This window comes from Dicentrarchus labrax, unplaced genomic scaffold, assembly GCF_905237075.1.
Source record: "Dicentrarchus labrax unplaced genomic scaffold, dlabrax2021, whole genome shotgun sequence".
NCBI lineage: Eukaryota > Metazoa > Chordata > Actinopteri > Moronidae > Dicentrarchus > Dicentrarchus labrax.
Genome location: NW_026136719.1, coordinates 1,635,981 through 1,778,157, shown reverse-complemented (window position 1 = coordinate 1,778,157; position 142,177 = coordinate 1,635,981). Strand labels below are relative to the sequence as shown.

Here is a 142,177-nt window from a genome sequence, read left to right as displayed (position 1 = left end):
GTCAGTCAGATATCAGTGTATCGGAATATTGATCTTTTTAGATGTATTTATAATCGTCTGGTTGTGTGATCCATATGAACCTGTCAGTGATTGGTTGCTTGGTTTGTTTATAGTTTTTAAGCCGATCTTCGCTTCGGCTAAAATGTGCATCAACCCGACCGCTGAGCTGGAACTGAAAACTCCAAAAGCTAATCTGCACCTGGAGGTGCAGAACATTGCCATCGAGATGACCAAACCACAGGTGAGACAGACACACAGGTGAGACAGTAACAGCGTGCGTCCAGCAGGCTGCTGACAGTGGACATAGGAGAGAACGTTGGACCAGACAACAAGCAGGAAATAACTCAGGAACAACTTAATGTTTACAAGAAATAATTAACAATGTGTGGTAGACTATAGTTCGGTCTAGACCTGCTCTATTTGAAAAGTGTCCTGAGATAACTTCTGTTATGAATTGGCGCTATACAAATAAAATTGAATTGAATTGAATTAGACAGCGGTTCTCCTCACTCACTAACTCTAATAACATAAAATATATGTAATATAAACTAATAATATATAATATGAACTACTAATGACTTTAATAACATATAATATATAGAATATAGATAATAACTAATAACACAATATAAGCTGATAATAAGTCTAATAATATGTAAACTAATGAGTGTAAAACTGAGTGATTTTTAAATGGAGTAGGGTGATATTGAGGTTATTAGTTCAGTGAGTTCACAAACAGCTGCTGCTGATCTCAGATCAGATACAGTCAGACAGTTTCTGTGTTTTACAGGACATCAGTGAGGAGGAGCTGCTTCACTGTGGACCAGGACTCATTAGAGTTTAAAACGTTTAAAATGTGGTCTGATGAGTCCCAGTCCACCTCAGGAAGTGGTCTGAGTGTGTGTCTGTGGTGATTTACATTGTATTTACAGGTGGATTCCAGCTGAAACCAGGTTTTAGCCTTAATACTGTGCAGGTTTCTGATGTGTTGATGTGGTCCTCTGCAGTATCTGACCATGGTGGAGCTGCTGGAGTCCATCGACTGCATGGTGAAGAATGCCCCCTACAGGAAATTCAGGCCTGACGTCTCAGTTCAGAGCAGCCCCAAACTCTGGTCAGTTAAACCTGAACAGTTTCTACTGAATCTAGTTTTAGAAAGAGATATTTGAGAGTGGTACCAGAGGACGAGCGCCACAGGAGGAGCACAGGTACCATGTGAGACAGGTAGATGATGTTGTTTCTGTGCCAGGTGGAGGTACGCCTTCAATGGCATTATGGAGGTCCACATCAGACGCTGCAGTCACATGTGGTCCTGGTCCAACATCAAACAGCACCGAGAGAACCTGAAGGCCTACAAGACCACCTACAAGACCAAACTGCTGAGCCAGAACAAGCCGAACCAGGACACGGAGCACAACATCCAGGTGACTCTTCTAAATGTACAGCAGCATCAGAGCAGAGCTGATTTATCAATTAGTTTATCGATTAGTTCTTTAAGCACTTTGAGAGTCAATAAGAAACAGTGAATATAATAGAATATCTGACAGTATGTTTAACAAGCAGACCACTAGAGCTGATTGGTGTTTGGGTCTGACCTGCTGACTGCGGTCCGTCTGTTTCAGGATCTGGAGAAAGTTCTGGACGTCTTCAACATCACGTTGGGCCGGCAGCAGGCCCAGATGGAGGTTAAGACGATGAAGACTGAGACCTGAGTTCAGTTTAATTATTGACCATTTTAACCCAACATGACCCTCTCCTCTTCCTCCTCCAGGTCATCAGGTCAGGACAAAAGGTGGTGGGGAAGAAGGCGCCGGGGCAGAAGCAAGGAGGAGGTGGAGGTTTCTTCAGCAGCTTCTTTGGTAGAAAGGCCAAGAAGGAGGAGCAGGAGCCAGAGGAGAGCAAGGAGACAGAGAGTAAGTGAGACAACCAACGAGATCCCGCGTCTTTTGTTTTAGCTCATTAAAAAATGTGATTATTATTTACTGGTGCATATACAAAATAGTTGGTAAGATATGTGACATAGACGATTTGTACAAGAGGCATCATTGTGGAAAAAATATTTCTCTTTTATTTACAATAGAACAAAAAGTGGCATGTCCAAAATTATTCATACCCTTTGCAAACTGTCACAGTGGGAAAATCCAAAGTTTTATACCATTCCCAATAGTCCAAGCTGTTCTAAAGGATCCTAATGACCCTGATTCATTGGGAACAGCTGTTTTAATCAACTCAACAGGTGAAAAACAGCAGCTCTCTGCAGTTGGTTTGTGGACAGTCATGGCTAAGACAAAGGAGCTCACTGAGGACCTGCGGCTGCGCATTGTGGCTGCTCACAAGTCAGGAAAGGGCTATGAGGCCATATCTAAATGTTTTCAAGTTCCAGTGGCTACAGTGCAAAGTATTATTAAAAAATACAAGACGTTCCGCACTGTGGGAAATCTCAGGGGATGTGGTCGGAAGCCAGAAGTGACACCTGTGCTGGCCAGGAGGATAGTGAGAGAGGTGAAAAAGAAAGAATCCCGGTGAATCTGGGCTCTGCTGGTGGCAACGTCTCAAGGCAGACAGTCCAACGGACACTGCACACGGCTGGGTTCCACAGACACAGACCAAGGAGCACACCATTTCTCCAGATAAGGCACACAAAAGCCCGCTTGGCCTTTGAAAATGCTCATCTGGACAAAGAAGAAGACTTCTGGTCTTCTGTTTTAAGATCAGATGAAACAAAAATCGAATTGTTTGGCCACAATGATGTATCCTTCATTTGGCGTAAAAAAGGAGAAGCCTTCAACCCTAAGAACACCATCCCCACTGTCAAACATGGTGGTGGGAACCTGCTTTGGGGGTGTTTTTGAGCTAATGGACCACGGAACCTAATCACAGTAAACGGCACCATAAAAAAAGGGCAATACATCAAGATTCTCAACAACATCAGGCAGTCTGCAGAGAAACTTGGCTTTGGGCACCAGTGGACATTTCAGCACGACAACGACCCAAAACACACAGCAAAAGTGGTGAAGAAATGGTTAGCGGACAAAAACATTAATGTTTTGCAGTGGCCCAGTCAGAGTCCTGACTTGAATCCAATTGAGAATCTGTGGAGGGAGCTAAAGATCAGGGTGATGGCAAGGAGACCCTCCAACCTGAAAGAGTTGGAGCTCATCGCTAAAGATGAATGGGCAAAAATACCAGTGGAGACATGCAAAAAGCTGCTCAGCAATTATAGGAATACTTTGATTGCTGTAATAGCCAGTAAAGGCTTTTCTATTGATTATTGAGAAGGGTATGAATAATTTTGGACATGCCACTTTTTGTTCAGATGTAAATAAAAGCTGAGAAATAATTTTTTCCACAATGATGCCTCTTGTACATCGTCTTATTATATTCTTGGTGACGCCTGTGTCATTTCCAATCAAGAAAAAACCTTGCTGGTTGAATAAAAGTAACTTTAAGTCAAAATTTGCCAGGGGTATGAATAATTTCAGGCTTGACTGTATATTTCTCTGTACTTCAGGTTCAGGGTTGGACGATCTCATTACAGCTGAGGAAAAAGAAAAACTCTACACTGCCATCGGCTACAGTGGCAGCTCTCACAACCTTGCTTTACCCAAACAGGTGAGCACACCTGCTGCTGCTGTTGTATTCATGCTCTCTACTGCCTTCTAGAGGCTAACCGCAGTAACTACGCTAACAATGAAACTGAGGAAACTGAAATGGCTTAAAAGTTTTTGACCGTCCGGCCAAATGTGTTTTTAGAAGAACAGCAGTTATGTGCTTATTAAATATGCATTCTCTTAGTAATTGTCATGGCTTAAAAATTATGAGCAGTTATTTGACCTCTGCCCTGTAGACTGCAGATCCTGGAAGTGTCTTCTTTCTGACTACATCTCATTTATTACATTCAGTCTGGATTTCTGATTGTTTAATGTGTAAAAGGTTGAAAGTCATTAAGAATTATTTTGTGAGGTTTAATTCAATTAAATTTTATTTGTATAGCGCCAATTCATAACAAGTTATCTCAGGACACTTTTCAAATAGCACTTTAGCACATTAATACCATGTCCTAGCTAGCTAGCACTAGTAATATGTGAACTATTATTACCATCTGCTCTAATGAGCTCAGCTCATATTCCACAGATGGAGTCAGTCAGAGTTCCCAGTGGAAAACATGAAGAGTCCCTTTGTTCCCTTTTGTTATTCCTACATTGTCCTGAAATTGTCTACAATTCAGGATTTAAAGACACTGAAGCCTTCAGGATAAACTTGATATTTTCAGTATTTTCTATGAAATGTCCTGAGCTCCTCAGAGGATGAACTTTTCCTCTATCTATTGGACAAACTGTATATATTACTGTTCAGACTCTGTGTGTGTGTGTGTGTGCGCGCAGTACGTTGCTGTGGTCGTTACCTTCCAGCTGTTCAGGACATCGGTGACGGTCAGAGAGCAGCCGGAGGTCCCAGAGATCCTCAAAGTCCAGATGATCGACCTCAGCACCAAAATCTCTCAGAGACCTGGAGCCCAGGCCTTCAGGTGACCCCCCCACATCCTATAACCAAATGCCACAGGTTGATCCCCTGTAGTGGTTGTGTTGTACATGTGTTGTGTGTCGTCCTGTAGGGTTGAGGCGGCGTTGCAGCACTGGTTTGTTACAGGTTTACAGCAGCAGGGGGCGGTACCATCGCTCATCGCCTCAGTGGGAGACTGCTCTTCCTCTCTGCTCAGTGTTGTGTTTGAATTGAACCCAGAGGAGAGCGCCGCTGACCAGCTGCTCAGAGTCCACTCTCAGCCTGTTGAGATCATCTACGATGCGGTAAACACGATCCACAATCTGACCTCCAACCAGATCGTTCCTGTCTTGTTTTCATGTGTTTAATAACTCATAAGTGAAATGTGTTTCCTGCTGTTCGTCCTCCAGCTCACTGTCAACAGTTTGGCCGAGTTCTTTAAGATGGGGAAAGGTGTCGATCTGGAGGTCCTGACGTCGGCCACGCTCTCCAAACTGGAGGAGATCAAAGAGAAAACTGCCACAGGTCAGTTTCATTCTTAAGCTTCCATATGTCAGATTGTACATCATTTTATTTTTGTGTTAGCATTGAGTAAACGGGTTGTAGCGTAGCTTTGTTCCTCTGCTGCCTGTGGACTGATTTCTAAGTGTTTCTATGTAGGGATGAGGGTCAAAGGATGTGACCTTTATGCTCCCGAGTGCCTCTCTCTCCTGCAGCTTAGTGTAAACCACACCTTAGGTGGCTGTGGTTAGGGGCGGCTGTGGCAGAGTGGGTCGTCCCCTAAGGTTGTTGGTTCGATCCCCGGCTCCTGGTGCCACATGTCAAAGTATCCTTGAGCAAGATACTGAACCCCGAATTTCTCCCGATGCCGTGTATCGGTGTGTGAATCTGTATGAATGAGTTAGTTTCTGTTTGAGTGAATGTGTGTGAAAGGGTGAATGTGCCATGTAGTGTAATAGCGGTCGGAAGACTAGAAAGGCGCTATACAAGTACAGGTCTATTTACCGTTTACACCCATCTCCACATACCCCCACCGCCTGACTTTGGCTGGGGAGCCATCCAGCCTAACCTACTCCCCCCCCATGGGAGCAGGAGACAAAGCCATCTGAGCCCCCGGCCTATGAATCAATCTGACCTCAAACGGCTACAAAGCCAGATACCACCGAGTGATCCAGGCATCGGCATCTTTCATGCTGTGGAGCCACTGGAGGGGAGCATGGTCCGAACAGAGGGTGAATGAGTGCCCCAGCAGGTAGTAACGCAGAGCCTTGATCGCCCACCAGATAGCCAAGCACTCTTTTTCGATTGTGCTGTACCGCGACTCTCTCTGCGACAGCTTCCGACTGATGTATAACACCGGTCGACTCCCTGCACCCGCTGAGACAAAACGGCCCCCAGCCCCCTGTTCGAACCATCAGTCTGCAGGATAAAAGGTAGAGAAAAGTTAGGTGTGTTTAGGAGAGGCCTCCCACAGAGGGTTTCTTTCACCCTCTCAAACACCAGCTGACACTGCTCCGTCCACTGTCCCGGATCTGAGGCACCCTTCCGGGTAAGGTCGGTCAGGGGGCTGGTCAAGTCTGCGAAGTGGGAAATGAACCACTGGTAATAACCTGCCAGCCCCAAGAACCACCTCACCTCCTTTTTGGTCTTGGGCCGTGGGCTTGCTGCAATTGCTGCTGTCTTATCTACTTGAGGATGCACCTGCCCACGGCCCAAGTGGTACCCCAGATACCATACCTCCCTCCGTCCAACTGCACACAACAAAGAAGTTTGATGGAGTTTGGGTTCAGTTGATTCAGTAAGGAACAGTCTAATCCTCATCAAGACTGATGGATTCTGGTCTCTGTAGGTTTGTCTCATATCATTGAGACCAGGAAGGTCCTGGACCTGAGGATTGACCTGAAACCATCCTACCTGCTGGTACCAAAGTCTGGTTTCTACAGCAACACGTCAGACCTGATCATCGTAGACTTCGGCTGCTTCCAGGTAGTTTTATTGTTCAGCTGTGTGTGTTAACCTTTTCACTGATTGATTGATACATAGTAGATTGATTGATTGACTGATCATAATCATACACACGTGTGTAGTTGAACAGTGTTGAGCAAAGTGGTCTCAGTTCGTCTTCGTCCTCCTTCTCCTCTCTGGAGGAAATTATGGATCGAGCCTACGAGAGATACAATGTGGAGCTAAGAAGAGTCCAGGTTCTCTACAGCAAGTCAGGTACACAACTAACACACACACACACACACACACACACACACACACACACACAACTAATACACAACAGCCTGGAAGTCCTCATTGATTGATTAATTCCAGGTGAGGCATGGAAGTCGGCTCGGCTGCAGGGTTCATCAGTTCAACACATCCTCCAGCCAATGGACTTCACTGTCCAGCTGGCCAAGTGTATGGTGGACAAGGATGTCAGGATGCCCAGGTATGACTCTGACCTGTGGACAGGTGTCCAATCTCTCTGCTCACTCACCTGTACGTGTCAATATTTCTGGGCTGTTTGTGCTTCAGGTTCAAGGTGTCGGGGGAGCTGCCACTGCTGCATGTTAAGATCTCGGACCAGAAGATCCGGAGTGTTCTGGACCTGGTCGACAGCATCCCACTGCCCAACATGGGCTCCACCCCCTCCACCCCCACAGAAAAGGTACACTTAGTACAGCCCCGTCTCTCTGTAGCCACGCCCACTGAAATAAACACACCACTCAGACTCAAGCGTTCAGAACCAAATTCAAACCAAAGTTTGAGGAGTGATAGAGTCACTATATTTGGGTGTGTTTCCTGCTGCAGGTGCTGTCGTTGGCGGAGGCCAGACCGCGAGTGCTCAGCCTTCACCCCGTTCTCCTGGATGCCATGGAAACAGGTCTGTGCTGCGATTATTAGGGACCGAGCCAGCGACCGCTGGAGGTCCCTATTGTTTTTGCTCGATTTCTTCTTCTTCTTCTTCTTCTTCTTCTTCTTAGCCCCCATTGACTGCATTTTTGCCCCACTGAACATATACGAAAAGTTAAATTTAATTGGCAAAGTTGTCAGGCCTGGTGAAAATGGGGATATTACATGCGTCGCTTTCGGGTCTGCCGCTAGGTGGCGCTACTATCATAAAAAATGCGTTTAGGCTAATAACTTCTGCATAGTTTGTTGCACATTCAAAAAACTTCCCACTTCCTCCTAGAATTTTTTTTTTCTAGAGCGCGAAATGTCGTGTTCGTGTTTCTCCTACACGCCTTGTCCGATTCGCACAAAATCTTTCACCTAGCACCTGGGGACTGCCCTGGCAAAAAGAGTAATTTGAACATTTTTGAAATTTAAAAAAATAAGAATGCTATAAAATTCTAACTTCCTGTGGATTTTTTGTCAAAAAAGGAAGTGGACCATTTCTCCACATTGGTATGTTCGATTGACACCAAACTTGGGTCCATAGTTCCACATGTCTTCCTTAAGCACTGTGCACAATTTCAGGCCATCGCCACTAGGTGGCGCTCTTTAAAATGAATAAGTTTATATCTCTGCAACGGTATGTGTGATTGAGATGAAACTTGGTACGATGCTTCCCCATGCCTCTCTGAGGCTCACTTAAAAAGGAGTAAAAAATATGCCACTAGGTGGCGCTCTTTTGGCATGATAAATCACTGTGCGGAGACCGTAATAGTTATGAATATGAAATTCACAGGGCACGTGTAGAGTGGTGCCTGAAGCTCACATACCAAAAATTGTGTTTGTCGTGTGTGTAGTGCCCCCTACAGGATAAAAAAACAGCTGCCCCGGCGTCACGTTTCACCGATATGTACGAAACTCGGTAGGCACGTGCAACATGCCGGGACGTACAAAAAAGCCTCTTGGACCCATACCCGAAACCCCACAGGAAGTTGGCCATTTTGATTTTCATTTTCACTTTCGGCGAACTTATCGCGTTGTACTTGAATGAACTCTTCCTAGGGAATTTATCGGATCGGCTTCAATATTGGTCAGTACAGTCAAAAAGTGGTCCTGATTAAGAGTTGTGCTATTTGTGCATGTACATTAAAGGGCGTGTCTGTGGCGTGCCCTCAAATTTGGCCATAGTGAATTCCGTGTGCATTTTCGGTGTTTTTTTTGCGTTGTATTTGAATGAACTTCTCCTAGGGAATTTATCAGATCTGCTTCAAAATTGGTCAGTACAGTCAAAAAATGGTGCTGATTAAAAGTTGTGTGTGGCGTGAGGTCAAAGTTGGCGTAGAGTGGTGCCTGAATCTCACATACAAAAAAACATGTTTGTCGTGTTTGTAGTGCCCCCTAGAGGATTAAAAAAAAGCAGCCCCGGCGCCACGTTTCACCGATATGTACGAAACTCGGTAGGCATGTGTAACATGCCGGGACGTACAAAAAAGCCATTTGGACCCATACCCGAAACCCCACAGGAAGTTGGCCATTTTGACTTGGATTTTCACTTTCGGCGAACTTTTTGCGTTGTATTTGAACAAACTACTCCTAGGGAATTTATCGGATATGCTTCAAAATTTGTGAGTACAGTCAAAAAATGGTGCTGATTAAAAGTTGTGCTATTTGTGCATGTATATTGAAGGGTGTGTCCGTGGCGTGCCGTCAAAGTTGGCCATTTTGAATTCCGTGGTCATACAAACTGATTGAAAAGTTGAGCTATTTGTGACTGTACATCAAACCGCGTGCCAGTGACAACTTGTCAATATCAGCATATTCGCCATAAAATAGTACTCATAACTTCAGTGTGCAATGTCCAATCTCCAATAAACTTAATATATTCTGAAACAGTTTTGCCCTGAACACGTCCTCATAACTTCAGCGTACGTGGTCCAATCTCAGTGAAACTTCACGTGTTTGATAACACCCTCAACTTGAACATGTCTACATGACAACATTCAGACATAGTGATAGCGCCACCTACTGGCAACAGGAAGTAAGCGTTGCGTGGTGATTTTGAGCTGAGTTACGTGAAATGACCGTGCCAGTGACGAATTGTCGAATTCAGCCAATTCGCCATAAAACAGCACTCATAACTTCAGTGTGCAATGTCCAATCTCCAATAAACTTCATATATTCTGTAACAGTCTCGCCCTGAACACGTCCTCATAACTTCAGCGTACGTGGTCCAATCTCAATGAAACGTGTGTTATAACAGTCCCGCCCTGAACTTGTCTACATGACAATATTAAGACATAGTGATAGCGCCACCTACTGGCAACAGGAAGTAAGCGCTGCGTGGCAGTTTTGAACTGATTTACGTGAAATTTCATGTTTTGGTCCGCACGTGTAACGATGGCACGTGACGCGGCCACAGCACGCCCCGAGTTGCATGGAGTGCGAGGTCCCGCCCAACGCTGCTTGCAGCTTTAATTGAAGATGTGTTTGTTAATTTTAGTAATTCATATAAAAACATTTTATGTTTATTTGTTTTTTGCTATTAAACTCTTGTATTTGTATTATTATTTGTGCTTTAGATTCTGATGAAGATGCCAGTGAGCAGTCCACAGATGAAGATCACCAGCGCTCGGCTCTGGAGGAACTCACTGACCTTCACTTCAAGTTTGAAGTCAAAGAGGTTTGTTTGTTTATTTGTTTTTCAGTCAGGTCATCATGTGACTCAAAGGGGGCGGAGCTTAAAGCCATGTGAGACGAGTGAGTGTGTGTGTGTGTGTGTGTGTGTGGTGTGTTTAGGTGCTGTTGGAGCTAACCCGGCAGGTGGACCAGGAGAAGACGGTCCTGTCCTTCAGCGTCTGTCAGCTGGGAGCTGAAGGGAAGAGGCGGAGCTTTGACCTGAGTGTCACTTCATACCTGCGCCGAGTCACACTGGACTACTGCGACGTACCAGGTAACATGATGGAAACCTTTACAGCAGAGCGGACTGATGACTGCAATCTGTTTAAAATGAATGATCTAATGATCCCTGATTGGCTGGTTAGTAAAAACCGAAACCTGGAGTCCTTTCATACAGCTTTATATGAGCTCCTCAGGTTCAACTAAATATACTTAAATGTTTACAGTCATATTATATCCAGATAATGTTTCATAGCCACACGTATTATTTAGATTAGATTTAACACTAGAAATAATAGTCTAGTCTAGTCTGCCCAATAATAACGATTACAAAGTGCTTTTCTCCGACTAATGAGAATCGAATGAGAGCATATCGACCAGCAGGAGTCAGCCCTAGTTATGTGTTTGAATGTGTTTGCTCCTCAGACGGCAGGAATCGTCCTCTCCACCTGATCAGCTCCTCAGAGCAGCAGGGCTCCGACCTGCTGAAGGTGGAGTTCATCAAGGTGAGCACAAACACGCTCACCTGGATCAATCTAAAGAACGTAGTTTTATCACAATTGTGATTTTTAAATGCATTCTACGTATAAATACAGTTTAGGACTCAACACTGATTCCAGATCATGTTTGTGTGTCCTGCAGGCCGACCCCAGTGGTCCCAGCTTCCAGACTCTGTTCAACAACACTGAGCAAACCCTGAAGGTGGGTGGAGGGCATTTCTATAGCGACAGGTTGTATGTGACAGTCAGGTGTTCACAGCTGTTTACCTGCTGCTGTTTCAGGTGGAGTTTTCCTCTCTGGACTTCCTCCTTCACACTAAAGCTCTGCTGTCTACCATCAACTACCTGAACAGCGCCGTGCCGCCGCAACTCACCACCGCCCGTGACCGAGACACCAAAAGACAGGTGGAGAAGAGAGGACAGGGCCAGACGGGTGAGTGCATGCCGTCCGCCCACAGGTGTGTCGGTATGTCTGAAGTGTCTCTGACTCGTTGTGTCTCTGCAGCGTCTAAAGGAGCCAAAGATGGCGGCGTGTTCAGCTTCAAGCTCTTCGCCATGTTGGGTTGTTTCCACGTGGAGGTGTGTGACGATCGCCGCAGCATCGCCGACATCAGAGTCCAAGGTTTGAAAACACGCTTCCATTTCTGCCACTAAGGGGCCATAGCTCTAGAGTTTATACACTGTTTATTGATTATAGATTATTGATTGAATCAGCTACATATAGAACATAGAGTTAGAGTTTATACACTGTTTATTGATTATAGATTATTGATTGAATCAGCTACATATAGAACTACACTGTTTAATGATTATAGATTATTGATTGAATGAACTCCATATAGAACATAGCTCTAGAGTTTATACACTGTTCAATGAGGAAATGTTACACATTATAGATTGAAGAGACCCTAACTGTTACCCGCCCTGCAGGAATCGATGCATCAGTGTTGGTGCAGGCGAAGGAGACGGAGGTGTTTGCCCGACTCAGGGACATCGTGGTCACAGACATCAATCCCAACACCATCCACAGAAAGGTCTGAACACTGTAATGTTTCTATTATCTATTGAACAGATTTCTTCCTGGGGATCAATAAAGTATTTCTGATTCTGATTCCCATTGTCACTTGTAGTAGGGATAATAGCAGCAGCTCTATGAGATGATGCTGACCTGCTTCCCCCTTCCTTCCTCCCCACTGCAGGCAGTGTCCATCATGGGTGAGGAGGTTTTCAGCTTCAAACTGTCCTTGTTTCCGGGGGTTACGGAGGGGGATGGGTACAGCGACACGTCAAAGGTGGACGGGAAGGTCACGATGCGTCTGGGCTGTATTCAGATTGTCTACCTGCACAAGTTCCTCATGTCCCTGCTGGTAGGATTTTATACATACATACATACATACATATATACATACATACATACATACACACATATATATACGTGTGTGTGTGTGTGTGTGTGTGTGTGTGTATATATATATATATATATACACACACATAAATACATACATATGTACACATAAACAGTGTAATATATACACAGGTTTACCTTTAACATCCTGATTGGTGGTTTGTGTTTTCATCAGTTTCTATATTTGTTTAACAGTTTGTAGTGAGTCTATCATGTTGTTTGTCTGATCACTTTAAAAGAAAATCACTGTTAGCTTTGAGCTGTAAAATTAATCAGTGTTTATATAGTGTAGATTCAGTAGTTCAGTGGCACTTTAGTTTCAAGTGACTGCTGACATCAGCTCATATTTACGCTACCATTCAACAGCTTGGGGTAGGAATCTGGCGATATACAATATTATCGCAATAAAAAACTCTGATAAGTATATTACTAATAATATATATTAGGGCGGCTGTGGTTCAGAGGTAGAGCGGGTCGTTCCTTAATCGGAAGGTTGTGGATTCGATCCCCGGCTCCTGGTGCCAGTATTGTTGAGCAAGATACTGAACCCCAAATTGCTCCCGATGCCATGCATCAGTGTGTGGGTGTGTATGAATGTTAGTTTCTGTTCGATGGACTTTGCCATTACTGAGTGAATGTGTGTGAAAGGGTGAATGTGGCACGTAGTGTAAAAGCGCTTTGAGCGGTCGGAAGACTAGACAGGCGCTATACAAGTACAGGTCCATTTACCATTTACCATATTGCGATTAATTATTGCAATAATCGTAAATATCCTCACATGGTTTGACTTGAGAAAGCTGTTTAGCTCACTAATGTACAGATATTGATTTCTTGATAGGACCCACTTCGTTCCGGTCACTCTAAAATCCTGATCCTGTGTGGCACGTGGAATCCCCCACAATGAAGTTCATATTACTGCTGAGAAACAGTGTTTCACACCATGTTTAGGAAGTCTAAGAGTTTATTGTATATCACAATAGTAGTCTGTATCGCATTTATGTTGGCCAAGATAATGGTGACATTACATTTGAATACCGTCCCATGATTTGTTGGCAGTCACCTCTTATATTGATGTTTTTCTTATTTTCTTCTATAAGGTCTTTTTAAAAAATGTTTAATGAAATGATTAAATACTGTTGGAACCTTCGGTGTTGAATTTCCAGTCCAGTAAAGATCATTATTGAACCATAACAGAGCAACTAAATATTAATTCTGGTCGGTGCTCAGACAGCAGTGGAGAGCCAAAAGTGCGCCTGGATAGCTCACCTGGTAGAGCTGGTGCCGGATGTACTAAGGCTGAGCCCTTGCTGCAGTGGCCCAGGGATGGAATCTGACCTGTGGCCCTTTGCCCTTTTGAGTGTCATCCCCTCTCTCAACCCCCCTTCCTGTCTATCTTCAGTTGAAAAATGTATCTGTCCTATCCAATAAAGGGAAAAAGCCCCAAAAACAATATATATATTTTTTATTTAAATCCCGGCAAACAAAAAGCCAATGAGCAGCGACAAGATCAAAAAATATAAAAAATATAAAAAAATAAATAATAATATAATAGTTTTTTTAAGGCTGTTTCATAGCCGACCCTGTTAAGTATAAAAAGACAATAATGAGCAGTTTGGATGCAGGCTTTTGTTTCTTAATGTTAGTGCAGTCAGGATTGGGCGCCAGTTAGCATTAGCATGCTAATCTGATAATATGGCACAAAATAAAAATGTCATTGGCTCTTCAGGGATAATTAGGAATATGTAGTTTGTAATAAAAGCAGCAGTAACTTTTGTTAGATCTCAACATGTTGTTTGTTGTTTACTTGTTGTCACATGTTTCTCCACAGTCTCTCATATCTCTGGTCTTCCTGTTGATGTCTTTTTTTCCTTTCAGGCTTCTTTTAGCTTTCAGTATGCGTCAGCTGATGAGGTACAACATCAAACCTTCTGCTTTAGCTTCACTCAGCGACTCCACTGCACCTTCAGTCCACCTTAAATATCATCTGGTTTAAGGTTGTCAATAGGACACACCTTCTGTCAAAGGGTTAACCCTCATCCTCGACTCCACGTCTGCTCTCTAGTCGTGGAATCGACAAAAATACCACCTTAAAAAATAGAACAAACAGGAAGTCATGCTCTTCATGCACAACATGCCATAGTTCTCAAAAGTCACTTTCTCCATAAGTGCTGTGCAACTCACTCAGCTGCCATCATTAACCCCTACCCCTCACATGACCTCTGCCTGTGTGACCTCACTTCCCTCCTGCAAATACAACATTTTTGTTTCAGTAACCCTTTGGCAATTATTCCTCCTGCAATTATTGGGCCTCATGCAGAGACATTCTCTTTATATTTTCTCACATTTAAGTGAAAAAATAAAATGAACCAAACCTCCTGAAACATCCAGATCTGCTCGTACTCTGGGAGCCGAACAATGAATCCCACTTCATCATTAGTTGTGTATAAAGGACAAAAAATGACATAAGCATAAATAAATAAATACATGTAACTGATGAATCCCAGAAATCAGTCGGTACTAACAAAAAAGCAACACATCGTGGGTACAAACTAAAATGTGTTCATATATCGTTTCCAGCATGAGGCCCATAGGAACTGCCTATCTGTAATGGCTTCTTATTAATAAGGTCCTAACTCTAGTTACCACGGTTACCAAACAGTTATGTCAGGACGTCTCTGTAATATGACGTCTGATGAATGACTCTTGTTAGTCTGAGGTTCTTCATCTGACGGTTTATGAAACAGAAATAACCGCACACTCTGTCCAGGCAGTGAATGCCTCACATTGGCTCCCTCTGACTTCATGGCGATTCTCTCATCATGTGACATGGGGTTGGTTGTTGTCTCACTGCTGATCGACTCTGTTCTTTAGATGTTCGTCGATAACTTCCAAACGGCTAAAGAAGCTCTGAGCGCTGCAACGGCTCAGGCTGCAGAGAAAGCAGCGTCCAGCGTTCGGGGCATGGCCCAAAAGAGTTTCCGTCTGTCTATGGACATCAAACTGAAGGCTCCACTCATCATCATCCCCCAGTCCTCCACCTCCCACAATGCCGTGGTGGTGGATCTGGGTCTGATCACGGTGGGAAACAGCTTCTCCCTGCTGCCGGTGGAAGATTTCTCTCTGCCGGCCGTGGTGGATAGAATGGACGTCAAGCTGACTCAGCTGAAACTCTGCAGGTATCATCACAATAAATCAATCAATCAGATCAATATTCATCATTGTCACTCAGTAGCAAAGCTTCAGGATGGGTCGTGAGTCCTTTTTGATTTTGGGGGGTATAAGAAAACTTTTTTGACATTACACAGTCGGCCTATATCTCAGCATTTCATTGATTTCTTGTTTTTAAAGTATATATTATTGAATAAATGAAGATGTCAACAGTGTATATTGACAGAGCTTCAGTCTGTTAAACCTAAAGCCTTACCCTGCAAGAAAACACTGAATCTGTCAAAAAGGAAGCCTTTTAAGTCTGTATGAATGTTAAAAAATATCTAAATACCTAATACAGACAGAGGATTGTATACAAATATCAGGAAAACTTGTCTCTGATCAACATTCACAGGAATTAATTGGCTAAAAATGTATCCAATAAGGTGGATTATTATATAGTCTCTGCGATGCCCCCAAAGGTTTCTGAAGAGCCGTTGTGAAGCTCTACCTCCCGGCTGATCGAATAATGGGCGTGGAGGTGGAGGGTGGGTGGAGCTCAGGCTAAATGACGCCTGGTTACTGAAAACACTACTCACTCACTTACTCAAAGCGGCCATGCCCTTAATTAAGCAAAACTTTAAGCCTTAATATAATTTAAAGGGGTGAGTTGTACAGTTGTCATGAACAGAGAAATTAGAACAAAAGGCTGTAAACGTGTATTTCTGCTGTAAAGCTGGACATTTTGATATAGGGCATTATGGAGACTGGCTCACTGCTGGAGCCAACAGTTGGCGTTACCATTAGAGGAACTGCAGGACGAGTTGAAACCAAGAGCAGCCAGTGAGCGCAGCTCAAGTTGCAGTACGTCTGGCCTGCAAAGACAGAATCAATAAACGTATAAACTATGAAAAGAATGAAGTGCATTCTGGTTGTTTCTGTTCTGGTGTCTGAATGTCCTTGAACACATCACAAGTCTCAGCTCTGCATTCAGACGTGATGACGATCAACAGAATGCTGATTAAATGTTGAATAAATGTCTTTTTAGAACCACACTGAAGCGAGACTTCTCTCAGCCGGACATTGAGATCCTGCAGCCAATCAACTTAGAGCTGGTGGTCACCAGGAATCTGGCTGCTTCCTGGTTCACCAAGATCCCTGGAATCCAGGTCCAGGGAGTCCTCCAGTCCCTGAATGTAGGTCTCAGATATTTGTTGTTGTTTAAACTGTGATTTCACTGATTTTCAGAGTAAGATGTGAAATTGTGTTACTCAGATGAGTCTGGGTGAGGAAGACCTTGGTGTGCTGATGAAGATCCTGGTAGAGAACATTGGGGAGGGAAGTAAAGAGCACAGCATTGACGTCAAAAGACAGGTGGCTCAAGGTAACTTTATTCTCAGTGCATGATGGGAAATCTGACAGTAATGTATTATTATTAGTGTTTAACCCACGCTGCATCAGCACTGATAATTTACCTGCTTCTGGTCAACTTTATTCAACCGTCAGGCACTAAAAGAAGATCTGAAGGTATTTTTGATTACTGTTTTTCCGTCCTCAGAGAAGGCGGAGCTTGCTGAGCAGGAGGTGATGTCGTTACAGTCGGGATTAGACGGTGTGTTGGCCGCCACCAACGGAGGTCTGACTGAAAACACAATCAATATTCTCCTTAACTTTGAGATAAAAGAGGTATGAAATCGGTTTGATTCTGTCACAAAATACATTACATACATTGTACAAATCTTAAAACTAGAAGGTTCAACTCACATATTAGCTGCCGGTCTGATCATGGAATAATTTTTCCTGATCGACCTCTCTGCAGCTGTCTAATTCATCCGATTCTGATTCTGTTTCCTCTTTCCTCTTCAAGGTACTGCTGACCCTGAAGAAGCCCAGAGAGCAGAAGGAGTTACCTTTCCTGGTCCTTCATGTGGCTCACCTGGGCATCGACACCAAAGTCAGGAAGTACGACATGTGTGCCACAACATACATCAACAAAATCACCATGAAGTGCCTGGAGTTCAATGGTCAGAGCCTTTAGTGTTCTCTCTGGTGTATTGTAGTGTTCTCTATGGTGTACTGTAGTGTTTTCTGTAGTGTTCTCGGTGGTGCATTACATTTCCTGTGGGAGCAGCAGGTGTTCTGGTACATACGGTCAAACATGTACAGTGGTGTTGTTTTTATCAAAGTGATTTTTTTTTTGTTTCATCTTGTTTCAGACTCGAGTGGCGAGCCGCTGTGTCTCATCAGCTCTTCGGTGGAGTCTGGAGCTGAACTGCTCAAAGTGCAGTATTTCAAGGTGATGACATCAGTAACTCCCATTTCTACAGATTAACTGTTGAGATACACAGGTGTGCTCATATGTCAGAGCGTGATCCTTAAACTTCCTGTGTTTGACTGTTCCTCAGGCTGACCGCTCAGGGCCAAACTTCTCCACAGTTTACAAGAACACCGAGCAGATGATCAAAGTGAGTTCATCCACACATTGGTCATCATTTCATGTTTGCTACTGAAGCTTCATCTGTAAGTTTTTTCATCGTGTCAGTGAATGTTTGTGTGTGAAATTAAAACTGGCGGTCAGATGAGCAAGGACACTGCGGCTAAAAGACTTATAGCCAAGCGATTTTTATGTAATGCTTTATTGTAACGGTATGTAATTTCCAAGGAATGCATTTGTAGAATTCTGAACATTAGTGCTGACTTACAACTTCGCTAATACAGCCAAACATCAAGCAAGTGCAACAACAGCAGACATAGCAGCTAATATTTATTATTTATTATTATTTTACTCTTTGTCCGACCACTAAAAGCCAGTACCACATTTACTCTCACCTTTTCTCTTAGCTTTTTCTGTCAATGTCCTCTGAACTGAGCCTCTGACATTAGCTTTGTTCATAGAAGCTGCTAAGCCCAACCAGTTACATTGCCTGAAATGAACCTAGTAGTGCTTTGGTTGCGAGGCCTTCTTGATTTTGCGGTATGGTAGAAAAGTTAAATTAATACAGTAGGCCTATATGGCACCATTTGATTCACTTCTGTGAAGGAATGTAAATGTAAAGTAAATTGTCTAATATAATAAGGGCCAAGTGTCAGGAACAAGAAAACAGAATTTTTTAAAAGAGACACCTATTAAGTCTTTGATTGTAAAGATTGTAATATTATAATACATAATACAGAATTGTATAAAAAGTTTTGAAATGGGAAACAATCTGCTTTAAATTCATCCAAATCAGTTGTTTTACACAAACTTCTTGCAGTTACTGAGTTCACTGTTTTGGTTCATTCTACAGTTTTGAATAGAATATGAAACATCCATAAACTATATCACTTAAGTAGGGGTTATCAGTTTACTCAATCATATAAAATGGTAAATGGTAAATGGTAAATGGACTGTTCTTATTTATCATTTATAGGAAAGAGGAAAAATATGGTATCCACTGCTGAACATTTCAGAGAGTTGAAGCAGAGCAGCCAGTGGACATCAGAGGGAAAACCATAAAATATATTAAAATGTTTTAGCAAAATCCCTGACATAGTTGGTGGTGTGAGACGTAGTGCCGTAAAGCCAAAGAGAGACCAAAGTGCAAGAATAGGAGTACAGAGGAGAGTCCACTCGCCCTGTTACAGTCAGTATAAGCTGTTATTGTAGGGTAGAAAAGTTACTTAATTTAAGCAAGTTGCACTTGCAGTTAGTCGAGATTGATTAGATTTGAAGAAATTATTTAACTTTTTAACTTTTGTCCCTATTTTCCCAACTACCTAAACTATAGAAGAAACTTGTTGTAGTGTTACATTATTACACTCATTTACTCCCCACCCCAGGTAACCTTCACCTCTCTTGACCTCATGCTCCACACTGAGGCTCTGCTGTCAACCATCAACTTTCTGTCGGCAGCGCTGTTGTCTGGCAGTGTTTCGTCTCCAGAGAGAGAAATCAGACCGAAAACAGAAGACAAGACAGTGTCCGCCAAATCCAGTCAGTATAAGACACACACATAATGAGCTCAAGTTGCGTCCCAGTACATGTGAAGCTCAAATAAACTACTGGGTCTAAAAGTCTCAAGACAAAAACGGATAACTCAACATGTCAGTCCGTCTTTATCGTATTGTGTTGTTGTGTTTCCCGTCAGCTGCCCTGGTGTCACCCGTAGACAGTGAGGTCATTGACCTGAAGGTGATGATAACGCTGGGAGCCTTCAATGTCCTGGTGTGCGACCAGAGCTGCAACATGGCCGACATCAAGATCCAAGGTACCGAATCGCACCAAATATGTCTGCTGTTGTTGGTCTGCACCATCCCTGTTTTTCACAATTTGATGTGTCCTTCAGGTATTAACGGCTCTTTGCTGATGCAAGGACCACAAACTCATATATCAGCCCGTCTGAGAGATTTCATCGTCCTCAATGTTGACCCCAAAAGCATCCACAAGAAGGTCAGTCAGTTGTAGAGATCACCTTCAATCAGGAACAGAGTAAACTCCTACCTGAAGGTGTTACATAAAGCAGTTTCAATCCACACTTGTCCCAGTGAATTCAAACGTGATAAATGGTTTGATTGTGCTGATTGGGATCATCTGTATTAATAATGTATGTAGGATACAAACTCCCTTGGACAACTCTCGACATTCCTATACGAAACCTGGACAACCTCAGACTAATCTGAACCAGCCTTGATTATTGAGTTACCGTGTACTATCCAAGAGTGCCCCAGACTCTTCTGGACTACCCTATACTGCCACAGATGATGGTAGAATCCTATTAAGTACCCTAAAGGTACTCCCTAGGATTACTCTGACAGTCTAGTTTACGACAAACTACCCTGGACTATTTGCGATTACTTAATTACCATGGACTTTCTCAGAATTCCTTTCACCATCCTGGACTCCAAGACTACATGAAACTACCACAGACTACCCTGGACTACCCCAGACTACTGTTGACATGCTCATACTACCCAGGGCCTATGTTGGGCTAATCCAGAAGACCCTAGAGTACACTAGACTGCCCTGAGGTTATCACCTAGGACTATCTTAATTAGGGATGCACGATAACTTTTTTTAAAACCAATACCGATAACTTTCAGCTCCTAAAGACCGATACCGATAACCGCTAACACACACACATATATATCTATATCTATATCTATATATATATATATATATATATATATATAGATAGATAGATAGATATAGATATATATGATCATGACCTAAGATCATGACATTAATACTATGAACAAACCCAAAAACACTTTTGACTCTTTAAATGGAGATATTGGCAAGCCTCTCAAAAAAAATATAGGCCCCTTGAACTGATGCAAATGCATGCATTGCATTGCATTGAATTGAATTGAATTGAATTGAATTGAATTGAATTGAAATTCAATTCAATTCAATTCAATTCAATTCAATTCAATTTTATTTGTATAGCGCCAATTCATAACAGAAGTTATCTCAGGACACTTTTCAAATAGAGCAGGTCTAGACCGAACTCTTTAACATTAATTACAGAGACCCAACAGTACCACCATGAGCAAGCACTTGGCGACAAGGGCAAGGAAAAACTGCCTGTTAAAAGGCAGAAACCTAGGACAGATCCTCCGGCTCTAGGTGGGTGGTCGTCTGTCTCGACCAGTTGGGGTGAGAGAGAGAGAGGCAGAGAGAGAGAGAGAGAGCGAGAGACAGACAGACAGACAGACAGGTGCACAGCAACAACAGTATTGGCAATGGCAGTCAAGCAGGACCATGGCAGGAGGCTCCACCAGGATCCATGAGAACCTGCGAGACGAGAAAGCACAAGAACTCCGGGGAAGAAGTGGAGTTAGTAACATGCATTAAAGGGACATGAATGAGTGCAGAAAGAGAGAGGAAGAGAGTAGCTCAGTGCACCATGGGAAATCCCCCGATAGTCTAGGCCTATAGCAGCATAACTAAGGGATGGTTCAGGACTCACCTGATCCAGCCCTAACTATAAGCTTTATCAAAGAGGAATGTCTTAAGCCTACTCTTGAATGTGGTGAGGGTGTCTGCCTCCCGAACCACAACTGGAAGCTGGTTCCACAGGAGAGGAGCTTGGTAACTGAAGGCTCTGGCTCCTGTTCTACTTTTAGAGACTATAGGAACCACAAGTAGCCCAGCATTCAGAGAACGTAGTGTTCTAGTGGGGTAATAGGGTACTATGAGCTCTTTAAGATATGAATGGGCCTGACCATGAAGAGCTTTATAGGTGAGGAGGAGGATTTTAAATTCAATTCTACATTTTATAGGGAGCCAATGCAGAGTAGCTAGTACAGGAGAGATGTGATCTCTTTTTCTAGTTCCTGTCAGTACTCGTGCTGCAGCGTTCTGAATTAATTGGAGCGTTTTAATGGACTTATTGGGGCAACCTGATAATAAAGAGTTGCAGTAATCCAGCCTTGAAGTAACAAATGCATGGATTAGTTTTTCTGCATCTGTCTGTGATAGTATGTGTCTAATTTTTCTAATATTACGTAAATGAAAGAAGGCAGTCCTAGAGGTCTGCTTTATGTGGGAGTTAAATGACAAATCCTGATCAAAGATAACTCCAAGATTCCTGACAGTGGTGCTAGAGGCCAAGTTAATGCCATCTAGAGTGACTATATCTTTAGACAATGAGTCTCTAAGGTTTTTGGGGCCAAGAACAAGAATTTCGTTTTTTTCTGAGTTTAACATCAGAAAATTGCAGGTCATCCAGGATTTTATGTCCTTAAGACATGTTTGTAATTTAGATAATTGATTAATTTCATTGGGTTTGATTGATAGATATAACTGCGTATCATCTGCATAACAGTGAAAGTTAATGGAGTGATTCCTAATAATGTTGCCTAAAGGGAGCATATATAAAGTAAATAGTATTGGTCCAAGTACAGAACCTTGTGGAACTCCATGACTAACTTTAGTATTTATGGAGGATTCATCGTTAACATGTACAAACTGAGAACGATCTGATAAGTATGACTTAAACCAGGTTAGGGCAGTTCCTTTAATGCCAATTTGATGCTCAAGTCTCTGTAAAAGAATATCATGGTCAATGGTGTCAAATGCAGCACTAAGATCTAATAATACAAGTACAGAGACAAGTCCATTGTCAGAAGCAGTCAGAAGGTCATTATTAACTTTAACCAGAGCTGTCTCTGTGCTATGATGAACTCTAAATCCTGACTGAAAATCCTCAAATAAACTATTGTTATGTAGAAAGTCACACAACTCTTTGGCGACTACTTTCTCCAGAATCTTAGAGAGGAAGGGGAGGTTAGAAATCGGTCTATAGTTGGCTAAAACCCCTGGGTCAAGAGTGGACTTTTTAAGAAGGGGTTTAATTACAGCTACTTTAAAGGACTGTGGTACATATCCTGATAATAAAGAAAGATTAATCATATCCAGTAAAGAAGTGCCAATTAAGGGAACAACTTCTTTAAGCAGCCTAGTTGGGATCGGGTCTAATAGACAGGTTGATGGCTTCGATGAAGAAATGGTTGAAGTTAACTGATGAAGATCGATAGCAGAAAAACAGTCTAAATATACATCTAAGTTTACATTGACAGAAGTCCCTGAACTTGGAGAGCCACTGATAACTGTTGATGGCAGTTGGTGATTAATTTTTTCTCTAATAGTAATAATTTTATTATAGAAGAAGCTCATGAAGTCATTGCTACTTAAGTTTATGGGGATATGTGGCTCGATAGAGCTGTGACTCTCTGTCAGCCTGGCTACAGTGCTGAAGAGGAACCTAGGGTTGTTCTTATTTTCTTCTATTAGTGCTGAGTAATAGGCTCCTCTGGCATTACGGAGGGCCTTTCTATAGGTTTTAAGATTATCTTGCCAAATTGAGCGATATTCTGATAATTTGGAAGAGCGCCATTTCCTTTCAGATTTTCTAGCTATTTGTTTTAACTGGCGGGTTTGGTGGTTATACCAAGGTGCTAGTCTCCTATGTTTTAATAATTTCCTTTTTATAGGAGCGATAGAGTCTAATGTTGATCGTAGTGAGCCTGTAGCACTATCGACAAGATTATCAATTCCAGAGGGACTAAAGTCGTTATAGGACTCTGTTAAATTCAGACATGGCATTGAATTAAACACTGAAGGAATCTCCTCCTTAAATTTAGCTACAGCACTGTCAGATAGACATCTGCTGTAGGAAGTTTTGCCTAATGGCTTATAATCTAATAGTATGAATTCAAAAGTTACTAAATAATGGTCAGATAGGAAAGGATTATGTGGGAAGACTATTAAATGTTCAATATCAATGCCATATGATAAAACAAGGTCAAGAGTGTGATTAAAACAATGAGTTGGTTTATTTACACTCTGACAGAAGCCAATTGAGTCTATTAATGATATAAATGCATTACTAAGGCTGTCATTGTCAACATCCACGTGAATATTAAAATCACCTACAATTATTACTTTATCTGATTTAAGGACTAAACTTGATAAAAACTCTGAGAATTCAGATATAAAATCAGAGTACGGTCCAGGAGCGCGGTGGAAATGTCTTAACAACACATACATATTCGCACAAAAACACAAAAACATGAAATGATGAATAAATAAAAGCATAAATACACATGTACACTATATATATATATATAAATAAAAATAAAAATAAAAAGTGAAAAAATGCACTGTGACATGGACAGGGATGGAAGATGACCTATAGTTTGTTGAAAAACCCAACAGCTGATGGTACAAATTATCTCGGGTATGTGTTAGACCTGGCACGTTTTCGGGAGGTGATTACAAACTGAAAAAGTGCATTCCAGAAGTTAAAAAAAAATAAAATATATATATATATATTAGGGGTGTCACGATTCTCCAAATCCTCAATTCGATTTAATTAGCGATTTTAAAGTCTCGATTCGATTTTTTGATCTTTTTTTAATATTACTATGAATGCATTCCTTATATGTTATTTACTCTTTTGGCCTTCACTGCGGGCCATTCAGGTCTCATAGTGGGAGCGGGGCAATGCCGTGCTGACAAAATTATATATGTTATCGGGGCTATTTGTCATGATATCGGACTTATCGGAATGACGTAATAATTTCCTGTTATCGGCCCGATAATTATCGTGCACCCCTAATCTTCATATAGTCTAACTACCTCAGACTACCAGGGTAAACCCCTCAAACTAGCCTGGAGTACCTATACAGTACATTGGACTACCATGGACTACTTAAATAAACTACTTAAAAAAAAAATATATATATATATATATATATATATATATATATTAGGGGTGTCACGATTCTCCAAATCCTCAATTCGATTTAATTAGCGATTTTAAAGTCTCGATTCGATTTTTTTGATCTTTTTTTAATATTACTATTAATGCATTCCTTATATGTTATTTACTCTTTTGGCCTTCACTGCGGGCCATTCAGGTCTCATAGTGGGAGCGGGGCAATGCCGTGCTGACAAAATTATATATGTTATCGGGGCTATTTGTCATGATATCGGACTTATCGGAATGACGTAATAATTTCCTGTTATCGGCCCGATAATTATCGTGCACCCCTAATCTTCATATAGTCTAACTACCTCAGACTACCAGGGTAAACCCCTCAAACTAGCCTGGAGTACCTATACAGTACATTGGACTACCATGGACTACTTAAATAAACTACTTAGATAAACTTCCTTACAATATAACAGACTGCCCAGGACTACTCTAGAGGACCTAAAAGTACCATGGTAAGGTATCACCCAGGGATGTCTCTAAACTGGACTACATCAGACAGCCTCAGAAGACTTCTGTCCTTTGCTGCTGCAGTCCAGTTGAATAAAGGTCATTGAACTCTCTCTGTCCTTCAGGCCATCTCCATCATGGGGGATGAGGTGTTCAGCTTCACCATGAGTCTGACTCCGAACGCCACAGAGGGTGCTGGTTACGCCGACACCTCCAGAACTGATGGCAGAGTGAAGCTGAACGTGGGCTGCATCCAGGTGGTTTACCTGCACAAGTTCATCATGTCTCTGCTGGTGAGTTCAGTCAGAATGTTCTGCTAAAGAACCATTGTAATTTGATTTTGTGTTTACTCAGCTTTTATATTTGTGTTCAGTTCTGTCAGTTTTGGTTTAATTTTGGTTTTAGGTTTTTGAGATTACCTGAGAATAAGTTTCTGAAACCAGGAGAGCCGATAATACTTTAAACAAATTAATCATAAATGAGCTTTGCTCCAAAAGCTTAGCGCACAGTACGGCAGCCAGCGAGGTGGACCCAATGAACGCCCCCTCCATAATTGTCCATCCGGGGGCTGTAGCACCTTCCCTCATCCAGTACACCAGCAATCTTATATTAGCCGTCCAATAATAGTACATGAAGTTTGGGAGTGCCATCCCTCCCTTTGCACGAGGTCTCTGTAATATATGTCTTTTGATCCGTGGTGGCTTTTTGTTCCAAGTGAAGGCTGATAACTAATGTTTTAAAGAGTTCGGTCTAGACCTGCTCTATTTGAAAAGTGTCCTGAGATAACTTCTGTTATGAATTGGCGCTATACAAATAAAATTGAATTGAATTGAAAAAAATTGATATCTGATTATTTAGTTTTGAAAAAAATGATTTTGTGTGAGACACTGGGAGACACTGGAAAACATATAAAAATGCACATTCATCTTTATAGTATTGATTCTGGCCCCCAGACCATGACCTGACCTCGTAAATACACCTTTAATGACTCCCAAATAGTTAGAGAAGACATTGCAGGCGTTTGATATCTAAAAACAATTAAATTTAAGATGCAATAAAACTAGTAAAAGCGTTGTCTGATAAATCAGAGGGTTGAGTCTCCAAGGGCGATAACTGCATTGTGTATCTGGGATGCACATTGTTAAAGGGCAGTGATCTTAAATAACTATGGGTCCATAACCACATACAGTTATAAGGGGAAGTAGTCTTTTGTCCGAAAACAAAAGTCTATATGGGAGTATGTTTTATGAACTGGGGGAGAAGAAGGAGTAATTCCTGGAAGCAGGATTACGAAAACGCCACACATCCACTACTCCATATGATTCAAGAAAAAGCAGGATAGAACGTGCCGACCCAGACAGGGACGACGATCTGGGCGAACTATGATCTTACACAGGGGAGAGCATACAGTTCATGTCACCACCCAGGATAAGATGTTTGGTTAGCGGGAGAAAAGACTGGTGAAGAACAATGAATCGCATGAGATGTTGTCCTGACCACTCCCCTCTCAATCGAGAATGGTCCATTGTCCGTAGATGTGTCTCGTGAAGAAATGCAATATTTACATTAAGCTGTTGCAGATGTGTAAATACTTTTATTAAGTTAACCATACCACCATCTGACCCTCTGAGAATATTGATGTTAAAAAGTTGAATATCTGAGCCCTACAGGGAACCCAAACCATAAAACAGACGTCTGGCAAATTAAGTGCAATACACAACAAAGTCTGGTACACCCTCCCCATAACCCCATACCCATCCCACACCATACCCTTCCAAAACAAATCCGCACATTTAGTGCTTGTGTGGAGGAACTCTATAGAGCCTACAGCTCAAGCTCCCGCCGAACCTCCGAATGTGAAAGTACATTCAAAAAGCGCATCCTATCACAGTGTAGTATCATACACCCTGCCGCATAACCAAACTAAAAAACCTTCCCTCTCACCCTCTTGGGGTGGTATCTGTGTCATCCTCAAGCTCGGGTCCTCTACCAGAGGCCTGGGAGTTTGAGGATTCTGCGCAGTATCTTAGCTGTTCCTAGGACTGCGCTGTTCTGGACTGAGGCTTCTGATGTTGTTCCTGGGATCTGTTGGAGCCACTCCGCCAGTTTTGGGGTCACTGCTCCGAGTGCTCCTACTGCCACGGGGACCGCGCTCGCCTTGACCTTCCACATCTGCTCCAGCTGTTCTTTCAACCCTTGGTACTTTTCAACCTTTTTGTGTTCCTTCTTTCTGATGTTGGCATCTGCTGGTATGGCCACATCTATCACCACCACCTTCTTCTGCTCCTTGTCTACCACCACTATGTCCAGTTGGTTAGCCAGGACTAGGGGTGGGCGATATGGGCAAAAAATAATATCTCAATATTTTTTGGGATTTTGGCGATAACGATAATCAGTCGATATCCTTTAAAATGTGATTAGAATTGTCGGAGCTGGACTTGTGTCCACCAAACGCGTTTACAGCGCTGAGAGAGCTCATAAACTCATTTTCCGAGCGCCCAGCGGTGTTAAAAGTTGAACAGATTTCAACTTGAAGCGCTCTGAGCGCTGCGCTAAAAATAAACCGTCTCCGCTGACATCTTTTTACCGCTGAAGGCGCTTAGCGCTCTGAACGCTGAAGCCCATAGGACCCACGTCTCGGCACTAAATCATCTGAAGTACCGGTAGCTTCAGGGACCGGAGGTGTTTGCATTTTCTCTCTACCATCACAACGCGCTGCTAAACTGTTGCAAGGAGGATGCTAGCGAGAGGTCACGTGATCACGTCATGTGATCACGTAGGCCCACTAGTTGTGTGACTGAATCCTGCCATGCTGTAGAGAGCGCTGCTGCACGGTGTATTAATGGATGTGAGGAGTTTCCGCGGGCGTTTCATTGTTTTTGTCGAAGTAATTTAAATACTCGATAATGGAAATTTGCACATCGTCAAAACAACAATGACGATATTATCGCAAACGATATATATCGCCCACCTCTAGCCAGGACCTGTTTGTCAGTCTGGAAGCTGAAGTCCCACAGCACCTTGGCCCTGTTGTTCTATGCCATCTTCTGTGGTGCGGCCCATTGGGATTTGGGTACTTCTATTCCATACTGGGTACAGATGTTCCTGTACACTATTCTAGCCACTTGGTTGTGTCTCTCCATGTTCGCTGACTCGGCTAGCATCTTATACCCTGCTACTATGTGCTGGACTGTCTCAGGGGCATCTTTGCATAGTCTGCACCTTGGGTCAGATCTACTCTTGTAGATCTTGACCTCTATGGCTCATGTACCTAGGGCCTGTTCCTGTGCTGCCATGATCAGTGCCTCTGTGCTGTCTCTGAGTCCAGTCTTTTCCAGCCATTAGTAGGTCTTCTCAATATCAGCCACTTCTTCAATTTGGCGGTGGTACGTGCCATGTAGGGGCTTGTCCCTCCAGGTTGTCTGCTCCTCTTCCTCTGCACTCTTTTCAGGTTTCTGTTGCCTGAGACATTCACTTAGCAGTTCATCCTTTGTGGCCATTTTTCTGATGTACTCTTGGATTTTTGACGTTTCATCCTGGATAGTGGCCTCGATGCTCACTAAATTCAATTCAATTCAATTTTATTTGTATAGCACCAATTCATAACAGAAGTTATCTCAGGACACTTTTCAAATAGAGCAGGTCTAGACCGAACTCTTTAAAACATTAATTACAGAGACCCAACAGTACCACCATGAGCAAGCACTAGGCGACAAGGGCAAGGAAAAACTGCCTGTTAAAAGGCAGAAACCTAGGACAGATCCCTCGGCTCTAGGTGGGTGATCGTCTGCCTCGACCAGTTGGGGTCAGAGAGAGAGAGACAGAGAGAGAGAGAGAGACAGACAGACAGACAGACAGACAGACAGACAGACAGGTGCACAGCAACAACAGTATTGGCAGTGGCAATCTAGCAGGACCATGGCAGGAGGCTCCACCAGGATCGATAAGAACCTGCGAGACGAGAAAGCACAAGAACTCCGGGGAAGAAGTGAAGTTAGTAACATGCATTAATGGAACATGAATGTGAAAGGCGCTTATTAACTTAAAATAATTCAAAAGTTCGACAAGAGCTCAAACCAAACCCGACCTACTCCATTGCCTGCTCGACAGCCTCTCAAGTCTCTGTTATAGAATAATTATAGGCAGGGACGGCTGGTATATATGGCCTAACAGGGCTAAGCCCCCCCCTATATTTTACAGTAAAGATGAAAAACTATTATTAAAAACCTTAGAACATTTTTTTTTTTAATTTTGGTAGAATGTAGAGCAGCAACAGCACCAAAAAGTGACAGAAAAAACCCAAGATATATGATATATCTTGCGCAGTAGCTACAGTACAGTGAGGGTAGTTCGTAGTATGGCGGGCGTTAGCATGAACATGAACGAGGTGGATTATTTACTTTCTAATCAATTTTCTTTTAAGTCTTTGGAGGAAAAATTGGAAGTACAGAGATTGGGGACACATCATCCAAAGCATGTTCAAATAACACAAAAGGACTCGGAATCTGAGTTTTTTGTTACGTGGTTTCAGCTAATGGACTGGCTAACAGCAAGTGTAGCTAGGAATTCACTTTTCTGTTTCCCATGTTTGCTTTTTGGAGGAGACACGGCTTGGACCCAACAAGGAATTGTGGATTTAAAATATTTATCCGACAAAATTAAGAAACATGAATGCCACTGCTACAAGCCACATTGGAAATACCATAAAGTTGTAATTGCTGGCTAAAGTGAACAATATCTCCTGTCAGCTTAATGAGGGTCACCGCATCCTGTACAGAGACACAACGAGCTGGTAAAGAAAAACAGGCATTCACTATCACGGATTGTGGACTGTATTACATTTTGTGGGGGACATGAGCTTGCCCTGCGGGGGTCCAACGAATCTCCCACTTCACTCCAGCAGTGACCAGTTTTCTTTTTTAGACAGTCAATTAGCCGATCACCTGTCAAACACACAGGTTGCAAAGTACATGTCTAACGCCACAGATTCTCTCAAAACGAGACAGGGCCTGGATAATTTTTCGTGTTTCATATCTGAACTGCTGACCACAGATGACAATCAGCCACATCCAGCTGCGGACACAGCTGCAGCCGCTGTAATGGCGCGGCGCTCTGATAATGTGTCAGTAGCCGCACAGTGCGCTTTGAGAAAGCCATGCACACGTTGTCTTTGCATGTGCACATTACCCAATGATCTGCAGGGAGACACTGAAAGGTGAGCTGATGGTGAGGTACAGCAGGGTGGAGTTTGACATGGTGATTAACCTGTTTGCATCACAGAAAGGCCGTCGATGTGAGCGGTGTTTTAAATAAGGTATGCCCAGGCTCTGAAACAACTCTCTCTTCTACAAATAATTATTTTTGCTTTGGTTTTATAGATTTATTTCTGGTACATGGTGTTGCAAATTGTTGCTGGTACTTTTCTATAATGTAGTTGTAGCGGAATTGGCATGTGCTGATGTGTACAGAGGAGAGGGAGAGAGAGAGAGAGATTTTTTTTGGCATCAGGCCATTCTTTTGGGTATGTCTCCCCAGTGTTGCCAGAGCCCTTGCTATAACAAAGTATACAATGTTGTTGCTGTAACTTGATGTGATCCTACTGTTGCTGCTGTTGTTGCTGTGTGACGTATTGATGAGTGTAATGCATTTGTTAGCCCACCCACCCAAAATGTCCACCAGCCGTCACTGATTATAGGGATAATAATTTTAATTAAATATAGGATATATTAAATATATCCTTACTGCGGAATTATTTTCAATATTGGATTTAGATTTAGGAATCAGTATCAGTAACAGTTTTCATTGTTTGTTTTCATTCAGAACTTCACCAACAACTTCCAGATGGCTAAAGAAGCTCTGAGCGCTGCAACGGCTCAGGCGGCGGAGAAGGCTGCGTCCAGCGTTCGAGACTTTGCCCAGAAGAGTTTCCGTCTGTCTATGGACATCAAACTGAAGGCTCCACTGATCATTATCCCCCAGTCCTCCACTTCCCAGAATGCGCTTGTGATGGACCTAGGTCTGATCACTGTGGGAAACAGCTTCTCTCTGCTGCCCGTCGACGGCTGCCCTCTGCCAGCCATCATTGACAACATGGATGTCCAGCTGACACATCTCAAACTCTCCAGGTCAGTTAGTGGATCCAGAGTCAAGGGTCTGCTCCAGAAACCAGAGACTGTACAGCATTACGTCAAGACTAAAACTAAACAAATAATTCTAACCAGTTTTTACTTACCTTTTTAATAACAGGATCAATTGATGTATAACAGTACTCATTAAGCACTCTGGTTCCCTGTTCTGTATTAGGACCTGTATGGACCAGACATCTGGTCGACTCAGTACCGAGCTGCTGGAACCAGTAAACCTGCGCCTGAACATCAACAGGAACCTGGCAGCTTCCTGGTACAAGAAGATGGTCGCTGTGGAGATCGATGGAGATCTGAAGCCAATGAAGGTAGTAGGTGAAGGTGGAGGAAGGAAGAGGTGTTGATGGCCTCGAGAACCTTCAGCTCAGCTCATTCTGTACTGAGGCTCCAGTCCTCATGGTGGTTTTTAATTTAAATAACTGATGGGACAGGCATTTTTCATAGGTTAAGAATGTACTTGTGGTGGTGGGATGCCGGACTGTGTGACTATTGGGCGGACCGCAACTACCAAAATAGTAATAAAGGAATAAATAAATGGCTCAATATATAGATTAATAGGCCATTAAATACACCAAAAATAAAGGTAAATACATTTAAATGTATATATTTAGCTGAGTACAGACCAGTCAGCAGTGGCTGTAAATGAATCCAACACTGAAGTACCAAAAGCTTACAGTTCCTCTAACATCCACTTGCTCCTGCAGTGAGTGAATCTACATAAGGTTAATAATATTAAAATGCCCAACATTACAGCAGAAATAAACATGTTTACAATATTTTGATCTCTATAGCTAATTTCCTTGTTCCTTACAACTGTACGGGGTGTACATTTTTATATATCTCACCCCTTTCAATTATATTAATGCTTAAAGTTATGCATAATTATGGGCGTGGCTGCTTTGAGTAACAGGTGGGTGTGATCACGGGTGGCTGTTTTCAGTAACCAGGCTTCATTCAGCCACTTCAGCTCCACCCACACTCCACTTCTTTGCCCATTTTTGGATTAGTCGAGAGTCAGTGGAGTGAGGAATGCCAACATGGCGACGGCCTGAGCCGACCACATTGAGTTTCACCACAGCTCTTCACAAACCTGTGGGTGACCTCATGGAGATGACTGTTTTAATATACAGACTGTACAGATATGTACTTGTTTTAGTCATTCAGTAGATGACAGAGACTGTTTGTCTCATTAGGCCAAGAGTTAATGATTGCTGTACAGACAACCCTCTGTGTCGGCATTTCCCGCACTGTGTAGCAGGGGTAGGGCACCTCGACTAACGTCATCACATCATCATCAGTCTGGGTGGACTTACATATTCAACTTTCAGACTGACTGCCTTAAAGCCTGTAATCTCTGAAGACTCTAACAGCTCTGTTCTCATTTTCTCAACCAGTTGACATGTACACCACCAAAGGTACAGTTTTAGTGTAGTAGTGTTGAAGTGTAGCATCAGTGTAGTGTAGTGTCTGTGTTGTTCACTTTGTAGTGATCTGACTTATGAGTCTGTGAGGCGTGAATGTAGATAAATTACTGTAATTATTGACAGGAGAGAAGATTCACCTAAATGTTGGACTGTTATAGGATAATGAGTGTTTGATTTGCATCATGTGACAGCTGTCTGTAATCAGCCGGGTGGTGTTTTTGCTCGATCGGTAGGTGGAGCTGAGTCAAGACGACCTGAAGGTGCTGCTGATGATCCTGATGGAGAATCTGGGAGAGGCAGGCAGTCTGGAGCCCATCGCCCCGAGACAGGAGGCCAGTGTGCTGCTCCGAGCAGCTGGAGGCCCCACCACAGGTTCAGGATTATGTTGACACACTGATACTGGGTTGGTTGCTGGTTCAGTTTAAGGTGTTATGTTGACGTGATCTGTGTTTCAGGTGCTATCGGGAAGCTGACTGTGAGCAGTGATGAAGAGGATGAAGCTCTGGAGACGATGAAGTTTAACTTTAACATTGAGTCTCTTGGTCTGGTTCTGTACAGTGACGATCTAAAACAGGTAAGTCAGCACATAAAGATTCCTGGAGTACGTGCTCTTAGTGTTCTCTCTGTGTTCTGTAAATGTTATAATAATAATAATATTATATTTAATCTATTTGTAGTACTTATCTGAACAAGGTTACAAAATGCTTGACAAAATACAGGAGAATAAAACAAAGATGAAGGATAAGTGATCAATAAAATATATATCATATTCCAATATGAGAACAGAAGAAAGTAAAACAACAGCAACACCAAATATAAGTGAGGCAGCACAAAAGGCTTTCCTGTAAAGATACGTTTGAAGCAATGATTTAAAAACAGGTAATGTACACCTTACCTTCTAGGGAAAGAGAATTCCAGAGCCTAGTAGGTTCAGCACTCTTGGTTCTGATTGTTGGTTCTGTTCCCTGCAGCCCCCAGATCTGCAGCACCAGGAGAACCTTAGACTGGGTGAGTTCACCCTCCACCAACTGAAGACTTCAGGAAAGATCCTGACCAATGGCAGCATGGAGGTGACCACGGTCCTCACCACCTGCACACTGGACGACCTGAGGACCGGCATGGAGAGGGTGACATCACGGTATCAGTCACATAACCTCTGCTTCCTCTCAGTCGGTGTGATGTTGTTATTACCTCCATCTTGGTTTTTAATCAGAAGGAAAAGAACTTCAGTTTGGATACAGGTTGTTTGATTCCAGACTCTGCTGTTACTGATACTCACTGAATGATTCCCAGTAGGAAGAGGCTGGCTGTTCTCAATCAAGGTGTAATCATAGTGATTATGGTCTCATTCTGACCTCTACCTGTTATGTTTTGGTTTTTCTTGGCGGCTGCAGGATGGTCGGTCAGAGAGATGAGGAGAGCCCTGAGGCAATGATCGATCTGACGTATCGACAGAGCACAGGAGAACAGGAGGTGGTGGCTGTTCTGCAGAAACTCTACCTGTGTGCCAGTGTGGAGTTTCTGATGGCCATCGCAGATTTCTTCCTGCAGGCTTTGCCACAGAGTTCATCTCCAACCTCCGCCTCTGTGCCCACCGACAGATTGCCACTGAGACAGACTGCTGAGCCTCGGGCCTATGCCAAGACCGGTGAGAGCAAGAGACCCAAAGACTTAGGTTAGGTTCAGTGCAATTATGGAAAGGATCCCTACAGTGACCTTCAGTTTAACCAGTTTATTGTCAAAAACTCACCAAAACCGCCTTAGTCTTTCCAACAATCAGCGACTCTGGTTTGGTGGAAATAAATCCTTAATTCACCGACGTAGATCCACTACGTCTTCACAGAAAGAATAGTTTGCTGATATATTGCTGTTCACAGTCCATTATATATAATCTCAAAGGTAAATGTTGGCTCATTTTGTTTTTGTTGTTATTATGCAGCCTCAATGGTTAGGACTCGTTTTCGGGCGGTGGTGGTGGACCCCGAGGTGGTGTTCGTGGCCAGCTTGATGAAGGCTGACGCCCCTGCCCTCGTGGCCTCCTTTCAGTGTGACTTCACTCTGCAGACTGAGGAGAACGGTACACAGAACATGAGAGCCAACCTGAGGGAGCTGAAAGTCCTCGCCTGCCCCTTCATCCGAAACAAGGAGGCCAACGGCGTCACCACTGTAAGATTATAGTACTGCACGTGGGCTCGCGGCAGGTCCTACACATTAAGGGTTTAAAGGATCAGTTTTCTCCTTGTCAACAAATCTCATATTCAGACTCAAACTAACAACATGTCAGTCCGTCTCTCAATATTGTCTGTGGCTCATTGGTTCCTATTGAACGCAAAAAAACAGTAGTGGGTACGGCCATGCTCACCAGTGGTGGCGGTTCTCAATAAGAACTAAGGGTACTCATTTAGACAAAAAGTGCCAGTATTCAGTACTGGTGATTAAAAACAAAATAAAAAGGAGCAAACTATATGTTTCACATGTTGCTTCATCAGATTCACTCTGTGTTTAACTGCAATCAGAAGTGCCTTTTAAATAATTAGGTGTTAATTAGCAAGAAATTCAATTCAATTCAATTCAATTTTATTTGTATAGCGCCAATTCATAACAGAAGTTATCTCAGGACACTTTTCAAATAGAGTAGGTCTAGACCGAACTCTTTAAAACATTATTTACAGAGACCCAACAGTACCACCATGAGCAAGCACTTGGCGACAAGGGCAAGGAAAAAACTGCCTGTTAAAAGGCAGAAACCTAGGACAGATCCTTCGGCTCTAGGTGGGTGGTCGTCTGCCTCGACCAGTTGGGGTGAAAGAGAGAGAGAGAAAGACAGAGAGAGACAGACAGAGACAGACAGACAGACAGGTGCACAGCAACAACAGTATTGGCAATGGCAATCTAGCAGGACCATGGCAGGAGGCTCCACAAGGATCGATAAGAACCTGCGAGACGAGAAAGCACAAGAACTCTGGGGAAGAAGTGAAGTTAGTAACATGCATTAATGGAACATGAATGAGTGCAGAAAGAGAGAGGAAGAGAGGAGCTCAGTGCACCATGGGAAATCCCCCGATAGTCTAGGCCTATAGCAGCATAACTAAGGGATGGTTCAGGACTCACCTGATCCAGCCCTAACTATAAGCTTTATCATGTGGTGAGGGTGTCTGCCTCCCGAACCACAACTGGAAGCTGGTTCCACAGGAGAGGAGCTTGGTAACTGAAGGCTCTGGCTCCTGTTCTGCTTTTAGAGACTATAGGAACCACAAGTAGCCCAGCATTCAGAGAACGTAGTGTTCTAGAGGGGTAATAGGGTACTATGAGCTCTTTAAGATATGAAGGGGCCTGACCATGAAGAGCTTTATAGGTGAGGAGGAGGATTTTAAATTCTATTCTACATTTTACAGGGAGCCAATGCAGAGAAGCTAGTACAGGAGAGATGTGATCTTTTTTTCTAGTTCCTGTCGGTAATGGGTAATAACAAATGTAATTCTTCCATTCAAGATTAGATGTAAATATTACATGACAAAAGACAATGGGATACATTTCATGTTGCAGTATTCCATTCAGTATATTTTACAAAATACTACAGTAGAGCCAGAATACAACATTTTCATCAGATAAATACAAAAATACAGGAATACTCACAAGATCAAAAACTAGTAAAAGATTTTAAATACGGAGAATTCAAGTAAATACAGAGTACATTCTCGTCCAATAGGTGTTGAGGCCCTGCTCGGTTGCCTTGGAAACCGAAACCCAGCCCAACCAACCACTGAGTGGGTCTGTGACAGTAGAGGAAGTCATTGTTAAGGTATTTCGTTAATCACAGTTTTTAAAAATGTTTGAAATTAAAAATACATTGAATTAATGGCAAATGTGAAAAGGAAATTCACTTTAAGACAGACAGTTTGTTCTAAAATCTGATTTTAAAAATGTAGTTTGGATCATTTGGTCAAACTGTTGTCATAGTGCTGTCACTGTGTGATGACACTGCTATAATAATGGTGGTGGGGGTTCCAAGGGGTCGGTGAACTCATCATCAGCGCACCTGTCCTGCAGATCTCTCCGTTCATCCTCAACACAGTGATGACGATAACAGCCGCCATGACGGCAAAGCAGCGTGACGAGCAGAATCCAGAGTCTAATTCCAACGTCGGCGACCTCTGGTCGGTGATGAACATCTATGGCTGTAACTACTGGTTCCTGGGAGTGGACCAGGCCACTGAGGTCACAGAGAGCTTCAGAGAGCAGGATGGACGCAATGAGGGCGAGAGCTTCGCCGCAGAGGTCAAGGTATGATATGCCAGCTTAGACTCTGAAACCTTAGAATACGGTGGTCCGATCTGGTTCCTGTTGACCAAGTGCTTTTGCCCCACAGGTGGTGCAGGTGACTCTGGAGTCTGGTTTGGGTCATCGGACCGTCCCTCTGCTGCTGGCAGAGTCCTCCTTCAACGGGTCGGCAAAAAACTGGTCGTCTCTACTGCAGCTGAGAGGCGACATGACACTGGAGGTGAGAAATGTTCCATCACACCCGAACCTGAACCTGCACCTGTCCACCTCAATAGATGGTGATGATGAAGTGATACGACCTGTCCTGGAGAAAGTCTCTCCTTAGTTCAGACATTTTAAACAAATTTTTTGTTTATTTAAGTTGTTTATTTATTTATTGTGACGTCTCTGAATTTTAGTAGATACTGAAGCGAAGCAGGATGAATGAATGATGTGTGTGAGCAGCTGCTGTGTTTTATCATGTTTGATGTATAATGCTGACTGACACCTGTTGTGTGTCTGCAGGTGAACTACTTTAATGAGATCCACGCAGTGTGGGAGCCTCTGATTGAACGAGTCAACAGTGGCAAACGCAGGTGGAATCTGGAGCTGGAGGTAAAGGTCTTGGTTCTAGCATCACTCTGACTTCTGCAGATGTTCTGTGTCCTCTTTGAGCTGTTCAGACTGTTCAGGTCTTTTGTGTATTTGATAAACTTCCCAGTGTCCATCGCTAAAATTGATTTGATAATAAACTACAAAGTCAGACATCAATTTTTGGCTTCATGTGTTGTGGTATCAGGTACACTCGACATATGAATCACTCACTAACACATGATTGAATTTAAAAAACATCATAGCATAACTTATAGGTAGAGAGTACGTTGTTAGTATTCTTACTTATATCTTCAGTTCACCTGCATGTAACCCAGTGCAGTACTGGTGTCTTTCGTAAAGGTTTGTTATGTAAATAAATTGTCAATATTGGATCTGGATTCTGCAACAGCAGATGGTTATTATGTTTAATTAGGTTGATTAGACTCAGGGGTGAACAATCTTTAATTATCGTTGTTTTTGGTCCTTCAGATGAAGAACAACCCGGTCCAGGACAAGAGTCCTGTTCACGGGGATGACTTCGTCATTCTTCCTGAACCTCGCACAGCCATCAACATCTGCTCCAAAGACACCATGAACATCACCGTCTCCCAGTGCAGCCTTAATGTCTTCCACAACCTTGCCAAGGTACACCTTCTATAACCTCACCATTTGTAAACTCACCAATCTTTAACTGCATAATCTATAACCTCACCAATCTATAACCTCACCAATCAATCATAATCCATAACCTCACCAATCTATAACCTCACCAATCAATCATAATCTATTACCTCACCAATTTATAACGCCATAATCTATAACCTCACCAATCTATAACCTCACAAATCTGTAATCTCACCAATTGATAAACTCACCATTCGTAACCTCACCAATCTATAACGTCAACAATCTATACTGAACAAAATTATAAACGCAACACTTTTGTTTTTGCCCCCATTCATCATGAGCTGAACTCAAAGATCTAAGACTTTCTCTATGTACACAAAAGGCATATTTTTCTCAAATATTGTTCACAAATCTGTCAAAATCTTTGTTAGTGAGCACTTCTCCTTTGCCGAGATAATCCATCCACCTCACAGGTGTGGCATATCAAGATGCTGATCAGACAGCATGGGTATTGCACAGGTGTACCTTAGGCTGGCCACAATAAAAGGCCACTCAAAAATGTGCAGTTCCATCACACAGCACAATGCCACAGATGTCGCAAGTTTTGAAGGAGCGTGCACATCCAGCATCTTCACCTCCAAGATCATCTGAAACCAGCCACTTGGACAGCTGCTGCAACAATCGGTTTGCATTACCAAAGAATTTCTGCACAAACTGTCAGGAACGGTCTCAGGAAAGCTCATCTGCATGCTCGTCGTCCTCATCGGGGTCTCGACCTGACTGCAGTTCGGCGTCGTAACCGACTTGAGTGGGCAAATGCTCACAATCGATGGCGTCTGGCACTTTGGAGAGGTGTTCTCTTCATGGATGAATCCCGGTTTTCACTGTACAGATGGCAGACCGTGTGTATGGCGTCATGTGGGTGAGCAGTTTGCTGACGTCAATGTTGTGGATCGAGTGGCCCATGGTGGCGGTGGGGTTATGGTATGGGCAGGCGTGTGTTATGGACAACGAACACAGGTGCATTTTATTGATGGCATTTTGAATGCACAGAGGTACAGCAACGAGATCCTGAGGCCCATTGTTGTGCCATTCATTCACAACCATCACCTCATGTTGCAGCATGATAATGCACGGCCCCATGTTGCAAGGATCTGTACACAATTCCTGGAAGCTGAAAACATCCCAGTTCTTGCATGGCCAACATACTCAACGGACATGTCACCCATTGAGCATGTTTGGGATGCTCTGGATTGGCGTATACGACAGCGTACTGCATACTGACTGGTTTCCGGACCCCCCCGGACCCCTCCAATACAGTGAAACTGCACATTTTCGAGTGGCCTTTTATTGTGGCCAGCCTGCTGTCTGATCAGCATCTTGATATGCCACACCTGTGAGGTGGATGGATTATCTCGGCAAAGGAGAAGTGCTCACTAACACAGATTTTGACAGATTTGTGAACAATATTTGAGATAAATAGGCCTTTTTTGTACATAGAGAAAATCTTAGATCTTTGAGTTCAGCTCATGATGAATGGGGGCAAAAAAAAAAGTGTTGCGTTTATAATTCTGTTCAGTGTATAACCTCAGTACAGTAATATTAGCAATTTTTCACGTTATAAATGAGCTATTGTCCCCCTTGAGAGAGCCTGAACTTGGATTTAGTATCACCTCCTGAGCAGAGCTGAAATCTAGTTCAGGAAGTCACCTGATGGTCGGAGGAGAACAGTAGAAACTAAAGAAAAATCAGTGACAATGGATACACCTGAAGGTACAGGTAGATGAGGTCATTTAGTCCAAAAGGCATGTCCCACAACCAGCCGTTCCCTGAAGAATTTTTATGCATTTTTCTTAAACAACCAGCTACCGTTTGAGTTGTACAGGACTGATAACAGCATCCTCCAACAGACGCTTAAAGCTTAAAGTCTAAAAGCTAACAGTCTGGTATTCTGAATAGCATTCTCCTGTTAATCAGCAAGTGAAAACATTAGTTTTTGTGCAGAAAATACATCAACTGTTAAGAACCCAAGTCATTGCTATGTTATTTATTCAATGAATGGATTGCAGTTAAATAGCTGACTAACTTGTCATTGCTTTGTTTTGATTAGGCATTCTCAGAAGGCACTGCCTCCACCTTTGAATACTCTCTTAAGGAGAAGGCCCCCTTCACCATCAGAAACTCTCTTGGGATCCCTCTTATCGTGCAGCACAGCGCAAACCTGAGGCCAGTGGGTTCACCAGCGCAGGGAAAACTACACGAGTTGTCGGTGGAGCAGAGCATGGATCTGGAGCACTCCATATTTGAACCGTCGTCACGAGGAAAACTGTCAGCTCTGCAGCGGCAGGAGAGTTGCCTGTTCAACCTCACTATCGGTCAGAACACCAGTCTCATCGTGGCCTTCAACATTCAATTCTGCCTGCTACACGTATAAGGAACAGATGCCACCCATGTTATTTGTATTCTTGCTTAGCAAATTGGTTCTCCAAGAGTTGTAACACTTTAGTATAGACCACAGGCAGATAATAAACATACGATTAGCCACAGTGATTGTTGGGGGTCTACCAGGACATTTGGATGGTTTTGGTGACTGTAGCAGGTGAACCTGTAGAAGTGTCCCTCCTGTAAATAAAACTGATGATGTGTGAATAAAGGTTAAAGATGGCTCATGTGTGTTTGAACCCATAGTTCCCTCCGGATACAGTGAGATCTCCAACATCGCTGTAGACAAACCTGGTCGCCGTCTCTACAATATCCGCGGTCCGATGCTGCAGGAGGCGGTTTCTGTCCTTCTGCAGATTGATGCTGCTGAGGGCAACAAAGTCATTACTGTCCGCTCACCGCTGCAGGTCTGAACCACAGACACTCACCACAGTTCTCTGAAAGGACCACCAGCAGGACAGCTTTATCTGAGCTGTTTGTTTTTTGTGTTTTCAGATAAAGAATCACTTCTCTGTGCCATTCACCATCATGAAGTATTGTCCAACATCCAGGAGCCTGCAGAGCGTCGGAGAGGCCGAACCTGAGAAAGAGTTTCACATTGCCTTGGAAACATACAGGTAGCATCACATTAAGGGTTTGTTAGCATGCAGCACCATTGCTGTTGGTGATGGTCACTATCTCTCTAATTAAAATCAGTGCTTCATGTTTGTGTCCGCTGAATATTCATCCTGCAGGTAATTGTCTGTTTTGTTGAGAACAAAAGAAAAGCGCCAATATTTAAGACAGCATTAATCAAAAATGTTTCCTATCTGAGGGACGTACTGAGCCCCAACCCAAAAACACAAGTGTGCTGAAATGCCAAACTCATGTCCAGATGTTGTGTAAAAAGAATTCCCCGGTCAGATGTGAGTTTGTGAATACAGCTCTGTTTTACAGCCAGTGTCACAAATGATTTTCACTACAGGAACCATCAACCTCTTAACAGAAGACCAAGACAGGAGAGTTTCCACAGACCGTTTGGCTGCTGTGTTGTCAGTGTGGGACAGCTTCAGGTGTTTACCCAGGTGTACAGGAGAAATTGATAGTTGTAGTTTTATCCCCCTCCACCAGATGTCAGCTGTTTGTGCGTCCGGCGGGATGCCTGGATGGTCAATATGGCCCATCCTCTACCTGTGTGGCATGGAAGGAGCAGGTGCACCGTAGTTTAGAGGTTTGTTCGGTGCTGCAGTGTCCAGCGACCGACAGCGGACTGCTGCCACTGATGGTCAGCACACTGGCTGTCCCTGACGACCTGCGACACATCGCCAACCACGGAGAGGAGGACTGGGACCCTGCCTATGTCATCCACCTCCACCCTGTGGCCACACTACGCAACCTGCTGCCCTACACTGTCCGCTACATGATGGAGGTACTACAGCTTCCACAGAAACAAGCACAAATAGAGCCCAAAACCAATCAACATTCTGTAGAAGTTGTTTAGTTGTTTCCTGCTAGATTGCCATTGCCAATACTGTTGTTACTGTGCACCTGTCTGTGTCTCTCTCTCTCTCTCTCTCTCTCTCTCTCACTCACACACACACACAGAGCAGTTCATGAAATTATATTTTCACTATTTGGACAAACAAACATTTAGGAATCTGAACATGTATCTAAGGCTGTGCTAATGAAATCTAATCCAGTCATCTAATCTGGTCTGTGGTCTATCCTCCTCAGAGATCAGCAGACTCTTACGAGCTTCAGGAAGGCAGCACGTCGGACCTCCTGAACGCTCGTGTCTCAGGCGAGATTGTGTCATTGGTGCTGACAAAGTATCAGGGCCGCAACTGGCATGGACACCTTCGTATCGAACAGGAAATGCCTGAGTTCTTGGCCGTGTGTCTCACCTGTGACTCGGACAACAACATGACGGTGGACATGAGCGTTCATGTGACGAGGACGTCAAGCCGCCTGCTCCTGTCACTCTTCAGTCCGTACTGGATCATCAACAAGACCTCTCGAGTGCTGCAGTACAGAGCCGAGGACATCAGCGTCAAGCACCCGGCTGACTACCGAGACATCATCCTGTTCTCCTTCAGGAAGAAGAACCTCTTCAGCAAGAACAAGGTGAGAAAATACCTGGACAAGTTCCGACTGCTGTCCCAACATATCGGTGTGATGTCCATCTGATCAACAACCATCAACACTGTCCTGCTCTCCTCAGGATAACATGAACCTTTTTGTGTTTTTACTGAAATTTTCGGGCGTTTCCCAAGTGAATGTGTTTTTTTTTTTACTGAAAATATACCCAGTCACAACTGTTGTTCTGCAGTGCAGGGAGGTTACAATAAGCAGAATGTGTCATTGTAACAGCAGTATTTCACTGTGTTGTTGTTTATTACAGCTCCAGCTGTGTATCTCCACCAGCTCCTGGTCTGATGGTTTCTCTCTGGACACTGTGGGAAGTTACGGCTGTGTTCGCTGTCCCGCCAACAACGTGGATTTTCTGGTAACCAAAAATCTCACTCAGCATCAGTTAATTAATCTTTTCTTTTGTTAGCTTTGTAGATGGGAATGTTCGTTGGTCTAACTCTCTGTGATACTGAACTGAATGTGTTGTTCTGTACTGTTTACTATAGAGAAGGCAAATTGGGATTAAGGAATTTATGATTGATGTTTGTTTAAGTATGGTTTCACCTTTTATAGACCAGATGAGTTAAAAAAAAGTAAAATAATCGACAGATTGATGAAAATAATTGCTAACTTCATCAGTATTTGCTTCATAGCTTGTGTCTGTGTGTCCAGGTGGGTGTTAGCATCCAGATGAGCAGTTTCAACCTGACCAGGATTGTCACCATGAGTCCTTTCTACAATCTGGTTAACAAGTCTTCGTATGAGCTGGAGGTGGGAGAAGTCACCAGCCAGACCTCCACCAGGTGGCACTACATCTCTTCCACAGAGGTGAATATGACTCCCTTTCATCAGATTCCACAACAACTTGAGTTGAAAAGCCAATTACAACACCCAGAGAGCATTGCTGTGAGAACCGATTAATTAGGGAGGTTCAGACTCTTGATAAATCATCATCATCTCCATAGTAACAACTGCTGAGGCTCATGGGTACTGTAGTATAATAATTCAGTTCAATTCAGTTTTATTTGTATAGCGCCAATTCATAACAGAAGTTATCTCAGGACACTTTTCAAATAGAGTAGGTCTAGACCGAACTCTTTATAACATTATTTACAGAGACCCAACAGTACCAATATGAGCAAGCACTTGACGACAAGGGCAAGGAAAAACTGCCTGTTAAAAGGCAGAAACCTAGGACAGTTCCTTCGGCTCTAGGTGGGTGGTCGTCTGTCTCGACCAGTTGGGGAGAGAGAGAGAGACAGAGAGAGAGACAGAGAGGTGCACAGTAACAACAGTATTGGTAATGGCATAATACATTTTATTTAAAGGCACCTCTCTGGGCGCTCGAGGAACACCGTACAATACATAAAAATAAAAAACAGTAAGAAATAACCAGACAGGAAAAAGACAATGTAGAGACTTAAGTGGGGTATGCAGTTCTGAATATGTGAGTTTTAAGTTCTAGTAGTATGTATTGTAGTATGTTAATGTCTTCATTGATCAGAGTTCAGGAGTGTTTTGACTTCTGTCAGAAACAGTAAGGGGCCTGTGTTTTTATGTAGTTATACCTCCGACCAGCAGGTGAACCATCCTGTTAATGTAAATGATAAAGACACGTGACCAGGTTCATGTTGCTGCTTTGTGTGAAAGAAACAAGACAGTCAACAACTGTCACAAAGAACTGCCTTGATGTGCTTTCCGGGAACACTGGCATTTATTTCTGGAAGCCCGTCATTACTAAATCTTACAGAGTAGCAGCTAGTACCAACAGTGTTATATCGTTCTTGATCTGTTGTTTATGTTAATGTTAATGTTTTGCAGTGCCTCCCTCTGTGGCCGGAGAACAGTTCAGGGAAGTTGTGTGTCCGTGTGGTCGGATCTGAATCCACATCCAAGTCCTTCTATTTTAACCAGCAGGACAACGGCACCCTTCTGAGCCTCGACATGGTCAGTGTCTCCACTTAATGACACTTGATCACGTCAGCTGATTTTACTCTCAGAGTTTTGATGTGGGTTAGGGTTAGGGTTAACCCTTCTTTTGATGTGTGCTTTCAGTGTGGTGGGATCATCGTGGACGTCAACATCTCTGATCTCTCCACCGTAATCAGCTTCATTGATTACTATGAAGGAGCAGCTCCGGCCCTGCTGCTCAACCACACACCCTGGGTCACCATCAGCTACAGGCAGAGGTCAGAGGTCAACACACACACACACACACGAGGCAAAAAAAAAAGGTTTCCCGGGACAAATAATATGCCAAATCTCTACACACCTGAGTGTATTACAGGTGCGTCAGTGGAAGGTGCTGATGAAGGTTGTACGGACTGACATGGTGACAATGTTGAATAATAAAATATTTCTTCAGCAGTAAGCAAGACAGTGTAGGGGAGTCCCTCATGGAGCTCATAAATCCAGCAACTCACCTGTTCTCTCAGGGTACACAAACCCGTCATTTTGAAATTGAATCATTATACAGCAAAAGCATAATGAAAAGGTAAAATAATTTCTGACCCATCACACCCTGCTGGGGATGCGGGGAGACTGACTTTACTGCTGCAGTAATGACTCTTAATCCAGCATCTTGTATTGTGATACATGCAGCTCTCCATGGTCCACCGGAAATATTGTGACTATTAATTGTGTAATATGTCTGTGTATATTACACACCAAAGTCAAATTCCACCAACTGGAGTGGAGTGAAGTGATAAGTCATATTTTCAGTTAGATAGCTCTGTAGCATTAGTCCCTCTGTTTTATGGGCTATGAAAAATAAACAAGATGACAAGTTAATTCAATAAAAACACACAAAGTGAGGGGCGGGTGCCTGCTGATTTCATTATGTGTCATCTGCTCATACACACACACAGGTATTGAGAATGAATCACTGGTTCTCAGTTTATTTTGTAGAAATGCCATAAATCTGAATAGAACTTTTTTGGCAATTTAATGGAAAACTAATACCCTCTCTCTCTTTCCTCTCTCAGCGGCTCAGCGTCGGTTCACCAGCTGAAACCCGGCGAGGCTCGGCGTTTTGTGTGGGACGACCCGGCCAGTGTCCGAATGCTCAGCTGGAGCTGCATGGAACATTCTGGAGAGCTGGACTTGTTGAAGGTCTGTTGTCCATTAATTAAAACCCAAAGTAACAAGTCAACCAAAACTGCACCCAGAAACTGTTATGTCAAAAATATGACGAAGAACTTCAATGTGACGAAGAAATTAATGAGATCTAAAGTCCCAGCTTTAGCCTGACTCTGTTATCATCTTTTGGTCTGCAATTCATAGGTATACTTTACTTTAGTTTTTCCAGAGTTTGGTTATTACGGTAAATTGAAAAATGTTGTGTGGGCAGGGATTCTGTGTGGTGCTGCGCTTATATTGGTCTTTCAATTGGTCTTTCAAACCCAGTAAAACAATGTTTTGATGTTGTTCTACTGTCCTCATGTGGCCAAAGCTTTGACCAAAGTGAAAATATAAAAGACCAAGAATAGAACCATGAGGAACACCATAAGTAATTACTGACACTGTCAGTGGGGGGATCATGTTGCTCTGTGTCTTCTGCATGTAGAAATAAACAGCTATTAGCATCAATTGATTTACAAGTCACAACTGAAGTCAGATGTTGAAAGTAAAGATTAGTTATTCATTGTATTGCTATTACAGCAAGCCCAGAATCACATACAGTCCTTCCCTGACCCGATCTGTATGCGGTCTTTCTTTTAGGATGAGGTGGGTCAGTTCTCCTACGACAGCCTGTCTCAGGTCCACTGGGTTTCCTTCCTGGATGGACGCCAGCGGGTGCTGCTATTCACAGAAGATGTTGCCGTGGTGACAAAGGCCCGACAGGCAGAGGAGCTCGAACAGTTCCAACAGGAAGTAAAGGTGTCGCTGCAAAACCTCGGACTGTCACTGATCAACAATACCAACCGGCAGGAGATTGCTTACGTCGGCATCACCAGGTAAACACATCACCAGGTAAAGGTCAAGGAGGTAGGTTACAGTAGTTCAGGTGTGTCTCTGTGTTACAACTCAGGTGTGTCTCTGTGTTACAGCTCAGGTGTGTCTTTGTCTTACAGCTCAGATGTGTCTGTCTTACAGCTCAGGTGTGTTTCTGTCTTACAGCTCAGGTGTTGTTTGGGAAATGAAGCCGAAGAATCGCTGGAAGCCATTCAGTCAGAAGAACATCAACCTGCTGGAGAAGACGTACCAGAGTCAGCTGAGCGGGAAGACTGAGGGGGGCTGGGTCAAACTGGAGACCAACCTAGAGGTCAGAGGTCACAGACTGAATGCAAATATCCACATTGATTAATCAATCGTTTGTCCAACAAGCTTAATCAGAGTGTGTGATGTCACATCAGGTGAACCTCAGTGGAGCCATCATGATGATGCGTCAGCCATTTTCCTCCCCGGTGAGGAGGAACTTCCTGTCTGGGATCCAGGTGGAGTTCAAACAGTCGCAGCACCAGCGCAGCCTGAGGGCGCAGCTGCACTGGCTACAGGTCAACACACACACACACACACACACAAAAGCACACACACACAAACACTCACCTGTATGACTCACGTGGGTTCTGTGTCCAGGTGGATAACCAGCTGCCAGGTGCAATCTTCCCTATCGTCTTCCATCCCGTTCCTCCGCCGAAATCCATCGCTCTGGACTCAGGTTGATCATCTTAATTACTTGCTTCTTCTACTTTAACTAGATCACGAACCAAATCCGACCTGCTAACTCACTCTACTGCACCTGTCTGTCTGTCTGTCTGTCTATCTGGCGCTCTCTCTCTCTCTCTCTCTCTCTCTCTCGCTCTCTTTCACCCCAACTGGTCGAGACAGACGACCACCCACCTAGAGCCGAAGGATCTGTCCTAGGTTTCTGCCTTTTAACAGGCATTGTTTCCTTGCCCTTGTCGCCAAGTCCTTGCTCATGGTGGTACTGTTGGGTCTCTGTAAATAATGTTATAAGGAGTTCGGTCTACACCTGCTCTATTTGGAAAGTGTCCTGAGATAACTTCTGTTATGAATTGGCGCTATACAAATAAAATTGAATTGAATTGAATCGAATTGAATTGAACTTGAAACAGCCACACTGCAGTAGTTTTAACTCGTTATGGATTTACCATCAGTCAGAATAATTATTATTAATCAGTTTGATCGCTGAGTTGAACTGAGCTCTCCCTTCACAGAGCCGAAGCCATTCTTCGACGTGTCCATCATTACCAGGTTCAACCAGCACAGCAGCGTCATGCAGTTCAAGTGAGTCACAAGCAGTTTTTTGTCAGTGAGTGTGAACCAGTTAAAAGCTTTGTGATTTTTCTGCAGTGACGCACGTGTATTGATCAGCTGACTGCCGGTGAGTTCTGATTGGCTGAGACCGTTTCTAACCTGTGTGAATTACTGTTTCTGTTCTGATGTACTTCAGGTACTTCATGGCTCTGGTTCAGGAGATGGCGGTGAAGATCGATCAGGGTTTCCTTGGAGCCATCTTGGCTCTGTTTACACCTGCTGTGGATCTCCAGGCTGACAGACAGAAGGTAGAGGAAGGTTGATGGTTCAACTCCCTGACACAGAAACCGCACAAAGAGGGTCACTGTAATGGTTCGTTCCCACCAAACGCAAAGCGAAAATTGTCGATGTTGCTGTGATTTTAATTTCAATAAATGGATCAAAAGGATGCTGAAATGACTACATTATGATGGCAATTTGTGAATTTATGAATTCATACTTTGTCGGGTCTGTCCGAAAAACGACGAGCTAACAACATATCTGGAAAGAAAGAAGAGTAATAAAGAAAATAACATTGGTATCAATTTGAGAGAAAAAAATAAAAAAATAAATGAAAAAATAATTATAAGTAAATGAATGTCCAACCTTACAAGCCAAAAACATCAGTTAACCAGTTTTCCTCATTGCCATCTACCATCCCTTTTAACACAATAGTTGTAAGTCTTTTACCAGCATATTTAAAGAAAGGGATCCAGATCCTAAAAAAATCATCCACCCTACATTTGAATCTGTATGTTAGATATTCCATTGGTAGTAAGTCAAATATCACTTTGTGCCAACCCCCAATTGTAGGTGGTGCATTATTGATCCATCTGCGCAATATATTTTTCTGAGCAGCAAATGAGAGAATACTGAGCAGCCTTCTTTGATGAGACCCTTTAATATGAGGACTGGGCAAGCCAAGAAGCAAAACCTGAGGATCAGCATCCAGCTGGACATAAGTCTAATTAAGTTTACTAATAATTTTACCCCAGTACTCCTCAATATGGATACATGTCCACATACAGTGCCTATAGCTTCCCACCTCTACTTGACATTTGGAGAGCTAACAACTTTTAAAATGCTTGTTTTCTGCCCTGGCTCTGCACCGGCTCTCTTCTGCAGAGCTCCCTGAGCTCAAGCAGCTGTCTGTGGGCCAGCAGCAGCTCTGTCTCTCCCTCCTCCCTACACAACACTGCAAAAGCCCCCGAAATCGCAAATGGGGTGAACACGTGAAAAATACGTGTTTATTCAAGCCTTTCCATTGACTTTGTATGTAATCTACTCACACAAATAATCACATCATCATTTGAATTTGGTGGGAATGCAACATAAGCCTTTTAAACATGTGTGTGATACCAAGTAGGACAGTTTAGTAGTAAATTATTCCACTTAATGTGTGCAGAGATCCCTCATTCAGTCCTATACCTGAGTATCTTTAGAGCGATGCAGTCTAGCTGTATGACTTGAGATGTGTTGTGTTGTGTTGCAACCTGTGTTTAGCCAAGGAGGGCCAACAGTGTGATACAGTTTCTAGTGGTGAATGTAGAACCTGTCACTGATGACAAAGTGCAGAGCGCCCTGATATACAGCATCCAGTAACTTCAAGACAATTGTTCTGTATTTAACATTTTACAACAATGTTAATATAAACGGAATACAAAGTAACATAATAAAAGGGGAATAAAAACAAACCACTCTGCAAAGAACTCAAAAACATCACAGAATGGGGCACCCGGTTAGCTCAGTGGGTAGAGCTGGCACCCATGTACCGAGGCTGAATCCTTGCTGCAGCGGCTTAGGGTTCGAATCCGACCTGAAGCCCTTTGCTGCGTGTCATCCCCACTCTCTCAGCCGCCCTTTTCTGTCTGTCTTCAGCTGTACTATCAAATAAAGGCAATAAAAGCCAAAAAAATACTTGAAAAAAAACAAAACATCACGGAATGTACCCCAAATCAGATGAAAAGAAAACTCCACGGTTGATGCGAATTTGTCATATTAATTATGTTTAGGCATAAAGTAAGCAATAACTTAGCATAAGGGAGGAAGGTGCTGTATAACTGCTAACTATGACCACCAGTGTGCCCAGGTGGTCATAATGTTATGGCTGATGAGTGTATATAGTTTTCTTATATTTATATATTTATAGAAATACCCTTTATATTGCAGTAAAGGTCCCCGAATAGTTCCCTGTTTATCACCAGGAAGAGTGGTTTCACCTCATCCGCAACTGCTGCTTGAGTTCTGTTAGTGAAAGATTGTTGAACCGACTACAAGCATTGACATCTGGACTAACTGCTGATCATTGGTTTAAAAAAACAGTATGAAAGGCCTTGGATAGGTTGATGAATAGGGCTTTGTCAGTAGTATTTACAATGTAATTTATGATTGTACTGGACCAGATCTGAACCCAGATGGTTGGGGGGGTAAGAATATTATCAATTGATAGGAAAATGCACAATTACTGATTTACCAGTGAGTTTGGACAATGGTCGATAATTGTTTACCTCACTAGATTCCGTCCCTGTAAGTAAAATGTGTTGTTTTCCATACATTTGAAATAGTAAGAAGTCATAGATAAAAAATATGAGCTACTGTTTTTCAGTTAGTTGGTCCACCAGTGGTTTGTGTTTATGGTGAGGAAAGAGTTCAGTACTCTCATTCTGTAAATTCCCTGAAGAAGAAGAGAGGTTAGGTTTGCATTGGTAATGACCTGGTTTAACAGTCCGGACTGCTCTGATCTGAACTCTCTGCCTGAAGATCTGAGACATCTTTTGCATCACTTATTAACCCTGTATTTATTAATTCTAGCACTGCGTTTTGTGTTTCAGTCGCAGCTCATCGAGAAAGATCTTCAGCTGCTGCAGGCTGAGCTAATGGAGGCGTCGCTTACTGACACATCAGGTCTCAGCTTCTTCGAACATTTCCACATCTCACCTATCAAGGTGAGCAGATATACCGGCTCTGAACTTCTTCTTCTGACGCCCTTAAAACATCCAACCCGACTTTCTCCAAGTCAGTCAAATATTTCCAAATTCAAAAGACCAAATCCCCTCCGTCTCAGTCTGTGCTTGTTTTTATATTTTATATTTCAGCCTGTCTCTCTCTATTTTATATTTCAGCTCCATCTCAGTCTGTCTCTGGGTTCCAGCGGCGAGGACTCGGCTCAGGAGACGGCAGCCGTGCAGTCTCTCAACCTGCTGCTGAAAAGTGTTGGAGCCACTCTGACCGACGTCGACGACATCATCTTCAAGTGAGACACTTCCTGCTGCTCACAGTGTTGTTTGTGTTGTAGAGAGATGCATTGTGGGCCATCACATTTCTTACACACTGTGCAGCCCGGGAAGAGGAAACAATGGTTGCCTGTCCCTCAAAGTAGAAGTTGTCTTCCTGTGTTTGATGTTTGTCTCTCATCCTCTCTATCAGACTGGCATTCTTTGAGGTCAAGTACCAGTTTTACCGCAGAGAGAAGCTGATGTGGGCAGTGGTCCGACACTACACTGAACAGGTATTACAACAGTCCCACATGTGCCTAAACCTAGTGGTTCAGTTCTAGACTCTATAAACCATATTACTCTGCTGATGTGTGGGTCTGTGGTCTTTAAGGTGGACCAGCCTCAGTTGCCCCTTTTCCACCAGGGCAGTTTTAGGGCCAGTGCAGAGCCGGTGCCTAATCTCGAACCAGTTCTTCACTTTTGGGGGGGCTGGGGGCCCCTGGTGGCCAGTTAGCTAACTGAGGTGGTCTGGGACTTATTAACAACTTAAGTATGTAGTGTAAATGCTAATGAGTTGTGAGTCTGTGGTCTTGTAAGAACACAGAAACTGTCTGATTGGATCTGATTTGAGATCAGCAGCAGCTGTTTTTCGAACACACTGAACTAGAAACCACAACATCACCAGACTCCATTCAAAAAAAATCCCTCCCTTTAAGAGTTATTGAGTGAGGAGAAACACTGTCAACCACAGATTGTTGTTTGGGCCATCTCTAATGTAAGAACATCATGTTGTTTTTGGCTGCAGTTCCTGAAGCAGATGTATGTTTTGGTTCTGGGTCTGGATGTCCTGGGAAACCCATTTGGACTGATCCGGGGTCTCTCTGAGGGAGTGGAGGCCTTCTTCTATGAACCTTTCCAGGTAACACAACTGACTACACAGATCAAAACACAAGATCAAATACGCATTAGTAGTTTTGTCTAAGTGCCAATGATTATTAACGATAATTGTTATTTCTGTTTGAGATTGAGGGAAGCATACCAGCAAATACATGAAAAATAAAAATTGACTTAATATAAGATTTATAAAACGTTTGGCTGCTAACCATTAGCAATTTGTTGAGCTTAGTTTTCTCTCTAGTAAGTCTTTGTTGAAGAAAATGATGTGTAATGGAGAGAAAACTGTAAACTGAAAGGAAACAGTAGAGAGAAGTTAATGTGAGCTATTGGTTAGTCATAGCAACGAGTCACTATGTCACCAAGCTTCTGGCTGGATGAGTGAACGTCAGTTTGTGGACTGACTGCATCTTTAATCACAGTGAACTAGACCATAATGAGTTATGAGGAGAACTTTGGAACCAGAAAACATAACATTTCATTTTTACATGCATTTGCAACAAATATTCAACTACATTATTGATTTCAATCAGACAAACATCCAAATCTGCTTCATGACACATGCTGACCTGGACCGACTAAAGTCCTGGTTCAGGTCTTGGAAAGCCCTGCTTTAATAAAGTGGACTGCTGTGTGTGTCCATCAGGGGGCTGTTCAGGGTCCGGAGGAGTTTGCTGAAGGTTTTGTGATCGGAGTCCGCAGCCTGCTGGGTCACACTGTTGGTAAGAAACTCAGTTTATTTATTTATTTATTTATTTTCTATTTTAAATCTCTTTAAAACCTCTTTGGATTGTTGACACTTTAAATTGAACTCCAACTTCAGTGTGTTTTTCCAGGTGTTTCTAGGTGTTATGGAGTTCTACTGAATATGTTGTAAAGTTGTATAATGTGTTCACACCAAACACCTCATGTCACTCGTTCGTTCATTTGTGTTTTCTATTGTCCCTTTAATCTGTCTCACTGCAGCGGTATGAGCCCAAAATAAACAGATATTTCTGTGATTTAATGTCAAACGGATCAAAAGATGGTGATTTGTAAAAAGTCTGAATTCATACTTTGTCAGGTCGGTCTGCAAGACGACGAGTAAACAGCTTTCAAAATGCTTGTTTTCTAGATGGAGTTTGGTTAATCAGGGCTATGCTAACTTAGTTCATAGTAAAGTAAAAGTGACAGCTGGTAGTGACAGTAACAGTCCTTTTTGGCCACTCTGTATAAATATGAAGTAGTATCATGGAGCGCTGTGTGTACACAGACGCATACAAGTGGGAGGAGGCACCTCCATGTCTGTCTCTCTCTCTCTCTCTCTCTCTCACCCACCTAGAGCCGAGGGGTCTGTCCAAGGTTTTTGCCTTTTAAAAGGAAGTTTTTTCTTGCCCCCGTCGCCAAGTGCTTGCTCAATGTGGGAACTGTTGGGTCTCTGTAAATAATGTTATAAGGAGTTCGGTCTAGACCTGCTCTATTTGAAAAGTGTCCTGATCTGTTATGAATTGGAACTATACAAATAAAACTGAATTGAAATAAATTGAATCGTGAGTCAGGAGGAGTTACAGTAGAGGGATTTTATATTGGTGGAGGACCCCTTTATTGTCTAATCACAGATCAACGAGTCAGTGTTATCAGCTGACTGTTGGTTTCCTGCAGGTGGCGCTGCAGGTATGGTCTCCAGGATCACAGGTTCTGTGGGTAAAGGTCTGGCAGCCATCACTATGGATAAAGAGTACCAACAGAAACGACGGGAGGAGATGAACCGACCCCCCAAAGACTTCGGAGAGAGTCTAGCTAAAGGAGGGAAAGGACTGTTGAAGGTACAGAGATTCTGAAAACACTCTATCAGCTGATGTGAGGTCAGTAGATGAAGGTCAGTAACTGTCAGTGTCTCTGCAGGGAGTGGTGGGCGGAGTTACAGGCATCGTCACCAAACCTGTGGAGGGTAAGCATTGGTAGTACAAGTACACAAATACAGCATTATCTATCAGAGTGTCAGCTTTCTATATAAGATTCTTTTAAAAACAATACATGACAGGTTTTATTAAAAGCACACCCAATTTAATTGCCCAATTGATTTATTGTACAGTATTTATTAGTGAAGAGCAGTGAAATAAACAACAGAGCTTCTATATTTATTTCTTCTATTTATAAGAGCTGATAGAAGTATAACGGCAGTAGATCTGTAGTAGAACCGCAGTAGAACCGCAATAAATCTACAGTAGATCTGCAGTAGAACTGCAATAGATCTGCAGTAGAACCACAGAACCGCAATAAATCTGCAGTAGATCTGCAGTAGAACCGCGATAGATCTGCAGTAGAACCGCAGTAGAACCACAATAGGTCTGAAATAGATCTGCAGTAGAACCGCAATGGATCTGCAATTGAACTGCAGTAGAACCACAACAGAACCACAATAGATCTGCAGTAGAACTGCAATAGGTCTGAAATAGATCTGCTGTAGAACCGCAATGGAGCTGCAGTAGATCTGCAATAGAACTGCAATAGAACCACAGTTGATCTGCAGTAGAACCACAGTTGAACCACAGTTGATCTGCAGTAGATCTGCAGTTGAATAAATGTTGATTAGAAATGTGTGTGTGCAGGGGCGAAGAAGGAGGGAGCAGCCGGGTTCTTTAAGGGCATTGGAAAAGGTTTGGTGGGCGTGGTGGCGCGGCCAACTGGGGGCATCGTGGACATGGCCAGCAGCACCTTCCAGGGCATCCAGAGGTACACAAGCCTTCATTAAACCTTCACAACATGTTTTTATTTACTCGTAGTTTGTTTCTAAAGAACGTCCTGTGTCGTCTGTGTGCTGTCTCCTCTGTTCTTCTTCTTGTCTGCTCACTAATTTTTACATTTTCTGCTTTTTTTTTCTGTCTCGTGTTGTTGTTTCCTGGAGTTTTTTTCTCTTTTTCTTGTTTTCATGTGTGAGTATTTGACGTTGAACACGTTAAAGCTGAGCTCCTTCATCGGTCTCCTCAGTGCCTGTTTGAATGCGATCTTTCATTGTGGCCAGAGATAAGCGCTTTAATCCGATCAGACCCGATGAAGGAGATGAGCTTCAGTTGTGTGTTTTTGCATGTTGTTGTCGTCCTGCAGCAGAGGGAGGGTAAGTCGCTGCATCGTGTCTGAACTTGTTCATGCTCACATACTCTGTCACTCTAACACTGCTAGTAGCCCTGCCCCTCTGTAAGCCCCGCCCCCTCAGCTTGTTACAGCATTGTGAGTCAAGAGTCCATGCCCCTGAGGAGAGTTACCTGTCCTGCAGGTCCGGGGTACAGGATTTTTTTTCCACCCGGCTGCTTGTTAATCCAGTTATAGGATCTGATGTGAACGCAGCTCAGACTAGCAGTTTTCTCTTCAGAAAACAGTGAAAACTTTTTTCATTCACTTGAATCAAATCTGATTTCAGACAAAGTTTCAGTTGACTAACATCTGAAGCCATGGGCTCCTTAGTGAGTCTCAGATGTGTTCGTGTTGTTTTACATCTCGCTAATGAATACAGACAAGAAGTATTCAGTAAACTGAAAAACTGTAGTTTTGACTCAGCACAATAGTGCTGTGTATACTGAACTGTAATATCTGTCTCTGTTCCATTTATACTTGCAGTACATTTCAGTACCTTTACTTTTATCAAGTCAACCAATCACCCTAAAGTTCAGGTACGCAGTGTTGATGTTACCCATAATCCCCTGCTCCGTGTAGATCCACAGAGACATTTACGTGAGTTTTTCGTTCTCTCCTCAGGGATTGGCTGACTGAATGATCACATGGTTCTGCCAGGCTGAGTTTGGCAACTTTTTGGTTAACGTAGCAATTCTGAGAAATACTAACAGCCACACTGTTTGTTTGTTTGTAACCTAAAGCTACATCTTAGAGAAAACTAACTCCTTTTAAATATTTGTTACTACTACAAAACTACCTGTAAATACTGTTCTGTTCAAATCAATTCAATTACATTTTATTTGTATAGCGCCAATTCATAACAAAAGTTATCTCAGGACATTTTTCAAATAGAGCAGGTCTAGACCGAACTCCTTATAAAATTAACAAATACAAGGAAATGCTACTAATAATACGTGCAAGTACATTTAACAAAGAAATCTAGTTACTCATAAATACTTGGAAATACATGAAAATATCTAGAAATATTAGCAGTAAATACTAGTAAGTACATGCAAATGCAAATTCTGCTACACGCTTTTAGGGTGTACAATATCTGTGAACAATAGTCAGTACTATAGAATTCATGTCAGTACATTTAAATGGGAGTAAATATTTGGTGGTACTTGAAAATCCATGTAAATACTAGTAAGTACATGCAAATATAAATATTAATAAATACATGTAAGTAGTAGGCCTAATACATATTAGTGAAGGCGTTTAAGTGCTTAAATGTGTACATTTGTATAAATACGAGTAAATACTTGGACACATAAATAGTCAATATGTCTAACTATTTGTTGTGTAAATACTTAGTGTCTTATTCTGCTAGTTTCATGAAAACATTGTTTGATTTTATTTTATTAGAGCTTTAACAGAATTAAACCTTTATTTCTTTATATATTTAATGAGTCAAATCAAACTGAAAACATTTAAACATATGTCACCTCGATAATCTGCTCCTGTTCCTGAAACATTTCTCAACTGTCTCAGTGATTCTCATCCTCCTCCTCCTCTTCTGTATGGAGGATCCATCTGTCATGTGACACATCAGTCAGTTCATGATAACCTGTTAAACGTTACTATTTCATGCTGTCACTGTAGAGGTCATGAAAGGTGAGATATCCCACCCTGACAGAAGTACCTAACAGCATCGTGTGCACTGAACGTAAACCTGCTTCCGACATCAGCTCACCTCTTTAAAACTCTTCTGATCAGCTTCTTCATGTTTCAGTTCAACTTTATATGTGTAGTTCATGAGCTTCAGCAGAGCGTCAGCTCAATTAATTTTTTTAAGTAGATTTGGACTTTGATATGATCGTTGGGTACACAGCAATCATTTACTGTCACTCAGGTGGATGTTGCGTGTTTTATTGTTGTTTAAATGGACAATTTAACATCTGGCCAAGGGACATCAGTTCAAAAATCTGCCTTTAGACCGTGTGTGTGTGTGTGTGTGTGTTGTGATGTCAGAGCGGCGGAGTCGACAGAGGAAGTGACCAAACTGCGGCCTGTGCGTCTGATCAGGGAGGACGGGATCATTCGACCGTATGACCTGACGGAGTCGCAGGGTTTCGACCTCTTCCAGGTTTGAACACTTTTTGTTTCTACAACAACATGATGTCACTTCCTAAGACCACACAGGTCTCTCACTCTGCTTCGGTCAGGTGCTCAGTTAAAAAGTACTGCATTGTCTGTGTTTCACAGACAGAAAAAAGAGTAGGCAAAACACAAGACACTCCAAAGATTAAAAACATCAACAGTATTCATTCATGTGTTCATCTTTTGGTTGAATATTATTTACAATGAGAAGCACAAAACAGTAAAATAAAAACTTGTTTTCTCAGTGGTCCTGACCCCAAATCATATCAACAAAACAGGCTCCTGATCCTCTAATATGATACAAACCCCACTCTTCAAATAAACACTCCACAGCAGTCGGGTCTGGTTACAGTAGTCTGGTACAGTAGTCTGGTACAGTATTCGGGTCCGGTAGTCGGGTACAGTAGTCAGGTACTGTAGTCTGGTTACAGTAGTCTGGGTACTGTAGTCAGGTACTGTAGTCTGGTTACAGTAGTCTGGGTACTGTAGTCTGGTTACAGTAGTCTGGGTACTGTAGTCGGGTACAGTAGTCAGGTACTGTAGTCTGGTTACAGTAGTCTGGGTACTGTAGTCTGGGTACTGTAGTCTGGTCACAGTAGGGCGGCTGTGGTGCAGAGGAAGAGCGGGTCGTCCCCCAATCGGAAAGTTGTTGGTTCGATCCCCGGCTCCTGGTGCCACATGTTGAAGTATCCTTGAGCAAGATACTTAACCCCGAATAGCTCCCGATGCGAATGTGTATGAATGAGTTAGTTTCTGTTCGATGGGCTTTACCATCACTGAGTGAATGTGTGTGAAAGGGTGAATGTGCGAGAGTAAAAGCGCTTTGAGTGGTCGGAACACTAGAAAGGTACAGGTCCGTTTACCATCCATTTACAATTTACAGTAGTCTGGTACAGTAGTCTGGGTACAGTGGTCTGGTACAGTAGTAAAAATTCAAAAGTCTGTAATTTCTTTTTTCAAACTGAGTAAAAACTTTTGTGGATTCTGTTTATTTCTGCTTCTAACCAGTTTCTTCTTCTTCTTCTTCTTCTTCTTCTTCTTTTGTTTGTGTCACATGCAGCCTGATGAGGAATGAACAGGGTTTGGGTTAAACAACTGTATCATTCCAGTGCTTTTAAAGAACTTTATTCATTCCGTCTCAGACAAGTTTCATGTTGAATGATTAATTTTCTCATCCTGTAAATGTTCTACAATAATCAATAAATATTGTGCTGCTGAGTTATTTCAGGTTTCTATGCATGCCAAAACTAATCTCTTTCTCTCATACCTCAGACATTTTAACACACTGTTAATTTTTTTAGAATAAACATTTCTGCTCTTTATTTCTGAAATAATAAAACAGTAACCATTTATAAATAATAGTTTATATATATATTTTGGTTATAATCATTGAGAACTTAATTATCCAAAATAAGAATCAGGGCTATGCTAATGATGTAGCATCACCTTTGAATTCATTCTGAACTTGTATAAGCATATATATTAAAATGTTCTGTCTTTGTGATGATATATATTCCTCGTATAATTCAGTCTCAACTGAAATTATGCCCCAGCATGACCTCTCACTCATGTTTAATTTCAAATCTCTGTGTTTGTGAGCTGAGCACTCAGTGTGACATCTGTAAACCTGAACGTTAATAAAACTACACTCCTTATTGTCACTTTTCTTTTCTGAGGTCTGCAAACTTCATCAATAAAATCCGTAAAGATACAGTGTATTCTGATCAATATCATCCATAAAGATACAGTGTATTCTGATCAATATCATCCATAAAGATAGTGTATACTGATCAATATCATCCATAAAGATAGTGTATTCTGATCAATAATCCATAAAGATACAGTGTATTCTGATCAATATCATCCATAAAGATACAGTGTATTCTGATCAATATCATCCATAAAGATAGTGTATACTGATCAATATCATCCATAAAGATAGTGTATTCTGATCAATAATCCATAAAGATACAGTGTATTCTGATCAATATCATCCATAAAGATACAGTGTATACTGATCAATATCATCCATAAAGATAGTGTATACTGATCAATATCATCCATAAAGATAGTGTATTCTGATCAATAATCCATAAAGATACAGTGTATTCTGATCAATAATCCATAAAGATACAGTGTATTCTGATCAATAATCCATAAAGATACAGTGTATTCTGATCAATAATCCATAAATGAACCAAATGAACACAGACTCATATCGCTGTTCATTCACCGTCTGTGTGTGTGAGTGATGCTGCTGTTACCATAGTAACTACTGGTTCTCTGCTTCCTGTCTGCTGCTGGAGAGGGACTGCTCTCATTGGCTGTAGCTCGTTGTGATATTGATCCTGATAGATTTGTTTCTGGTGTCTGCGAGGCATCAGCCAGTTCTCTGATCATGTGTTCACAGTTCACACATAGCAATTGCCCTCACAGAGCAAGCGCTGGTTTGGCTCAGATCTGAAGGCGTTTGTCTGCAAGCTCTAATGACAGTTGGCGAATGGAAAACCAGGGTTGAAATCATGTAGTCTTAACTCTGCTTAAATTATACACAATGTTCTCCTGGTTATTTGGTTTATTAACATTTTTATTAATTGAATATTGCTCTCACTCCCAACTCCCTAAATACTGCCACATGGTCAGTGGCCCTATGCTTCAAATATAATGCTGTAGGTTCCACTCTAGTTTTGATGCGCCGTTGAAGTGAGGTGACGTAGTATAAAGAGCGAGAAAGTCTGTGGATGGAGGCTCAAACAAACACAGGACTTTAACCAGGAGACTGCTGTTGGACTCATTTGAAGTTACATTGGTAAGTGAAATTGTATAACGGTCTTAAAGGTCAGACCAAAGATCAAACATGAGGCGCATTGAAAAGTGGAGCCAGTCTGCAACATTATGAAACTCTTCTAGTTTCCACCATATTTAATGATAACATAGCTTAATATATTCATACATAATATTGGATGTAATGAAATGTTTGATTGTATGGAAACATCCGGACTGCCTCATGATAGAAAGAGAGAACAGAGGTAATTTATCGGTGATCAGTAATCTGTGATCAGTAATCTGTGATCAGTGATCAATCACGCAGCTTGGGCTGAGAACTCTTTGACAATGAATCCAGGTCGAACGTGGACTGTGTTTGTGTTTGCAGCGTTCAGAGATCAAACAGCTGGAAGGCGAAGTGTTCAGAGACCACTGTCAGTACCCTGGACACCGAAAGACTAACATCATCGTCACCAACAGGTACAGACCTCTAGAGACCCCCGCAGATCCCCACAGACCACACAATCCCCAGAGAAATCCAGAGACACCCCTACTGTTTTTACTGCTGTGAATGCATTTTCTGTTGTTGTTGTTTACAGAATTGTTTGTTGCTGTTGTTTACAGTATTGTTTGTTCCTCCGTAGGAGGGTTCTATGTGTGAAGGAGCTGGACTTTGTGGGTCATTTCAGCAGAGAGTGGGAGTGTTTGTTTGAGAACTTCTACAGACCTCCAACTGTGAGCGGTTCTGAACTCAAGATCTACTGCAAGGTACACGTCAAACATCCAGAGCCTGGGCGCCCGGTTAGCTCAGTCGGTAGAGCTGGCAACCCATATACGGAGTTGCTGCAGCGGCCTGGGTTCAAATCCTACCTGCGGCCCCTTGCTGCGTGTCATCCCCTCTCTCTCTACCCACCTTTCCTGTCTATCTTCGGCTGTCCCTATCTAATAAAGGCATGAAAAAGGCCCAAAAAAAAACTTTAACTTTAAAAACATCCAGAGCGTAAAGGACAGCTGTCTCTGTTCTCTCTGTCTTTGTCGTCTCTCTGTCCTCTTTCTACTGTCTCTGCTTTCTAATCTAACAAAACTACTCTGTCTGTCTGTCAGGAACAGCAGAAGTTGAAGTTGAAGAGAGACAGTCAGGATCCAGTGAGAAGTCTTCAGCTCAGAGACACAAACATTGCTCAGGTACACACTCTGTGTGTGTATGTGTGTGTGTGTGTGTGTGTGGATGTAGATTCAGATTCATTCTTTATTGTCCTCAGTGGAGGAAATTTGTTTTCACAGTCTGTACAAAGAGCACCTTCAGCATGAGTACACATATACAGACAATATACACATATCTACACATATAACACAGGCGTGACATCGTTAACTTGTCTGTGAGTTTAACGCTCTTATAGCGCAGGGTACAAAACTTTTTCCAAAGCTTGCCTTTTTGTAGAGCAGCTGTCTGTATCTACGGCCAGATGGGTGAAGGGTGAAGCATGAGTTAGGAGGGTGGCTGGGATTGTGTACTATGGTAGTTGCTCTACGAGCAGTGGCAGTATTAATAAGGGCTGGTAGGTTGGGAGTGGGAAGACCTATTATTTTGGAGGAAGTGTTAGTGATTTTAAGAAACTTATTCCTGTTGGTGAAGTAGCAGGTAGCACAGTACAAGAGGATGGGTTCAATGATATGACGGTACAGGAGAAGCAGTAGGTGTAGTTTGACTGAGAGAGTCCTGAGTTTACGTATGACAAAAAGTCTTTGTTGACAGCGTCTGTGGATGTCTGTGATGTGGTGATCAAAACTCAGTTTATTGTCTGTAGTGATGCCAAGGTACCTGAAGCTGTCAACAATTTCTACTGGTTGGCTGTTTATGGAGATGGGGCAGTGAGGGGTGGAGAGTTTACGGCGTGTGTCCAGGATGAGTTTCTTTGTCTTGGTGACGTTGAGGAGAAGGTGACTGTCTTGACACCATTGGGTGAAGTGGGCAATGGATTGGTGATATGCTGTAACTGATTCTGTGTTACAGAGGAGGGCGAGTATGGCTGTGTCATCAGAGTATTTGAAGTATTTTGTAATGGGAGAGGGGCTAAGGCAGTCATTGGTGTACAGAGTGTAGAGAATGGGGCTGAGGACGCAGCCCTGGGGTGCTCCAGTGTTGACAGTAATGGTGGTGGATGTGGTGCTTCCCACCCTCACTGCCCGTGGTCTGTCACTGAGGAAATTATGGATCCAGCGAATGAGGAGTGGTGGCACATGGAGGTGGTGGAGTTTAGTTATCATGATGTGACGTTGAATTGTGTTGAAGGCAGAGCTAAAGTCTACAAAGAGAATCCTGGCATAATGGCCAGGAGTCCAGATGTTGAAGTAGAGTGTGAAGGAGGCATGCTACAGCGTCCTCTGTTCCTCTTTTGGCCTTGTAGGCAAACTGATAGGGGTCCAGCTGTGGACAGACAGCCGGAAGGATGGTGTTCAGTACCAGTTTCCCAAGACATTTTACTATTATGGAGGTGAGTGCTACTGGTCTGTAATGATTCACTTCAGAGGGGCGGGGTTTCTTGGGGACACGGATGATGGTGGCTGTTTTCCAGAGGCTGGGGACAGTTGCAGTTAGTAGTGATTCATTGAAAAGTGAGTGCAGAACAGGAGAGAGTTCCAAGGCACAGTTCTTGAGCAGCCTTCCAGTGATCCCATCAGGCCCAGGGGCCTTGCCAGTTTTGCACCTCCTGAGCTGCTGGTGGACGTCTTCCACTGTAGGGAAGACGAAGTGTGGCTGCTCGGGGTTGGGTAGGCTCCCGAGCAATCTTTCACACTCAGTGATGAAGTTCATGTTGTCAGACCTGGCATAAAAGTTGTTTAGGTCTCTGGTGAATGAGTTGGGGAATGAATGGGTGCAGGGGTACTAGCTTTTGACGTGGTGCCAGTTAGTGTTTTGACTTTCTGGAATGCCTGTCTGGTTTTCATGCTGTTCCTATTTGTCCTTGTATGCTAGTTTAGCCTTTTGCATTTCTTTTTTCCCGGAGCGGTTAATGTCTCTGAATGAGAGCCAGTCTTTGCGTTGGAATGCCTGTTGTTTCTCCTTGAGTTTAAGTTTTATTTGGTGGGTCATCCATGGTATTTGCTCAGCATAGTATGGACATTCTGGGCTGCTAGCACAGCTGCCGTATTGGTGTTCACGCCGGGCGGGATATAAAAACAGCCGATGACCACCGTGGGAAATTCCTGAGGGAGGTAGTAGGGGCGAAGCGAAAGAGTCAGCATTTCAATGTCAGGTGTGCAGACCCTATTGTGGATCTTGATGTTATTGCACCACCGGTTGTTAATATAGACACAGACCCCTCTGCCCCTCTCCTTACCGGAATCACTTGTCCAGTCCGCTCTGATGATGGTGAAATTGTCCAGGCTAACCTCTTCATCTGGAACAGAGTCGTTCAGCCACGTCTCGGACAGCACGATGATACAGGCCTCCCGAAAGGATTTCTCCACTCGGCATCTGGTATGTAGGATGTCCATCTTATTCCGGAGGGATTGCACATTTGCCATCACAACTGAGGGAAGTGGGGGATTGAAAGAGCGCCTCTGTAACCTGGTGCGTACCCCTCCTCGCCTTCCTTGTTTTCTCGGCTTGTGTAGGATGTCAGCTGGGATTACATCCGATGGTTTTAGGCCCAGAGTGATGGAGCCTCGGAGAGCGAGAATATGATGGTGAATAGACTCACAGAAGATGTAGACTCGAGGATAAACAAACAAAGACGTGACTTGACAGACGCGCATTGGTATCTCGACGTGGAGTGTACAGACTGTGTTGTCGCAGCAGAGCATGCGCCAAACCAAGCGTTTGTAGTGTGCAAGTGTGTAGGTGTGTGTGTGTGTGTGTCTCATTGTCTACTTGCCCTTATTTTCCCACTGGAGCGCGTTGTGGTCGTGCCTGGTGGGTTTTAGACATAAGCGTGTGTGTTTATTTACTTCCTGTCTTTGTGTGTGGCCCCTCCCTCACCTGGTTACCATGGTTACCTACAGAAGCTGCAGGCGGCAATATCAGCCGCTGAGGTGGCGCAGCAGCAACGTCGCATGGCGAGACAGAAGTCCCAGCGCTTCCTGAAACCGAACAACAAACAGTGAGGTCACTTCCTGTCAACAGCTTTTATTTTCAGTTACATTTTATTTTGAAGGGTTATTATTATTGTTTCTGTGAATGTTTGGTATTATTTTGGTAAATTATATTTTGTGTATTTAGTGAAACAGAAATGAAAAAATAAACTTACGGTAACACAAACACCTGTTCAGGTGGACCCGTCCAAAGAGCTGACTCAGCAGGGTTGAATGTAGTCATGATGCTGCAAGGTATTCTTGGTAAAGTTGCTTAAATTCTGAAACAAACAACAACTTCCTGTTGCTAAGAAATGAAAACTGGGCCGCCTTATTATTTTTTAAATCAATCACTAAATCAACAGAGAGGTTTTGATTTTATTTTGAAATTCCTTGTTGTTTTCCTGCACTGTCACATAAAAACAACGCATTGCACTAAACCAATATTGGCAATAATCAATGTTTGCTATATTAATAATATTAATAATGAGAATAAAAACATCAGAATGTCCCTTTATCTTTTTGTCCTTTTTTTCCCGATATGAACATTTTTACATGTTTACATTGCTATTTTTATTATCCATTTTTATTTTCATGTTGATATTTGTGACCGAAAATAAAGATTTAATGACTTCTGCTGTTATTTATCTGATTTATTGATGAGCTGATTGGATGTTAGATTGTGTTGTTGAGACTGAAAATACTTCATTAAAAAGGTTATAATTAAAGTTATTAATAAAGTTATAATTAATGTTAATGATACAATTATTAACATTATTTTCATAGTTGTAATTTTTATATTAAAACATAAGTAATGTAATCTATAAAGAGAATATTGGTGGATCCAGAGCAGACAAAACAGCAGGAGGCAGCAGAGACACTGAAACCTGAACCTGGATTCTGGGCTTTGGATCTGGACTCTGGTTCACATGTGTAACAGCTGTCTACCACACACACACAGGTCGTCATCATAGCAACAGTAAAAAACAGATGTAGATGAATTCCAGATGTTTCTGCTGAGTCGTTTATTATGTTGAAAGTGAGCTGTTTCCTGATTGGTCCATTTTCAGGTGAAGCGTGGTCTGATTGGATGTTTATAATCGTGTTGTCTCTGCAGAGTGAACTGACCTTCAGTCAGTATATATGATAGAATATTATGTAACTGATCTGGATTAATCATAGTAAGTATGTCCTACAGTAATATTACATCATACATATATAAATAGTATGTGTATATATACATAAAACTCAAATATAACAAACATCATACATAACAAACATTATCATACACAACATAAACATTATCATACACAACATAAACATAATCATACACAACAAACATTACCATATACAACATAAACAATCATACACAACATAATCATACAAAACAAAAATCATCATACACAACATAAACATCATACACAACAAAAAATACAAAACATAAACATCATACACAACATAAACATACACAACATAAACATAATCATACACAACATAAACATTATCATACACAACATAATCATACACAACATAAACATTACCATACACAACATAATCATACACAACATAAACATTACCATATACAACATGAACATAATCATACACAACATAATCATACAAAACATAAAAATCATAATACACAACATAAACATCATACACAACATAAACACTATAATACAAAACATAAACATCCACACAGCCAGTGTGATTCCAGAATGGCACCGGCGACAACGGCAGCCTGTTATGGCAGCTCCTATCATTGTTGTAGTTTTAGTGGGTTTTCTGTGTTTTTAGCCTGTGTTTTTTTTTTCTATTTTTAACTGTTTTCTTACTTTCCTACTACTTTGTTCACGTAGCCTAAATACTTTTTCAGCGTTTTTTAGCACATTTTATTTTTTGTTTACGCTGGTCTCCATGGCGACGGGGAGTCGCATTGTTTACACCCGCAACCAGATGATCGCCCTGAGGTACCCTAGCATCCTGACTGGAGAGAGACCCTCCATACCACAGGAGCTGAGGAGGAGACGGCGAGGCTGCAGAGCGGGAGTTAAACGGAGGATGATGAAGAGGAGGTTTAAACTCTACATCCCTGCAATCATCGAGCAGATACCGGACTCCAACGTCACCCCCTGCTCTCCTCATCCCCGCTGGCGCGGGCTGAATCACCACAGCTTGTGGCCTCTGTATCGGGCTCCCCGGACAGCCAACGCCGCAGTCCCGCCGGTTCCTGCCAGGATTGGCCTGGTAAATGCTAGATCACTAGCGAACAAGACTTTTGTCTTAAAGGACTTCTTCACGTCCCGAGGATTGGATTTCCTCTGTGTGACTGAGACATGGCTGAGTGTTGGTGAATCCAGCGCTTTCACTGAACTTTTACCCCATGATTGCTGCTACTTTAACTCCCCGTGGACGTCGGGCCAAGGAGGAGGAATAGCGACCGTCTATAAGAATCATTATAAATGTAAGCAGCTATTGCTATCATCCTCTTTCACCAGCTTTGAACTGAGCTTATTTGAGCTTGGTCGCTCTCACACAGTGTTGTGTGCTGTGGTCTATCGGCCTCCCAAGTACAATAAGGACTTTTTAAATGACTTCTCTGATTTCCTGGCTGAAATCATGCCTAAATATGACCGTGTCCTTATTGTTGGGGATTTTAATGTTCATGTGTGTTGTCCAGATAAGCCAATGGCAAAGGGGTTTCTAAACCTCATTGATTCTTTTAATCTTGTGCAATCTGTGTCTGGACCCACACAAGAACACAGACACACACTTGATCTTGTCTTATATGGTTTGCCCGTTTTTAACCTAGAGATACGTGACAGTGTTTCCTGACCATATGCCTGTATTATTTGAGGCTGCTCTTGCCTGTCATACAGTTAAACCTCGCGCTGCTGCTCGGCACTGTCGCATTATTAACCCTTCCACTGCTGTTCAGTTCTCGGTAGCTTTCAGTCAGAACTCCATCATTCCTGAGTCTGTGTGCAATTCAGAAGAGCTTACCTCATGGTTTCACTCCACCTGCCAAACTGTTTTAGACACTGTGGCTCCATTAAAATCCAGGCAGCCTAAAACTAAATCTGAGCCCTGGCTAAATGACACGACTCATGCGGTCAGACGTGAGTGCCGTAGAGCTGAGCGCAAGTGGAAGAAGGACAAACTGCAGCTGTCTTTTCAAATGTTAAGGGACTGCCGGCGTCATTATCAGAAAACTGTGAAAGATGCTAAATTGGAAGATCCTAGAGGTTTTCCAATCCGGTTTTAAAACCCTGCACAGCTCCGAATCAGCTCTCTTAAGAGTTTTTTATGATATCTTTTTAGCTACTGACTCTGGTGACTGTGTTATCCTTGTGCTTTTAGATTTAACTGCTGCATTTGACACAGTGGATCATGAAATACTGATCTCACGTTTGAAGCAGTGGGTGGGCATCAGGGGCATAGCACTGGAGTGGTTCAGGTCGTACTTGGCTGATCGAACTTTCTGTGTCAGCCTAGGTGACTCTGTATCCTCCTCTGCTTCTCTCTCGTGTGGGGTCCCACAGGGCTCAGTTCTTGGCCCTCTCCTTTTCTCTCTCTATTTGCTCCCACTTGGTTCCATACTTAGGAAGCACGGCTTTTCATTCCACTGTTATGCAGTCAGATTTATGTGCCTCTTAAAAAGAAATATGAATACTCTGTCAGACTGCTACTTAAGTGCCTTGACGACATAAAGGCCTGGATGACTCTGAACTTTTTAAATTTCAATGATAAAAAGACGGAAGTGATGGTTTTTGGTGGCACCACTGGGACCCCCCCTGTAGATCTGGGTTCATTGGCCCAGTATATTAAACCTAGCATCACAAACCTAGAGGTTAAAGTGGACCCTGAGCTTAAGTTTGACAGTCAGATCAAGCTTTTTCCATTTGAGGCAGCTGGCCAAAATAAAGCCAATTCTATCAAGGCAGCACTTTGAGACGGTAATCCACGCCTTTGTTACCACTCGGCTGGATTACTGTAATGCACTGTATGTGGGGGTTAGTGGGTCCTCCATCTCCCGTCTCCAGATGATACAGAATGCAGCTTCACGTCTTTTAACTGGCACACGTAAACATGAGCACATTTCCCCCATTTTAGCCTCACTTCACTGGCTGCCTATTCAATTTAGGATACATTTTAAAATTATTTTATTTGCTTTTAAATCCCTGAATGGTCTTGCCCCGCCCTACCTCCCTGAGCTTCTACACCCCTATATACCCATCCGCCCCCTCAGCTCAGATGATCAGCTGCTCCTGCGTGTGCCTAAAACTCAGAGGGAACCGTGCCTTTGCTGTGTCTGCTCCTAAATTATGGAATGATCTGCCAGGCCTCTTCTCTGTCTGTTTTTAAAACCCGTCTTAAAACCCATCTCTTCTCTGTGGCCTTTGACACCTAGTAAGATGTCGACTTTATTTACTTGATTTAATTTCTTATTTTGATTGCTTTTTATTGCGTGGCTATTATTTTTACTCACGTTTTATGTCTTTTCATATTATTGTTGTATTTTATATGTAATTTTGCGCCTCATGTGAGCTGTTATGTCTTTTATTTATGATGTCTTATTTATTCTCCTGTACAGCACTTTGGTCAACTTTGGTTGTTTTAAAGTGCTTAACAATTTATTTATTTCTGCACTCATTCATGTCCCATTAATGCATGTTACTAACTTCACTTCTTCCCCGGAGTTCTTGTGCTTTCTCGTCTCGCAGGTTCTCATGGATCCTGGTGGAGCCTCCTGCCATGGTCCTGCTTGACTGCCATTGCCAATGTCCTAGGTTTCTGCCTTTTAACAGGCAGTTTTTCCTTGCCCTTTTCGCCAAGTGCTTGCTCATGGTGGTACTGTTGGGTCTCTGTAATTAATGTTGAAGAGTTCGGTCTAGACCTGCTCTATTTGAAAAGTGTCCTGAGATAACTTCTGTTATGAATTGGCGCTATACAAATAAAATTGAATTGAATTGAATTGAATTGAATTGAACAAATAAAGTATATTATAATATTTTATTACATATTAGGAATAAAAGAGAAACAACATGATAACTCTCTCGATGAAGATATGAGGAAGGGCGAGACTGATTATTAAACTTCTGTCAGCTGATTAACCGCCAGCTCTTCCTGTCTCCACGGAAACACATTCTCTGATTTATGGTTTCCTTGACAACAGTTTGACGACTTCCTGTTCCTGCATGGCTGAGACAGAAAGTGGAGACTCATCACTTCTGTGAGTTTGACCTGTTTCTGAACATGAAATAATTTTATTACACAAAGAGAAGAAAAAAATAAAAATAAATAATGGTCACATTCATTCATACAGATGTCTGTTTCTATATCACTGCTAATATTACTGATATTAGTATTATTATTAGTAGTATTACTACAGTTACTATTGTCATTGCTCATCGTCCCACATCGTTGTGGCTGTTGTCATCAACCTCTACATGTTCATCATCATCATCATCATCATTATCAGTCACTACTATTGGTGTAGTTGTTGCTACTGTTGTTGCTACTGTTGTTGCTGTGCACCTTTATCTGTGTCTGTCCTTCCGAAGTTACCTCTGTTCTCTCTCTGTCTCTCTCTCTCTGTCTGTCTCTGTCTGTCTCTCTCATAGAGTCGGCTTCTGCCTCTTAATAGGCAGTTTTTCCTTGTCCCTGTCGCCAAGTGCTTGCTCATGGTGTTACCGTTGGGTCTCTGTAAATAATATTATAAGGAGTTCGGTCTAGACCTGCTCTATTTGAAAAGTGTCCTGAGATAACTTCTGTTATTAATTGCCGCTATACAAATAAAACTGAATTGAATTGAAGAGAATTCACACCTGGAAGCCCCCCAGTTCAACCAGTCTGATCCTCTGGCTCCAATGGAGCATCTGGGGTTAAAAGCCTTGCTCAAGGGCCCCTTAGTGGCTATAATGAGAATTAATGAATGAAATCAGTGTGTGTATATTCACAGCTGGTCAACGTCTGCACTCTGCCAGCAGTTTATCATTGTTTAAATTAAATATTATATTTTCATATTGATTCCTCAAAAACAGTAGGATGTCGGTCCTGATCAGCTAATTGTCAGTAATTTAATTCAATTCAATTCTATTGTATTTGTATAGCACCAAATTATAACAGAAGTTATCTTAGGACACTATCTCAGGTCTAGACCGAACTCCTTATAACATTATTTACAGAGACCCAACAGTTCCCACCATGAGCAAGACCTTGGAGACCTTGGAGGCAAGGAAAAACTTCCTTTTAAGAAGCAGAAACCTAAGACAGACCCTTCGGCTCTAGGTGGGTGGGAGAGAGAGAGAGAGACAGACAGAGAGAGACAGAGAGAGAACAGAGGTAACAACAGAAGGACAGAGACAAGGGTGTACAGCAACAACAGTAGCAACAACTACACTAATAGTAGTGACTGATGATGATGAACATGAAGAAGATGATGATGACGATGACAACGACAACAATATTATGCACTGCAGCAGGTTTGGGTTCAAGGACTTGACCAAAAAATCCAGACTCTTGCTATCGATATTCCTGATCCAGATAACTCAGTCCATGTACATGTCCCTACTTGACAGAGACAGAAGTAAAGAAAGTACTCTGAAGTGGAGAGTTAATTCTTAAAAGAGTGATATCTCTGACAATACAGAACTGCTCTGTGTCTTTGACCTTCAATATCTCAGACCCTGACCCTAAATTTCCTGCAGCAGAAAATGCATGATGGGAAAATCAGCAGCCGCAAATGTTGCCTGAGATATGAGACGGGATAGTTGAAGGTTCAGCTGGGAGTCAAAGAGATTTCCACAGTGACTGATGGGGGTCCACTTGGACCTCGGACAGACAGAGACCACAGAGTCCAGATAGTCTGCAGGTTTCTGTAGAGACATCCGTCCACATATATACATGTATATGTACTGACTGTGGCAACAAATTTCCTGAAAAGGACAATAAGGAATCTATCTATTAACGTTATAGATGTGACTATATCTGTACGGAGACCCCTGGATGGATCTAAATATACCATGAACCGGACGATGGTCCGATTCTAAGGTTATGAATATGTTGAAGGGTTGAAAGGTGTATGTAGAATAAATGTCTGCATCAAACAAATGTTAAGAAGAGTCATTCACAAGGGTCAGATTGCATTGTATCACATTGTTCCAGATTAAAATGTCCCTGAATTGTATCGTAGCCCAGGTATCTGGATACAGATCATATCGTTTTAGAAGGGGACAGATGGACACTCCTAGTAACCCCTAACCTGAACCCTGAACAATATAAACATAGTTGAGTCTCTTCTGCAGCTCAGTAGCTGATATGAGGTCTGTATGAGTAAGTCTTACAGGTTAAAATTTGCTCATAAAAACCTTAATGACGGAGGAAGAAATCTGTTGGTACAGGAGGAAATAATCATCACCTGTCCTCATAAAACACCTGGAGGATAAAAAACACCTGTAATCTACCTGAATCTGAAGAACATGTTGTTCTGCAGCATCGTGACAATGAACCATCGTAGCTCAAATCAACACTAAAACCTGAGGAAACGTTCAACAGATGTATAAACCATCTATATGTAACTGTCATACACTGTTATGTTAAACTGTTACTATTGTTATCCAGCTAAAAGCCCAATCAGACAATATGTTCCACTAGCTTTGCAGTAATGTTAGCTTTGACTTTGGACTTTGTGTTGGACTCTGTGTTGGACTCTATGTTGTGGTGGGTGTTGGTCGTTTGTAGACGTTAGCGGACTCCATTTATAAGCTAACATGTTCCTAAAGACAGAAAGAGGAGCAGACAGAGAGGCGTTCACTGACTTGCTGAGACCTCAGTGTGTTTACAGCAGAGCTGCGTTCACTGTAATCAAACGTTCAGTGTTAGTTAGTGACAGAGAGCTTCCTGTTTACTTTAACCTTCACTTTAACTCAAACATCTGCAGCACTTTGACCTCTCTCTGCTTTTTTTTCTTCTGCTCTTCAGGTTTCCTTCAGCTGATCGCATTTCAGATTATTGTGGTGTCAGTGAAGGTAACACTGCCAGTAAAACACAAACATGTTCATCCTTTAATTTATTCACATTGTTGTTCTGTTTAAAACTGTTAACGCACCCCTCATCCAGTCGGAGCTGACGCAGGTATTTTTCCAGGAAACATCAGGATAACATTTCCAGAATTTGAACCCTGATCATTTCCTTTATTTCTAATAAAAGCGTCACTGAGGGGCTTTTTCTGGTTCTTTATCTTCTTCTGTTGTTTCTGTCAGTGGTCACTCCGACTGGTTTCATTGGCTTTTAAACTGGTCTTAAACCAGAGTATTTTCTGTTGGATGTAGCTGCTGTTGTTTTAGGTTTTATTGGCGTATAAAGTTTAGCAGTTTGAACAGCAGTAGTGAGTCAGTGTATTTGTTCTCTGCTGGAGGTTGAACTCATTAGAACTTAAACTCAGACTAACCTGGAAACCATTTTCACTCCTTTCTGTCCCACAGCTTCAGCACTGCCACAATGTCTAATATTAAATACTGTCTGTTAAACAGCAATTCAACGTTATTAATATATATATATATATATATATATATATATATATATATACACACACAATATCAATGTCTGCTGGTTTCTAATCAATATCAATGTCTGCTGGTTATCTTCATACAGAGTGTCATGTTTAATATTATTCATGTATCTCAGTGTTCTGTTGGGTGTGTTTGAGTTCTTCGTACTAACAGTAAACACAGTTGGCTCAGAGTCTTGTGGCTGTGAGTTGAACAGATTCATAGTGTTGAAAACACAGTCAGGCTGTGTGTGTGTGTATGTGTGCGTGTATGTGTGTGTGAGAGAGAGAGGAGGAGGGGCGGGGGAGGAGGAGGTGTTTGTAATGACTTCCAGCTGCCTGAGGCTGAGCAGAGGAGGATGTTTGATTCCTACACAGAAACACTGATCTCAAGTTTGACTGAATGATCTTCAACAAACAAACGTATACAGAAAAAAGACAGTAAGTGGACATTGAGTGAAGATTATGAACTACAATTCAACTTTCAGCTTTCACTTTTTAGTCGGTCTGGTTTGGTGAGGAGGTTGGTCTGGTTTGGTGGCTTGGGGATGTTGTTGAGGTTTGAGGATGTAATAAACAGAAAATGAGAACTGGATATTTTTTGTTTCATAGTGAAAGAACTGAAATTTGTTTGTTGTTTTCTTTCTGGAGATGCTCTCCATCACCCTACTGCTCTGACTGGTGATGGCAATAAAGATAAAGATGACAATGGCGATGAAGATCCTGCACTTGGTTTGGACCCCCTGTTTCTGCAGTTCAGTGTTTTTCCTCCACCTTAACCTGAAAGGAGCTCTCTCTTTGTTTAGTTTACTTCCTGCAGGATCTTTTCTTTCCAGAGAGCAAAGGGGGAGGAAAGAGAGGGGGAGGGGAGAGAGGGGGAGGTCACAGAGCTGAGTGGAAGAAGCAGAGTGAGGGTTAACTCGGCCCCCAGGTATGTTGTCCACCCCCAGCGATTGTCTGCTCGGTTTAGGTTAGCAGCAGACTAAATATCAAAGTGTTCCTATTTACAGAAGATTGACCGACAGCCGACTGGAACTCCAGAAACACCTCCAACTGGATCAGACCCAGCAGAGTTGGTCTCAGTCCTGCACAGCTTCTGATCTACAGGTTGGACTTTATCGTTCATCATCACTGGGTGTACATGTCATTGAGTTTTTAAAAATATTAAAGAGGTATTTCAGTCATTTGTGAGCACTCGGAGGGTCCAGACCTCCACCCTGGGAAACCTCATTGTTACTATAGAAACCAAGTTTATATGTTTTAATTGTATATTTGTTCTATTTGTTGGGGTTTCTCCAGTGGAATGAGGAACTAAGTTCACTTACAGGGGATACATGGGACAGGTCTCTATATGGGACAGGCCTTTATATGGAACAGGCCTCTATATGGGACAGGCCACTATATGGGACAGATCTCTCTGTATGGGACAGGTCTCTATATGGGAGCGGTCTCTATATGGGACAGGTCTTTATATGGGACAGGTCTCTATATGGGCTATGTAGGCTATGGAATAACATAACAAATCATTCATTTGATACTTCGGTGCTGATGATTTCTGTAAAACTAAGTGAATTGGGTTGAATTGTGGAGAATCGAGCTGATCTAATGATGTCCATATTGACAAATGTATGATGTATTGTTACAGATTAAACTGTAGCGCTGTATAGTTAAATACTTACATATTAATGCACCAGCAATCTTCCAGGATTACCATACATCCTGCAAAACTTGGAAATTTAGAGACTAGTTTTCCAGTCATCACCTGGAAACACCCGGAAATTGATCAAAACCAAAATCTATGTTGTCCTGGAAGTTTTTAATTGTAATTTAGACTGTGCTGTGGCCTCAGCTAACAGTGTCCCTTAAACAATGTGCACATACGGCTGACCAGTGTTTGTGAGCAAGTTTTCAATTTGAAGTTTGTGTTTCATGTGTATAATGCCAATTCATAACAAAAGTTATCTCAGGACCCTCCTGCTGAAATAAATCTGTCAGTCATGCAGGAACATTTCCTCCTCCGCTGCTGAAATTCACTTCATTTGTGGCGGTCATGTTTCTGTTAAAGAATTCCTGATTTTCCACCACTACACATTCCCAAACATTCCTGAAAACCATGATCAATATCATTCAGAGTTCAACCTGAATCCCAACATCTCTTCTCACGTAAAGCATAAGAAACAAGTCTATTCTGTGACGTTACTAAAAACAGAACACAGTTTGTCAGTCCTCTGCTCCAAAAGAAGGAATGATTTATTCATCAGTGTGAAGCCTTATGTATTACTGCTCGGCATGCTGGGAACATTTAAAGCAGGCCGTGAGAAAGAACTGGAAGGAACTAGCTGCACACTGTATGCTGATAGAAAGTCGAGGTGTTCTGCTCTGATATGCAGCTCAAACACAAACTTCAGTACAAACTGATCCAGACTGAACAAATGAGACAGTTTACTTCTCTGTGACCTTTGACCTCACTGATGGAAGTCATCACAAACAAGGGCAAGTAGAGACCCTCAGAACTTCTTCTGTGGTTTTACAACTGCATTTAAAGACTAGAGGACACTTTATTGATCTCTGCAGGGGAGATGGGCTCAATATAAAGGGAGAACTGTACCCAGAGTTCTGTCTGCAGGCCTTTATTTTATGACTGGAATGATAATGAGCTGCTTTACAGTTTACACCTGAGCTCTGACTGCCAGGTGATCACCTGCAGGCTGCACAGGTGGCAGAACCGTGGGTGGGGCTTCAGCCTGAAGGTGAACAACCTTCATATATTTAATGTAATAAACACTGTAACCTCTTTTGTCCCTTTCAGTGTCCTGTAGGACTCTCAGTGATCTGATTGGTCAGTGGTTGCAGCATAGGTTACCACGGTGATAGACCCCAGTTAAAAGCAATCCTGACCCGGTTCTTTGAGTTCTGGATCGTGGGTTCAGTTCAGTGTGTTGGTGGAACTGACTGCTCCCTGAACATGGACTGGCAGGCACCAGCTCACAGACTCTCTGAGGGACTGCGTGCTGCATTCAGGGTCTGTTGTTTACATTAACAGGAATGTTAACGTTCATCTCGCCCATCTCTCATTTTATTCTCTATTAACAGCTGCAAACCCTCATCTTCACTGCCAAAGTGCCCTTCAGCAACACTGACAGAATAAAACTATCTTTGACATGAAGGTTGCTGGTTTGATTCCTCCAGAGGCAGAGGAGCAGACTGTTAAAGCTGCAGATACCTCAATACAACACAGATACCTATGTGTATGTGTGTAGTGTGTGTGTGTGTGTGTGTGTGTGTGTGTGTGTGTGTGTGTTTCCACGCTGGGGTTTCTCAGATTTTTTTCAATCTGCAGCATCAACACAAAACCATACTGGATGTGGACGTTCAGTTCAGAGATCACAGTAGAGTCCAGTAGATCACTGGTTCCAACCTTTTCTATCAGTGACTGACTTTATTGTCTGTATATTTCATATTCTATTGATCAATTATAATAACAGCAGAAAACAGCTGATAAACGGAACAATTAACCCAAACAGTGAACTCAATAATTGCAGGAAGTTTGATTATTTCCTGTGAATATTGATCAGAGATGAGTTTTCCTGGTATTTGGATACATTGTCTGTATTCTGTATTTTTATCATTTTAACAATCAGACTTAATATTCTTCTTTTCTGACAGATTCACTGTTTATTCTCATTGATTTATCAGCTGTTTGCTTTCTGATGCAGGACGAGGATGTTGATCAGAGACTGAAGCTCTGGCACTGTACACTCTGATCACAACTACATAATAAAATAATAATAATGAAATAATAATATACACTTATTTAATATATTATCCAATATAAGTTAATATTAGTTTCAGTTAGTTTTATTAATATAAATAAACAAAGTGTTGAGATAAAGGCCTACTGTGTATATTTTCTAAGTTTTCATACACCCCTTAAAATCAAGAAGGCCTGGCAATCCCCCGTTATGCTTAGGTGACCCCTTATAAGGGTTGTGACCCCCAGGTTGGGAAGCATTGCAGTATACTACAGTAGAGTTTTCTTTTTTTAATCTGTTTTCAGCTTTATTGCTGGAACTCGTATTAGCTCTGACAGAAACAGTCTACACTCATTGGAAGAGGAAGAGTGGAGTTTGGATTAAAGAGCAGCAGACTGTGAGATGATTTACAGGTTCCCAAGAGGACAGGAAAAGATCCAATAGAAGCCATGCTGGCCCAGCTTGGACTTAAGGCTGCTCCTGGCTAATGTCCGGTCTGGATGAGACAAACAACAGGAAATCTTTACAGAGACCTGCTCCATCAACATCCCGGATCCACAACAGGCAGACTATGTTCAGAGTCGTCAGAGTGCAGGACGAGAGGGGGCGGACTGTTTCCATCGATTATATTTGGTGCTCAAAAGCAGTCAAAGTGTATGGACTCTTTTTGTTTTCGTGTGAAGATTATCATCACTATCTTGTTGCTGCCGGGGAGCGGGGCATGAATGAGCCACAGAACCGGAGCAGGACCTGAATGAGCCACGGAACCGGAGCAGGGTCCAGATGAGCCACAGGACCAGAGTGGGGCCTGAATGAGCCACAGAATCGATCGTATCGATCAGCCATTATTAGTTTCAGTGAAGTTGGAAGTTATTTATTCCGTGTGTTGAACAACCAGACTCTGTGATCTTATGTATACACATTATAATCAACACATTAAGATTAGAAACATCGACGAGGACAATCTTTCGTCGGGCTTTAGTGGTATTGTTTTTAAGGAGGTTTATTAATTATTATCCTCTTGTTGCACTGCTGTGGGCTCTGAGGCATTTTATTGTTTATGAATACAATATAATGAAAGGGATCTTGAAATCTAGAGACCAGTAGACCAAATCAAATCAACTTTACTGATAAAGCACATTTAACAACAACCTTTGTTGACCAAGTGGTACACAGTTTCCTTTTTCTAATTCTGCCTCCAGTGTTTCCTCATTGCAACTTGATGAGATAGCATTTCCTCAGTTTGTGTTTTTATTTAGTGTTGTACTGTTCACCAACCACTTACTTTACTCTGTGTGTGTGTGTGTGTGTGTGTGTGTGTGTGTGTGTGTGTGTGTGTGTGTGTTTCACTTTGTGTTACCTTTTGCATGCATGAAAAGTGCTATACAAATACAATCTGATTGATTGATTGATTGATTGATTGATTGAGTATACCACAATAAAGTCCAATAGAGTCCAGTAGAGTCCCTGCGGTCTGACCTGTGGTGTGTTCAGATGTCAGACTGATACACTCTGAAGATAATGACTCAAACTGATTTTACAGTCTTTGACCTTTGAACTTTGGGGGTCATTAAACATTCCCAGATTTGGCAGACCCTGATTTTCAGATTTTCAAAAAATGGCAGTGATTATCTTTGATAATAAGGAAATGTTTATTAAGTAGTTTTTGTTTTTTAAGTTATTTTTTGGGCCTTTTATTGGATAGTGACAGCTGTAGATAGGCAGGAAAGGTGGGTAGAGAGAGAGGGGATGACACGCAGCAAAGGGCCGCGGGTTGGATTCGTACCCGGGCCGCTGCAGCAACTACATACATGGGTTGCCAGCTCTACCGACTGAGCTAACCAGGCGCCCTATGAAGTAGTTTTTAATTCAAATAAAATCAATAAAACTTGCAGCCATTATTTTATTGTTGGGTTAATGTTGGGTTATCGTTGGGTTATCATTCGGTTATCATTCGGTTATCGTTGGGTTAGTGTTAGGTTAATGTTGGGTTATTGTTGGGTTATCGTTGGGTTTAAATAAATACATACATATAATAATAATATGTCACTGTTCTCTGAGCCTCAACACATTAACCACCCTTCTTCTTCTGTGGTGGAGACAGTTTGTTTCTCCTCTGAGACTCTTGTTCTTAATATGAAACAAGTTTCACTCTGTCATAAACCAGCTTTAGATGAATAAGAGGATCAAATGAAGCTTTAAGAAGTGAATAATCTGTTAGATATTAACCTGTATATAGATATATATATAAATAAAGCAACAGATTTAAGATGAAGAAACCTGAGTCACTATGAGACAAACACAATGAATGTATGAAGGAAAAACTCACCTGAGGCTCTGACTCTGGAATGTGTTTAATACAAAAGCTCCATTTAAAAACAGCCTCATAAAAGTGCAAACAGTGGTTAGTGTGAGTGATGGAATCTGGGTGGTCTGCCTCTCCAGGGAGGGTGGGGCCCGGTGTTGGGGTGGGCATATTTCCACTGTAGAGTCCTGCTTTACTGTCTCTGTCTGTTGTTCTTATTAAGATAAAAACATCAGAGTTCATATCAGAGTTTGCTCAGCTTTCTGGTCGTCTGCTGAAAACAGACCTAACTCAACAAAACACACATTTCATCTCACCATGTTCAGTCAGTTTGTAGTCACATTTTCAAAGTTTAGTTTTACTGTAAACTGTTCTTTCATCATACAGTAATGGTTGTGTGTAGGAAACACAAAAGGTTCATATTCAGTCATATATCTGGAGTTGTCTTTTACAAATAAACTGATGAGATGAAATAAAAGATAAAATAATGACTTTGGACTCTGTGTTGTGGACTCTGTGTTGTGGACTCTGTGTTGTGGACTCTGTGTTGGACTCTGTGTTGTGGACTCTGTGTTGGACTCTGTGTTGTGGACTCTGTGTTGGACTCTGTGTTGGACTCTGTGTTGTGGACTCTGTGTTGGACTCTGTGTTGTGGACTCTGTGTTGGACTCTGTGTTGTGGACTCTGTGTTGGACTCTGTGTTGTGGACTCTGTGTTGTGGACTCTGTGTTGTGGACCCTGTGTTGTGGACTCTGTGTTGTGGACTCTGTGTTGGACTCTGTGTTGTGGACTCTGTGTTGGACTCTGTGTTGTGGACTCTGTGTTGGACTCTGTGTTGGACTCTGTATTGTTGACTCTGTGTTGGACTCTGTGTTGGACTCTGTGTTGTGGACTCTGTGTTGTTGACTCTGTGTTGGACTCTGTGTTGTGGACTCTGTGTTGTGGACTCTGTGTTGTTGACTCTGTGTTGGACTCTGTGTTGTGGACTCTGTGTTGGACTCTGTGTTGTGGACTCTGTGTTGGACTCTGTGTTGTGGGACTCTGTGTTGGACTCTGTGTTGTGGACTCTGTGTTGTGGACTCTGTGTTGTGGACCCTGTGTTGTGGACTCTGTGTTGGACTCTGTGTTGTGGACTCTGTGTTGGACTCTGTGTTGTTGACTCTGTGTTGGACTCTGTGTTGGACTCTGTGTTGGACTCTGTGTTGTGGACTCTGTGTTGTTGACTCTGTGTTGGACTCTGTGTTGTGGACTCTGTGTTGTGGACTCTGTGTTGTGGACTCTGTGTTGGACTCTGTGTTGGACTCTGTGTTGTGGACTCTGTGTTGTGGACTCTGTGTTGGACTCTGTGTTGGACTCTGTGTTGTGGACTCTGTGTTGGACTCTGTGTTGCCAACTGTTGGCACTCGGGAGCATAAAGGTCACAACCTTTGACCCTCATCCTACATAGAGACACATAGAGATCAGTCCACAGACAGCAGAGGGACAAAGCTCCACTACAACCTGTTCACTCTCTGCTCATCAATCATAATAAAAAACTAAAAAATGAAATGATTCATTCTGACATATGAAAGCTAACTGTACTGTGTGACTGCCTCAATATTAAACTCAGAGAGGAGATATAAATATTAATGAAGTTACGGGTGGACTGTCGGGGGCTGTAACTACTCCAGGGTTTGAGGGGCCCAGCTGGGGGCCACGTTTACAGGTTGTGAACAGAACATACAAACAGTGAAACAGAGAACGATCACATGATGCTGACGAATGAAAATGTATACATTTAATGAAGTGATTTAAAGCTCCACCCGGTGAGCACACTCAATGACACAAATCAAACACACCCACAGAACAAGAAGCTCAGAGAGGCTTTATCTGTGTGTGTGTGTGTGTGTGTGTGTGTGTGTGTGTGTGTGTGTGTGTTGGAGGTTATTTTGGGGAGCAGCAGATATGAAACATCCTTTAACGTCAGGAAGTCTGCAGGATGTTTTCTCCTCTGTGACATTTGAAGGTTCAAATGTTCACTAACATCTTTAAAGTCTCATTAAATATTTTCTTTATATTTATTCCAAAGTTCAGATGAATTTAATATTAATAATAATATGAATAATGTCACTGTGTATTTTAAATATAGTGTATATATACTATTTAATAGAAGTTTTTACACCTTTTTCTATAATATTATAAAGTCATTAATGATTTTTTCATATGAACTTTATTTAAAACAATATTTTGAAACATGATTTATTTCAGTAACTCAAAGGAGCAGAAATATATCATTAATATTGATCGGTATTTTATCAATGTGTGTGTTGTTATTGATGATTCAACTTCAGACATATATACATATACACCTTTATTTCAACTCCATTGATTATTTCATTGATCTTATTGATTAGGTGGTCACACACACTGGTTATTTATATGATTATATATATTATTTATATATTGACAATCAAACAGACTGATCCTTTAGTTCTGATGAAAACAGATCAAATACAGACCGTCACAGACCCTCAGAGACTTTAAGAGACCCTCTGAGCCCCATTGATCCTTACTGATCCTCAATGATTGGCTCATTCCTGACAATTTGATCACTTTGTTGACATTTGATTTTACAGTGAACTGGAAGAAGACCGGGGACTGTGAGGACTTCCAGGTGTGGCTGTGGAGCTGCGGGTCCGGTTTCTCCTCCGGGAGGGGCGGGGACAGTTCTGGGGGGCGGTGATGAAGAGGAGGAGCAGTTGGTCTCGGTTCAGTCTGTCGCAACGTTTTCTTCTTCTCTTTGTTTCAAAGTTCTGATGGACGAACCGGATCAAACCGGATCACATCTGGATTAAAGGACCCGGACCAGGAGCGGATGATGGGTCTAGAGGGCGGGCGGACTTAGTGGAAACTTTTCTTTTGGTCTCCATGGAGATGGAAGTTTTTCCCGCCAGCTGAGGAGCAGATCACACTCTGATCGAGTATCGATAGTTTATATTGATCGTTGATTGATCAGCGGGATGGCGGCCCTGCTCGCACTCCTGCTCGCGCTCTGGACCTGCGGACACGCCAAAAGCGCGTTCCCGCTGCGACCCTCCTACAGCCTGTACACCGGCGGACACGCGCACGCGCATGGAGCTCGCGCCGCCAGCAGACACAGGTAGGCTGACACGTGCACGGAAAGCCTGATGATGATGATGATGATGATGATGAAGAGGGTGGAGGTGACGTCAAGGTTTGATGACCTCACCACAGTTTTAGTGTGTGCGCAGCAGGTATTTTATTGTGAAAGAGCTGACAGGAAGTGTCAGGAGGTTGCTGGTTTGAATCTCAGACAGATCAGCTGATGATGTCACAGCTTTGTTTCCATGTCAGCAGAGCTGTCAACACACACACACACACACACACACACACACACACACACTGTAACACACACTGAAACACACTGTAACACATACACATACACACACACTGTAAAACACACACACACACACACACTGTAACGCACACTGAAACACACTGTAACACATACACATACACACACACTGTAAAACACACACACACACACACACTGTAACACACACACACACTCACACACACACGCACACACTGTAACACACACACACACACACACACTCACACACACACGCACACACTGTAACACACACACACACACACACACACACTGTAACACACACACACACTCACACACACACACTGTAACACACACACACACACACTCACACGCACACACACACACATTGTAACACACTGTTTCCTGTCTGAGGAGTAGAAGTTGGTTTTTGGATTAAAAAGTTACAGATCAGTGATGAAGATGAAGACGATAATGAAGAGGAGGAGGAGCAGACTGGCACCATCCTCACATCACAGTCTGATCCCTGTTAGTCCAGGAAGGCCGAGACCTAGTCCCACTGTCAGACTGTCAATATTGATATATATATATATATATATCAATATTGATGTTCAACAAACAACAAAATTAAAGTTTGCAGTTCCTCATTCGGGTCCCGCTCCGGTTCTGTGGCTCATTCGGGTCCTGCTCTAGTACAGTTAGCATATCTAGCAGTGCAGCGGTCAGAGACTTCCTGTGTTACAAGAGAAAAGGTCCGTGTTGCAACAATCCTGTTTTTATATCAGACTTATTTCTATTCATATATTCAGATATGTGTCAATTCAATTCAATTCAATTCAATTCAATTTCAATTCAATTTTATTTGTATAGCACCAATTCATAACAGAAGTTATCTCAGGACACTTTTCAAATAGAGCAGGTCTAGACCGAACTCTTTAAAACATTAATTACAGAGACCCAACAGTACCACCATGAGCAAGCACTTGGCGACAAGGGCAAGGAAACACTGCCTGTTAAAAGGCAGAAACCTAGGACAGATCCTCCGGCTCTAGGTGGGTGGTCGTCTGTCTCGACCAGTTGGGGTGAGAGAGAGGGAGGCAGAGAGAGAGAGAGAGAGAGAGAGCGAGAGACAGACAGGTGCACAGCAACAACAGTATTGGCAATGGCAATCTAGCAGGACCATGGCAGGAGGCTCCACCAGGATCGACAAGAACCTGCGAGACGAGAAAGCACAAGAACTCCGGGGAAGAAGTGAAGTTAGTAACATGCATTAATGGAACATGAATGAGTGCAGAAAGAGAGAGGAAGGGAGGAGCTCAGTGCACCATGGGAAATCCCCCGATGGTCTAGGCCTATAGCAGCATAACTAAGGGATGGTTCAGGACTCACCTGATCCAGCCCTAACTATAAGCTTTATCAAAGAGGAATGTCTTAAGCCTACTCTTGAATGTGGTGAGGGTGTCTGCCTCCAGAACCACAACTGGAAGCTGGTTCCACAGGAGAGGAGCTTGGTAACTGAAGGCTCTGGCTCCTGTTCTACTTTTAGAGACTATAGGAACCACAAGTAGCCCAGCATTCAGAGAACGTAGTGTTCTAGTGGGGTAATAGGGTACTATGAGCTCTTTAAGATATGATGGGGCCTGATCATGAAGAGCTTTATAGGTGAGGAGGAGGATTTTAAATTCTATTCTACATTTTACAGGGAGCCAATGCAGAGAAGCTAGTACAGGAGAGATGTGATCTCTTTTTCTAGTTCCTGTCAGTACTCGTACTGCAGCGTTCTGAATTAATTGGAGCGTTTTAATGGACTTATTGGGGCAACCTGATAATAAAGAGTTGCAGTAATCCAGCCTTGAAGTCATGTGCAGCTGTTGCGGGGGAACATGAGGGCTTTCTGGCAGACCTTTTGAAGCCTTTATGAGGGTTTGTTGTCCAGCAGAAGTTAGCATTGTTACAGCTAATGGCTAACAGCTAACTACCGTTACTGTGTATTATCCATTATGTTCTAAAATAAAGAAGTTCTAAGTGTGGAATTCCCCACATTGACCTGAGAGATTCAATTCAATTCAATTTTATTTGTATAGCGCCAATTCATAACAGAAGTTATCTCAGGACACTTTTTCAAATAGAGCAGGTCTAGACCGAACTCTTTAAACATTAAATGGAGTGGATGGAAACGTTTCACTGTATGGACGTCATAGGATTGTTGTCAGAATATATTTTATATATATTTTATTTTATCATGTTTATAGTGAGTGATGATGTCAGTATTGAAAAAAAGGTCTTAACATGATCAAACAGTCTGGAGTTCCAAAATCAATCATTAAGTTTTTAAAAACAATAAAAAACACCAAAGTGTAAAGCAACCAAATTAAGAAAAAGGTCTGATGGGCCCAGATATCTTTTTCTTTAAACCCAGAAATAAAGGCAGAGAACTGGACTAAAAGACTGACAGTATCTACCAAAGGACATCCTGCACCGGGTCAGAGTACCCTGCAGTTCCCGCCTCTCTGATGCCTTCAACAATGAACTTGAAAATGAAAAAGTCTAAGTATATATCTAAGTTTACATTGGCAGAAGTCCCTGAACTTGGAGAGCCACTGATAACTGTTGATGGCAGTTGGTGATTCATTTTCTCTCTAATAGTAATAATTTTATCATAGAAGAAGCTCATGAAGTCATTGCTACTTAAGTTTATGGGGATATGTGGCTTAATAGAGCTGTGACTCTCTGTCAGCCTGGCTACAGTGCTGAAGAGGAACCTAGGGTTGTTCTTATTTTCTTCTATTAGTGCTGAGTAATAGGCTCCTCTGGCATTACGGAGGGCCTTTCTATAAGTTTTAAGATTATCATTTCCTTTCAGATTTCCGCTCTAAAAAAGGGTTAGGTCATGAGGTGACTTGCTTTTAAAATGCTTGTTTTCTGAATGGAGTTTGGTTGATCAGGGGCTGTTTCTGTCTGTTGGAAAAAAAGTTACACATTTTCTGCTTTTTCCTCTGATGTCTGTGCCTTCTCTGATCAGCTCTCAGGGTTTTACAGAGTTCATTGATGGACGTTTACTGGTAGCTATTAGCTAACTGCTAACTGCAGCTAACAGAGTGGGAGCTTCTAATGTCCACTAATTCAACTTCCTACTGACTCAAACACACACTTTTATGAGGCACACACACACACACACACACACACACACAGACACACTGTTGGGCAGTGAAGCAGTTGTGATGTCATCGGCAAAACTGAAACAAATGCCCAGATTACTCATTTCCTGTAGTGACATCACTGTGTGTGTGTGTGTGTGTGTGTGTGTGAAACATTAAAACATCATCAGTAGAAATGTTTTGATGTTTTTCTGCATTCAATTTTTTATTTTTGATAAAACAGAATTCATCTCAGGACACTTTTCTAATAGTGCAGGTAGCAACAACTGTACTAATAGAAATTACTGATGATGACAACGAGGACAATAATAATATGATAATAATAATAATAATAATAATTTCAGTAATTGTTATAATATCAGTTATAATAATAATATAAATTAATAATAATAGTAATAACAATAGTAACAATTATATCAGTGATATTAGTAATGGCAGTCAAGCAGGACCATGGCAGGAGGCTCCACCAGGATCCATGAGAACCTGCGAGATGAGAAAGCACAAGAACTCCGGGGAAGAAGTGAAGTTAGTAACATGCATTAATGGAACATGAATGAGTGCAGAAAGAGAGAGGAAGAGAGGAGCTCAGTGCACCATGGGAAATCCCCCGATAGTCTAGGCCAGGGGTGTACAAACTACGGCCTGTGGGCCAACTGCGGCCCATGGTAGAAGTTTAAGTTTTGCCACGAGACAAAAATGACGGAACCAAAGAAACGCAAGATAGCGAGCGTGTAGAAAATGTTCAGATTTCAATTTCAGACACGGTGGGAAAATGAATATTTCTTCACAGAAGCTAAGGGGAAATGTGTCTGTTTGATTTGCAATGAAACTGTTGCAGTGATGAGAGTACAATGTATGAAGACACTATGAATCCAAACATCAGACCTACACGTCCTCTACTGGTGCCGAGCGAGAACAGATGGTTAAACAAATGGCAGCTAGCCTGTTAGCTCAACAACAGTATTTTTTCCGTGATAACAAAACACAGGAAATGCCACAATAGCTAGCTACTAGGTAGCTCAGCACATTGCCCGACACGGGAAGCCTTTCTCAGATGGTGACTTCATAAAACAGTGCCTCACTAAAGTAGCAGGAATAATGTGCCCAGAAAAAATGCGGGAATTCAACAACGTTAGCCTGTTCAGAAACACAGTTGGGTGGTGAATCGAAGACTTGTCAGCATGTTAAACATCAACTGTCAGATAAAGCTTTTGATTTTTACTCCGTTGCATGTGAGAGCACAGATGCCACAGACACGGCACAGCTGGTAATTTTTTTGCGTGGAGTTGAAGATAACTTTTGCACTATGGAGGAGCTGCTTGATCATAGGAGTCTAAAGGGCACAACAACGGGTAAAGACATTTTTGAAGCCGTGTCAGATGCAATTGACAAGATGGGACTAACATGGAACAAGCTGTGTGGAGTTACAATGGATGGGGCTCCAGCAATGACAGGCGAGCGCAAAGGAATGACCTCGATGGTGTGTGCCAAGGTGCAAGAGAGCAACAACTTCACACGCACATGAAAGCATTCTGTGTGAAGCTCCGTCTGTTTGAGACACAGCTGCGCAGCTTCAATGTTGTGCACTTCCCCACGCTGTTTGAAATCAAACATCCTTTTCCAAAGGCCAATCTTTCTGCTAATATGTGTCCATGATCACATCTCTCATGACAGAATTCAGTCAGTGCTTCGCTGGTGGATGCAGAAGAAGTGGAAGAGAGTCTGCAATTAGAACTTATCGAAATGCAGTGTGATGATTCTCTGAAGAATCAACATCAGCTTCTCTCCTTACCTGAATTTTACCGGAGTTTGGAAAAGGCCAAGTTTCCTCTGATGAGATGCCACAGAAAACGAATGATGTGTCTATTCGGCTCAACATACATATGTGAGCAGACATTTTCCCTGTTAACTCTGAACAAAAGCAGACTGAGAACCAAAATGGCCGACAGCCATCTCTGTGATGTCCTCCACATCTCAACCACCAAACTTACTCCTGACCTGCCAGCCATCCTTCAGTCCACTGAGTGCAACGCTGTTTCCATTATAGGTGAGTTAAAAATATATTACACAGTATTCATGTGTTAATAAGCCCAATTACTTCATGAATTAAGTCAATTTATGTTGATAACATTTGTCTAACAAAAGTCAGTTGATCTGTTATCAAGCCCAATAACTTATTTGCATAACAAGCTTGAAATATACTTATTCCCCTTTTCCCCTTATTTCCCCCCTTTATACAGGGCTGTGAAGGGGGATCACCATCCTGAATAAGAAGCAACCCGAAACTGCTGTTTTGAGAATTAACTGCCACCCTTTTTGTAACAAAATAAATTAATAAATTAAAACCCATTAATAGAAAGATGTGAGTGATGTAGGCTGTTTTTTTCTTTAAGCATATTCAATTATCAAACATTATTTATCTACATTTGATTGATTTTGCCAACTTCAATACACTAAAGGTGAGGCGATACACTTCACTATAGTGAGTGGCCCAGCCCCTTCATATATTTTTCCGTATGTGGCCCTAAGTGAAAAAAGTTTGGACACCCCTGGTCTAGGCCTATAGCAGCATAACTAAAGGATGGTTCAGGACTCACCTGAGCCAGCCCTAACTATAAGCTTTATCAAAGCGGAACGTCTTAAGCCTACTCTTAAATGTGGAGAGGGTGTCTGCTTCACAGGAGAGGAGCTTGGTAACTGAAGGCTCTGGCTCCTGTTCTACTTTTAGAGACTATAGGAACCACAAGTAGCCCTGCATTCAGAGAATGCAGTGTTCTAGGGGGGTGATAGTGTGCGCTCTTTAAGATATGAAGGGGCCTGACCATGAAGAGCTTTGTAAGAGAGGGGCTTGGTAGCTGAAGGCTACAGTAACCCAGAATGGATAAATACTGGATCCTGATAGAGACTTTACTGTAGTTTATATACACACTGACGGCTGAGCAGTATTCAGTTGGTTGTAATATGCAACTCCAGCACATAAGTGCATCCATGTTAACTGTTTGGGTTTGGTTTCTGTGTCTGATGTCACTCGTTCCTTCAGCATTATATCATCCTTTTATCCAGAGTCACACTGTGTACTAACTGTTGCTCTTTTTAAGGCGGAATTGTAGTTGGACAGTGAGTGTTGGAAAAAAAATGATTTGTCCTCCACAGTTTTTGTATTGAATTCATTTTCCGTCAGTCAGGATAACAAAAGGTGATTAGACCAGAAGTGACTGATGTAGATCTGACGACGTCCATAATATAATATAATATAATATAATATAATAATAATAGGAATTCGGTCTAGGCCTGCTCTATTTGAAAAGTGTCCTGAGATAACTTCTGTTATGAATTGGCGCTATACAAATAAAATTGAATTGAATTGAATTAATATCTTTATTTTTGTTCAGAATCAGATCTTTAATTCAAAACTGATTGAACTCTTCTGTATGAATTGTTGGATAGGGCTGCAGTCAACCAAAGAAAATTCAGCCTCTTCAATCCATTGATATTACTAGCTGCTAATAAAAGTCACACAACATTGCCAAATGAAATCCTGCAGTGTGATGTGATGAGGGTCCCCACCCTGGTGGTTCTGTATTGTTCCCTTTTGTTCTTTGCAGCAGACAGAGTGGCAGAGGGTGTGGCTAGTAGATGAGCTACAGCTGATTCCTTCCTGATTACTTGGCTTTAAAGGGGGTTGATCAGTTAGTTCTCTCCTTCCAGCCATCAGGTCCTGGGTTTGTGGCTGTTTTTGGTTTGCTAAATCCCATGACCTTTTTCAACACACTCACTACACTACTGACAACACTGATGTATGTATATATTTTTTAAACGTCTGGATGTTTGTTAGCAGAAGTTAAATTCCTGCTTGTTTTCTGGATTCCAGAAAAAATAAATCAACACAATTGAATTTAAAAACAAAGAGACTCAGTCTGCTGAGAATCCAACATGGCCGACACAGAGACACATTCATTACCATCACACTGATGACATCAGCACCATTCACATTTCCTGAGACCCCTCCCCCTCCCCCTCCCTCCTCTGTGGGTGTTTGGGGTCTCTGCAGCGTGTAGGCCTTCAGCTGATGGTTTTGCAGTTTTAGTTTCATATTTATATTATATTTATATTACATACATTATATTATATACATTATATTACGACCAACCAACAGATGTTAATTATTAAACCTGAGACCTCAGTAACACACACACACACACACACACACACACACACACACACATAGGTGTCTGTGTTGTATTGAGGTATCTACAGCTTTAACAGTCTGCTCCTCTGTCTTTAAACCTGAGTCATATACTGTAAAACAGTCAGAATTAGCATAATTAAATTAAATTAAATTAAATTTTATTTGTATAGCGCCAATTCATAACAGAAGTTATCTCAGGACACTTTTAAAATAGAGCAGGTCTAGACTGAACTCCTTATAACATTATTTACAGAGACCCAACAGTTCCCACCATGAGCAAGACCTTGGCGACGGGGGCAAGGAAAAACTGCCTGTTAAAAGGCAGAAACCTCAGACAGACCCCGGCTCTAGGTGGGTGGTCGTCTGCCTCGACCAGCTGGGGTGAGAGACAGACAGACAGACAGACAGACAGACAGACAGACAGACAGACAGAGGTGCATAGCAACAACAGTAGTAACAACTACACTAATAGTAGTGACTGATGACGATGAACATGAAGACCTTCTCTGTTTTCAGTTATGTATGTCTGTGGTCAAAGATCTTATACGATGGTGTGATGATCACTTGACGACAGTCTGATAGGTGGAAGTGATGTCAGGAGACAGGATCTGGATACTTCAGTTTGTGGCGATGTGTTTTGATCTGTCAGGTTAAAAGTTTTTAACATTAATGATAGGAAGTTGATGGAAGTCTTAACCTGCTCACTTATGGACCTACACAGAGCCACAGGTCACCTGTAACACCTGTGTGTCTGTACACTGGTAACACTGTTATCTGACCTCCTCTCTGCTCACTGAAAATCAATAGGTTGTCATTGATCGATTTAACATTGATCGATAAACATTTATAAACCAAAAACTCCATATATTGTGTGTGTGTGTGTGTGTGTGTGTGTGTGTGTGTGTGTGTGTGTGGAACAGGAACTGGTGTGCGTTCGTTGTGACAAAGACGGTGAGCTGTGTGATCGAGGACGGAGTGGAAACCTATGTGAAGCCTGATTATCATCCCTGCAGCTGGGGGAGTGGACAGTGCAGCCGGGTGGTGCAGTGAGTGCACACACACACACACACACACACACACATACACACACAGTAACACACGCACACTCACACAGTGACACACACACACACACACACACTCAGTCAGTGTACTTTACTACTGTATGTGAACTTTGAACTCTGCAGGTATCGGACCTACATGAGGCCACGGTACAAAGTGGCCTACAAGATGGTGACGGAGATGGAGTGGAAGTGTTGCCATGGTTACAGCGGAGAGGACTGCAACGATGGTCCAGTTGGAGGAGCAGGAACCCAGATTTCCACCACCAGACCTCAGCCCAGACCGGGTCAGGTAGGAGGGACGAGCCATGGACAGGGAAATGCAGGTTATGGAGGAGGAAGTTCTGGATCTGGACAAAGTGGAGGACACAGCGGTAAGTGGATTGTTACATAAATCTGTTGCTGATTTACTGTAACGGAATCTGACTTCTGTCCCTGCAGGGAGTCCACTGCGTCTTAAAAATCCAATAATCTGAGTTTTAAGCTTTAAAATGTCTTAAAATGTATTCTTTCTGATTTGGACAGGTCTTAAAAATAAGGCAATGTTACTTGTATAAAACTGCAACTATCTCTCTTTCAAATGTTGTTTGGACATGTTTGTATTGACTATGCTATCACCATTCACAAATACTGATTTTCCTTCATATGCTTGGTATTCATTTTGTCAGTAAATATAGATATAAATTAGGCCTCTATTGCATTCATGGTGGTCTTAAAGTTATTCAAAAGGTCTTAAATTGAACCTGTTGAAACCCTGTTCCTCGTCAATTAGGAGGGGGGATTGAGCCCACATTGACTCTAAAGTCCAACACTTGAACAAACTGGTTCTAGTTCTCCAGTTAGACCAGCACTGTGCTTAATGGAGATTCAAATGTAGACAGAATGGACCAGAGTCACCACTGAACCATTTATCTTTAATGTGTTCTCAGTCATCAGACTGTAGTGCTGACCTCTGCTGGTGAATGGCATAAACTTGTGGGTCAGGTGTGTGTCGTAAAATGTAAAAGTACCATAAAAGCTTCTGTGATTGGAGTTCTGAAATTTGCTTCCAGAACAAGCCGAGAATGAGAGGATGAGGCAGATGGAGGAGAAGATCCAGAGTCTGACCAGGAACCTCCACGATGTTCAGTCCACCCTGAACACCATGAAGGAACACTTTCAGCGGGAAGTCAACAAACCAGGAGGAGGAGGAGGAGGAGGAGGTGGAGGAGGAACCTCTTCAGGAGGAAGAAACCCTGCTGATGCAGCTCAGCCAGAGATTAAAGAGACAATTCATAGCATTCAGACCAAACTGGACCAGCTGGACAACCGCACACAGGTGAGTGGTGACCTACATTACCTGTGAGTACAGGAGGGATGCAGCCCAAAATATTAATTTATCACACATATATGTGTTTTATATATTATTTATATAGGAGCACAGACTGCGCTCTGATCAGATAGAAATCAGACCCTCTCAATTTTATTTATTTAGTACCAATTTATATAGCACCATTGCTTATGGTGGTACTGTTGGGTCTCTGTAACTAATGCTATAAGGAGTTCAGTCTAGACCTGCTGTATTTGAAAAGTGACCTGAGAAAAATTCTGTTATGAACGATGGGGGACAATGAGCAGTGATTATAATAATAATAGTATCTGTAGTAATAATAATAATAGTAGTAGTAATAATAATAATAACAATAATATCAGTGATATTGGCAATGGGAGTCAAGCAGGACCATGGCAGGAGGCTCCACCAGGATCCAGCGAGACGAGAAAGCACAAGAACTCTGGGGAAGAAGTGAAGTTAGTAACATACATTAATGGGACATGAATGAGTGCAGAAAGAAAGGGAGGGAGAGGAAGAGATGCTTAGTGCATCATGGGAAATCCCCCGATAGTCTAGGCCTATAGCATTATAACTAGGGTATGGTTCAGGACTCACCTGAGCCAGCCCCAACTATAAGCTTCATCAAAGAGGAACGTTTTATAGTATTTGTCTTTCTGACCACTCAAAGTGTTGTATACTACATGCCACATCTCAGCAATGGGAGCAATATGAGGTTCAATAACTGGTTCAAGAACACTTCAACATGCAGCCAGAAGAGCGAACCCCCAACCTTGATTAGTGGACAACCTGCTCTACCTCTGAACCACCACCTGATAATAAGGAGTTGCAGTAATCCAGCCTAGACATCACTGACTTTGATTTTCAGCCTAAAGCTGAACTTAAAAAAAAAAATCAAAACAGAAAAAATGTCTTCTTATATCCACCAATAACAGTCCAGTGTTTGTGTAGCTGTTGAAATGAGCAGAGATGTTGCGTCTTTCTGTTATGTTTCAATCAGAACTGCAGCTGACGTGTCTCTCCTCCAACAGGCTCATGATAAAACCCTGGTCAGCATCAACAACCACCTGGTGAATGGAAAAGGAAACGAATTGGATGGGGGTCTTTCTGGAGGAGGACTGAGTGGAGGAAGACTAAACCTGCTGAAGGAGGAGATCTTGAGGGAGTTGGAGAAGAGGGTGTCGCTGTCCTGCTCCTCCTGTCAGGTATCACATAACCTCCTTTAATGAGCCGCTGTGGGTGTTCAGACTGGAGTGTTTAAATTAGAAATTAAATATTAAAGTAAAGTGGCTTGCAGAGGAAGCAGCAAAGATAGGCAGGCTAAAGCAGCTTAAATAAGGCGCCCTGAATGATATTTGCCAATTGGAAGCTTGGGGGGATCAGCTGAGCCATCAGCTGATGTGTGTTTATGATTAGCTGTGATCAGCTGATGTAGCTGGAATTGAGCTGAGCTTGACTTCATGGCCTGCCTGAACTAAAGCTGTGCTTAATTTATCAACAGTAAACTGCAGTAAACAATAGTTGACAACAGTAACAATAGTTAGCAACAGTAACAATAGTTAGCAACAGTAAACAGCAGTAACAATAGTTAGTAGTAGACAGCAGTTGTTCAGTTCAGTTTGTGTTTTGTAGGCCGGTGTGGAGGATCTGCGCAGACAGCAGCAGCAGGACCGCGAGAGGATTCAGGCTCTGGAGAAGCAGCTCAGTGCTGCGGATGTTCGGTTTCGACAGGGTCTGGACGCATTGCGAGGGGAGGTGCTGCGTTCACAAGGATGCTGTGACACCGTCAATGACCTCAAAAACCGCATCACTGACGCTGAGCGCAAAATAAGCTCAGCCTCAGAGAACTTTGATGTTCTGCAGAACCGTCTGGACAAGGAGCTCAGTGGAGGAGCTGGCAGCAACAACGAGAATGGCGGCTCCAGATTAGGAGGGAGGGGTGTTGTGGTGACGGAGGACAGACTAGACAATCGGCTGAAGGACCTGGATCAGCGGATTAACAACACCAAGCAGAACTTCCACAGAGAACTGGGTGAACGGTTCGATGACCAGGGCTATAGGATCTCAGACGTGGAACTGGACGTGGGGCTAGTCAAGGACAGGGTGAATGAACATGACAAGAAGCTCTCGAAGCTGGAAAACAACACCTCCCTCCTGAGCTGGAGGCTGGAGGAGTGCAACTGTTTAAAACCTGAAGGTAGAGGAAGGTCACCACCTACTGGTGACCAGGGAGATGGAGGAGGAAGGTGGGGAGCAGGAGGAGGACATACTGGAAGAGGAGGTGGGCGTGATTTAGGAACTACAGGAGGAGGAACTACAGGAGGAGGTACACAGGGAGGATTATCTGGGACAGGAGGAGAAAGAGAAAATACAACAGAGAAGTCACTGGAGTGGCGAGTGGTCGCCAACGAGGATCAGATCCGCCATTTTAACACTCAACTCAAAGACCTGTCGGTTTCTGGAGACTCTCTGAACAACAAGGTGAGATTTCTATAATAATAATAATAATAATAATAATTAAAGCTGCAAGCAGCGATGAACGGGCCCTCGCACTCCACGCAACTTGGGGTGTGCTGCAGCCACGTCACGTGCCGGCGTAACAAGTGCAGACCACAACATGAAAATTTCAAGTAAATCCTATCAAAATCACCACACAGCGCTTACTTCCTGTTGCCAGTAGGTGGCGCTCTCACTATATCTGAATATTGTCATGTAAACATGTTCAGGGTGGGACTCTTATCAAACATGTACTTGTAAGTTTCGTTGACATCGGTCCATGTACACTGAAGTAAGGACAACTTTTCATGGCAAGTCCTTGTCCGGGCACGCCGTTCGACAAAATTTCAGAAATTGCACAGCTTTTAATCAGTAATGTCTTTTGATTGCGCTGATTAAATTTGAAGTTAATCTGATAAATTCCCCAGGAGGAGTTTGTGTAAATACAACATGCATATCGCCGAAAATGACCACGAAATTCAAAATGGCCGACTTCCTGTTGTGTTTGGGTTATGGGTCCAAGAGGCTTTTTTGTACATCCTAACATGTATATTCAATTCAATTCAATTTTATTTGTATAGCGCCAATTCATAACAGAAGTTATCTCAGGACACTTTTCAAATAGAGCAGGTCTAGACCGAACTCTTTAAAACATTAATTACAGAGACCCAACAGTACCACCATGAGCAAGCACTTGGCGACAAGGGCAAGGAAAAACTGCCTGTTAAAAGGCAGAAACCTAGGACAGATCCTCCGGCTCTAGGTGGGTGGTCGTCTGTCTCGACCAGTTGGGGTGAGAGAGAGAGAGAGAGAGAGAGGTGCACAGCAACAACAGTATTGGCAATGGCAATCTAGCAGGACCATGGCAGGAGGCTCCACCAGGATCGACAAGAACCTGCGAGACGAGAAAGCACAAGAACTCCGGGGAAGAAGTGAAGTTAGTAACATGCATTAATGGGACGTGAATGAGTGCAGAAAGAGAGAGGAAGGTAGGAGCTCAGTGCACCATGGGAAATCCCTCGATAGTCTAGGCCTATAGCAGCATAACTAAGGGATGGTTCAGGACTCACCTGATCCAGCCCTAACTATAAGCTTTATCAAAGAGGAATGTCTTAAGCCTACTCTTGAATGTGGTGAGGGTGTCTGCCTCCCGAACCACAACTGGAAGCTGATTCCACAGGAGAGGAGCTTGGTAACTGAAGGCTCTGGCTCCTGTTCTACTTTTAGGGACTATAGGAACCACAAGTAGCCCAGCATTCAGAGAACGTAGTGTTCTAGAGGGGTAATAGGGTACTATGAGCTCTTTAAGATATGAAGGGGCCTGACCATGATGAGCTTTATAGGTGAGGAGGAAGATTTTAAATTCTATTCTACATTTTACAGGGAGCCAATGCAGAGAAGCTAGTACAGGAGAGATGTGATCTCTTTTTTTAGTTCCTGTCAGTACTCGTGCTGCAGCGTTCTGAATTAATTGGAGCATTTTAATGTTCTTGTTGGGGCAACCTGATAATAAAGAGTTGCAGTAATCCAGCCTTGAAGTAACAAATGCATGGATTAGTTTTTCTGCATCTGTCTGTGATAGTATGTGTCTAATTTTTGTAATATTACGTAAATGAAAGAAGGCAGTCCTAGAGGTCTGCTTTATGTGGGAGTTAAATGACAAATCCTGATCAAAGATAACTCCAAGATTCCTGACAGTGGTTCTAGAGGCCAAGTTAATGCCATCTAGAGTAACTATATCTTTAGACAGTGAGTCTCTAAGGTTTTTGGGGCCAAGAACAAGAATTTCGTTTTTTTCTGAGTTTAACATCAGAAAATTGCAGGTCATCCAGGATTTTATGTCCTTAAGACATGTTTGTAATTTAGATAATTGATTAATATGACTGCCAATTTTCATTCATGTCCCCTAAACACCCCCAAACTGCTCTCACTATCAGTGAATATTATCACTTCGATGTGTTCAGGGCGGGACTCTTATCAAACAAGTGAAGTTTGAAAACCAATTGACAATGTACACTCAAGTTATAGCAAACTCGTGTTTTGTGGCGTTACATCATAATTTCACGCCACGCCACATTAATCACATATCATCAACAATGTGTTTTGCATTTTATAAGTACATTTCAGCTGGATCTGATCATCCTGCTAGGAGTAAAACATGGAAGTATAAAAAATTAAAGCTGCAAGCAGCATTGGGCGGGACCTCGCCGTCAACCTATGTTGGGACCTGCACGGAGGTCGCCTGCCGCAGCCGCCGGATGCCACATTGCCACACACCCAAGCCCTCATCGTCGGAAGCCGAGGGAGACCACTCCACATCGTCACACGTTACCTTTGCCTTCGCCACGACTGAATTTTGTGCAAAGTTTCAGTTTTCGGCATGTTTAGGCCACAGTGTCACCATGGCAACGCAAAGTTCCACGCAAATTCTCAAGATTCATAAGATGTTATCGTCATCGGCCTAAGGAACTTTTGACAGAATTTCAGCTGGATCAGGTCAATCTGCTGGAAGATATACATAAAAGTATAAAAATGACATTTCCTTTCACCACTAGGTGGCACTATTATTGAATATTATCATATAGAAGTGTTAAGGGCAGAACTCTTATCAGACAAGTTAAGTTTGGAGCCGAATGGACAATGTACACTCAAGTTATAGCAACTTTGTGTGTTCTGCCGGTACATCAAAATTTGACGCCACGCCACGGACACGCCCTTTGACAAAAACTCACCACAATCATCAAATATCATGAACAACAAGTTTTGCATTTCCTGACTAAATTTCAGCTCGATCTGCTCATCCTGCTAGGAGTAGAACATGGAAGTATAAAAAATTACATTTCCTTTCACCACTAGGTGGTGCTCTCACTATTACTGAATATTATCACATAGACGTGTTCAGGGCAGGACTGTTATCAAACATGTAAAGTTTTATTGAGATTGGATCATGTACGTAGAAGTTATGACAAATCCCTCTTTCATGGCGAAGGATCGAAATTGGACGCCACGGGCACGCTTTTTTACGGAATGTCGTAAATAGCACAACTTTTAATTGTGAATGTCTTTAGATGGCTGTGTCTAAATCTGAAGTTGATCCGATAAATTCCCTAGGTTTGAGTTTGTTCAAATACAACATGTGCAAATCAGCAAAAATGACCACGAAATCCAAAATGGCCGACTTCCTGTGTAGTTTGAGGTATGCGTCCAAGAGGCTTTTCTGCTTGTCCCATCATGATACACATGCGTACCAATTTTCGTATATGTCGGTCATACGTGTCTTGGGGTCTGATTCTGGGGGGCGGGCACGGGTACAATTGCATATGTGAATTTCCTTTTTTTTGCAGATTTCCCTGACTTTTCAAGCATGTTGCGGCTGTTAAATATGCAGTCGAAGAGGCAGAAAAATAATAATTCCTTCCATTACAAAAAGGCCTTCGCACAGTCAGTGCTCGGGCCCTAATAATAATAATACATTAAAGTTTCGATATGATCATTATGAATGTTAACATGTAAATCATCTCTGAGGTTGTGGACCTGAGTCATGACGTCCGTAAGATCAAGGCTTTGACCGGTGATCACGGTGAACACTTTAACCGGATTGTGACGGAGGTAGAGCTGCTGGGGCAGGACTGTGAGCTGTGCAGGAAGGTGGAGGATGAGGTGCAGAGACTGAAGAATCACTCCCAGGATGCACTAGGACGCATGCAGAGTCTCATCAACAGACTTCAGATCAGACTGGACTCAGGAAGAGAAGGCTGCTTCCAGATGTGTTCACACCTGGAGAACGAAATCCACCTGCTGCGAGACGATGTCAGGAAGTGCACTGGCCAATGTAAGAGCAGCCCAGACATGCCCACAGGTCAGGTCAACCAATCAAATGATTCTTCACTAAACCCTGCCCCTTTTCTTCTTTCTAACCTGTCAATCTTTCTTTTTCCTGTGAGTTAACTTTCTTTGTTGTATGCAAACGAAACCTCGACTAGGTGGTGGTTCTGGTAGCACCAGTGGCACTGGTGGTACCAGTGGACGTGGACCTGGGTTGGATGCCGAGAAGCCTTTAGATGGCCACAGTGTGATCGGAGGCTCCATCAATAACAATCAGTTGAAGACGATGCAGGGTGAACTGTCGGAGGTCATCCTCACCTTCAGCTCCATCAACGACACCCTGAAGGGGCTCGAACACACGGTGCAGAAACATGGAAGTGTCATTACCGACCTTGGTGAGCCCAGCTCACTCTCTCTGCAGGGTTAGGGTGCATTCATCACTACACCTTTCTGGGCCAACGTTCACGCATTCATCCTCTGACCCCCAACAGGAAACACCAAAGATAAGATCATCTCTGAGCTGGACAAAATCCAGCAGGAGGTAACGGAGCACATCGAGGACAGCCGCGACCGTCTGGATGGGATGGACCGGGATGTTCGGCGGTTTAAGAGCATGCTGCTGGTGGAGGTGGGAGACTGTAGGAAGTCTGGAGACGGGCTGGAGAAGAGGCTGTCAAAGCTGGAGGGAGTCTGTGGTAGGCTGGACAGTGTCTCCAATTCCATCCTCAAGATCAAGGAAGGTACAGTTCCTTAATAAATTTCCTCCCGGAGATCAATAAAGTATTTCTGCTTTCTGATTCTGTTTTAATTAATTTCCCTTAAAAAATGCCTCAGAAAACCTTTTTAAATTTGTGTTTGGACTGACTGTGGGAGCTGAAGACAGGTTCAACAGTTTCCTATATGTACTGTTCATCTGCACTTTAGCAGTATCTGAGTGAAAAAGCATTTAAAAAGGCTGTCTCAAAAATCCAGTACAGGATCCATGTGTCCCCTGTGGTGATGTCTCACATGTTGTGGTGTCTCATGTGTTGTTGTGTGTCCAACACAGGACTGAACCGACACGTGTCAAGTTTGTGGACGTGTGTTTCTGGTCTGAATGACTCGGTCATCCATCACGGAGGAATCATGGACTTTATTCAGAAGAACCAGGATGATGTCTACAGCAGGATGAAGAACCTGAACTCGAGTCTGAACCAGGTCCTTAAAGACCTCCAGAGTTTCTCTGAGCCCAACCTGACTGGTGAGCTGGTTATATTCTTTGTTATTATATTGCTATGGTCAGCACTAATCAGGGATCAGTACCAACTAAAGACCAGTCTTCAGTATCCACGTCTGGTCAGCTGATATTTGACTTTATTGTCAGTTTATTGTTTTAGTGTTTTCTTCAGACATTAGAGTGTTCAGAGTTCAGCAGTGAATTCATATTGTTGTCAGTGAAGTTCATTGAATTTATTGACTCGTGAGTTCAGTATTTTCAGTGAGTTACTGCCCTCTGCAGGATAAGTACATGTTGAGCTTCTCAGTATTAACTGATAATGGTGTTGAATGCACTGAATGTTCTGAGAACAGTGATTTGGAAAATGTGTTGAAGCAACTGAAGAAAACCTAATTAAATATTAACTGAAGCATTCTAAATGCCAGAGAAACTCAGTGTAAGCTGGTGTGTTGATGTTGTATTGTTCTGTTTTGTAGGCACCGTGCTGCTCAACAGAGGTTTGAATCTGTAGCTCTTTTAGCCGACTAACTGCAGACTCAGGAAGGGATTTGTTGTTTTAACACTGATAATCATCAAAAGAGAAAAATCCCAAAACTGGTCTGGTTTAGAAGTTGAATGTTTACTAATCAGCATATCAGAAGACCATCTTGTAGTCTACTGGTTTACTTAACAGTTTACTTCAGACAGAAGAAAGTTTACTCAAACTAAGACTAACAACACTAATGCCTAGCTGAGCACTGCGTGTCCATCACAGAACCTTGCTTTTAATTCCAGCACCGTGTTAGCAGGTTAACCTCTTAAAGTCTGCTAGCTTTAACTTCATGCACGCTTACTGTTTGTAAAAAAAACATGTTCAAACCCACACAACTTTATTTAAATTAGATCATTCATATCATTATACAGGCCTGCCTGGACCCCCAGGGCCCCCAGGAGAAAGGGGGCAGCAGGGTCCCAGAGGGCCTCTTGGCCCTCCTGGACGACAAGGTGAAAGTGGTTTACGAGGTCTGCCCGGTACGAACATTTTTAATATATTTAATGTATTTATATGTCCTGATATATAAGGAAAGATACAGAATGATGAAGGAAATTGTTTAGTTAAATGCTGAATACTCTTCCAGGGCTCCGGACAGACTGTTACCTCCACCTTTTCCCCTTCTTATCTTTTGGTTTATATAATTTCTTTGCTGTATATATTGTTTATATTGTATTTTTATTTTATTATATCAAGCACTGTACTGGAGGGGGCAACCTAGCATTTCACCGCGTAATGTACAGAAAATGTTGAGGACCAGTAAGAAGACCAATACTTACATAAATAAGAGGTAGAGTTTATAAAGACATGAAGGCAAAATTAATGAACGACACAATCCAATCCTCTGAATATAAAGTTCATCTGTACAGAGCCTTAACCTGTCTCCATTCAGTACATTTAGCATTAATCCAAACAGATTTTTGGCTGCTCATTGTGATTTTTTATTTACTGCCTTTTCTAACAGCTGCTCTGGTTTCTTACAGGTCCCAAAGGTGAACCAGGTATCTATCTATCTATCTATCTATCTATCTATCTATCTTTCTATCGCTCCATTTGTCTGTCGCTCCAGTCTGTCTGTCTGTGGCTGGATCACTACTAGACTGGACCATAATTTACCACTATACTCTGGCTCCGAATGCAGAATAGATCTAAATATTCTGGTTTATTTTGTACAGTGGAAGGAAGAAGAGACTGACATCTTCATGTCGACTTCACTAAAACTAAGAAAAATCAAAATACTAAAATCTGACGCATTCACTTCAAAAGCCACAACATGATACAACCAATGAAACCATTGAACCTGCCAGAGTTATTATACCAACTGTTACACAGCTGTGTGTGTGTGTTTTCAGGTCTGCCTGGTGTTGATGCCCATGTACCCAGACTGTCATTCTCTGCTGCTCTCACTGTTCCCATGGAGAGAGCTGGAACCATCATCTTTGACAAGATCTTTGTCAATGAAGGAGACTTCTATGACCCAAGAACAGGTAAATATGAGGGGCTGTGACTGAACACCGAACTGGTCCCGATGACCAGACAAGGAGCTTGTTAGCTCACTGCCATCAGTGTGAGAAAGTGATAAAGGCGCTATCTTAATGCAGCCATTTAAACTCACATCAACACCTGCACATCATGAATCATTTATCAAGAGTTTAATGGCAACTGTTCCTCCTACACACTTAGAAGGCTGAGGTGTATCCAGTCGGTTGTAATCAGCAACTCCATCACTAAATGGCACTAATTCCTTCACACTGGCGAACCCAGTTCAGATGTAATCATGAGCTTGTGTGAAGATGTCAGGAGTACATTTGTTCTCCCTAATTAAGCCGAGGTATAATACTTGTTTTAAAACCATATCAGCTGTATGACTGATAGATGTTTTACCTGTACAGTGTGTTCTACATCTTACACAAAAAATGATGTTTCGATCACTGAAATGTCTCCTGGTGTTGGTCCGAGCTTTAACAAACACACTCAATCTGTCCTTCAGGTATTTTTACTGCCCCCGTAGATGGACATTACTTCTTCAGTGCTATCCTGACGGGCCATAAAAATGAGAAGATAGAGGCAGTTCTGTCGAAGTCGAACTACGGCATGGCCCGGGTGGACTCTGGAGGCTACCAGCCAGAAGGCCTGGAGAACAACCCTGTCGCCGAGGCTAAAACCACTCCGGGATCTCTTGCCGTCTTCAACATCATCCTGCCTCTGCAGACTCGGGACACGGTCTGCATCGACCTGGTGATGGGAAAACTGGCCCACTCTGTGGAGCCACTCACAATCTTCAATGGCATTTTGCTGTATGAAGACATGTGACAAGTTCATGCTGACAACTGAAGACCAATTCATGACAAACCCGCAGGAGGCTGCACCATAAAGTATGATGTCTCCTCTCTCAGGAGTGATCCTAAACTGATGACAGAATATTGTAAATTATTGGCTCTATGTTATTATTATAAAAACTCTTTATGTCACATGTGGACGACAGCAGGGGTTGATTTAATACAGTGAGCTGATCTGATGTCAGAGCTGATGTAAACCAGGATCACCCGGTGCCTGGCAAACCTACTCCCTACTTGAAACTTTTAAAGAACTGTTTGGAAGCACAGGAATTCTTGTGGTGAATATTGACAGTGTAACAGTCTGAGTGCTGTTGGCCTCACCTACAGGCTGCAGAGTTCATTACAGAATCTGAACAGTTGCAGGGGGTGCTACAGGATACATCATCTCACTGGTAGATGTTGAAGTATGGCATTGGGGACCAACGTGTTGGACAGACAGATGGGCGCTCAGCACTATCCTTAAGCCCTGCCCCTGCCAGGTCAGATGTTGATGGCAACATGTGACAGTGTGACTTTAAATTTGATGAAAAACAAATAAGCTTTTTGCTCTGAAGCTTTATAAAAAGCAAAATGTCTTTTTTGTTTGATATTATGAGATGAGTTCACTTTGTGAATGTTTCATATTAAGCTGCACCTTTTCTGTTTTATGTGCTTCAAAGTATTTATGTCATTATCACATAATTTCACTTTGATGGACAAACACCAAAAGCCAAGGCTGTAAATACTCTACACTTTCTTGCTATCTAAAATCCAATTAAAGAAATACATAGATTGTTAAATTAAGTGGAGGTAGTAGTCAAGTGTGAACCTATCGTGACAGCACCCATTCGTTTGTGGAGTACCGTTTTGAAGCCTCGAATTTGTTGTTTTGGTCGCCGCCACGACAGTTAGACGGCGGCTCACCTGGTCACACATGATCTCGTATTACAGCTATAGCTACAGTACACTAAAATAAGTTTGAAACGATTTTAAGTGAGAAATAGGCAATGCAACAGAACAGAATCTTGATCCATATCTGATCAGCACTGCCTAGTTTGACAGTATGATCTGAGTTTGGTGCGTTGACTTGGACGGACTCACTGAGAATGACCTGTCAATCAAAAGGTAGCCCCGTCCTAAAGCATATGCTATCTATGCTATCTATTTTATTGAAACTGGACCGTAATTTACTAAATGAACATCATAATGTATTGAAGATGTGAAACTAGTGATTGAGACCATAAACTCATCAGGAAACTGTTTACTGAGCTCATAAATAAAGTGAGAAGTCAACTCATTCTCTATTAGAGTGAATGGTATCGGCGGGTTATTGCAGCAAATTCGATTCAATTCAATTTTATTTGTATAGCGCCAATTCATAACAGAAGTTATCTCAGGACACTTTTCAAATAGAGCAGGTCTAGACTGAACTCCTTATAACATTATTTACAGAGACCCAACAGTACCACCATGAGCAAGCACTTGGCAACGGGGGCAAGGAAAAACTGCCTTTTAAGAGGCAGAAACCTAGGACAGATCCTTCGGCTCTAGGTGGGTGGTCGTCTGCTCCCCCTGCTGGCCTTTACAAAGAATGCAGGTTTTAAGAAACTTCCGCGTTGGCTTTTTTTACTTTTCTAACGCGGAAGCGCTGTCCATCATATATACTGTCAATGTTAGTAGTATCACAATGTAAACATTCATTCAGCCTTTATTTAAAATTTAATAATTACACCATGGGAATTACAAATATACTAAATCAGTTAAAACATACATAAAGTACAAGAATGGAGCTCTATGGCACAGATGAATAAGATATATCAGGCTTTGATACCCACTGTACTTATTGACAAAAATAGAAATATTTAGTATCAACAGGCTAATTTAAAAGTAATGTTAAGCACATGGAGCTGAGAATGATGAAGGTTTTATCTGATGAGGCTTTTTCTAAGGATAATTCTCATTATTATGGCAATAATATAAACTGTGAACTAAATCAACAGTTTTATCTGACTCAGCTACTGAACATGATGTGAGGATGTGTGAGGATGTGTGACCTGTTCCACTATACAGATAAACCAATGACTGATATTTATTCTACTTATATTCTGTTTATCATCTGCATTTACACTGAGAAGAGCATGTTTATTCTCTGACAGACTTTAGCTCCAGTTCTCATGTTTTTACACTTCACACTTTTGTATTGATGAATCATTTTCAGTCATTAAAGTAAACACAAGTGAAACCCAACAGGTTTTTAACAATTTGTGCTGTACATAGTCTGAACCACATTGGAAGTTTTCAATTAAATTTTATCAAATTTGTGGCATTGACCAACTTAACTCCTTTGTACAAAAGGTTGGATTTGCTTGAGTGGTATCGCTTTCATTAAAGCAGCTTTCAGATGACACTAAGGTGGGTTTGATCAGAGGCTCATCAAATTTGTATTTAGCGTTCACCTGTGAAATATGGCTTTACCTCACGTTTCTAGCAGATCTTTGCCTCCCAAGTAGCATTGTGATAGTGGGAAATATGGCACCAGAACTAAGCCAAAGTGTAAGAAGTCAAATTGTTAGTCTCACTGAAGAGGAACTTTCTCAGCATGAAATCATGGCTAGAATTAAGGTTTTTAATGTGGAAGTGCATGGAACATCAAAAAATCAATACATCAAGTTTTGTTCGCTGAGAAATAGAAAAGCAATTTCAACACACATACAGAATTTGCTAAATAAAAAACGCAAGCGTCCAATCAGCAAAATGACTGTTAAAAGAAGGCTGTCTTGTAGAGGAGTCAGAAGATGAGTAGCAGTTTCTAAACCATTTCTCAGGAGGAGAAATGAGGCCAAGCACTTGGGGTGGGCTAAGAAATACCAACATTTCACATTTGACTGGCAAGAAGTCCAATTTACTGATTAATCTATGTTTTATATTTATGAAAGTAACAAATGGATGTATGAAAAGAGAGGAAAAGGAGAGAGTGATCCTTTAGTATATCAAACCAGCTTTCATCACGAGAAGCAATCTGGAACGTTGTCAGATTATGCTGGGATAACATGGCCCTTGAGGTTTTACACAAACTTGTGAGGTCCATGCAAGCTGGAGTGCAAGCTGTCATTACGGGGCAGCCAGTAGGTGGAGAGGGGCGTAATCACAAGGTTAACGGTTTGATTTCCTGGCTCTCCCTGTCTATTTGTCCAAGTGTCCTTGAGCAAGACACTGAACCCATAGTTGGTCCTTGGGCACCACAGCTGCCCACTGCTAGTGTACAGGATGGGTCAGATGCAAAGGACAAATTTGAATTCAGTGGATGTGAAAATACTGAGAAAAGGACAATAAAGGCCAAAACTTCAACATATACCCAGTACTACAGGATCACATGTGTAACAAAGTCTTTTGCATAAAACTCAGTGTGTAGATCGGCTGGAGTTATGGACAGTTAAGGAATTAGCTGCCGTGCAAACATAATTAGTGTGATATTAATATTAATGCATAAGACTGAAATAACTGCACTAACAGCAATTTGAATGATGTTCATGTTTGTCCATAAAATAAAGCTCATCAAATCTTTTATGAATTATAAAACACTTTTTTCCCCTTTTTTTTTAAGTACTTTGTATGTGGATCACAGAGTTATCCAGATAACAAAAACCCTAACCCTGGTTGATTATTTGGTTCTTTGAAACTGTTTGAAAATGAATATGTTAATCTGTTGTCATAGCAACAACTTCCTCAAAAAGGAAGTTATTTTCAGACACAGATGTCTTTCTTACATTTGTAATGAAATTTGTTGATATAAATAACATTTCAAATGAGAACATGCAGGTTATTGTAAAGTCAGCTTTATCTGTTGGTTTTATTGCCACAGAAGTATCACAATGGAGAGTCACTAAAGCAATTTGACGCAGAAGGAGTGCTGTTGTACTGAATATCAGCTATGACTCACAGTTGACAGCTGCTTTGGTGAGTGAATTAACAGCTGGATCAGACTGTACATTGCTCCATATTTTCCTGCCTCCATGGATGATCTCCAGTAAATCACAATCAAAATCAGTCTCTTTATGTTTATATAAATCATCTCACTGCCATGATCTCCATCACCTGGAGTCCTGCATCAGACAGTTTCTGTCTAATAGTGGTAGGACGTGTGTGTCCCTGCCTCTACATCCTGGGTAACATCTGTGACAGCTGGTTTACTCCAGGGGAACAGCAGTATACCCAAAGCTGTCTGTCACAGCTGTTAGAGGGGATTTCCTTGCTCCATAAATATTCTCTATCTCTCTCAAGTGGGCCTTTGAGCCTATTCAAGCCTATTCGTTGGATGCCATGGTGAAATTGTTTTTACATTTTTTTTATCAAGTTTTAGGATGAATGAGTCAGGGTTGAGATAATAATTTCCCTCTGTTCTTCAGGTAAAAACAGCTGTTGTATTATTAAAAATGTGATCAACAGTGATCCCTGCAGTCTGGGAGTAAACCTGTTGGGGTTTAAATATTTAAATATCAATTTAAATACTTATGGGGAGGAAAAATGCACACAAAGCGAAAATCACTCTGAAATACATGTCAAGGCAACTCCCAGATGCAGGCTGTTGGCCTAAAGTTAATTAAGTGCTATCATTTTGGTCAATATCTCATAAAGGACCACAGACAAACAGGAGGCAAGGATTTTTTTTATTTCCAGGCATTCATTCTCCCACGTATTTCATAGCCTTATGGGCAGTTTATGACTGACTATGAATATTATAAATAAATTCAAAATGCACATTTTGGCCATTGATGTCGAACAAACAGAATATGGCTGCAACTCAAGGAATATGAGTATTAATAATGTGTAATGTAATTATGTGTAACTCCTCTTGTTTTTACTTTGTCTTTAAAGAATTGAGGTGGTCTTATTGGCATTTTTTTTTAGAGTAGATTTTAACATTTTAATTATCACTTTTAAGGCACGAAATGGGCTGGCCCCAAGCTATATTTCAGACCTTTTAATCTCAGACCTTTTGATGTGCCTCCATGGGCTGTGAGGTCCTCAAATGCAGCTCTCCTGGTGATTCCCAAAACAAGATTAAAAAACAAAGGTGACAGAGAGTTTGCCATCAGAGCCCCCAAAGAGCCTTCAAGAGATCTGGATGGCAAATTCTATCACTTCTGTTCAGTCTCTTCTTAAAATGCTCTTTTATAGTCTTGCCTTCCTGTGACCCTTTTTACTAACCTTTACTCACCATGGTTTTATTGTTTTAATTTTGTATTTGTACTGTTTTAACTTATATTTATTGCTATGTTTTACATTGTTTATTGTTTTATTGTATATATTGTTACTGATGCTGTTATGGTTCCTAGTATTCTGTTGTTTTTAATCTGTAAAAGCACTTTGTAAACCTGCAGGGTCAGTGGTTTGACTCCTGATTGCTCGGCATTACAGAGAATTTGTGCTTGTTTTTCAGGGAATTCACTTCTGCAATTTCAGCAATGTTTTACAAATGTTATCTGTCAGCATTCACTGTGCATTTTAACTAGGGAATGCATTTTCTAGTTATTGTTTTTAACAACAAAGACCAGATTTATCTTTCATGACAGTATTTGTCATTAAAGTGTGTGTGTGTGTGTGTGTGTGTGTGTGTGTGGGGTCATGTGATTTCAGAGAACATGACCGTCAAATAGAAATTCAGTCCAGTATAGAGACCAGCAGAGACCAGAAGAGGTCAGAGACCGCTCACTGCTCCACCAAGGAAGAACACCTTCAGCCCAAAATAATGAAGACTCAATGTTTAACTTTGTTTAGATGTAATGTTCATAGACAACACATCAGAGACCTGCTGTTTAATATTCAATGTTTCATTTCATATTTTCATCAGAAATGTAGAAAATAACTATGTATTCTCTTTATTTCTATATTTTGTTATTTTTTATGTATTGTTATTTTCATTAGGTGAAAAAAGAGTAAAATAGAATCTGAACTTTCTGTCTGTTTCCTGTTTCTTCTTTTCTCCATCTAAACCTCCAGCTAAAGGTAATACCAAGTTTGTAATGATTCACTTATTGCAAAGCAGCGCAGCTCCCAGTAGCAGTGGTGCTAGGAACGCTATTGAAATTACTCTGATTTCTATTGTTAAAGTGAATGCTTCAGCATGTTGTATTCAACTTCTGTCTAACTCTAATGCTTTTTTACAATATTAAGCTTTTTTCAACATATTTTTTACAATGAAAGCAAATGGGAGCACAAATAATTGCAACGGTTGACAGTTCAAATCTACTATTACTGGTAGTACTGCTACTACTACTACTGTTAGTACTGCTTCTGCTTATACTGTTGATACTGCTACTACTGTTGGTACTAGAACTGAAATGACTCAGTGTGTTCAGTGAAGCAGGGCAGCACTACTACTAATAGAGTCTTATTTCAAACCCTCAGCTTACTTTGATTCAATGATTGATTACACCTGCATTAGTTTATAACTGGTGTGTCAATACTAAGATATTTTCAACAGTTGCAAATATTTCAGACATGCTCTGCTGTTCACTGGCAGAGTGGTTAAAGCCCATGGCCCACAACTACATGGTGAGTGGTTTGATTCCTCACCCATGACTTATAGCTGTTTCAGATCCCACATACAATAACACATGGTTGATTGGGTGATTGATTTAACCTTTATCAATGCCTGTGGAGGTTGGTGTGGTTTACACTCAGCTGCAGGAGAAAGAGAAGTGTGGGGAAGGCTTGTGAGAGCAGCGCCAGGTGAGTTGATGTTCTCAGCTGGTACTCATTGAGTAATCATACTCACCTCTCTAAAGGCAGTAGTGTGCAGGACTTGAGTTGGCCACCACACACAGACCAGACAGGATGTCTGACGTGAAAAGTCACAGATTTTGGAAGAGGGCTAGAGAAGCCTCAGAAGAGCTGTAAAGCTGAGTGTGTTGTATTGATGCTGTGTGCGGCTAAGGCCAATAAATGTATGTTGATGAACTGACCTGTGATGCTGTATTGTGTGCTGAAGGAACCCACGGTAGTAGAGAGACTTGCTACAATGCCCAATTGTTTTTGAGATGTTTAACAATTGGCAAGTCTCTTCCTTTTTATTATTAATGATTTCAGATCCAGCACAGTGATCAGAGTTAATGCACTCTTTGCCTTGTCAGTTCAAATCCCAATGATAGAAAGCTTTAAGAAAATTGACTTAAACGCTCTGAGCTAGTTTGATACACACATAGATGTTATAATTGTTATCATGTTATTTCATACATTATGAATTTTATTCAACTGTTATGCATGCTCACATGTATGAATCTTACACTTCAACTGACATTTGAACATGAGGCAGCCCTATGATTGATACCTTTTGTGTTCAGTAGTGCAGTGACTACAGTGCTTGTCCACACACTCTGTGGGAACTGCAGGGTCAGTGGTTTGACTCCTGATTGCTTGGCATTGCAGAGAATTTGTGCTTGTTTTTCAACTTCCGCAATTCCAGCAATGTTTTAGAAATGTTATCTGTCAGCATTCACTGTGCATTTTCACCAGGGAATGCATTTTTCTAGTTATTGTATGTTCAGGGCGGGACTCTCATCAAACGTGAAGTTTTATTGAGATTTTACCATGTTCACTGAAGTAATGACAACTTCCTTTTTCCTGGCGAATCAACAAAATTGGACACCATGCTTTAAATTATAATTAATAAGTCATTTTGTATTGAAAGGGTAAAAACACTACTTTGTATTTAAAGACATGAATTCGAAGATTTCAGAGTGGGAAGGGCTTTAAAAGGCAGAGCGACAACGCCCCTTTTCTCATTCTGGCTCAGACTCTCAGAGAGTAAACAACTCCACAAAATCAGCTGCAAAGCATTTTCTTTTGCTTTTCTTCATGCCCTTCACCTGAAGAAGCCCTTTTCAGGTCGAAACGTTGTGCTTTGGGCACCTTTTGGATTTTAATTCAAAACATTTGAGTTGCATTTATTTTAATTCTTATTTCTGGAAAGTTCGAACTTCGAATTTTTCGAAACTTCGTAAGTCTCGGACTTTCCAGTGCTTTCTTATTTGTTTTCTTTTATTTATAAAAGTGAAGGAACACTTTTATTTGATTTAAAACCTTTTTATTTCTAAAAAGCTTCAAACTCCGGACTTTGAAGTTTCTTCAAACTTTTAAGGTCTTGGGGTTTCGGACCTTTTAGTTTTGTTTTGTGTATTCTGAATCATAGAAACACACTTTAAGTTCATTTATTTTATTTAAATAAATAGATTAAAAAATATATTTTATATCTTGATAATATTACTTAAATAAATAGATTATAAATATATTATATTTAATATCTATTTAGTATAGGGACATTTATTCATCTTAATCATGGGGACTTATGTCCTGAGATAACTTCTGTTATGAATTGGCGCTATACAAATAAAATTGAATTGAAAAATTGAATTGAATTACCTTGATGGAGATGGATGGACGATGGTACACCGTGGGGGAAGAGGTGGTCAACCCCGTTGGCGTACATACGAAAGACCACCACCCTGGGAGGGTCAGTATCAGCCAGCCAGGTTCCGAGGGGCTGGGGATTTATGGGGGAAGGACCGTGCACCTCCAGGCCCCGTGTCCCTAACCCATTTTAAGGTAGTAATATCTTCTTCAAATATATACTATTAGTTATTCGTTTTACAGTTTAATAAATGTTTCATGTAGTAATCATGTTCCTTCTAAAGATATAGTCAATGCCTCCCAATTCCAAGCAGCAAGTCAGAAAGAAGGACAAATTTCATCATATTTGGAAAACTTTATTTGCTGTATGCATTAGTGTGTGTCTGTGTACGTGTGTGTGTGTGTGTGTGTTTGTGCATTCAGTTAATGATCTTAAAGTAATGGAGAATGATCATAATGATAATGTAAAATAACTTCATGGAACTAATGAGTAGGCTCATCAACCAAGTGTCCATCAAACAGTTGCACCTAAAAGAAAAAAAACATTCAAATCAATGCAATAAAGTGCACACACGACATTGTTACAGTATGTCTAATTTCAGATTCTGTGTCCTTACTGAAGGCAACATGAGTGACCCTCAGTAACTAAATCAGTTTTATTGTTGTATTTTCTGTTGGAGTCTCCTGACTGACCAATAGTGATGCAGCACTACACAACATCACCTGCCATTTTAAGCACAACCTTTTTGGAGTCAGTGTTTCGGTTTATTCCCTGTCATATGTGTTGAAAAGGTGCACAGCCCACAGCTGACAGATACATGGTTAGATTATGTAATATAATAAAAGTGGATATATAATGGATCAGCGTAGATAAAGAATTCTGATTATAGAATGATTGCATTCACATTCATTATTTGTCATTTAGCAGACACATTGTCCGTTAAAAGACAAAATTACTAACCACTAGACCACAATCGCCCCAAATTCTGTTAGACCAAAGAGTGAACACATTAAAAAGACAAAATGCTCTTGCCAACTGCATTCTTCTGTCAGGTTCATGTTAAGGAGGTCAGTGTTGCTGAAGGGTGAATGATGTCTTGTTGGTGAATGTTTGGCATCCACCTCACACACCAGCTTCAACCACAATCACCTGCATTAGAGATTTGTATTCACTAATTGGAATATTTAGTACTTTGGATGTTGAGCTTGAAAGATCTATACATTGGAATGCAAATATTGGAATAATTAGTGATTAAAATTGAAAGCTTGGTGATTTGTGTTAGATAATGTTAAAGAGTTCGGTCTAGACCTGCTCTATTTGAAAAGTGTCCTGAGATAACTTCTGTTATGAATTGGCGCTATACAAATAAAATTGAATTGAATTGAATTGAAAATGTAATAACTTGTATGGTTTTCTAATGCCTCTAGAGCCTTTTCATGTGTTGCGCATAGCCTGCCCTTCAAGTGTCATATCATTAAATTGAATTGAATTGAAAAATTAAATAGTCTACTGAAAAACATTGTTCCACATTCCAGACACTCCAGTTTGTTAATCAGCAGTGCAGGATATCATGTGGGGTTTAATGAGAATCAGAAACACAAAACATTTTTTTACACTAACAAGGAATTTGTTTGGGGACTAGAGGTGTGACAATAAACATCTATGTACCAAAGAAATAAATTACATGATTGGAAACAAGACGTGATTAATAATAAGCTTGTAGGCATATACTGAGCGATTGGTAAGTGGTGTTAGACTGGGTTGTCACTGAGTCCAAACAAGTGATCCTTCTTGACTTGAAAAGCAGTCCAGAAGTTTACCTGTACTTGTTTTCACTTAAAGGACGTAATTCCAAATTAATTATCTCTTGTGCTGCCACAATTCCAAAAGGAGAATATGAAAATGTTTCATTATGTAAAGATATCAAATTCCAAATGCGTGATCCTCCATTCCAATATATATTCTGGAAATATTGTGCATTGTGTTCATCTTGTTAATTTGATATACAATTCCAAACAATTGATCCTACATTCCAAGTTTTACTCTGTGACATGGAAACAAATCACATGATTGACTCCAGGAAGTGAATAGTAATACACTTGTAGGCATAAATTGAACCACTGGTAAGTGTCTTCAGTCTACAAGAGTTTTGCAGACTGTTGTCAAGGTAAGTCCAATTCAAATTCAATTCAATTCAATTCAATTTTATTTGTATAGCGCCAATTCATAACAGAAGTTATCTCAGGACACTTTTAAAATAGAGTAGGTCTAGACCGAACTCTTTAAAACATTATTTACAGAGACCCAACAGTACCACCATGAGCAAACACTTGGCGACAAGGGCAAGGAAAACTGCCTGTTAAAAGGCAGAAACCTAGGACAGTTCCTTCGGCTCTAGGTGGGTGGTCGTCTGCCTCGACCAGTTGGGGTGAAAGAGAGAGACAGACAGACAGACAGACGCACAGTAACAACAGTATTGGCAATGGCAATCTAGCAGGACCATGGCAGGAGGCTCCACAAGGATCGATAAGAACCTGCGAGACGAGAAAGCACAAGAACTCCGGGGAAGAAGTGTAGTTAGTGGTTCCTATAGTCTCTAAAAGTAGAACAGGAGCCAGAGCCTTCAGTTACCAAGCTCCTCTCCTGTGGAACCAGCTTCCAGTTGTGGTTCGGGAGGCAGACACCCTCACCACATTCAAGAGTAGGCTTAAGACATTCCTCTTTGATAAAGTTTATAGTTAGGGCTGGATCAGGTGAGTCCTGAACCATCCCTTAGTTATGCTGCTATAGGCCTAGACTATCGGGGGATTTCCCATGGTGCACTGAGCTCCTCTCTTCCTCTCTCTCTCTTTCTGCACTCTTTCATGTCCCATTTATGCATGTTACTAACTATACTTCTTCCCCGGAGTTCTTGTGCTTTCTCATCTCGCAGGTTCTCATGGATCCTGGTGGAGCTTCCTGCCATGGTCCTGCTAGATTGCCATTGCCAATACTGTTGTTGTTGGGCACCTGTCTCTCTGTCTCTCTCTCTCTCCCCCTAACTGGTCAAGACAGACGACCACCCACCTAGAGCTGAAGGATCTGTCCTAGGTTTCTGACTTTTAGGAGGCAGTTTTTCCTTGCCCTTGTCGCCAAGTGCTTGCTCATGGTGGTACTGTTGGGTCTCTGTAAATAATGTTGTAAAGAGTTCAGTCTAGACCTGCTCTATTTGAAAAGTGTCCTGAGATAACTTCTGTTATGAATTGGCGCTATACAAATAAAATTTAATTGAATACCACATTTGACGATGAAAGCGTTATTCCCCGTTGCGTCAGATAGTGCGTTTGATTTTGGTGGTTCCATATAGTCCCAACTCCGGGCGTATGGGAAGCTTGGGGTCTTATGGATGGGAGCTTTGCCCTTACCAGCAAGTCCTGGAGATTTGGATTCTTTTTATACACCGATATCACCCTGTATCCCTCCCCCAACCTTGTCTCCGTCATCAACTCCTTAAAGTTATACTTAAGAACCCAATTCGCCCGAACACCATACGCGGAGTAGATTGATACAATTGGTGTTGGAAACTTTTCTGCGTCCTTCTCTACCTGGCCCGATTGGGCTTTATCACCCAACACTTTATTTCTAATGTTCAGCAGGAAGGTTCGGGAATAACCCCTCTTGCGTAAGGCCTGAAAGAGTACTCTTATTGCTCCCTCCAAATCCTCCTTCCTAGTACAAATTCTCTGAAAGCGTAAGATTTGTGAGCGGATAATGCCCTGAAACGTATGTCTGGGGTGAAAATTGTGTTTATGGAGAAGAGCATCGGAATCCGGAAAGGTTTGAAGTACACTCGGATATCCAATCTACATGTTTGGGGGAAGTCTGGCCCTTTAAATGTTACGGTGTCCAAGAAGTTAATCTCCTGCTCATGGGATACCAATTTGAGTTTAATAGACAGATGATGATCATTTCACGTTGTCAGAAATTGATCTAAATCCTCTCTGGTATCCGTCCACACACCCCAAATGTCATCCAGGAACCGCAAGAATACTGCTGGTTTTTTTGCGCATTTTAGCAACGCCGTCTCTTCCCACTCCGCCATATAGATATTAGCGTACGCTGGTGAGAACCGCTTACCCATACCCGTGCCCTTCATCTGGAGGAAACTTTGTCCATTGAACTCAAAACCATTACAAATAAGATTAATGTATAAGAGCTCTAATATATACCCATCTGGTCGCTTCAGATCCGGGAATTTCCCCATAATTTTTTGTATAGCTGCCATCCCCATCTGTGTATCAATATTGGTATAAATATTCTCCACATCCATGGAGAAGAAAAAGCATTGCTGTGGTAATGCCAGTAGCTTGACCTTGTGAATGAAATCATTTGTATCCTTAATCTAACTAGCATGCCTGTTCGCGAGCGGCGTCAAAAAATAATTTATAAATTCAGCCGTTCCGTAGGATTCACTCCCGCAATCCGACACTATAGGGTGTCTCGGGGGAACTTTATGTGGTACTGGCCACAATTCCGGGGTCTTGTGAATCTTAGGAAATAAATAGAAATATCTCAGTCGGGGGGGCGTAATCTCCCCTTTGATGTATAACGACTGAGATTTCGATAAATATTTATCCCCCACCAACTGCTCCAAGATCTCCCCCACTGGTATTGCCGTTTGCAGATACATAGGACGTTTCAAAGGTTGATAATATGAAGTATTATTAAGCTGCCTCAGCACCTCCTGGACATAATCCTTCCTGTCCATAATCACCACCGCTGCAACCTTATCTGCTGGTTTAATAACAATTGATTTCAGTGGTCTGAATTCCTTGAGGGCCTCTATTTCCTCCCCTCTCAGATTGGGTTTATTCTGGACCTTAGCTAGCCTTACTAAATCCCCTTTATCCTTAGAAATCAGTGCTACGAGTTCTTTTGTCAACAGTTTCTCCTGCAGTTCCCATTCGGATTTAAGGTAGAAGGGCATACTTTTCCTTTGATTCGCATACCCACAATAAGCGGCCCATTTTAATCTCCTATGGTATTGTTGTACATTCAATTAAATTCAATTCAATTCAATTTTATTTGTATAGCGCCAATTCATAACAGAAGTTATCTCAGGACACTTTTCAAATAGAGCAGGTCTAGACCGAACTCTTTAAAAAATTAATTACAGAGACCCAACAGTACCACCATGAGCAAGCACTTGGCGACAAGGGCAAGGAAAAAACTGCCTGTTAAAAGGCAGAAACCTAGGACAGATCCTTCGGCTCTAGGTGGGTGGTCGTCTGTCTCGACCAGTTGGGGTGAGAGAGAGAGAGAGAGCGAGAGACAGACAGACAGACAGGTGCACAGCAACAACAGTATTGGCAATGGCAATCTAGCAGGACCATGGCAGGAGGCTCCACCAGGATCGATAAGAACCTGCGAGACGAGAAAGCACAAGAACTCCGGGGAAGAAGTGAAGTTAGTAACATGCATTAATGGGACATGAATGAGTGCATAAAGAGAGAGGAAGGGAGGAGCTCAGTGCACCATTGACTCAGGACTCACCTGATCCAACCCTAACTATAAGCTTTATCAAAGAGGAATGTCTTAAGCCTACTCTTGAATGTGGTGAGGGTATCTGCCTCCCGAACCACAACTGGAAGCTGGTTCCACAGGAGAAGAGCTTGGTAACTGAAGGCTCTGGCTCCTGTTCTACTTTTAGAGACTATAGGAACCACAAGTAGCCCAGCATTCAGAGAACGTAGTGTTCTAGTGGGGTAATAGGGTACTATGAGCTCTTTAAGATATGAAGGGGCCTGACCATGATGAGCTTTATAGGTGAGGAGGAGGATTTTAAATTCTATTCTACATTTTACAGGGAGCCAGTGCAGAGAAGCTAGTACAGGAGAGATGTGATCTCTTTTTCTAGTTCCTGTCAGTACTCGTGCTGCAGCGTTCTGAATTAATTGGAGCATTTTAATGTTCTTGTTGGGGCAACCTGATAATAAAGAGTTGCAGTAATCCAGCCTTGAAGTAACAAATGCATGGATTAGTTTTTCTGCATCTGTCTGTGATAGTATGTGTCTAATTTTTGTAATATTACGTAAATGAAAGAAGGCAGTCCTAGAGGTCTGCTTTATGTGGGAGTTAAATGACAAATCCTGATCAAAGATAACTCCAAGATTCCTGACAGTGGTGCTAGAGGCCAAGTTAATGCCATCTAGAGTAACTATATCTTTAGACAGTGAGTCTCTAAGGTTTTTGGGGCCAAGAACAAGAATTTAGTTTTTTTCTGAGTTTAACATCAGAAAATTGCAGGTCATCCAGGATTTTATGTCCTGAAGACATGTTTGTAATTTAGATAATTGATTAATTTCATCGGGCTTGATTGATAGATATAACTGCGTATCATCTGCATAACCGTGAAAGTTAATGGAGTGATTCCTAATAATGTTTCCTAAAGGGAGCATATATAAAGTAAATAGTATTGGTCCAAGTACAGAACCTTGTGGAACTCCATGATTAACTGTAGTATTTATTGAAGATTCATCGTTAACATGTACAAACTGCGAGCAATCTGATAAATATGACTTAAATCAGCTTAGTGCGGTTCCTTTAATGCCAATTTGATGCTCAAGTCTCTGTAAAAGAATATTATGGTTAATGGTGTCAAATGCAGCACTAAGATCTAATAATACAAGTACAGAGACAAGTCCATTGTCAGAAGCAATCAGAAGGTCATTATTAACTTTAAGCAGAGCTGTCTCTGTGCTGTGATGAACTCTAAATCCTGACTGAAAATCCTCAAATAAACTATTGTTATGTAGAAAGTCACACAACTCTTTGGCGACTACTTTCTCCAGAATCTTAGAGAGGAAGGGGAGGTTAGAAATCGGTCTATAGTTGGCTAAAACCCCTGGGTCAAGAGTGGGCTTTTTAAGAAGGGGTTTAATTACAGCTACTTTAAAGGACTGTGGTACATATCCTGATAATAAAGAAAGATTAATCATATCCAGTAAAGAAGTGCCAATTAAGGGAACAACTTCTTTAAGCAGCCTAGTTGGGATCGGGTCTAATAGACAGGTTGATGGCTTCGATGAAGAAATGATTGAAGTTAACTGATGAAGATTGATAGCAGAAGAACAGTCTAAACATATCTCTAAGTTTACACTGGCAGAAGTCCCTGAACTTGGAGAGCCACTGATAACTGTTGATGGCAGTTGGTGATTAAAGATTCTATATTGTGAAAAGGAGTGTGTGACTGGGTACCTGGAGGTGTTTTATTGTATTAACAAATGCATATGTGTCCTAACATAACTAGGGTGAAGTTTGGAGAGTGGATTGATAAAATGGTCTATGTATCTGTAATTGCATATGATTCCGAGCCGCAGTCACTGACTATAGGGCGACCAACCGGAACAACAGAAGGGACCGTCCACGTCTCAGGAGACTTGTGGATTTTTAGGAGGATGTAAAAGAGGCGAGGCCTGAGCTCACTCGGACCATCCAGATATTTCTTTTGTTTTGCATTGTTGAATTCTCTGTTGTATAGTAATGTTCCTAATTAAAGTCTGGGTTTCTAATTGTAATGAGTGTGTGAGTGGTTTGTAATAAGTAGTATTGTTAAGCTGTCTGTTAACTTCTAAAATGTAATTGTTTCTATCTTGTATGACTATTTCGCCCCCTTTGTCTGCTGGTTTGATAACTATGTGTGTGTTAATACCTAATGTTTTAATAATGTGTTGTTGTGTTTGTGTGATGTTTGCCCATCTATGTGTAAGGGGGCGCCATTCCCTAAGTGCGTGTGTGTTCCTGTCTATTAATGATCTGATTTCTGGTGAAATGTTGTCTGTGTGGTTCCCAGTGGGACGGTCTGGTAAAAAGCACAGGCTCCCGCCCCTGTGCTCCATAAAAGTGGTCCATTAATTTAAGCCTCCTATGGAAGATGTGGAGGTCCCCCCTGAGCTCCGGCCGGGTTGGAGGTTTAGGTATTGGAATGAAGGTGAGTCCTTTCTCCAGTATCTCCAGCTGTGCGGCTGTTAAACTGAGTGTGCAGGAAAGATTGGTGATATTTGAGTGGAGGGGGGTTGTATTTGAACAATAGCCCCCCGTTACAAGTTTAGCTGTTGCAACCAATATTTGAAGATGAGTTGTGCTGTGTTGGGTGTCCAGTGGATGATGTCCCTGGGACAGATCTGAAAGAGAAGGGGGTTAATTTCAGGGAGGAACGTGCATTTGGTTGCTATCAGTTGATTCAGTTTGGTGAGTAGATCCTTCTTTTCAATGTCCAACCTGCTGGAGAAATTTATGATGGGGATGTAAATGGTGGTGTTAGGAAAAATGAAGTGACTGATTTTTAGTAACTGCTGCAACTGCTTCCAGGTGGTGGTAGGCTCCTGTTCCTGGAGGCAGTTGTTGAGTCCAACAGAAAGGACAACCTGTTGTGTGTTATGTATGGGTGTGAGTTTTTTAAGAATGATGGCTATGTGATGACTCTGTGGCCAATAGAACTGGCTCCCTCTGCTGCTGGTGTGGTGTAATTTCATATGTAGGTGGAGAGGATGAAATAGTATTACTGCAGGGTAGAGCAACATTACTGATGGACTGTGGTTGCTCAGAGTAATGTGTAGTGGGTACTATGTGAGGGGGAGAATGAAGGGGGGGACCCGGAGGTCGAGGGCAGGCAAGGGAACCAACCCGTGTCACCCCGAGACAGAGTAGTTTTTCCCTTGGGACTTGGTGTAGGACGACCTTTACAGACCGTCTCGGGTTGCGCTTTGGCAGCTGGACCGGTTGCAGGCACCCCATGCCAGCCCCCGGTTCGGGTCCCCCTGGCGTACAGGGGTCCGAGTTATCTGGTTGTTGGGTAGTGGGGGGAGGGGAGCGAGGGTGAGGGGAGTTGGGGGTGGAAAGAGAAGCAGAGGTTTTGGAGGGGAGTTAAGGTTAGAGATAGAGGGAGGAGAGGGTTTAGGGAGTGAAGGGGGGAGAGTGCAGGGATGATTGGTAAAAAAAAGTGAAGTGCCTGCTGGTTCTGGTAGTGGTGGAAAGTCCAATGGGGAGAGGCGAGGTGGGGAGGTGTTCAACTCCGTCTGGGGGCCCCTGATTAACAGGTCCCTCAGTGTTCTAACAGAGGAGGAGGTCAGCCTCCTCCTGTAGCACGTTCTTCCCCACTGGACTGATTTTTCAAATGATTGTTGGCAGAGGGGCGTGGGGTTCTCCAACTCCACAGCAATGACAGCATCATAGTGTTCTCGTAATATTAACATGTTGTTTTGCATCCATGTGTCAGTATTAAGTTTAACTTTATTGTAAGGGTTGTCATTAGGGGATGATGGTTTGATGAATGATGTTAACCTATGCACCTTACGCATCATCCCCTGGAAATGGAAGTGGAAGTGGAAATGTGTTCGTAGAAAATGTTGTATTGAGGATTTCTGAGTGATGAATGGCCTGGAGTAATTTGAAATATTTCTTTGTCTGTAAATGTGTATCTGTGGGTGGTTTATTGGAAGTAGGAGGAAGACTGTCCCGCTCTGGAGGGAGGGCAAGGGATCCGGACTTATACCGCTCCCGCCCCCAGGCGGAGCAGCCAGTGGTGCAAAGCGGTTACTGGTAGTTATTGGCATGTTTGCTGTGAAGTTGGAGAAACTGTGTGATAGGAGAGTCCAGCTAATCGTTAGTTCCTCCACAGCAAGGACAGGGTTACTGCACCAAACCACGGGCCAGCAGTAGCCACCAAAATAAAAGAAGATAATTAAAAAACAATCAAAACAGTGAGCTTAAAACCAATGTAGAAATAACAAGGAGGGGGGAATAAGTAAGGAGAAAATTAAATTTTTTTGAATACAGTTTTCTTTTAAAAACGAGTTGCCTGTAAGGTTAAAAATAGTGAGGAAATAAAGATAAGAAAAGGAGAGAAGGGATGGAATAAAAGAATAAAACAAAATAGGTAGGTCCGCTGTAAAGGGGGGAGAGAACCTGTGTTATAAAAAAGATTTAAAAAGGTACAGATGGTGGGCTATAGGTTTCCGAAGAGCCCAGATCTTCCAATAAGGAGGGGAGTAGATTCCCGTGGGTAGGGGGAATTTGTTTTTCCCTCTTTAATTTATCATCACCCAGACTCATATAAAAACAGATAAAAAGGGCACTTCTGGATAAACAGTCCAGTAAGTAGTGAATTTTTGAGGAATGTCTTCAGTGTGCACACATTTGCTAAAATCCACAAACTCACCACAGTATGTCCATTGTTCTGTCTCACTTTCTCATGGTGCTTCCTTTAAAATCCGTTTGAAAGAGACTGATGTCCCGTTAGTACAGTCGCTGATAAAACACTGGTTCCTTGTCTGTTAAAAAAGTAAAAGTACTTTAATCCTTTAAAAACATGGATTCCATAAAACAAAATTTAGGGTTAGGGTTACGCAAATTCGTGAAGCGTTCCTCATTTTTCACCCTGGTCACATCTAAAAGTTAACCCTAACCCTAACCCTCTTATTTAGGGTTAGTCAGGATGGGTCAAGAGGTCCAGCTTGAGTGTTAGGATAGAGAAAGTGGATGAGTCTCGGCACCGCGCAGCGGTGTCGAGGCTCCATGCACGGGCCATCCTGCTCCAGATCAGGAAAGCTCTTATTTGAGGTTGAGGCCTTTGGGGTGTATTGTTTCTAATTTTCTTATCCATGTCCTTTCAGCTCGGGTTCTCTGTGTGGCGTTCCAGCTGGGGTCCATCTGGATGATCGTGGCCCGGACAGACGACCATCCATGGGCCAGAAAATGGCTGACCAGAGGCGTGTGGGTTTCCCTCCGTCTCTGGATGTTGTAGCGGTGTTGGGTGAACCGCTGTAAGAGCGTGTTTCTGGTCTCGCCCACATACTGTAGGCCGCACATGAGACATGAAATAAGATACACGCAATTTTTGGAGTGTGGATTACCACATGCCATGGTCCTATGGACTGTTTTATTGACATGGCTGTGGATCCAGGTGGCATGTTCGAAAAATTGGCCATAGCCTCTGGGTTTTGAGGTCGATAGGGGCTTAATTTTGGCTGTCACCAGATAGTCCTGGAGGTTTTTGTTTTTCCTATAGGCCACTATGAACCTGTGGTTATTTAGGAGTCCTGGATCAATGATTTTTTGTTGAAAATTGTCCTTGATTTTTCTGCACAGGGCGATTGCTGGCTTGGAATAGGTGGTGACAAAGGGGAGTACATCCGACGTGTCTACTGGTTTTGTTTCCAGAAAGGTGCTGAGGGCCTTCCGCCGGAAGGAGCGTACATAGCCCCTGGTGGCGAGAGCTATGAAAAGCGTTTTTGTGGCCGCCAAGAATTCGCTTTTGTGGGTGCAGATACGGTGGAAACGGAGTAATTGTGATTTCAATAGGCCCCTGTATGTGTGTTTGGGGTGGTGGCTGGTTTTATAAAGCAGGGCATGGGTGTCTGTTTCTTTGAAGAAAACTTTAATGTCTAATTTGTTTGTATGCTGGAAATTGCTCCCCTTGTAGGTGGTGGTATCCAGGAAGTCGACCGACGTGGTGCTAGTGGTGGACTTCAGTGTGATGGACGGGTTGTGATTATTCAAGGTGAGTACAAATTGGTCAAATTCTTCCATAGAGTGGGGCCAGACCCCCCAGATGTCATCCAGATATCTAAAATAATGTAATGGTTTTTTGTTGCAGGCTGCCAGGGCGGAGGTCTCCCATTCGGCCATGAAGATATTGGCATATGCCGGTGCAAATTTTTTACCCATGGCAGTGCCTTTAATTTGTAAATAAAATGTATTGTCAAATTCAAAATCATTCCTCCTCAGGTTGATTGCCAGGAGTTGTAATAGTTCCTTATCAGGTCTCTTTTTGTCTGGAAATTTTATAAATATGTTTTTTATGGCCTGAATGCCTTCATCAATATCAATATTGGTGTATAAACTGTCGACATCCATCGTGAACAGGATGGAGTCGGGGGGGATATGGAGTTGTTTGACAGTATTGACAAAGTGGTACGTGTCCTTGAGATAGCCGAAGTGTCTGTTAGAAAGTGGATTGATATAATAATCAATAAATTGGGCCGTGTAGTAGGTCTCACTGTCACAATCAGAGACAATCGGCCTCCCAGGTGGGATTTCAAAGGGGACACTCCACTTTGAGGGCTCTTTATGTATCTTGGGCAGCAGGTAAAACAGTCTGGGCCGGGGGATCGGATTACCCAGCAGGTAAGTGTATTGTTTTTTGTTTATGAATTTTTTATCTAATAATGATTTGATAATTGGTTGCACCATTTTTTTAGTTTCAGGGTAGATAGGTTCCTTTAAGACAGAATAATACTTTTTGTCTGTTAGCTGTCTGTTGCTCTCAAATAAATATTGTTCCCTGTCCATCACCACTACTGCACTGCCTTTATCTGCTGGTTTTATGATTATATTTTTGTTTTCTTTTAGTTCCTTGAGGGCTTCAATTTCCTCCCGGTTCAAATTGTTCCTGATTGGAATTGGCTGGAAATTGTTTTCAAAATAATGAATATCCGCTTGGATGAGGTCAGTGATTTCTGGTGGCAAATTAGACAGGGGGGGGCTCCAATCAGATTTTTGGGTAAAGGGGGTGAAAATCACATCTTTTTTGTTTTGAAAATAAACATGGAGTTTGATTCTTCTGTGATATTGCTGCAGGTCCCATCTGCTCTGCTCAATGATGTGGCTCTGGCTCCCCCTAGTGGGGATGAAAGAGAGGCCCCTGTCCAGGAGTGTGAACTGGGCCTGGGTTAATTTGAATGTCTGTGATAACACCAGTACATTTTTTGACCCCTCCTGAGAGTGCAGGCTTATGGGGATGAGCATTTTAAATACCCCGTCCAGTGGTCAAACATGTGTTTGGCGGTGGCTTTTGTCCAGTGTATGTTATCTGCCCCAGTTTCAAAAGATTTGGAGGGCAGTCTGGGGATGAAGAGGCAGTTTTTTTGGATGTGTGCGTTGAGGTGGACCAGGCAGGACTGCTCCTTGAGAGGTAAGTGACGGGAATAATTGATTAAAGGGACCCAAACGGCCGCTTGAGGGAATTTAGCCTCAGCTGCCTCCACTGTGGCTAATAGCTGCTGTGTCAGGATTGTTTTGGATGCAGCATTTCTGTTATTTATGCCAGGGTTAGGGTTACCCGATAGGAATAGGGATGAGTGCAACATTAGACATTGGTCTAATGAGCATGTTTCTCCTCACAGGAAGGTTGTAGAGAGTTCAAAGCAGGTTCAATCTGTTCATTTTTTCCTTCCGCTTCTTTGGGTGTCAGTCTCGACTTCCGGTGATAACCGGAAGTGGGCGTAATTCCGGAAATAGAGGTGAAAATCCTTGTATCTCGGCAACCGTAGGTCGTAGAGACTCGGGGACAAGTCCTGCGTGTTCAGAAGGGTCGGATTATGGCAGACGGAGCGCGTTTCCAAGTGTCTGCGACGTTCGGTTCCGGAGTTATTCCCGTTTGAGTGTGTCCATTCATTGTGAATGGGGCGATGGGTTGTTGGAAAATTTCAAAGTGTCAGCCCTAGTATGGGATTTTTCAGAAAGTGTTTAGGAGCACGTTTGGGGCCATTTGGAGTGGATTGGGACAGGTTTGTATGTTGACTGTTTTGGAGTGTCTGAGGTGGTTGGTTGTGTGTAGGCAAGTGTGGGAGTGGTTAGGTTCAGGGTAAGGCTACTGGGAAAGGTGTTATTTGGAGTGATAGACCTGTCAAGAGTGTGCCAGCCAGCCAGCCAGCCAGCCAGCCATTTGGAAGCTAGGGTTAGGGTTACCCGATAGGAATAGGGATGAGTGCAACATTAGACATTGGTCTAATGAGCATGTTTCTCCTCACAGGAAGGTTGTAGAGAGTTCAAAGCAGGTTCAATCTGTTCATTTTTTCCTTCCGCTTCTTTGGGTGTCAGTCTCGACTTCCGGTGATAACCGGAAGTGGGCGTAATTCCGGAAATAGAGGTGAAAATCCTTGTATCTCGGCAACCGTAGGTCGTAGAGACTCGGGGACAAGTCCTGCGTGTTCAGAAGGGTCGGATTATGGCAGACGGAGCGCGTTTCCAAGTGTCTGCGACGTTCGGTTCCGGAGTTATTCCCGTTTGAGTGTGTCCATTCATTGTGAATGGGGCGATGGGTTGTTGGAAAATTTCAAAGTGTCAGCCCTAGTATGGGATTTTTCAGAAAGTGTTTAGGAGCACGTTTGGGGCCATTTGGAGTGGATTGGGACAGGTTTGTATGTTGACTGTTTTGGAGTGTCTGAGGTGGTTGGTTGTGTGTAGGCAAGTGTGGGAGTGGTTAGGTTCAGGGTAAGGCTACTGGGAAAGGTGTTATTTGGAGTGATAGACCTGTCAAGAGTGTGCCAGCCAGCCAGCCAGCCAGCCAGCCATTTGGAAGCTAGGGTTAGGGTTACCCGATAGGAATAGGGATGAGTGCAACATTAGACATTGGTCTAATGAGCATGTTTCTCCTCACAGGAAGGTTGTAGAGAGTTCAAAGCAGGTTCAATCTGTTCATTTTTTCCTTCCGCTTCTTTGGGTGTCAGTCTCGACTTCCGGTGATAACCGGAAGTGGGCGTAATTCCGGAAATAGAGGTGAAAATCCTTGTATCTCGGCAACCGTAGGTCGTAGAGACTCGGGGACAAGTCCTGCGTGTTCAGAAGGGTCGGATTATGGCAGACGGAGCGCGTTTCCAAGTGTCTGCGACGTTCGGTTCCGGAGTTATTCCCGTTTGAGTGTGTCCATTCATTGTGAATGGGGCGATGGGTTGTTGGAAAATTTCAAAGTGTCAGCCCTAGTATGGGATTTTTCAGAAAGTGTTTAGGAGCACGTTTGGGGCCATTTGGAGTGGATTGGGACAGGTTTGTATGTTGACTGTTTTGGAGTGTCTGAGGTGGTTGGTTGTGTGTAGGCAAGTGTGGGAGTGGTTAGGTTCAGGGTAAGGCTACTGGGAAAGGTGTTATTTGGAGTGATAGACCTGTCAAGAGTGTGCCAGCCAGCCAGCCAGCCAGCCAGCCAGCCATTTGGAAGCTAGGGTTAGGGTTACCCGATAGGAATAGGGATGAGTGCAACATTAGACATTGGTCTAATGAGCATGTTTCTCCTCACAGGAAGGTTGTAGAGAGTTCAAAGCAGGTTCAATCTGTTCATTTTTTCCTTCCGCTTCTTTGGGTGTCAGTCTCGACTTCCGGTGATAACCGGAAGTGGGCGTAATTCCGGAAATAGAGGTGAAAATCCTTGTATCTCGGCAACCGTAGGTCGTAGAGACTCGGGGACAAGTCCTGCGTGTTCAGAAGGGTCGGATTATGGCAGACGGAGCGCGTTTCCAAGTGTCTGCGACGTTCGGTTCCGGAGTTATTCCCGTTTGAGTGTGTCCATTCATTGTGAATGGGGCGATGGGTTGTTGGAAAATTTCAAAGTGTCAGCCCTAGTATGGGATTTTTCAGAAAGTGTTTAGGAGCACGTTTGGGGCCATTTGGAGTGGATTGGGACAGGTTTGTATGTTGACTGTTTTGGAGTGTCTGAGGTGGTTGGTTGTGTGTAGGCAAGTGTGGGAGTGGTTAGGTTCAGGGTAAGGCTACTGGGAAAGGTGTTATTTGGAGTGATAGACCTGTCAAGAGTGTGCCAGCCAGCCAGCCAGCCAGCCAGCCAGCCATTTGGAAGCTAGGGTTAGGGTTACCCGATAGGAATAGGGATGAGTGCAACATTAGACATTGGTCTAATGAGCATGTTTCTCCTCACAGGAAGGTTGTAGAGAGTTCAAAGCAGGTTCAATCTGTTCATTTTTTCCTTCCGCTTCTTTGGGTGTCAGTCTCGACTTCCGGTGATAACCGGAAGTGGGCGTAATTCCGGAAATAGAGGTGAAAATCCTTGTATCTCGGCAACCGTAGGTCGTAGAGACTCGGGGACAAGTCCTGCGTGTTCAGAAGGGTCGGATTATGGCAGACGGAGCGCGTTTCCAAGTGTCTGCGACGTTCGGTTCCGGAGTTATTCCCGTTTGAGTGTGTCCATTCATTGTGAATGGGGCGATGGGTTGTTGGAAAATTTCAAAGTGTCAGCCCTAGTATGGGATTTTTCAGAAAGTGTTTAGGAGCACGTTTGGGGCCATTTGGAGTGGATTGGGACAGGTTTGTATGTTGACTGTTTTGGAGTGTCTGAGGTGGTTGGTTGTGTGTAGGCAAGTGTGGGAGTGGTTAGGTTCAGGGTAAGGCTACTGGGAAAGGTGTTATTTGGAGTGATAGACCTGTCAAGAGTGTGCCAGCCAGCCAGCCAGCCAGCCAGCCAGCCATTTGGAAGCTAGGGTTAGGGTTACCCGATAGGAATAGGGATGAGTGCAACATTAGACATTGGTCTAATGAGCATGTTTCTCCTCACAGGAAGGTTGTAGAGAGTTCAAAGCAGGTTCAATCTGTTCATTTTTTCCTTCCGCTTCTTTGGGTGTCAGTCTCGACTTCCGGTGATAACCGGAAGTGGGCGTAATTCCGGAAATAGAGGTGAAAATCCTTGTATCTCGGCAACCGTAGGTCGTAGAGACTCGGGGACAAGTCCTGCGTGTTCAGAAGGGTCGGATTATGGCAGACGGAGCGCGTTTCCAAGTGTCTGCGACGTTCGGTTCCGGAGTTATTCCCGTTTGAGTGTGTCCATTCATTGTGAATGGGGCGATGGGTTGTTGGAAAATTTCAAAGTGTCAGCCCTAGTATGGGATTTTTCAGAAAGTGTTTAGGAGCACGTTTGGGGCCATTTGGAGTGGATTGGGACAGGTTTGTATGTTGACTGTTTTGGAGTGTCTGAGGTGGTTGGTTGTGTGTAGGCAAGTGTGGGAGTGGTTAGGTTCAGGGTAAGGCTACTGGGAAAGGTGTTATTTGGAGTGATAGACCTGTCAAGAGTGTGCCAGCCAGCCAGCCAGCCAGCCAGCCAGCCATTTGGAAGCTAGGGTTAGGGTTACCCGATAGGAATAGGGATGAGTGCAACATTAGACATTGGTCTAATGAGCATGTTTCTCCTCACAGGAAGGTTGTAGAGAGTTCAAAGCAGGTTCAATCTGTTCATTTTTTCCTTCCGCTTCTTTGGGTGTCAGTCTCGACTTCCGGTGATAACCGGAAGTGGGCGTAATTCCGGAAATAGAGGTGAAAATCCTTGTATCTCGGCAACCGTAGGTCGTAGAGACTCGGGGACAAGTCCTGCGTGTTCAGAAGGGTCGGATTATGGCAGACGGAGCGCGTTTCCAAGTGTCTGCGACGTTCGGTTCCGGAGTTATTCCCGTTTGAGTGTGTCCATTCATTGTGAATGGGGCGATGGGTTGTTGGAAAATTTCAAAGTGTCAGCCCTAGTATGGGATTTTTCAGAAAGTGTTTAGGAGCACGTTTGGGGCCATTTGGAGTGGATTGGGACAGGTTTGTATGTTGACTGTTTTGGAGTGTCTGAGGTGGTTGGTTGTGTGTAGGCAAGTGTGGGAGTGGTTAGGTTCAGGGTAAGGCTACTGGGAAAGGTGTTATTTGGAGTGATAGACCTGTCAAGAGTGTGCCAGCCAGCCAGCCAGCCAGCCAGCCAGCCATTTGGAAGCTAGGGTTAGGGTTACCCGATAGGAATAGGGATGAGTGCAACATTAGACATTGGTCTAATGAGCATGTTTCTCCTCACAGGAAGGTTGTAGAGAGTTCAAAGCAGGTTCAATCTGTTCATTTTTTCCTTCCGCTTCTTTGGGTGTCAGTCTCGACTTCCGGTGATAACCGGAAGTGGGCGTAATTCCGGAAATAGAGGTGAAAATCCTTGTATCTCGGCAACCGTAGGTCGTAGAGACTCGGGGACAAGTCCTGCGTGTTCAGAAGGGTCGGATTATGGCAGACGGAGCGCGTTTCCAAGTGTCTGCGACGTTCGGTTCCGGAGTTATTCCCGTTTGAGTGTGTCCATTCATTGTGAATGGGGCGATGGGTTGTTGGAAAATTTCAAAGTGTCAGCCCTAGTATGGGATTTTTCAGAAAGTGTTTAGGAGCACGTTTGGGGCCATTTGGAGTGGATTGGGACAGGTTTGTATGTTGACTGTTTTGGAGTGTCTGAGGTGGTTGGTTGTGTGTAGGCAAGTGTGGGAGTGGTTAGGTTCAGGGTAAGGCTACTGGGAAAGGTGTTATTTGGAGTGATAGACCTGTCAAGAGTGTGCCAGCCAGCCAGCCAGCCAGCCAGCCAGCCATTTGGAAGCTAGGGTTAGGGTTACCCGATAGGAATAGGGATGAGTGCAACATTAGACATTGGTCTAATGAGCATGTTTCTCCTCACAGGAAGGTTGTAGAGAGTTCAAAGCAGGTTCAATCTGTTCATTTTTTCCTTCCGCTTCTTTGGGTGTCAGTCTCGACTTCCGGTGATAACCGGAAGTGGGCGTAATTCCGGAAATAGAGGTGAAAATCCTTGTATCTCGGCAACCGTAGGTCGTAGAGACTCGGGGACAAGTCCTGCGTGTTCAGAAGGGTCGGATTATGGCAGACGGAGCGCGTTTCCAAGTGTCTGCGACGTTCGGTTCCGGAGTTATTCCCGTTTGAGTGTGTCCATTCATTGTGAATGGGGCGATGGGTTGTTGGAAAATTTCAAAGTGTCAGCCCTAGTATGGGATTTTTCAGAAAGTGTTTAGGAGCACGTTTGGGGCCATTTGGAGTGGATTGGGACAGGTTTGTATGTTGACTGTTTTGGAGTGTCTGAGGTGGTTGGTTGTGTGTAGGCAAGTGTGGGAGTGGTTAGGTTCAGGGTAAGGCTACTGGGAAAGGTGTTATTTGGAGTGATAGACCTGTCAAGAGTGTGCCAGCCAGCCAGCCAGCCAGCCAGCCAGCCATTTGGAAGCTAGGGTTAGGGTTACCCGATAGGAATAGGGATGAGTGCAACATTAGACATTGGTCTAATGAGCATGTTTCTCCTCACAGGAAGGTTGTAGAGAGTTCAAAGCAGGTTCAATCTGTTCATTTTTTCCTTCCGCTTCTTTGGGTGTCAGTCTCGACTTCCGGTGATAACCGGAAGTGGGCGTAATTCCGGAAATAGAGGTGAAAATCCTTGTATCTCGGCAACCGTAGGTCGTAGAGACTCGGGGACAAGTCCTGCGTGTTCAGAAGGGTCGGATTATGGCAGACGGAGCGCGTTTCCAAGTGTCTGCGACGTTCGGTTCCGGAGTTATTCCCGTTTGAGTGTGTCCATTCATTGTGAATGGGGCGATGGGTTGTTGGAAAATTTCAAAGTGTCAGCCCTAGTATGGGATTTTTCAGAAAGTGTTTAGGAGCACGTTTGGGGCCATTTGGAGTGGATTGGGACAGGTTTGTATGTTGACTGTTTTGGAGTGTCTGAGGTGGTTGGTTGTGTGTAGGCAAGTGTGGGAGTGGTTAGGTTCAGGGTAAGGCTACTGGGAAAGGTGTTATTTGGAGTGATAGACCTGTCAAGAGTGTGCCAGCCAGCCAGCCAGCCAGCCAGCCAGCCATTTGGAAGCTAGGGTTAGGGTTACCCGATAGGAATAGGGATGAGTGCAACATTAGACATTGGTCTAATGAGCATGTTTCTCCTCACAGGAAGGTTGTAGAGAGTTCAAAGCAGGTTCAATCTGTTCATTTTTTCCTTCCGCTTCTTTGGGTGTCAGTCTCGACTTCCGGTGATAACCGGAAGTGGGCGTAATTCCGGAAATAGAGGTGAAAATCCTTGTATCTCGGCAACCGTAGGTCGTAGAGACTCGGGGACAAGTCCTGCGTGTTCAGAAGGGTCGGATTATGGCAGACGGAGCGCGTTTCCAAGTGTCTGCGACGTTCGGTTCCGGAGTTATTCCCGTTTGAGTGTGTCCATTCATTGTGAATGGGGCGATGGGTTGTTGGAAAATTTCAAAGTGTCAGCCCTAGTATGGGATTTTTCAGAAAGTGTTTAGGAGCACGTTTGGGGCCATTTGGAGTGGATTGGGACAGGTTTGTATGTTGACTGTTTTGGAGTGTCTGAGGTGGTTGGTTGTGTGTAGGCAAGTGTGGGAGTGGTTAGGTTCAGGGTAAGGCTACTGGGAAAGGTGTTATTTGGAGTGATAGACCTGTCAAGAGTGTGCCAGCCAGCCAGCCAGCCAGCCAGCCAGCCATTTGGAAGCTAGGGTTAGGGTTACCCGATAGGAATAGGGATGAGTGCAACATTAGACATTGGTCTAATGAGCATGTTTCTCCTCACAGGAAGGTTGTAGAGAGTTCAAAGCAGGTTCAATCTGTTCATTTTTTCCTTCCGCTTCTTTGGGTGTCAGTCTCGACTTCCGGTGATAACCGGAAGTGGGCGTAATTCCGGAAATAGAGGTGAAAATCCTTGTATCTCGGCAACCGTAGGTCGTAGAGACTCGGGGACAAGTCCTGCGTGTTCAGAAGGGTCGGATTATGGCAGACGGAGCGCGTTTCCAAGTGTCTGCGACGTTCGGTTCCGGAGTTATTCCCGTTTGAGTGTGTCCATTCATTGTGAATGGGGCGATGGGTTGTTGGAAAATTTCAAAGTGTCAGCCCTAGTATGGGATTTTTCAGAAAGTGTTTAGGAGCACGTTTGGGGCCATTTGGAGTGGATTGGGACAGGTTTGTATGTTGACTGTTTTGGAGTGTCTGAGGTGGTTGGTTGTGTGTAGGCAAGTGTGGGAGTGGTTAGGTTCAGGGTAAGGCTACTGGGAAAGGTGTTATTTGGAGTGATAGACCTGTCAAGAGTGTGCCAGCCAGCCAGCCAGCCAGCCAGCCAGCCATTTGGAAGCTAGGGTTAGGGTTACCCGATAGGAATAGGGATGAGTGCAACATTAGACATTGGTCTAATGAGCATGTTTCTCCTCACAGGAAGGTTGTAGAGAGTTCAAAGCAGGTTCAATCTGTTCATTTTTTCCTTCCGCTTCTTTGGGTGTCAGTCTCGACTTCCGGTGATAACCGGAAGTGGGCGTAATTCCGGAAATAGAGGTGAAAATCCTTGTATCTCGGCAACCGTAGGTCGTAGAGACTCGGGGACAAGTCCTGCGTGTTCAGAAGGGTCGGATTATGGCAGACGGAGCGCGTTTCCAAGTGTCTGCGACGTTCGGTTCCGGAGTTATTCCCGTTTGAGTGTGTCCATTCATTGTGAATGGGGCGATGGGTTGTTGGAAAATTTCAAAGTGTCAGCCCTAGTATGGGATTTTTCAGAAAGTGTTTAGGAGCACGTTTGGGGCCATTTGGAGTGGATTGGGACAGGTTTGTATGTTGACTGTTTTGGAGTGTCTGAGGTGGTTGGTTGTGTGTAGGCAAGTGTGGGAGTGGTTAGGTTCAGGGTAAGGCTACTGGGAAAGGTGTTATTTGGAGTGATAGACCTGTCAAGAGTGTGCCAGCCAGCCAGCCAGCCAGCCAGCCAGCCATTTGGAAGCTAGGGTTAGGGTTACCCGATAGGAATAGGGATGAGTGCAACATTAGACATTGGTCTAATGAGCATGTTTCTCCTCACAGGAAGGTTGTAGAGAGTTCAAAGCAGGTTCAATCTGTTCATTTTTTCCTTCCGCTTCTTTGGGTGTCAGTCTCGACTTCCGGTGATAACCGGAAGTGGGCGTAATTCCGGAAATAGAGGTGAAAATCCTTGTATCTCGGCAACCGTAGGTCGTAGAGACTCGGGGACAAGTCCTGCGTGTTCAGAAGGGTCGGATTATGGCAGACGGAGCGCGTTTCCAAGTGTCTGCGACGTTCGGTTCCGGAGTTATTCCCGTTTGAGTGTGTCCATTCATTGTGAATGGGGCGATGGGTTGTTGGAAAATTTCAAAGTGTCAGCCCTAGTATGGGATTTTTCAGAAAGTGTTTAGGAGCACGTTTGGGGCCATTTGGAGTGGATTGGGACAGGTTTGTATGTTGACTGTTTTGGAGTGTCTGAGGTGGTTGGTTGTGTGTAGGCAAGTGTGGGAGTGGTTAGGTTCAGGGTAAGGCTACTGGGAAAGGTGTTATTTGGAGTGATAGACCTGTCAAGAGTGTGCCAGCCAGCCAGCCAGCCAGCCAGCCAGCCATTTGGAAGCTAGGGTTAGGGTTACCCGATAGGAATAGGGATGAGTGCAACATTAGACATTGGTCTAATGAGCATGTTTCTCCTCACAGGAAGGTTGTAGAGAGTTCAAAGCAGGTTCAATCTGTTCATTTTTTCCTTCCGCTTCTTTGGGTGTCAGTCTCGACTTCCGGTGATAACCGGAAGTGGGCGTAATTCCGGAAATAGAGGTGAAAATCCTTGTATCTCGGCAACCGTAGGTCGTAGAGACTCGGGGACAAGTCCTGCGTGTTCAGAAGGGTCGGATTATGGCAGACGGAGCGCGTTTCCAAGTGTCTGCGACGTTCGGTTCCGGAGTTATTCCCGTTTGAGTGTGTCCATTCATTGTGAATGGGGCGATGGGTTGTTGGAAAATTTCAAAGTGTCAGCCCTAGTATGGGATTTTTCAGAAAGTGTTTAGGAGCACGTTTGGGGCCATTTGGAGTGGATTGGGACAGGTTTGTATGTTGACTGTTTTGGAGTGTCTGAGGTGGTTGGTTGTGTGTAGGCAAGTGTGGGAGTGGTTAGGTTCAGGGTAAGGCTACTGGGAAAGGTGTTATTTGGAGTGATAGACCTGTCAAGAGTGTGCCAGCCAGCCAGCCAGCCAGCCAGCCAGCCATTTGGAAGCTAGGGTTAGGGTTACCCGATAGGAATAGGGATGAGTGCAACATTAGACATTGGTCTAATGAGCATGTTTCTCCTCACAGGAAGGTTGTAGAGAGTTCAAAGCAGGTTCAATCTGTTCATTTTTTCCTTCCGCTTCTTTGGGTGTCAGTCTCGACTTCCGGTGATAACCGGAAGTGGGCGTAATTCCGGAAATAGAGGTGAAAATCCTTGTATCTCGGCAACCGTAGGTCGTAGAGACTCGGGGACAAGTCCTGCGTGTTCAGAAGGGTCGGATTATGGCAGACGGAGCGCGTTTCCAAGTGTCTGCGACGTTCGGTTCCGGAGTTATTCCCGTTTGAGTGTGTCCATTCATTGTGAATGGGGCGATGGGTTGTTGGAAAATTTCAAAGTGTCAGCCCTAGTATGGGATTTTTCAGAAAGTGTTTAGGAGCACGTTTGGGGCCATTTGGAGTGGATTGGGACAGGTTTGTATGTTGACTGTTTTGGAGTGTCTGAGGTGGTTGGTTGTGTGTAGGCAAGTGTGGGAGTGGTTAGGTTCAGGGTAAGGCTACTGGGAAAGGTGTTATTTGGAGTGATAGACCTGTCAAGAGTGTGCCAGCCAGCCAGCCAGCCAGCCAGCCAGCCATTTGGAAGCTAGGGTTAGGGTTACCCGATAGGAATAGGGATGAGTGCAACATTAGACATTGGTCTAATGAGCATGTTTCTCCTCACAGGAAGGTTGTAGAGAGTTCAAAGCAGGTTCAATCTGTTCATTTTTTCCTTCCGCTTCTTTGGGTGTCAGTCTCGACTTCCGGTGATAACCGGAAGTGGGCGTAATTCCGGAAATAGAGGTGAAAATCCTTGTATCTCGGCAACCGTAGGTCGTAGAGACTCGGGGACAAGTCCTGCGTGTTCAGAAGGGTCGGATTATGGCAGACGGAGCGCGTTTCCAAGTGTCTGCGACGTTCGGTTCCGGAGTTATTCCCGTTTGAGTGTGTCCATTCATTGTGAATGGGGCGATGGGTTGTTGGAAAATTTCAAAGTGTCAGCCCTAGTATGGGATTTTTCAGAAAGTGTTTAGGAGCACGTTTGGGGCCATTTGGAGTGGATTGGGACAGGTTTGTATGTTGACTGTTTTGGAGTGTCTGAGGTGGTTGGTTGTGTGTAGGCAAGTGTGGGAGTGGTTAGGTTCAGGGTAAGGCTACTGGGAAAGGTGTTATTTGGAGTGATAGACCTGTCAAGAGTGTGCCAGCCAGCCAGCCAGCCAGCCAGCCAGCCATTTGGAAGCTAGGGTTAGGGTTACCCGATAGGAATAGGGATGAGTGCAACATTAGACATTGGTCTAATGAGCATGTTTCTCCTCACAGGAAGGTTGTAGAGAGTTCAAAGCAGGTTCAATCTGTTCATTTTTTCCTTCCGCTTCTTTGGGTGTCAGTCTCGACTTCCGGTGATAACCGGAAGTGGGCGTAATTCCGGAAATAGAGGTGAAAATCCTTGTATCTCGGCAACCGTAGGTCGTAGAGACTCGGGGACAAGTCCTGCGTGTTCAGAAGGGTCGGATTATGGCAGACGGAGCGCGTTTCCAAGTGTCTGCGACGTTCGGTTCCGGAGTTATTCCCGTTTGAGTGTGTCCATTCATTGTGAATGGGGCGATGGGTTGTTGGAAAATTTCAAAGTGTCAGCCCTAGTATGGGATTTTTCAGAAAGTGTTTAGGAGCACGTTTGGGGCCATTTGGAGTGGATTGGGACAGGTTTGTATGTTGACTGTTTTGGAGTGTCTGAGGTGGTTGGTTGTGTGTAGGCAAGTGTGGGAGTGGTTAGGTTCAGGGTAAGGCTACTGGGAAAGGTGTTATTTGGAGTGATAGACCTGTCAAGAGTGTGCCAGCCAGCCAGCCAGCCAGCCAGCCAGCCATTTGGAAGCTAGGGTTAGGGTTACCCGATAGGAATAGGGATGAGTGCAACATTAGACATTGGTCTAATGAGCATGTTTCTCCTCACAGGAAGGTTGTAGAGAGTTCAAAGCAGGTTCAATCTGTTCATTTTTTCCTTCCGCTTCTTTGGGTGTCAGTCTCGACTTCCGGTGATAACCGGAAGTGGGCGTAATTCCGGAAATAGAGGTGAAAATCCTTGTATCTCGGCAACCGTAGGTCGTAGAGACTCGGGGACAAGTCCTGCGTGTTCAGAAGGGTCGGATTATGGCAGACGGAGCGCGTTTCCAAGTGTCTGCGACGTTCGGTTCCGGAGTTATTCCCGTTTGAGTGTGTCCATTCATTGTGAATGGGGCGATGGGTTGTTGGAAAATTTCAAAGTGTCAGCCCTAGTATGGGATTTTTCAGAAAGTGTTTAGGAGCACGTTTGGGGCCATTTGGAGTGGATTGGGACAGGTTTGTATGTTGACTGTTTTGGAGTGTCTGAGGTGGTTGGTTGTGTGTAGGCAAGTGTGGGAGTGGTTAGGTTCAGGGTAAGGCTACTGGGAAAGGTGTTATTTGGAGTGATAGACATGTCAAGAGTGTGCCAGTCAGCGTGCCTGCCAGCCAGCCATTTGGAAGCTAGGGTTAGGGTTACCCGATAGGAATAGGGATGAGTGCAACATTAGACATTGGTCTCCAGGTAAGGAAAGCTCTTATTTGAGGTTGAGGCCTTTGGGGTGTAATGTTTCTAATTTTCTTATCCATGTCCTTTCAGCTCGGGTTCTCTGTGTGGCGTTCCAGCTGGGGTCCATCTGGATGATCGTGGCCCGGACAGACGACCATCCATGGGCCAGAAAATGGCTGACCAGAGGCGTGTGGGTTTCCCTCCTCTTCTGGATGTTGTAGCGGTGTTGGGTGAACCGCTGTAAAAGCGTGTTTCTGGTCTCGCCCACATACTGTAGGCCGCACATGAGACATGAAATAAGATACACGCAATTTTTGGAGTGTGGATTTCCACATGCCATAGTCTTATGGACTGTTTTATTGACATGGCTGCGGATCCAAGTGGCATGTTTGAAAAATTGGCCATAGCCTCTGGGTTTTGAGGTCGATAGGGGCTTAATTTTAGCTGCCACCAGATAGTCCTGGAGGTTTTTGTTTTTCCTATAGGCTGCTATGAATCTGTGGTTGTTTAGGAGTCCTGGATCAATGATTTTTTGTTGAAAATTTTCCTTGATTTTTCTGCACAGAGCGATTGCTGGCTTGGAATAGGTGGTGACAAAGGGGAGTACATCAGACGTGTCTACTGGTTTTGTTTCCAGGAAGGTGGTGAGGGCCTTCCGCCGGAAGGAGCGTACATAGCCCCTGGTGGCGAGAGCTCTGAAAAGCGTTTTTGTGGCCGCCATGAAGTCGCTTTTGTGGGTGCAGATACGGTGGAAACGGAGTAATTGTGATTTCAATAGGCCCCTGTATGTGTGTTTGGGGTGGTGGCTGGTCTTATGGAGCAGGGCATGGGTGTCTGTTTCTTTGAAGAAAACTTTAATGTCTAATTTGTTTGTATGCTGGAAATTGATGCCCTTGTAGGTGGTGGTATCCAGGAAGTCGACCGACGTGGTGCTAGTGGTGGACTTCAGTGTGATGGACGGGTTGTGATTATTCAAGGTGAGTACAAATTGGTCAAATTCTTCCATAGAGTGGGGCCAGACCCCCCAGATGTCATCCAGATATCTAAAATAATGTAATGGTTTTTTGTTGCAGGCTGCCAGGGCGGAGGTCTCCCATTCGGCCATGAAGATGTTGGCATATGCCGGTGCAAATTTTTTGCCCATGGCAGTGCCTTTAATTTGTAAATAAAATTTGTTGTCAAATTCAAAATCATTTCTCCTCAGATTGATTGCAAGGAGTTGTAATAGTTCCTTATCAGGTCTCTTTTTGTCTGGAAATTTTGAGAATATGTTTTTTATGGCCTGTATGCCTTCATCAATGTCAATATTGGTGTATAAACTGTCAACATCCATAGTGAACAGGATGGAGTTGGGGGGGATATGGAGTTGTTTAACCGTATTGACAAAGTGGTAAGTGTCCTTGAGATAGCCGAAGTGTCTATTAGAAAGTGGATTGATATAATAATCAATAAATTGGGCCGTGTAGTAGGTCTCACTGTCACAATCAGAGACAATAGGCCTCCCAGGTGGGATTTCAAAGGGGACACTCCATTTTGAGGGCTCTTTATGTATCTTGGGCAGCAGGTAAAACAGTCTGGGCCGGGGGATCGGATTGCCCAGCAGGTAAGTGTATTGTTTTTTGTTGATAAATTTTTTGTCTAATAATGCTTGGATAATTGGTTGCACCATTTTTTTAGTTTCAGGGTAGATTGGTTCCTTTAGGACAGAATAATATTTTTTGTCTGTTAGCTGTCTGTTGCCCTCAAATAAATATTGTTCCCTGTCCATCACCACTACTGCACTGCCTTTATCTGCTGGTTTTATAATGATATTTTTGTTTTCTTTTAGTTCCTTGAGGGCTTCAATTTCCTCCTGGTTCAAATTGTTCCTGATTGAGATTGGCTGGAAATTGTTTTCAAAATAATGAACATCCGTTTGGATGAGGTCAGTGATTTCTGGTGGCAATTTAGACAGGGGGGGGCTCCAATCAGATTTTTGGGTAAAGGGGGTGAAAATCACATCTTTTTTGTTTTGAAAATAAACCTGGAGTTTGATTCTCCTATGATATTGCTGCAGGTCCCATCTGCTTTGCTCAATGATGTTGCTCTGGCTCCCCCTAGTGGGGATGAAAGAGAGGCCCCTGTCCAGAAGTGTGAACTGGGCCTGGGTTAATTTGAATGTCTGTGATAACACCAGTACATTTTTTGACCCCTCCTGAGAGTGCAGGCTTATGGGGATGAGCATTTTAAATACCCCGTCCAGTGGTCAAACATGTGTTTGGCGGTGGCTTTTGTCCAGTGTATGTTATCTGCTCCAGTTTCAAAAGATTTGGAGGGCAGTCTGGGGATGAAGAGGCAGTTTTTTTGGATTTGTGCGTTCAGGTGGACCAGGCAGGACTGCTCTTTGAGAGGTAAGTGACGGGAATAATTGATTAAAGGGACCCAAACGGCCGCTTGAGGGAATTTAGCCTCAGCTGCCTCCACTGTGGCTAATAGCTGCTGTGTCAGGATTGTTTTGGATGCAGCGTTTCTGTTATTTATGCCAAAAGAGAGGACCAATTTCTCTAATTTGGTGGAGGTGGTGGCCTTATCCATTAGCGTTTTAGCATGTGCTAATGTCGCTCCTGGGTAGCTGTCAATTTGTAAGTTGGTGCTTTCAAATGGAGGCATTTTGGCCAAGTTGGAGTCTCCAATAAAGGCCCACTCTTTGCCAATGCTGAGGCCCCAATCCTGTATTTTGTTCTGTGTGTTAATGTGTTTTGTAGGTCTCCTGGTGTTGGGCATAGGCACTGGGGTCGGCGCTGTCGGTCTAGGCCGCAGCGTGAGTCTGCTCTGGGTTGCTCTTCTAAGGCTCCTGACTTTAACCGGAGTGGACTGAGCGGTGGAGGCCTCAAACGGGCCTTTATGGGGCTCTCCCAGATCCCCGTCACCCGAGAGGCAGGTGATGGAGTCTGGGCTGTGGACCACACACGGGTTTAAAGGAGCAACTGTCGGTGCCAGAGCGGCTGTTAGCGCTGGAGAGACTGCTGGCACTGGAGCGGCCAACTGCCCCGGAGCAGCCGCTGGCGCTGGAGCGGCAAGCTGTACTGGAGCAGCCTCCGGCACCGGAGCGTCCAGCTGCAAGGGAGGAGTCGCCGGAGCGGCCAGCTGCACAGGAGCAGCAACCACCGCGGGGGCAGCCGTCGTCGCCGGAGGAGGATTTTTGGGTAAGTTGTCATTTTTTTCCTCTCCCTTTGCAGGTAAACGTGCCGCAGGCGCTAACCTCAGGACTCTCTGGGGCCTCGGCTGCTGCTGAAAGAAGCCGAGGAGGTCCAGGGAGGCCGCTGGAGGAGGAGGAGGAGGGGGGGCTGGTGTTACTGGTGAGTGGGCCCGTGTTTCCAGTGCCACCAATTCCCTGTTGTCCTCGTTGATGTGGATTTGTGCCTGAACACTGTGTTGTGTTTGTGTTTTTTGTTTCTCGAACACAGGTGGCGGAGCTGTGGCAGGGGGTGGTGGCGGGCAGTCAGGCTTTCCCCCATCCGTGTCTGGGTCGAGCTGCACGACCATGAGGGCCTCCACCTGCTCCAGAGTCTCAGCCTGGAGTCTCCTACCCAGGTGTCTCTTTGCCCAGGTGGAGGCCACTTGAAAGGGGGCAGGCCAATCACGTTTGGGCAATGCAGATAAGGTGTTAAACTCCTTATCAATGGAGTCAATGTAGTGGTCCCTGAGAATAAGGATTGTTGTATATTCCCAGTTTTTGGCATTGCTCTCAATGAGGAGACGGGCCCCCTCACTGGGGCTGGCCGGTTTAATCGTGGTGGCCAAATTAGTTGTTAATTTATGGATTGCTGGGGGGGGCTTATCGGTCGAAACATTTTTCAGGTGGTGGGCCAATGTAATGATTTTTTTCATTATCCTGGCCTTAATTCCAAAATCAGGGTCATCAGACTGTTGTCTGTTCCCATTCCTGTTTCTCTCCCTCTTTCCCCCACGTGTGTTGCTTGTGTTCCTCCCTGTGTTGCCTGTGTTTCTCCCTGTTTCCTCTGTATTTCTCCCTGTGTTATCTGTGTTTCTCCCTGTGTATCCTGTATTTCTCCCTGTGTTCCATGTGTTTTTCCCTGTGTTTCCTGTATTTCTCCCTGTGTTCCCTGTGTTTCTCCCTGAATTCCATGTGTTTCTCCCTGTGTTCCATGTGTTTCTCCCTGTGTTTCCTGTATTTCTCCCTGTGTTTCTCCCTGAATTCCATGTGTTTCTCCCTGTGTTCCATGTGTTTCTCCCTGTGTTCCATGTTGTGTTGTGTCTTGCAGGTTGGTTGTACGGGGCCCTGCGGCTTCCCGGATTGTCAAAAAATTGTGGCCTCTGGCCATGCTCCGTGGAACGGTAGCGTTGTGGGTAGTCGTCCCTCCGTCCATGTCCTCTGACAACAGAGGCATAGCTGGGACGCTGCCCTGTGGCCTGGTAACGTTGGCGAGAGTGGTACTGGGCTGAGCGGGGTCTGGGCCTTTCCCCCCGGGGCTGCCTGTAGCGGTCACGCCGGTAGGAAACCACCGTCCAGTCCTCTTCCCTGTTCTCACCACGCATTCTGGGCCGTTGGTGAGTAAAAGAAAGGTGGTAGAAAATAAAAAATGAAAAATAAAAAAATGAGAATATTTAAATTGAGGATATGAACAAGCTTTAAACGACGTTTCGGTCTAAGAATAGACCTTCTTCAGGTTAGCTTGTTCTGTAGGTGTAAAAGTGTTGTTAGAGTGAGTGTTCTCTGTCTCTATTCTTCCATGTAGTGTGCTCGAGCTGTGAGAAGCAAGTGGGACTGAGGAGTGGGCAGGCTGGGTATTTATATACAAGAGGGGGGTGAGGAGGGGGGCCAGGGGTGGCCAGCTGCAGGTCGTCACGTGTTTGTACCAACTGCCGCATCCCCTGTTGTCCCCCTCCCCGTGAAAAGTCCTTTTGAGTGCAACATTAGACATTGGTCTAATGAGCATGTTTCTCCTCACAGGAAGGTTGTAGAGAGTTCAAAGCAGGTTCAATCTGTTCATTTTTTTCCTTCCGCTTCTTTGGGTGTCAGTCTCGACTTCCGGTGATAACCGGAAGTGGGCGTAATTCCGGAAATAGAGGTGAAAATCCTTGTATCTCGGCAACCGTAGGTCGTAGAGACTCGGGGACAAGTCCTGCGTGTTCAGAAGGGTCGGATTATGGCAGGCGGAGCGCGTTTCCAAGTGTCTGCGACGTTCGGTTCCGGAGTTATTCCCGTTTGAGTGTGTCCATTCATTGCCAATGGGGCGACTGGTTGTTGGAAAATTTCAAAGTGTCAGCCCTAGTATGGGATTTTTCAGAAAGTGTTTAGGAGCACGTTTGGGGCCATTTGGAGTGGATTGGGACAGGTTTGTATGTTGACTGTTTTGGAGTGTCTGAGGTGGTTGGTTGTGTGTAGGCAGGTGTGGGAGTGGTTAGGTTCAGGGTAAGGCTACTGGGAAAGGTGTTATTTGGAGTGATAGACATGTCAAGAGTGTGCCAGCCAGCCAGCCAGCCATTTGGAAGCTAGGGTTAGGGTTACCCGATAGGAATAGGGATGAGTGCAACATTAGACATTGGTCTAATGAGCATGTTTCTCCTCACAGGAAGGGTTAGGGTTAGGGTTAGGGTTAGGGGTTAGGGTTAGGGTTAGGATAGAGGAAGTGGATGAGTCTCGGCACCGCGCAGCGGTGTCGAGGCTCCATGCACGGGCCATCCTGCTCCAGATCAGGAAAGCTCTATTTGGAGTTGAGGCCTTTGGGGTGTAATGTTTCTAATTTCATAATCCAGGTCCTCTCGGCTCGGGTTCTCTGTGTGGCATTCCAGCTAGGGTCCATCTGGATGATCGTGGCCCGGACAGACGACCATCCATGGGCCAGAAAATGGCTGACCAGAGGTGTGTGTGTTTCCCTCCGTCTCTGGATGTTGTACCTGTGCTGGGTGAACCGCTGTAACAGCGTGTTTTTGGTCTCCCCAACATACTGCAAGCCACAAGAGAGACATGAGATGAGGTAAACGCAGTTTTTGGAGTGGGGATTACCACATGCCATGGTCTTATAGACTGTTTTATTAGAGTGGCTGCGTATCCACCTGGCATGTTTGAAAAATTGGCCGTAGCCCCTGGGTGCAGAGGTTGTTAGGGGCTTCATTTTGGCCGAGACCAGGTAATCCTGGAGGTTCTTGTTTTTTCTAAAGGCCGCTATAAACCTGTGGTTGTTCAGGTGTCCTGGCCTAAGGACTTTTTGGTCAAAATTGTGTTTAATTTTCCTACACAGGGTGACCGCTGGCCTGGAATAGGTGGTCACAAAGGGGAGAACCCCTGCCGTGTCTAATGGCCTTGTCTCCAGGAAGGTGCTGAGGGCCTTACGCCGGAAGGAGCGTGAATATCCCCTGGTGGCCAGAGCCCTGAAGAGCGTCTTTGTGGCCGCCATAAAATCACTCTTATGAGTGCATATTCTGTGGAACCGAAGTAAT

General features: G+C 43.1%; 3 protein-coding genes and 4 long non-coding RNA genes across 21 annotated transcripts in view; 5 read left to right on the top strand and 2 right to left on the bottom strand.

The window, feature by feature from the left end:
* Positions 1-64,617, top strand: part of vps13c (vacuolar protein sorting 13 homolog C) — an 81,696-nt gene extending 17,079 nt beyond the window's left edge. For 5 of the 11 annotated variants that reach the window (XM_051378094.1, XM_051378089.1, XM_051378093.1 and 2 more), the window contains 75 exons: positions 114-241; positions 1,008-1,114; positions 1,250-1,424; positions 1,623-1,685; positions 1,772-1,913; positions 3,512-3,612; positions 4,386-4,528; positions 4,616-4,808; positions 4,914-5,028; positions 6,353-6,489; positions 6,591-6,723; positions 6,823-6,940; positions 7,027-7,159; positions 7,303-7,375; positions 9,966-10,066; positions 10,183-10,336; positions 10,708-10,787; positions 10,924-10,983; positions 11,064-11,214; positions 11,287-11,403; positions 11,712-11,815; positions 11,981-12,148; positions 14,062-14,097; positions 15,058-15,362; positions 16,382-16,529; positions 16,609-16,717; positions 16,892-17,019; positions 17,201-17,357; positions 17,550-17,629; positions 17,739-17,798; positions 19,153-19,306; positions 19,461-19,580; positions 19,659-19,762; positions 25,166-25,333; positions 30,861-31,165; positions 31,344-31,491; positions 32,841-32,979; positions 33,063-33,181; positions 33,579-33,745; positions 34,002-34,255; positions 34,547-34,773; positions 36,317-36,409; positions 36,658-36,891; positions 36,977-37,108; positions 37,393-37,482; positions 37,951-38,106; positions 40,199-40,463; positions 40,777-40,937; positions 41,026-41,147; positions 41,641-41,938; positions 42,244-42,633; positions 42,911-43,015; positions 43,312-43,467; positions 44,461-44,586; positions 44,695-44,828; positions 45,624-45,750; positions 46,360-46,595; positions 46,759-46,903; positions 46,995-47,135; positions 47,218-47,299; positions 47,820-47,889; positions 48,056-48,167; positions 50,730-50,843; positions 51,021-51,151; positions 51,325-51,406; positions 51,919-52,032; positions 52,654-52,729; positions 53,649-53,812; positions 53,892-53,937; positions 54,599-54,722; positions 57,132-57,246; positions 60,415-60,506; positions 60,671-60,794; positions 61,131-61,211; positions 64,032-64,617. In XM_051378094.1, the coding sequence (XP_051234054.1) occupies positions 114-241; positions 1,008-1,114; positions 1,250-1,424; positions 1,623-1,685; positions 1,772-1,913; positions 3,512-3,612; positions 4,386-4,528; positions 4,616-4,808; positions 4,914-5,028; positions 6,353-6,489; positions 6,591-6,723; positions 6,823-6,940; positions 7,027-7,159; positions 7,303-7,375; positions 9,966-10,066; positions 10,183-10,336; positions 10,708-10,787; positions 10,924-10,983; positions 11,064-11,214; positions 11,287-11,403; positions 11,712-11,815; positions 11,981-12,148; positions 14,062-14,097; positions 15,058-15,362; positions 16,382-16,529; positions 16,609-16,717; positions 16,892-17,019; positions 17,201-17,357; positions 17,550-17,629; positions 17,739-17,798; positions 19,153-19,306; positions 19,461-19,580; positions 19,659-19,762; positions 25,166-25,333; positions 30,861-31,165; positions 31,344-31,491; positions 32,841-32,979; positions 33,063-33,181; positions 33,579-33,745; positions 34,002-34,255; positions 34,547-34,773; positions 36,317-36,409; positions 36,658-36,891; positions 36,977-37,108; positions 37,393-37,482; positions 37,951-38,106; positions 40,199-40,463; positions 40,777-40,937; positions 41,026-41,147; positions 41,641-41,938; positions 42,244-42,633; positions 42,911-43,015; positions 43,312-43,467; positions 44,461-44,586; positions 44,695-44,828; positions 45,624-45,750; positions 46,360-46,595; positions 46,759-46,903; positions 46,995-47,135; positions 47,218-47,299; positions 47,820-47,889; positions 48,056-48,167; positions 50,730-50,843; positions 51,021-51,151; positions 51,325-51,406; positions 51,919-52,032; positions 52,654-52,729; positions 53,649-53,812; positions 53,892-53,937; positions 54,599-54,722; positions 57,132-57,246; positions 60,415-60,506; positions 60,671-60,794; positions 61,131-61,211; positions 64,032-64,133 (10,364 nt within the window). In that variant the 3' untranslated portion in view covers positions 64,134-64,617. Of the gene's footprint in view, positions 1-113; positions 242-1,007; positions 1,115-1,249; positions 1,425-1,622; positions 1,686-1,771; positions 1,914-3,511; positions 3,613-4,385; positions 4,529-4,615; positions 4,809-4,913; positions 5,029-6,352; positions 6,490-6,590; positions 6,724-6,822; positions 6,941-7,026; positions 7,160-7,302; positions 7,376-9,965; positions 10,067-10,182; positions 10,337-10,707; positions 10,788-10,923; positions 10,984-11,063; positions 11,215-11,286; positions 11,404-11,711; positions 11,816-11,980; positions 12,149-14,061; positions 14,098-15,057; positions 15,363-16,381; positions 16,530-16,608; positions 16,718-16,891; positions 17,020-17,200; positions 17,358-17,549; positions 17,630-17,738; positions 17,799-19,152; positions 19,307-19,460; positions 19,581-19,658; positions 19,763-25,165; positions 25,334-30,860; positions 31,166-31,343; positions 31,492-32,840; positions 32,980-33,062; positions 33,182-33,578; positions 33,746-34,001; positions 34,256-34,546; positions 34,774-36,316; positions 36,410-36,657; positions 36,892-36,976; positions 37,109-37,392; positions 37,483-37,950; positions 38,107-40,198; positions 40,464-40,776; positions 40,938-41,025; positions 41,148-41,640; positions 41,939-42,243; positions 42,634-42,910; positions 43,016-43,311; positions 43,468-44,460; positions 44,587-44,694; positions 44,829-45,623; positions 45,751-46,359; positions 46,596-46,758; positions 46,904-46,994; positions 47,136-47,217; positions 47,300-47,819; positions 47,890-48,055; positions 48,168-50,729; positions 50,844-51,020; positions 51,152-51,324; positions 51,407-51,918; positions 52,033-52,653; positions 52,730-53,648; positions 53,813-53,891; positions 53,938-54,598; positions 54,723-55,604; positions 55,658-55,742; positions 56,601-57,131; positions 57,247-58,320; positions 58,922-60,414; positions 60,507-60,670; positions 60,795-61,130; positions 61,212-64,031 lie in introns of those variants that run through there. The other 6 variants (XM_051378099.1, XM_051378098.1, XM_051378091.1 and 3 more) reach the window with 4 other exon arrangements.
* On the bottom strand, positions 28,600-35,421 carry LOC127351063 (uncharacterized). Its single transcript, XR_007880785.1, has 2 exons — positions 35,356-35,421; positions 28,600-28,791 (listed from the first exon to the last, which is right to left on the bottom strand). It is a non-coding gene; the product is annotated as an uncharacterized LOC127351063 (long non-coding RNA).
* Positions 64,618-81,436: 16,819 nt separating the features above from the next.
* Positions 81,437-104,426, top strand: LOC127351004 (EMILIN-1). Of its 4 annotated transcripts, none has more exons than XM_051378121.1 (15): positions 81,437-81,844; positions 90,325-90,450; positions 90,589-90,836; positions 91,515-91,780; positions 92,824-92,997; positions 93,425-94,273; positions 97,814-98,120; positions 98,272-98,508; positions 98,605-98,853; positions 99,162-99,353; positions 99,806-99,826; positions 100,233-100,340; positions 100,845-100,862; positions 101,214-101,348; positions 101,852-104,426. In XM_051378121.1, the coding sequence occupies exons 1-15, from the start codon at positions 81,705-81,707 to the stop codon at positions 102,172-102,174; spliced, it is 3,393 nt and encodes a 1,130-aa protein (XP_051234081.1). In that variant the 5' UTR covers positions 81,437-81,704; the 3' UTR covers positions 102,175-104,426. The 4 variants fall into 4 exon arrangements, with proteins under 4 accessions (XP_051234081.1, XP_051234079.1, XP_051234080.1 ...); XM_051378119.1 differs by having other exon boundaries at positions 97,814-98,147; XM_051378120.1 differs by lacking the exon at positions 99,806-99,826 and having other exon boundaries at positions 97,814-98,147.
* Positions 82,903-116,661, bottom strand: LOC127351053 (uncharacterized). Of its 2 annotated transcripts, none has more exons than XR_007880774.1 (2): positions 116,555-116,661; positions 82,903-83,879 (listed from the first exon to the last, which is right to left on the bottom strand). It is a non-coding gene; the product is annotated as an uncharacterized LOC127351053 (long non-coding RNA). The 2 variants fall into 2 exon arrangements; XR_007880773.1 differs by lacking the exon at positions 116,555-116,661 and adding an exon at positions 95,792-96,158.
* On the top strand, positions 85,099-88,584 carry LOC127351064 (uncharacterized). The gene is made up of 2 exons (XR_007880786.1): positions 85,099-87,262; positions 87,456-88,584. It is a non-coding gene; the product is annotated as an uncharacterized LOC127351064 (long non-coding RNA).
* Positions 116,662-121,088: 4,427 nt separating the features above from the next.
* Positions 121,089-137,016, top strand: LOC127351062 (uncharacterized). Its single transcript, XR_007880784.1, has 4 exons — positions 121,089-121,188; positions 135,771-135,923; positions 136,633-136,710; positions 136,807-137,016. It is a non-coding gene; the product is annotated as an uncharacterized LOC127351062 (long non-coding RNA).
* Positions 137,017-138,571: 1,555 nt separating this feature from the next.
* Positions 138,572-140,415, top strand: LOC127351048 (uncharacterized). Its single transcript, XM_051378215.1, has 2 exons — positions 138,572-138,918; positions 139,180-140,415. The coding sequence occupies exons 1-2, from the start codon at positions 138,657-138,659 to the stop codon at positions 139,335-139,337; spliced, it is 420 nt and encodes a 139-aa protein (XP_051234175.1). The 5' UTR covers positions 138,572-138,656; the 3' UTR covers positions 139,338-140,415.
* The last annotated feature ends 1,762 nt before the right edge of the window (positions 140,416-142,177 follow it).

What these genes read in the sequence shown, in the direction of transcription:
- LOC127351048 (XM_051378215.1), top strand. Translation starts at nt 138,657, where the DNA reads ATGGAGTCTGGGCTGTGGACCACACACGGGTTTAAAGGAGCAACTGTC. An exon ending in CGCCGGAGGAGGATTTTTGG is followed by an intron (nt 138,919 to 139,179) that starts GTAAGTTGTCAT and finishes TCTCGAACACAG; the next exon opens with GTGGCGGAGCTGTGGCAGGG.
- LOC127351004 (XM_051378119.1), top strand. Translation starts at nt 81,705, where the DNA reads ATGGCGGCCCTGCTCGCACTCCTGCTCGCGCTCTGGACCTGCGGACAC. An exon ending in CATCCTCAAGATCAAGGAAG is followed by an intron (nt 98,854 to 99,161) that starts GTACAGTTCCTT and finishes TGTCCAACACAG; the next exon opens with GACTGAACCGACACGTGTCA. An exon ending in CTTCTATGACCCAAGAACAG is followed by an intron (nt 101,349 to 101,851) that starts GTAAATATGAGG and finishes TCTGTCCTTCAG; the next exon opens with GTATTTTTACTGCCCCCGTA.